The sequence below is a fragment of the Pogona vitticeps genome, chromosome 14 (genome assembly GCF_051106095.1).
Source record: "Pogona vitticeps strain Pit_001003342236 chromosome 14, PviZW2.1, whole genome shotgun sequence".
Taxonomy (NCBI): Eukaryota; Metazoa; Chordata; class Lepidosauria; order Squamata; family Agamidae; genus Pogona; species Pogona vitticeps.
Genome location: NC_135796.1, coordinates 14,596,921 through 14,722,283, shown reverse-complemented (window position 1 = coordinate 14,722,283; position 125,363 = coordinate 14,596,921). Strand labels below are relative to the sequence as shown.

General features: G+C 46.3%; 2 protein-coding genes across 3 annotated transcripts in view; both read left to right on the top strand.

Annotated features, from left to right (window-relative positions):
• MMP17 (matrix metallopeptidase 17) overlaps positions 1-27,684 on the top strand; it is a 78,480-nt gene extending 50,796 nt beyond the window's left edge. The window contains exons 2-10 of the mRNA XM_072983231.2: positions 11,182-11,314; positions 13,062-13,194; positions 16,721-17,004; positions 17,938-18,114; positions 18,661-18,760; positions 22,105-22,187; positions 24,030-24,182; positions 26,229-26,486; positions 27,155-27,684. Of these exons, the coding sequence (XP_072839332.2) occupies positions 11,182-11,314; positions 13,062-13,194; positions 16,721-17,004; positions 17,938-18,114; positions 18,661-18,760; positions 22,105-22,187; positions 24,030-24,182; positions 26,229-26,486; positions 27,155-27,480 (1,647 nt within the window). The 3' untranslated portion in view covers positions 27,481-27,684. The remainder of the gene's footprint in view (positions 1-11,181; positions 11,315-13,061; positions 13,195-16,720; positions 17,005-17,937; positions 18,115-18,660; positions 18,761-22,104; positions 22,188-24,029; positions 24,183-26,228; positions 26,487-27,154) is intronic.
• A 17,097-nt stretch (positions 27,685-44,781) lies between these two features.
• On the top strand, positions 44,782-125,102 carry ULK1 (unc-51 like autophagy activating kinase 1). 2 transcript variants are annotated; one of them, XM_072983094.2, is made up of 28 exons: positions 44,782-46,297; positions 48,994-49,086; positions 49,229-49,270; positions 65,367-65,399; positions 67,533-67,569; positions 74,117-74,290; positions 74,700-74,773; positions 83,651-83,752; positions 87,295-87,353; positions 93,258-93,340; positions 95,644-95,694; positions 105,216-105,304; positions 106,505-106,661; positions 107,167-107,227; positions 107,825-107,914; positions 108,115-108,240; positions 110,858-111,015; positions 112,548-112,631; positions 112,724-112,986; positions 114,194-114,378; positions 115,689-115,792; positions 115,981-116,124; positions 117,425-117,612; positions 119,136-119,314; positions 119,658-119,776; positions 121,188-121,345; positions 122,036-122,171; positions 123,569-125,102. In XM_072983094.2, exons 1-28 carry the CDS (start codon positions 46,208-46,210, stop codon positions 123,622-123,624), a joined length of 3,135 nt encoding a protein of 1,044 aa, XP_072839195.2. In that variant the 5' UTR covers positions 44,782-46,207; the 3' UTR covers positions 123,625-125,102. The 2 variants fall into 2 exon arrangements, with proteins under 2 accessions (XP_072839195.2, XP_072839193.2); XM_072983092.2 differs by having other exon boundaries at positions 108,112-108,240.
• The last annotated feature ends 261 nt before the right edge of the window (positions 125,103-125,363 follow it).

Below are 125,363 nucleotides of genomic sequence, written 5' to 3'. Positions count from 1 at the left end.
AACGTTGTGTGTGTACTTTGTGTGTGGGTTTTCCCTATCCTACGCCTCCTTTTAATATGATTCTGCCTACTGCCGATTTTTTTTTTTCTGGCATGTCGTTAACAACTTGAAGGAGCTGCGGTTTACATTTTTGGGGCCAACCTTGCAGATAAGGATCATTAATGACAACACAGTCTGGATGCCTGAACAGGAGCTGAGATGCTGAGATGCTGAGATGTCAAGCTAGCCTTCCATGTCCTAAACAAGCCAGTATCTGCTACTGTTAGGGGTGATTAGATGAGTGTATGAATCTGTTCCACACCTCAGTTAAGGTACCCCTGCCGTGTATAACATGTAGCTCTCCCAGTAGTGTAACATGTAGCTCTCCCGATGTTGTCCCACCACAACTACTATGGGCAAAATAACCAATGGCAAGAAATTATGAGATGAGTTGTTAAACAGCCAAGTTGATCACCCCCTGCTGTTGTTTAGTCGTTTAGTTGTGTCCAACTCTTCGTGACCCCATGGAGCAGAGCACGCCAGGCCCTCCTGTCTTCCACTTCCTCTCGGAGTTGGGTCAAATTCATGTTGGTCGCTTCGATGACCCTGTCCAGCCATTTCATCCTCAGTCATCCCCTTCTCCTCTTGCCATCACACTTTCCCAACATCAGGGTCTTTTCCAGGGAGTCTTCTCATCAGATGGCCAAAGTACTGGAGCCTCAGCTTCAGGATCTGTCCTTCCAGTGAGTACTCAGGCTTGATTTCCTTCAGAATGGATAGGTTTGATCTCCTTGCAGTCCAGGGGGACTCTCAAGAGCCTCCTCCAGCACTCACTCCCTAGTTTAACTTAAATGCCACTGATTTTCTCACCCTGAAACTTGAGATCCTTTAACCAAAGATGCTGGGAATTTGATCCCAGGTATCTCCTGTGCAAAGCTCTGTCCAAAGCCTTAGCCAGGGTTTAGAAAAGAGATTTTTGGGCTGGAATGCACAGAATCCCCAGCCACCATGAGCAATCCTGAACATTTTCTTCCCACCTCTACTATAGACAATAAAACGATAAACAGTACTGGCCCACCAGAGTGGAATATTCAGTGAAAACAGGCAGTGCAAAGTAAGATTAGGAACACATCGGTAAAAATGCTTGGCAATAGAAATGACTATAAAAGATAATAAACCATTTTAGACATATTGCTTTGGAGGTATTTGTCCATATCCCCCGACACATACACACCAGTTTTGCGTATGACCATGACATCTAAGAAAGGGAGTTGGCCCTCTATTTCTTTTTCCATGGTGAATTGTATATTTGGGTGGATGCTGTTGAGATGGTTTAGAAATTCTTCCAGTTTTTCTTCGCCGTGATTCTAAATTGCGAAGACTGTCGGCGCAAAGGGTTCCAAAGCCAGGGCCTGTTTTTCAAAATGCTCCATGTAGAAGTTTGCTATAACCAGGCTGAGGGGTCTCCCCTTGGCCACTCCATCTGTCTGTTCTTATAACTCATTATCCCACTGAAAGTAGCTGGTCGTTAGGCAGTGTTGGAAAAGGGCCTTGATGTCTCCTGGAAAGATCTGCTGGAGGAGTGTCAAGGTGTCCTTTATCAGTACCTTGGTGAATAGGGATGCTACATCAAAGCTGATCTGTCTGTCCCTGGGGTTGAGTTTTAGGGTGCTGATCTTGCTTACAAAACGCCCTGAGTCTTTGATGTAGGATGAGGTTTGTCCAATGTGGGTCTGTAGGAGAGTGGCTAGGTATTTTGCTAATACATATGTCAGGGAGCCGATGGCACTTACAATGGGCCTGAGTGGGATTGAGTCCATGTGGATTTTGGGGAGTCCGTATCGTCTTGGCGGGAGAGCTTCTGTCTTGCAGATTTAAGGAATGTTAAACATCGGAGTCCTCTCCAGCGAAGGGGGTGATTAGCCTACATTGCTGTGAAATTGCCATGTTGCTGAGGATGCAGCTAATTGAGTAGTGAGGGGTGGGAGGGAGTTCCCGAGTTGAAAAGCAACTCATTAACCTAGCAAAAAGAAAAGAGATCGCATAATATGAAAGATCTGAAAAGGAAGCAACAGCCGAGAGGGTTTTGGAGACTTGCTCGTTGCCAATTTCTTTCATATCTTTTCTGGACAGGTTTTCACAGTTCTGCTCGCCATGGTGAGCCTTCTGTCACCTCCTGGTGAGTCGCAGACAGAAGGCTTTTTTTCTCCAGTTTGGATTTAAAATGAGGTCAAAGACTCCTGGTCTTATACCTAGTGAGGGTGCAATCCGGCGGTGAGAAAAGATTATGTCTGATTACACTAGAAAGGGTCATGCGCCTGGGAGCATCTCCTTTAAACCAACCCATCTGTTCAGGAATCATTCTAGCTCAGCCCAAAAAACATTCATCTTGGGCATGGACTAGGATCGGTCTTGAGCAGTGGTTCTCAAACCGGGGTCCCAAATGTTCTTGGACTGCAGTTCCCAGAAGCCTTTACCACTTGCTGTGCTAGCCGGGGTTTCTGGGAGTTGCAGTCCAAGAACATCTGGAGTCATTTGAGAACCACTGCTCTAGAGTATGATTACCTTTGGGTTCTGGGGATGTCAGGAGATTGCTGGCACCCAACCATGCCACAAGGAGTCCAAAATCCAAGTTGTTTGCCCATCCAATGGCACCCTTAATCATATCAAAGAAAAGGAGGGAGGGAATAAGAGCAGGTGAACCAACAGGTAGACCACTCCTGGGAGGTGTAGACCAACAGCATGACTTCCAAAACTGGGACTTTCTCATCTGTGGTCATTCCCATATTGGATCCCCAGATTTTCTTGGACTACAACTCCCAGAAGCTTTTACCACTAGCTGTGCTGGCCAGGATTTCTGGGAGCTGTTAAGCAAGGCAGCTTAAAGGGTTTCCACCATTTCCACCCCATTGGTTGTCCACCCAGGCGCACAATTCAGGTTTCTCACAGGGAAGTAAGAGTGCATTTGGAACCCTCGGGAAGTGGTTAGGTGTGCTCTATTTCATGGTGACCACACAACACCTGGGGAAATGCGCTACGTGCATGACACCTTCCCTCTCAGAAATCCCCATCTGGGAGAAGATTTTTAATGATTCATTTCCAGATTAAAATGGCTAACAGTAAGCAAACCAGCATAACAACCACAACAGCCTCTGGTTTGCAATCAGCCGAGGTGTTGATCCTCTGGAGGGATGCCTCTGAAATTACCTGTACCTGTGAATTTCCAGAAATTTGGCACACCCAAAGTTGTGCCGTTCTGCCATTGTCAGCATTGCAGCTTCTGTGTTTATGGTTTGGGTAACTCAGCCTTCAGTTTTCATAGAAACAAACTGAACTGCCCAATCATTTTACTGAGTGGCAGGAAAACAGGTTGGAAAGAACAAGAGATGAAAAGTCACAGCCCAAAGTCTGACATTTGACTTGCCATCAGCAAAGGCCATCTTTGTAAATGTTGTGTGGGAAGGCAGTGTCGTTATTGGGTAGATGTCAGCCAGGAACTGGGGAACTTCTCTGGCTCCATCACAGCTCAGAATCTTAGATTGGATGCTTCCTCAAACTGGCAAAGGGAAAGTCTGGGGATAGTGTGCAGGAAGGCAGCAGGTTGGTTGGTTGGTTGGTTGGTTGGTTGGTTGGTTGGTTGGTTGGTTGGTTGGTTGGTTGGTTGGTTGGTTGGTTGGTTGGTTGGTTGGTTGGTTGGTTGGTTGGTTGGTTGGTTGGTTGGTTGGTTGGTTGGTTGGTTGGTTGGTTGGTTGGGTTGGGTTGGTTGGTTGGTTGGTTGGTAAAACAGACAAAAGAGAAAGAGAAAATGGTCTCAATAACTCACTCCGAGTCACTTGTAGGAAAAAGTATTAAATGTTTCATTAGTTCCAATAGTAAAACAGATCAACAGCAAGCAAGTAAACAGACTGACTGCTTCCAACAGACTAGAGAGAGAGAAAGAGCAGCACAGAGCAGAGAGGCAGGGCTCTTCTTGAATTCAGAGGCAGGGAACAACTATTGCTAGAGAGATTGACAATCACCCGAGCCTAGAAAGGTCCCAGCCAGCTGCACCAACTAGAGACAGCATGCATGGTTGCAAAAACTCCAACAGTGGATACCCTTAAAGGTTGTTTCTAGAGCAAAGCAAAAGCATCACTACTGTTCTTTAACCTTACAGAGGAGATAGATTGGGATATTTTGGGGGGGGGGGGTTAAGACCAAGTGATCTGCCAGTATTCACCCTAACCTTCCCAGTTCTTAAAGTGAAACAGCTCAAGGAAAAATGAACAGCTGACGGAGCTGCCCCTTGGGTTTAGTGAAGCATATGTTGGGTTTGCTCTGAGCTTCCCACTTTCTCCTTTAATGAATTTATTCCACTGACGATCCACCCATGCTCGCTCATTAGAGAGGGGCTTGTCGACCTCAGAAGCAAAACCATGGCCCTCCTACGGCCCAAGAAGAAGGGGTAAAAAGACAGCAGAAGAAAAACTTAGCCAGAAAGGATGTATTCCTTAGAGAGTGAGGTGGGGGGGGGACGTCTGCTCCATATGCGTTCTTCTAATTAACGGGCATTGTTCCTAGCTAGGTTTGGAAATAATTGGAAGCGCTCGTACAAGGATGGGAAATTTGCCAGATGAAGAGGGAGGAAAACTGCTTTTGTGGCAGGAAGATAGAGCGAGTCCTTTCTTCCTTCACTTCAAGCTAAGGAGCTTGAAAAGGTTGACAGAATTCTTGTTCACTTGATCGGACTACACCAGGGTACCCAACCTTGGGTCACCCAGATGTTCTTGGAGTACAACTCCCAGAAATCCTGGCCAGCCCAACTTGTGGTGAAAAAGCTTCTGGGGAATTTTAGTCCATGCTGCCTTGTGGGCTTTTGAAAGAGAAAAGCAGAGCAAAAACGTTTGAGATAAATAAATAAATAATGGAACAAGACTGTTAGGGGGATAGACCAATGATGGGAAAGGAGGTCTGCGGACACCACCTGGAGAGGAAAAGACAGGAACACAGTATTGTGCACTTCCTGTGCCGTTTGATCTGTTCCAATAGCTATCATTTAACTCTCAGATTTTATGATGCTTTTTGCTGCTTTTTCAACTGTCTTGCCTTGATGAGTAAGATGTTCATGTAGGCTCAGATCCATCAGATCCTAGAAGTTGGTTGGTTGGTTGGTTGGTTGGTTGGTTGGTTGGTTGGTTGGTTGGTTGGTTGGTTGGTTGGTTGGTTGGTTGGTTGGTTGGTTGGTTGGTTGGTTGGTTGGTTGGTTGGTTGGTTGGTTGGTTGGTTGGTTGGTTGGTTGGTTGGTTGGTTGGTTGGTGGGGTGGGGTGGGGTGGGGTGGGGTGGGTTGGGTTGGGTTGGATTGGTTGGTTTGGTTTGGTTTGGTTGGTTTGGTTGGTTTGGTTTTGGGGTTTTGGGGTTTTGGGGTTTTGGGGTTTTGGGGTTTTAGATTTTAGGCTGGAGACTGGGACAACCTCCTAGGGTTGTTGTCAGGATAAGAGGAGGGAAGGAGATACCCAGAGATCAGCTGGAGCTCCTTGGAAAGGAGGCAAGCCGAGTGGGCTAGTGGTTCCCATGCGAGTAGGGCAGGGAACCCGTTCTGGGTTTTAGCCGGAACTTTAAAAGAGCTGCCCAGAGTGCGGTGTATAGTTCTGCTAACCCATAACATAAGGGAAGGGAAGTGCTGATTTATTAGAGGCAGGGAGCTTTTGACATGAATGGGAGTGTGCATCTACATACAGCTGGTCATTCTGAATTGGTAGAGTCTGCTCCCGATCCTAGTGTCTCATTCTGCAGGAGGGGTCCATTGGCTCTTAACGCGGATCCGTGGGAGCTGTGTGATACAGCTCAGCTCAGCAAAATAACAAAATGTCACCGAGGTTGGGACAACAAGCCCATTTAACACTGGCTGAGCAGCGGGAAGCATGGCTCTAAGGTTACCTTCTCCTTTTCCTTTGAAGGATGAAAGCTTTTCTCTCTCTCTCTGCCACCCTTTCCTCTTTTTCTTTTTCCCAACAAACGTATATAGCTGGGCATCCAAAACAGCGGGAAACCTGGAAAGGGAAAATGGGGGGCGGGGGCGACATTAAACCAAGCAATTTGAAAATTAAGCATTTTCATTAAGGCTTTCCCTTTTTTTAAAAAAAAAGTTACAGAGCCTTGGGCTATCCGAGCGCTTTATTTGAACTGCATCCTGGTGGGAAATGGATTTTTTTTAAAAAAATTCAGTTTCAGAGTGGGAAATGTTATTAATGAACCGTACATACCGTGATGTGTGTCCCTATGTATGAGCAAGAGGAGAGATCCACAAAATATTCAGTTTTAAATAAGCAAGAGATTGCGGCAAAATAATACAAGTGTGTGTGTGTTTTTCCCAGTAATACAGATTTATATCTAAATAAATGGTGTCAAACGGATCCGGAATGATGAAGGAATAAGAGAAAACATGCTTCAGTGCAGGAGCCAGGATCTGTATCGAAGGCGTTCTCAAAGGCCACCTTTCCGTGTGGGCGTGGCCGAAGTCAAGGGGGAGATGCGGCACTTTGTGGCAGTTTGTCTATTGGCCGAGCAGGAGTTCGGCCCTTTAAAGTCCCGCCTCCTCCAGCAGGTGCACACTCAATGGCAGCATCTGGGGGAGGCGGGGCAGAGAACTCAAGCTGCTGCCTCCGATTGGGCACCTGCCAGAGCAGGTGGGACTTTCAAGTGCCAAACATCAGTTTGGCCAATAAACAAACTGCCACAAACCGCCTAACCGGCAGTTCATGACCATTTCTAGCTTTAAACCTCTGGTGCCTCCAGAATTTCTGGACTTCAGCTCCAAAGATCCTTGACAAACTAGGTAAATCATTTATTTCCTTCTCCAAGGCAAGAATGAAAAATTTGAAATGTTTTATCTCTACTCAGCAAAATTACCATATTTTTCCATGTATAAGACTACAATTTTGTCTAAAATCTTTAGACTAAAAACTGAGGGTCGCCTTATACACGGAAGTAAGCTGAGGAAAGAACAAAAATAAGTGGAGGGGAAAGCAGGGATCAAAGCTTTGATCCCTGCTTTCCCCTCCACTTGCTAAGCCCCACTTAGATTTCTTAATTTTGGGTTAGAAAAGTGGGGGGGGGGTCTTATACATGGGGGCGTCTTATACATGGAAAAATATACTATGCATACATTCAGGCAATTTTTGCTCATAAGCACCTTTTTAAGGGGGAAAAATTGCAGAACTGTTTCTGTAACAGAAACCTCACACTTCTTACAAAACACAGGCGTTTTCATGCAAAACGGAAGGATTTGGACGTGTGACTGTGTACTGACTTTGTAACTAAAAGGAACTAGCTACAAGCAGTTATTCACAGGTAACTCTAGCTAGTTACTCCCAAGCTCTGAAAGCAAACCTGTTCAACCTTCTGCGTGACAGCCCTTCAGAGAGTTAAAGACAGCTATTAAAGTGAACGGCGTTTACTTACAATAAATTAAGCACAGGACCGAGTTTCAGATGTCATCATTATTTCCCTGGAGGAGCTGTTTTCGAGCTTAAACCAGCTGTCGGCTCAGCACCAAACAGCACGGCAGGATCCTGCCCCAGCTGTGTTTTCCATCGTAAGCAACATAATGCGAGGTCTTGAAGAAAAGGGGAAAGAAAATAAATTCGGAACATTTCTGCCATGCCGGCAGTTCTGACTTCTTTCTTCTTTTCTGAGCTTCAAAACAATAGTGGTGGGCTTTTCTGAAAACTTCTTAGCATTCAGCAATAACGCTGGAAAATTTGGAAAGATTGTTCTTTTATACGTTGCATCCATTTCATTTCTAGGGGGAAATTGGGAACTTTTCAAATTGGTAGATAATCCTTGTGCATATCAAATAGTTTGCAGACATGGGGGAAAAACAGGTCTGTGCCACATTAGTGGGTGCATCAAACACAAAGCATTCTGGATCCAGACAGTGCTGTGAAGTGGGAAGAGTTCTGCATCCCAGGATGGAGGAAGACCAACATTCTGTCTAACTTGCCCAATATTGCGAGAAGAGAAATGACTTCCATGCTATTGCAAAGGCCAGGTTGGACTACTGTAATCCACCTGACCCGGAGCGGCCCTTGAAGACATCCCCAATGCAAACTCATGACCTGATTCATTTTGTTTCAGTCTAACAAGGCCTCCCAAAACTCTTCTTTATATATATCCCTTAGAGAAGGGATTTGAATCTAGGTCTACATTGGGTTGAAGTACAGGGACTCTACTCATTAGACCACACTGTCTCTAGGGATGTGGAAAACATCTCTTCCACACCTGCGCATATTCCTGTTGCATCACATGATCATGTAACTGGAAGGATTATGCGCACAGCCTGAGTGGGAAGCTATGGTTTTCTCAGTGGGCTGTCGTAGGTGTGAACGGGTGCACAGTCAATGGTTGGCTAATTGTGAAGACTTGCACAACTGTTGCGGAATGTTTCACAACCAGCTTTTCCTTGCCGGATTTCAAAAGATGGACACTTTCACAGACTAGAGATGGTTGAATGTTCCCGATACGCTCCGCCGGCAGTCAAATGAGTCTCTGCAACAACATGCGCAAGATTCCTTAACGATCAGAGGACAAACGATTCCAGCTCTGTCGTTGGGGTGCAAACCAAATTACAACCTGCCAAACTTTGGCAAGTCAATCGGCCGACGTTAGGTGGCATGTCGGAGACGATTTCTCAGGAGCCATCAGGAACAAATTGAATGTCTAATTTCTGTCACAGCTACTTAGCTATGCAAAGGGATAAGTAATTGCCTTGTGAAGGATCTGATGGGGAACGACCAGGCTGGCTTTTCGAGCATCCTAGCACAGTGGCTCCCAGCCTTGGGTCCCCAGACGTGCATGGACTCAAACTCCCAGAAGCCTACACTGCTGGCTGTGCTGGCCAGGATTTCTGGGAGTTGCAGTCCATGAATATTGGATTCAACCAAGGTTGGGAAGCACTGTTCTAGCATGATGGAAGAGCCCTCTTACCGAGGGCTTACGCGATTGACATTTTTTTTGAATGGAGTGGCTGCTTAATGGGATCAGGAAAGTGGAAGAAGCAAGTGGGTCAAAAAGAAGGGTTGCAAATGGAGGAGGTGGTGCCTGGCAACACCCCCAGCATCCTCCATGTAGACTGGGGGATGATGGAAGATGTAGTCCCAAATAAAAATGAAAAATGTGTTTCTATGCCCTGCCACTTTAGATTTTTAATACAAAAATCCATTTGCGTCCAAGCTGGGTTATCCTGGTTGCTGTTTCCATGTCCTAAAATTGACTTCAGAACGATGGGTTGTCCTGTCCCAACAGATCCGCAGGGTGTCACTGAGATCCAAGGCAGCCACGGCTTCTGTTTTCACCTGACATTGATGGCCGACATTCATCATCCCAAACAGCGGGCTTAATGGGGGCATTGACTATATTAAAAGACCAGATCAATTGCAGCAGTTCGATAGTTCAATATGTCTTGGCTACCAATAAAGAAAGTGGATGGCTTCACGTCAGTCACCACCGAAAGATCTGTCTCCTCCAGAGACGGAAAGTAGAAATATCGGTGCTTTTACCAAGAATGCCTTCAGCTTCCCAGAAGTGTACCTCTGTAGAAGGCATAGAATCTATATGTTGAGTAAGCAGCCAGTGGTTGGTTATTCTGGGAACAACTGCCTCTGCCTGTTAAGGAAGAGTAATCTATTCTGCATTCTCCATCTCTCCTGAGAATTTGCATGGAAGCTGTCCTTGGTCCTGAAATGTCTTATTCCGAACCCTTTTCAGTCCAGCAATGTCCCTAGGGCTGTATAGCTGCCAACATCCGGTTTAGGCTGAGATTGACTCGGCCCAGATCAGGTAGTGAAGTTCAGGGTCAAGTGGGGCTTTGAACCTGGCTCTTTCCAGCCTTCTTCTGATATCTGAGCCCCCCACCACCACACACTTTCAACCGCACAGTCTCTTCCCTCTGGCCAGGCAGTTGAGTTGGCAATGGACCTCACCCTAACACAGCCAGGCTCCAACAGCATAAACGCATGCCCAGATCTGTCAGACAATAACATCCATCGCAACCCATGACTATGCTAGCTGAGGATGATGGGATGTAGAGTCCAGTGGATCTGCAGGGCGCCGCCTTGCAGGTTGAAAAATGCTACACCAAACTTCTTCCCTTATGCACCATATGCAACCAGATCAAACTTTGGAAGTAACTTATTTGCAATAACAAGATGGCACCACCATGCCGCCATGAACACACTCAAACTCATCTAGAGAGCTAGTTACTTGAAAATACATTACTATTTTCTCAGTAACTCTACATTAGCAAGAGATTGCTTCTGTGCTGTAATTGTGCCCCATGAGTTAATGTTCTAGTTCACATTGTGGGATACTCACAATTTTTGGACAAGCCCCAAAAGCCCCGATCATCGGCTATGCTACCTTGCGCTTCTGGGAATTTGTAGTCTAAGAATGAAGTTCGGGGAGTGAAGACAGAGGCTTTAAAATACTTTAACTTCCAGATGTTAAAATGTTCTTTGATGGGTATATTCCCGTACCAAATTCGTTTCTTGCTCTCTAAAGCATTACATGTTCATGTTTCTTTTTTCCCCTTTTTTTCATCCCAAGTGGGAGCAACTCAGCTGAGCCTCTTTGCTCACTTCCCTCCTCCAACAGTAAGGAAGAAAATTAAAGGTGGAGGGGGTACTCCTGAGACTTACCCATCCGCTTGCGCTGTAATCAAATGTGTTTTCATAGCCGGGTGGGAAAATTAAATGTCAGCGCCAGGATGCCATGAAGGTCATCCGATTCCATTACTTAAAGTAATGTGCACAGATCCATTCTGACACTTCCATTTGTTAATGAGGAGCAGGGACATTCAATCAGGAATCCTGACACATACATGTAAATAAGAGAAGGCGGTGAAGGTAGAAGCGGAGAGTCCTTATGTTATATTTAGTGATGGACACAAACCTCCTAGTTTGGCGGTTCGGGTCGGTTCGTCCTTTGGACAAAAAGGTTTTGGGTGGTTCCCCTCCCCGCCTCCTCTGATGAGCACCTGTTTGGAGGATATGGGGCAAGGGAGCTGGGGCACTGCCCCTATGTGGGTGCCCACCAGAGGAAGCAGAAGTGGGAACCACCAAACCCCTGTTCATCCAAGGGACGAGCCAGCAGTTCCTGCCTGTCTCTAGTCATATTAAATGGATCTCTCTCTTCCCTCCCCCCCCCCTTTCTTTCCTTTTTACCAGGACTGGCTGACAAAATTTGGCTACCTTCCCCCTCCGGATCCTGTCACGGGACGGCTGCAAACCCAAGAAGAGTTGGCCAAAGCAATCATGGCGATGCAACAGTTTGGAGGTCTGGAAGCCACCGGGATTCTAGGTAAGGGGCGAATCATGGATGGGAGGAAAACCAACTGTTTCAGACACCCATAGCAAGCAAAGTCTGGAGGCGGCGGGAGGGCCTCTTGGCTTCAGATGACAAGCCCCATGTCCTTAGCTAGTTCTTGGGGGATGATGGAGCTTGTAGTCCAAAGCATCTGATGGACACTACCCTAGATTGGACACATTCATTGTTTGGACCATTTTTTAAACAAGATCCCAGCTGAAATGGACTGGCCAAATTTCATTTCTGGGGCAAAGCAAAAGGGATTCCAAAACACATCTCAGAATATATGGGAAAACAGGCAGGGGGGAGAATGGTCTTCCAGGGTCGGTGCCTCCATCTTAGAACCAGGCTGAATCTCTCTCGGGGGTGGGGGTGGTCACTGGCCCCCCATGCATGAAACGTTCTGCCCGTCAAGATCCGGACGCCAAGGAACACGGCACCCCTTCCTTCAGCTCCCTTCAGGCGAGGACGGGCCCCTGTGTGCGTGTGCAAGAACCACACGGCTCCGCTTGCCACCTCCAAGAAGCAATTACATGGCTCAGGTGTTTTGTCGCCCTGTGCGGTCGACAACCCAAGGCAGGCAATTATTTTGCCAGCCTCACGCACTCCTGCGGAGGCCTTCGGTGTGTCTCGGAGAGATTTCTGTATTTGTCTTTTCCACTTCTCCTGTCTCTCACCCTCACCTGAGACCTGGAAATAGCTGGTGGGTCTTCCCCTTTCTTTCTTTCTTTCTTTCTTTCTTTCTTTCTTTCTTTCTTTCTTTCTTTCTTTCTTTCTTTCTTTCTTTCTTTCTTTCTTTCTTCCTTCCTTCCTTCCTTCCTTCCTTCCTTCCTTCCTTCCTTCCTTCCTTCCTCTCTCTCTCTCTCTCTCCCCCTCCCTCCCTCCTTTCTTTCTTTCTACCTACCTACCTACCTACCTACCTACCTACCTACCTACCTACCTACCTACCTACCTACCTACCTACCTACCTACCTACCTACCTACATACATACATACATACATACATACATACATACATACATACATACATACATACATACATACATACATACCGTGACAGCCTTCTCACTAAAGGCTCTAAGAAACTGGCCTTAAATAAAGCTGAAATCCTATCACCTCCGCCACATACACACACACACTGTAACTGAAATTCCCTGTTTTTGTGGAACTTGATGACAGCAAAGAGATCAGAAGTGTTCTTTGGAAAGAGGAGGGTCTCCATCTCCTTGAAAGGTTCATCATCCTTACAAGTTGGGGTTAGACCTTGAGTTGAGTCCCACCTACAAACGAAAGCCTCTTCCGCCCTTCTTGTTGCCCTTTATCCTCTCTCTTCTTTTTATTTCTCTCTTGGACACTAGAGGCTTGTAATCAAGGTTCTGCTTAATTGCTGGCTTCGTAGGAGAGGGGGAGGGGAAGGGAGGGACCGAATTGAAAGAGGTGTCCAGCAAGAGAATTTGGGGGGGAGCTGAGCTGCCATCTGTACCAGCTGTAAAGCAGTGTAAATGGGTGCTCCAGATGTTGTTCAATGGCTCCGATGCTGTTCGGCTTCTGTTGCCCTTCACAATTAGCAACGTTGATCAAGGCTGATGGGGCTTATAGTACAGCCACATCAAGAGGACTGCATCACCCCCGCCCACCCCATTCATGGTTCAGGTTGCCAAACAAGTTGAAATGTTCAAATCTCCTTGTCTCATGATCGAGCTTAGGGGAATTTTAATTCTGTTTTATTCTGGAAATGTAGACGAAGCCACGTTGAAATTGATGAAGACTCCCCGGTGCTCTCTACCGGATCTTTCTGAACTGAAAGCGAGGAGGAGGAAGAAGCGGCATGCTCAACCAGTGACCAAGTGGAACAAAAGGAACTTATCTTGGAGGTAAGTAGTTAAACTACCTCCCCTGAAGGTGGACCCCAGTTGATAAAAGTCAGCCACGGCCACAACATACCATCCTGCTCATCACTTGTAAAAAGCCGGTGGCTTCCTTTAGTGAGTCAGTCGATCTCATATTGAGCCTTCCTCTTTTCCTGCTGCCTTCCATCTTTCCCAGCACGATGGTCTTTTCCAGAGAATCTGGCCTTCTCATGATGTGCCCAACATAGGGCAACCTCAACTTCAACATCTTTGCTTCCAGAAGTAATTCAGGCTTGATTTGATCTAGCAACCATTTTTTAAAATCTTTCTGGCCATCCAGCGCATGTGCAAAGCTCTCCTCCAGCACATACATACATACATACATACATACATACATACATACATACATACATACATACATACATACATACATACATACATACATACATACATACATACATACATACATACATACATACATACATACATACATACATACATACATACATACATACATACATACATACCCTGTTTCCCAGTTAAGTGAAACCCTGCCCTCCACCCTCATGCTGCATTGTGCAGCAACCAGAAGATGATGACATGACTGCAAAATAAAACATCCCCTGAAAATAAGCCCTAATGGGTTTTTTGGAGCAAAAATTAATATAAGACCCTGTAATAAATATATGGAGTCCTCCCACTGCTGAAGAGGCTGATCTGAATTCAAGCAGGAAGGCGATAAATGCAGGACTGGCATTTGATTTATTCCGTTGCCTGGAATTTTAACCACCATGTTCACCCGAGCCCTGTCTCCCTGGGGATAAGCTGTGGAGGAACTTTAGGGCACTGCGAAAACATCTCTCGCCTTGCGGGGAAACTCTGTGGGACTCACGGACGTAGCAACAGTGCCCTCTACTGCTCCTAGTAAAATCTGGATTTTAGAGAAGAAGAGAGGGAAAAAAACTCATGGGTCACTGGAGTACAGAATGAAAAGAGACCCTTAATTCAGGATTCGGAGTCTCCTGATGCTGTTGGACATGACAGCAAAGGCTCATGAGAAGAACTTTCTGGTGTTCTTAACAGCTGTGATGGATTTGCAGTGGTGGACATGACAACATGGCTTATCAAATGCCTCCTGCTTCTTAAACACTCATATACTTCAGACTCCTTGCCTCTAGATTTTTTTTTTATTCCTTCAAAAACAAATCTCCATCATTCTCTATTCTATGGGTTTGTCGACCGTGATGGTTCCAAAGTGATGGATTCCAGTTACAAGGAAGGAGATGTTGACTAAATGTTAGGAAGAACTTCCTGACCGCAGGAGCTGTTCTGTTATGGAATGGACCACACGGAACGGTGGTCGACTCTCCTCTTTTAGAGACTTCAGAAGAGGTTGGAAGACCATCTGCCAGACATGCTTTAGCAGTAGATGCTCTCCTTCCAGATGGGTTTTGGACTCAGTGAAAATCAAAAGCCTAAAAATGCCTAGCTGCCTTGCGTTCAGGGACTGTTCAATGGACAAGCACTGGATGGGTTATTTGTGTCCTTCTGAGTAATCAAGCAGCAACAAAGTAGCTTCCCAGTCTCTCCTTTTAGGTGGCACTGTGGAATGATGGTGCAGCTTGCTCGAGGCTGACAAGACATAACAACCTCCTCAGCCACATGCTCTTTGGATGAACTTCCTCGACCCTTTTTCCAAGGGGACAGTGGTGATTTGAACACTTGCTCCCTGGCTCCACAGCCAGGCACTCCAACACACTGAGGCACAACACTGCAGTGAGAATGATGAGAATTGTCTCTAAGCGTGCCCCAGCACATATAGTTTAGGCTGTATACTGATGGCCAGATGGACATCAAGAAGCATTTCTCCTCCTGGCATGACTCAATATGTCCAGCCATTCATGTTTTCTCCTTCCCTTCCATTTTTAACTTCCTTTTCTGCTTCTCTCTCCAATATATTTGGGCATTTGCCTAAAATTGGACATGGGTCAATAGGACGCAGAAACCTAATGAAGTTGATCCAGCAGGCACAGTGGGACCGAGGGAAAAGCATGGCCTGTCCCGTTACGCGTGGAGTCCGTGAGACATCCCATGCTAATGAGAAAAGCGAAGGACTAGTTTCACCTGCACTGTGCGATAACAGAGTGTCCACCCCATTCCACTCCTCCAGTGCGGTTTCATTAATTAGCACTCCTCACTTATGAATTTGTCCAAAGGGATGCGAGGGTGTTCCACAACTCCTCTCTTTGCCGCTGACCAAGATAACCGAATTCTCCGCCGTCGTATGTGCCGAAATAAAACGGAAGAAGTTTCCAGAAAAGTTTTTTCTCCTGGCTTTATCATGCCAGGACTCAACCGGCAGTGTTGACGATTACACAAGAGAGTCTCCGCGCTAATTGCCCTTCTTGTCAGCTGGCGGTTGTGATTTGTTCTTCGCTCGCACGCCAAAGAGTCTCTCCAGAGTCCAGTGTTGCTTCTCGGCTTGTTCGCCTTTGCTGGCTTCCCTGTCAAAATGTCCTCTTTTCCCCTCCCTCCTCTCCCTCTATCGGTCTGTCTTCAGGCTTCAAGGGCTCAGCAGGAGGCTGTTACTCTGTAGATAACACACACACACACACACACACACACACACACACACACACACACACTTCCCTTCCCCCCCAAAAAATCCATCGTTGTATAACATATATGTAGAATAAACTAACAGTGCTACAGAACGGTGCTTGACAGACTTATAATGGGTTCATATTATTTTCTTAACATGTTCTTATCAGACATACTGTAGTGACAGACAGGCAGACTTCTAACAGAAAGCACCTAGCAGATTACACAGACTATGTCTAAAAGAAAACAGATCTATCTACCTGACGGTAAACCCTTCAAACAATTATTGGCTAATGCCAGGCATAATTTAATAGGCTACATAAGTTCTAATATGTAAATTACACAACTCAATCATTCTGGACATACAGACATGCTGGGTTGCACACATATATTCCAACAGAAAGAGAAAGAGAGTGATAAAGTGATACAGCGCTAGAGTGATAGAAAATGAGATTGATAGCGTGCTTGACAGTCAGATAGTTGACAGAGCTGTAGGCTTCTAAAGGGATTCCAGAATTGTCTTCATCCACTCTATACCAAAGCATGAGATGGATGGATGGATGGATGGATGGATGGATGGATGGATGGATGGATGGATGGGTGGGTGGGTGGGTGGATGGATGGATGGGTGGATGGATGGGTGGGTGGATGGATGGATGGATGGATGGATGGATGGATGGATGGATGGATGGATGGATGGATGGATGGATGGATGGATGGATGGATGGATGGATGGATGGATGGATGGATGGATGGATGGATGGATGGATGGATGGATGGGAGGGTGGCAGAGTAGATGGATGGATGGATGGATGGATGGATGGATGGATGGATGGATGGATGGATGGATGGATGGATGGATGGATGGATGGATGGATGGATGGATGGATGGATGGATGATCAACCCAAGGGTGCTCAACCAATTACTGCCTGTGTTCTTTGATTCCAGGGTCCGAACTTTCCCTAAGGAATCTCACCTGGGCCATGACACAGTCCGTGCCCTTATATACTATGCCTTGAAGGTCTGGAGTGACATCACACCGCTGAACTTCCATGAAGTCGCAGGCAACAACGCTGACATCCAGATTGATTTCTCCAAAACAGACCACAACGACGGATACCCTTTCGATGGCCCCGGTGGCACGGTGGCCCACGCTTTTTTCCCAGGGGAACAGCATACTGCAGGAGACACGCATTTTGATGATGATGAATATTGGACTTTCCGATCAGCAGGTACGTTAGGGTCAGAGATCAGCAGAGATGCTTAGGGGTGCCCGGTTGTGCAAGGAGTGGGGCGCAGCTCCCTGTAAGAAGAGGTTTCAGTGGGTCAAATCTGGACAAAAGCAGGATCAAGGCAAGTGGGGCTAAAGCCACGGGGGAGCTGTCCATTGAATGGTTTGAGATTCGAAGGTGGTGATCCTTCATTCAGAAGCTAGGCAACAGCCCCCCTGCAGATGCTGAAAAACACGGATTGGAAAAAAACACTATTATAATAGCAAGTGCTATACATAGTGTTGTCTCCGGCTCCTTCTAGTGGCCAGTTCTGGTAATGACATCATGAAAATATATTTCTCTAATGAATGCGATACATAGCATGTTATCTGGCTCCTTCTAGTGGCCATTTCTGGTAACTTCATCATTAGAAATATATATTTATGGGAATATTTTTTAATTTTTTTTCTAGTTTCAGACAGTGGATAAGTGAATCAGTGAATACTGAGCCCATGGATTTGGGGGTTCTACCTTGCTATCAACAAGTAGGCCATAACATGAGATCCAAATAGAAGGAGATGTTGAACCACAACAACCAGACAACAAATGTGGATTGAAGTTGTTAAAATAGCAAAAACCAGGGAATAGACTCTCACTAAGCTGAAGAAGATATTTTAGCAGGAACCACAACACCAAAGAATTAAACTAAAGCTGAAGTTAAGGGAAAAACCCAGAAATATGTATTTATGTGTTTCCAATGTTTATTACCAGAACAGACCACTAGAGGCAACCTGAGACTATGTTACATGTAGGGTTTGCTCTTATCCGTTGTTTCTAGTATCCGCATGAGGGATTGGCACTGATCCCCCATGACTAATGTGATCCTATTGTCATTTTAAAGATAAATGAACAGAATAGACTGTAAATTCTGCATATATTAATATGTGTTTTCAGATACTCACGGAATGGACCTGTTTGCTGTGGCAGTCCATGAGTTTGGCCACGCCATTGGCTTAACCCACATCTCTGCCATCGAGTCTATCATGAGGCCGTACTATCAAGGCCCTGTTGGGGATCCCCTAAAATATGACCTGCCTTACGAAGACAAAGTCCGGATATGGCAGCTGTACGGTGAGCTGGTGTCTGTTTGCCCCCCAGTTGATGTAGTTCTTCCACATTCGCATTTTGCAGAGACCATTTGTGTGAATGGTGGAGATCTTGATCAGGAAAAGTGTCCCTCGTCTCACAGTCTCCTGAAATTTCTTTAAAATTTCTCATAACTCAGGGCTAGCCTAGAGAGGTAGGATACAAAGGATTTGGTTCACGGAGGTATACATCTGAGTCTTCTTGAGTATGTTCCAGATCCTTTCTCCAGACACACCACAGCTCCTGTAGACCTTCTCAAGCAAAGCACCAAAATTCGGATATTCCTTCCTGCCCAGGGGGAGCCAGTGTCCCCCTGGGCACCCGCAGGCACCTATCCAGTTGGTGGAAAATAAATCAGGTGATGTCAGGATGATGACTGACTGAGAAGCAAAGTCTTTTGTGAAATTGCATGGGATCGGCATACTGGAATCACTTGAATCTCTGTTGATGTTATCTCTGCTTAGCAGGTGTATAACAAGAGGGGGCAAATCCTCCACCTCTTCTCTAATCCCTCCTTGACTCTCCATGCAGGGGTTCGGGAGTCCGTGTCTCCCACGGCCAAGCCCGAAACTTCAAAAGCAGACGAGCACCCCCTGCTGCCCGATTTGCCAGAAAATCGCTCATCAGTCCCGTAAGTTGAAATTGGACCTCCACATGACGTATCCATGTCTTTCCATGGAGACTGGAAATAATATAGCATGCAGAAATGGTTTTCTTAAATCAGATTTTGGGTTTGAAATGTGGAATGGAATCTTTCTATTTATTTATTTGTTGGTTGGTTGGTTGGTTGGTTGGTTGGTTGGTTGGTTGGTTGGTTGGTTGGTTGGTTGGTTGGTTGGTTGGTTGGTTGGTTGGTTGGTTGGTTGGTTGGTTGGTTGGTTGGTTGGTTGGTTGGTTGGTTGGTTCGTTCGTTCGTTCGTTCGTTCGTTCGTTCGTTCGTTCGCTGGCTGGTTGGCTGGCTGGCTGCAGTGTTGGAGCACTCGCCACCTCTCGATGTAATCAATTCCATTGCCATTAACTTCAAATTCCCCAGAATAATCCACCCCTTTTTCTCATCAACTGGTCCTCACATTCTCAATAACTCACTCTGGGACATCAGTTGGGGAAAGAATCAAAAGGTGTTATTGATGTACAGTTGGACAGATAAAACAGCAAAGTGACAAACATGACTGCTTTTAGCAACAGGCTTCAACAGACTTATTGATTTCCAACAGATAACTGGGGAGGGGGGCTCAGAGCAGAGAGGCGGGGCTCTCTTTGGGAAGGAACAATTGGTTAGTGCTGGACAGATTGACTGTCACTCCAGCCCAGAAAGGTCCCTCTCAGCCACTCCTACTAGAGGCAGCCTGCGAGGTTGCCAAAACTCCCACACAGCTTGCAGCAGATGCGCTGGCTAGTGTTTCCGAGAGCTAAAGTCCAAAAGCATTTAAAGACCCAAGGTTGAGAGCCATGGGCTGAGATCCTGCTGCTTAGCATAGTACGTTGCAACTAGAGTCGGTCCACTGAATCAACGGGGGCTTGGTGAAATGACTCTTCCATAAGTCCCATTGATTCAATGAGTCTACTCCAGTTGTGACTTACTCTACAAAGCAACTGGATGTCAGCTGTTGGGTTTAACCACGGATGGTTGACCTCTTTGGCTGCAAGAGCTACTCTCCTCCCTAGCAGGGGTCTTTTTTAAAATAGCCAACCCTGCATACAGTGGTGCCTCGCTTGACGACATTAATTCGTTCCAGCGAAATCTCTGTAGAGCGAAAACGTCGTCAAATGAAATAAAAAACCCATTGAAACACATTGAAAACCGTTCAGTGTGTTCCAACGGGCTGAATACCTGCTGGTCCAGCGAAGATCCTCCATACGGCGGCCATTTTCGGTGCCTGTAAAGTGAGGAATCCATCCTAGAAAACAGCGGGTGGGATTTCCTTCAGCCAGTGGCCATTTTGAAACCCAATGATCAGCTGTTTGCTGATCATCGTAAAGCAAAAATCGGTTCCCGAAGCAGGGAACTGATCATCGCACAGCTAAAAAAAACCATTTAAAACATCATTTTGCGATCGAACATCAACGTAAAGCAGATTCGTCGTAGAGCAGGGTAATCGTCCAGTGGGGCACGACTGTATTTTGGTCTTCTTGCTTCCTGGCTCCCAGAGAGATATCTACATTTGCAGTTGCTTGCACATCGCTCTTCAGAGGATGCGCTTCACCGGGTGTCCTTCAAGAGACGGGGGGGGACTTTGGCACCTCCTCAGTGCCCTCCTGTCACCTTGTGTCACAGCAGCTGACTGGAAACGAGAGAAGAAAGCTCATGCACAGTCACCCTCGGGCAAAATCACCCGGGATGTCATATTCATTGGATTGTTCTTCCTTTCCGCGGCTGCTCACTCATGGTTGTGAGGCAGAGAATGCCAGGGTGGCCGTTTGAGAGCAGAATGGAGAAGTGGGGGCACAATCCAGCCTTCCTGGTCCCTGGCAAGCCAAACTCAACTTTGCGGTCACCTTGTGAGCAAATCTCCAGAGAGGAAAGTGGGAGTTTGCGGAACCAAAGGCCTATAATTGCTTCTTTTCCACGTGGGGTCCTTCAGGGGGAGATTTAAGCACGCACACCCCCGGAAGGAGGTTTGGGTAAACAGCATCCAAAGGTTGGGGGGAAGGTCACTTTTGGAGAACGGAAGTCCCAGGAGCCTCATCCTCATCTTAGAACTTCAGAGGTGGAAGGGACCCTATGGATCATTCAATGCCACCCTGGGCAAAGTCAGACAGTGGCTGGGCTGGCTAGGGGATTATGGGAACTGTAGTATGCGAACTTTGTCAAACTCTGGAAGTCCATGTGCAGGCATGGAATCAGACCAGTTTCCTCCCAGAATTGCTTAATTTAAAGAGAAATAAATATAAACAGCTCATGGCAAGGATCCCTGCTAAGACAGAGGGAGGAGTGACACAAACAGCCTCCCTTGGGAACCAGTTGTGTAGTGTACACAAGACTTGCAGGATTGAAGTCCTGGGATTTTTTGAGGAGCAGCAACATTGATATCCTCCTTCTCTTCTCTCAGGCTTCTTTTTCCCCCCTTTGAGCTTAATTGCAACTTTCATAGTAGCCTAGTTATCATACAACACATTCAAGGATGATATAGTGCTGAGTTGGCAACCAAGAGCCGTTAGCTCCCTAAAAGACCCGCTCCTCATTTGTTAAGGCCCTGAATTTTTGGACCCTCTTGCTGGGGTGGGGGAAGGAATCACAGAAAGTGTCACAACGAGTACCTGTCCGGAAAAACCTACCTCTACATACTACTCATAGCACGATGTGCTTTGCATCAAACGTGGCAAATCCTTTCAAGGGCATTGGGCCACAACCCCCAGAGTGGGGCTGATGGAAGCTGTAATCCCAAACATCTAGAAAGCAAAAGATTTCCTGGTCCTTCCGTATCAATGGGTGATATCAACAGGCCATGTCTGAAACCTAAGTCTGCTTTCTGTCTGGAGAAATGGGTTCCCCCATTTCTTGGCAGTATTTAACTAAAGGTTCCCCCTTGACAATTCAGTCCAATCATTGTCCGACTCGAGGGCCCAGTGCTCATCCTTGTTTGTCAGCTGAAGAGCCGATGTTTGTCTGTAAACACTTTCCGTGGTCATGTGGCTGGCACGACTAGGCATGGAACGGTGTCACCTTTCCACCATCTACTCGCATTTGCATGCTTTCGAACTGCTAGGTTGGCAGGAGCTGGGATAAGTAAAGGGAGCTCACCCCGTCATGCAGATTTGAACCACCGGCCTTTTGATTGACAGCCCGGTGGCTCAACTGTTTGACCCATAGCGCCACCCGTGTCCCACCTTAGCAGAGTTTAAGACTTTGTAAAAACAAAGGGTTCCTATAGGAAAAACAAAGCTATGCTGTGCTGCCTAATTGGACAGCGTCTGTGACCTCACCGATTCAAATGCATGCACCAGTGGGGGTTGACTTTGTTTTCTCTCCCCCAGGCTCAGAAGAGACGTGCCGAACAGATGCAACACTCACTTTGATGCAGTGGCTCAGATCCGAGGGGAAGCTTTCTTTTTCAAAGGTGCGTAATGAAAGCTGCTGCATTGTTTCACGGACCTCTAGAGATCTGAAGCCTCGGATGGGTTTTTTGTATCTTTCAAAACCATCGAATAGACGTTTTATGTATAGGGGTGTGTGGGTCATCCCCACATGCCTATTTTCAAAACTGGGCAATTTGGCAATTTGGAATATTGCACTCATGGTCCACATTTGACTAGGGGAAGTTGATCCATGGTGCTCATCAGGGGCTCTTCGGATTTTCAAGGCAGATTTTTACTAGGTTTGGCTTGAAGATGGCAGGCACAAAGGGTAAGTGATTCCAATTGTGCAGAAATCCACTCTGGGTTTTTGCCCAAACTTTATAGGAGATGCAGAAAGTCCTGAAGCCTATCCCTCAAATGCATTCAGCACCTCGGAGAGCTGCTTTGAAGTTCGGAGATGGAAGCCCGGCACGGACCTGTGACCCCCCCCCCCCTTGCCCCACTACCTCAGAATGGCTAGGCTGCACATATGCTCTACGCCCAAGCTACACATCTCTCCGATTTTTGACAGCCATAACAAATTAGCTTGGAGGTTCTTTGAACTTTGGGTTTCTAATTCCATTGAGGAGAAGAAACCATTTGGTGGAGCTATATTTCTTCCAGAAATATTCCGGCAGCCTGGCCTTTCCTCGTAATAAGGTTCATTAGAGATGCAAGGGGGCATCTTTATTTAAAGGTGTATGTGCCCCATAAACACACCGAGGGCACCAAAACTGAATACTAAGGCTTCCCCCCCCCCAGATCTATATCTCTTATTTTTAAACAATGCATCTACATATTTCTAATTGCAGTAACCCGGACGTCAGGCTCTGATGTATTATTCATGCCTCACTTTGTGTCATATAGAGCAAATATTCAAAGTGGCTCATAATGACAGTGCTGGGATATAAATCCTGATAATTGTGATTTCAAGGGAGGGGAGGGGGCGATCCGGAACCACCCTGCAGATGTTTTAGGGCGGGACATTTTGCCTCCTGTATTATCAGGCGGGCATCCAATTCCCATTAAGGTCTGGAAAGACGAGGTCGCCAGCTGTCAGAGCGGGAGCTGCAAACGCAGCCGCAAGGCCGGAATACAAATGCAGAGAGCTAGGATCGAGGAAACAGATCATTTTTCTCTTAAGTACCCCATATTTTCTTGAGCAATCGTCCTCCCGTTCTACCAAATGCTTCTATGTTTCATCCCGTTGAAAGAAGTTGGCAGATAGACTTGATGCAAAGGTCTCTATGCCCAGGCTGAAGTCCTACAGTCTCTAGGAGAGGGTGTCCCAGAGTATAGAGTGTTTAGGATTTCCTCCTCTGAGTTTGAAAATGTTGCAGAGATTTGAATCTGGGTTATATTCCTCTAGCTGTGCAGTGGAAGTGCAGGGACTCACAGAGCAGAACCCATAGTAAACCACCCCCTTCTTTTCTCATTAACTGGCACTTAAAATAACTAACTCTGAGACATTAGTAAGAGAAAGAATAAAAAGGTTCCATTTACTCACAGTTGAGCAGATTTACAGCAAACCGAACGAACCTGGCTGGATGACTTCCAGCAACAGACTGACTGACTGTCAACAGACTCAAGAGAGGGGAGGGGGAAAAAACTCAGAACAGAGAGGCAGGGGTCTCTGAAATCAGAAGGAAGAGGGAACAATTGTTTGTTGCACCAGCTTAGGTGTCATCCTGGAAGGTCTGTGTGCGAATCCTGAACAGGAGAATTAGCTAAAGGGTTTCCTAAAGAAAACGAGTACAGAAAGTCAACAGGGAAGCACCACAAATTCATGCATGTTGTCAGTATTTGGCTTCTTCTCGGTCTCACCAATCTTTCTCTCCATCCAGGCAAATATTTCTGGCGGCTAACACGTAACAGACATCTGGTTTCCCTCCAGCCGGCTCAGATCCATCGTTTCTGGCGGGGTTTGCCTCTAAACCTCGACAGTGTGGACACCGTGTACGAGCGAACTCACGATCATAAGATTGTATTTTTCAAAGGTAGGAGAAAGCATCTGCCCCTGTTGGGGATAATACATTCACGGCCTTTCTCAAGTTCTTTTATTTCTCAATTGCATTTAAATCGCTTCAACCTGTGTTTCTAAAAAGGAGGGCACTGAAGGGTGCTCCTCCAGGGCGCAAATGGGTGTCCCCACCTTCCCAAAAGTACAGTGGTGCCTCGCTTAACGAGCGCACCGTTTAACAACGAATCCGCATTGCGACGCATTTTTTGCGATCGCATTGCGACGTTCTCAATGGCCGAAAATCGCATTGCGATGATTGGTAAGCGTATCACTGATCAGCTGTTCCAAAATGGCTGCCGGATCAGCAAAATGGCCACCCGCAGCGTTTTTGCAACCTGCCCTCGCTTACTGGGCAGCGAAAATGGCAGCCGGACGGGGGAGTCTTCGCTTACCGGTGAGTTTTTCCCCCATAGGAACGCATTAAATGGAGGTCCCATCCATCTTAGGCTGGCAGTGCAGTAGAGAGGGATGAGGGGAGGTGTAGTCAAACCACATCCAGAGAGTGGCTAGTCCATGTCTTCTGCAGTCACTTGCTTTGCATGGCAGCTTCTAATCCTCCTCCTCCTCCTCCTCCTCCTCCTCCTCATCATCATCATTTTAGCATTATACAGCTGGATCATGGAATCCAGTCCGTGTCAAGGAGGCACTGTGGAGAATCAAACTCCCAACATCTGGCTCCACTGCCAGACACCTATTCAATGCTCAGACATTTTGGTTCAAGGTCACTTGCATTCTCCGTGCTGTGGCATAGCGCTAATGCAGTGTCCGAGGGTGCTCAGCTTGAGTTGATGACATCCTTAGCTTATGCCCTTGTCGGGTGGCCCTCGGGCAGATCTGCTGAGTGTCACCATCCATCTTATTCATCCCCTGCTCCTATCTGGTCGCTTGCGTTTGCCAAGCGCCTGCCAGCAGATGCATGAACCTCCTGCGGTGTACGGTGTTGCTCAGACAAAACCAGCAATTGCTTGTGCTGCAGTTCATTCACCTGAAATAGAAGCCTCTGGCAAAACATAGCAGGTACCTTAAAAAATTACTGCTTTGTTTCTTCTTCTTTGTTGCTGCCCCCAGGGGGGGGAGAGAAAGTGGGGTGATGCTGGTGGGAGGGTCTTTGCCCTTTTTTCAAAAATATTTTCCTGGGAACATCTCACACTTATGAAACAAGACATGTGGACTTTATTGCTAGAAAAGAGAGAGTGAATATTTCAGACATTCATCAATGCTGCCCTCTACTGGCTAAATGGAAAAACTTCATGGTATCCACGAGAATTGGCATTCTTATAACCATCTTCTCATTCTTCAACCTTGTGGGGACCACAAGACACAGGATCTTGTGGGACTGTGCAGCTGGCCCAAGGCCACACAGGCTGGCTCTTCTGAGATGCACAGTGGGGAATCAAACTCCTAATCTCTAGCTCAGCAGCCAGAAACTTAACTCCCTATTACTCATAATAGGCTTGCCAGACTCAAGTCTTACTTAGACCCATTGAGCACAAGGCTAAACAGGGTGTCTTGACTCACAGGAAACACAGTGGGGAATTGAACTCTCAACCTCTGACTCCACACAGATATCTAAGTCACTGAGCTATCCAGCCAGCTTATGACTGCATGGCGTCAAGTCAATTCTCATTTATGGGGACCCTTTGTCAGGGTTTTCGAGGAAAAGAATACTCAGAAATGGTATACCGTTCCTTTCCTGTAGGGGGCACCCTGGGACTGTGCAGCTCGCCCAAGGCCACACAGGCTGGCTCTTCTGGAAGGCACAACGGGGAATCAAACTCCCAACCTCTGGCTCCGGAGCCGGAGACCTAGGTCTCCAAGCTCTTACTCAAGCTAGGCTCAGTAAAATCAGGTCTTACTTAGACCCGTTGAACCCAAGGCTACATAGGCTGGCTACCCATTCTTCTGGGAGGCACAGGGGGAATCAAATTCCCAAACAACCCACCCAAGACCTCATAGGATTGAACCATCTTGTGTAGCCCAAATAACATTCCTTGCTACTCAACCACTCATCTCTTCTCATCAGGAGACAGATACTGGGTGTTTAAGGACAATAATGTGGAAGAGGGATACCCCCGACCCATCTCAGATTTCGGCTTGCCTCCGGGAGGCATCGATGCTGCATTCTCCTGGGCTCCGAATGACAAGACATATTTCTTCAAGGACAATCTCTACTGGTGCTACGATGACCGTGAGAGGCGGATGCAACCAGGCTATCCTTCAGAGAACATGTTGTGGAAAGGTGTGCCTAGTCAGTTGGATGATGCCACACGGTGGTCGGATGGTGAGTGTGCTGGTGAGGAAATTTTGTAGGACAAAGGAGGCTGCTGATTTGGATTTGGGGGGGGCACAGTGAGTTCTTCCTGGATTTTAGTCCAATCTTTAAAGTAGCTTTGAAGGCTCTGTTTTGAGGTCAGGGTTCAGCACCTTGGATAGTTCTTGTAAAGTTCAGACTAAAATCAGAACTGGCTCACTATGCCTACAAAATTGGGTACGAAAGACCATACTGTTCATGGGGCCAACCACCTTGGGATGAAGAAAAGGGGGTAAGGTGCTATCCAGACACATAAAAGGGGGCTCCCAGAGAATGACATTGGAGGTGGTTACATCGGTTTTGAACAGTAGATCCCAACTTTGAGCCCCCAGATGTTCTTGGACTGCAACTCTTCAAAACCATTACCGCTCACTGTACTAGCCAAGGGGACCCAAGGTTGGGAACCACTGGAGAAGGCCCAATTCCATTCAAGCTGGGGCCACTGGAGTTGCTCATCTCATCTGGGTTCAGATCCCATGGAATCCACAGAATTTATCTTAGCAATTGATTCAGTCGGTCTGCTCTCATTGGGATGAGTAATGAGATATAGCTGCATCCACATCCTGGGTCTTCCATGGGCCAACGGGGGTAACCTCCATGAGGACATCACCCAGACCGACCTTGTGTCTTCTCTGCAGGGTCGACCTACTTCTTCAAGGGCAAAGAATACTGGAAAGTCCTGGACAGTGAGCTGGAAGTCGAGCCGGGTTACCCACAATCCATTGCCAGAGACTGGCTGGTGTGCAGCGACATGCAGGCGGACGCGCCAGAACCGGCGGAAAGCAGCAGGACTGGGTTGCGTTCGAAACAAGGCCACCACGACCAGAGTCGGTCCAAAAGTGAGGTCTGCTCCTGCACCTCCTCGTCTCCCGACCCTTTCTTGTCCTCTTCGGCACTCAGAGTCTACCTGGGCCTCTTCTTGGCCTTCCTTTGGACCACGGCGCCGGTTCGCAGACCGCGATGACAGAGCGCGTCGTACGGACAGCGGAGGCTGAAACGATTCAAGGATGCAAAAGAGGGGAGGGCGGGGTGAGCAGGCGGACGGGCAGACTGGCGGTCCGATCACAGGATGCGACACTGTTAAACGAATGAATGACACACGACATTCATAGCGACGTTGGCAGCTTGGTTTGCAAATTCTCCATGAGAAGTTTACCACGTTCTTCTTTTTCTCTCTCGGTTTGTCCTTTCCTTCACGCTGGTTTGTTTTCATTTTGTTTCCAGCTGGCGAGCTTTGACACCAGACACTGTGGGTTTCTCCCCCCTACGTATCCTGGCCTTCTCACTCCCTCACCCCACATCACTGGGAAAAAAATAAATAAACATTCTGACTCATCGCACAGTCAGAAATATTCCTTAGGGGTTCTCATCTTGTTGTGATTCTTTCACACGTGTGTATTTTTGGAGAAAGGTAAGAGGTGACGGATCTGCCTTGATTTCTATTGATGGAAGCCAGCAGGATAGTGGGAGAGCTTCCTCAAAGCGCAGAGACAGAGTATCATGAAAGGGCAACAAATTATTTGTGACTTATTATATTACAGTTACAGTAGGACTGCTCCCATCCGCTGGATCAGCATCTAAGGATTCATTTATCTACTGCCTGAAAATATTAAATTAAAAAACCCAGAAATATCTATTTATATGGTGCATTTACAAGAACTAGACGCTAAAGGGAGCCAGAGACAATGTTGCATATAGTAGGACCTTTATATCCATGGGTGGGTTTGATTCCTTTTTCAGCATGGATGCTGAAAAAAGCAGATTATAGCAAGTGCTATTATACGAGTGGATGCTATACATAGTATGATCTCTGGCTCCCTCTTGTGGCCAGTTCTGGTAATTTTTTATTACCAGAAGTGGCCACAAGAGGGAGCCAGAGATCATATTATTTTTAATATTTTCAGACTGTGGATAAGTGAATCACCCAACAGTGATCCTGCAGATAAGGGAGTCCTACTGTATAGCATTTGGTATTTTTGTGTTTTTTTGGCATCTGCAGGGTGACTTGGAACTGACCCATCGTGGCTACCGCAGTCCTCCTGTCTTACATTTTTGTGTCCAGGATTAGCAAACGGAGGTTTGTGGGACTATGTGTCAAAATAACTTGACCTTTCATAGATAGTGTACCCCTTACCATGGACAGGGGCAGCTGAAACCTGGTGGCTCCTATTCCACGGAGGCGGTGAATCCGCCCCGGGTTTTTGTCTGAAATTTACAGGAGCCATCTGGTAGGTTGAGCCCTGTTCTGTAAAGAGGCTCCGCACCTTCGGTCATTGATGTACAGTTCCAACTAAAACTCGAGAGGGTGTACTGCCCTCGTGGAATTTGAGTTGACCGCTCCCGAGAAATAGCTACTCTTTACTACTTGGACTCAGGTGGAAAAATGTCTTGGGCAGCTCAATCAGCCAACTGTCTTGGGGGGGGGCGAGATTGCCAAATGAATAGGAATCCTGTGGTTGGAGGGTCAAGGTGGAGCCGAAACCTTGCCAGAGCAGCTGCGGTGTAGAAAGAGGCAGCAACCGTACTGAAGTATGTTGGGGGCATGGATGTGCCAGATAAGATATGTCAGCAGAAATTGTCCCCTTGTGGTTTTGGGGGCACCCCTGAAACAAGCCAAGGTGGCTGAGAACCAGCTGAGCTGAAAGTAGACCAGCTGAATGTGTATGAAAGCCAAACCCCTCCAAGACAGGTTAGAGGCAACTCTTCAGGATTCTGGGAGAAAAGCTGGACAGGAATGAAATGAATCGGTAAACAGCCGGTTGACCTTAAGTTTGGTTTCCCACCATATCTTGTTGAAGAAAAGCCAGGCTGCAAGGTCTTGGACCACCCACACGATGCTGGAGTGTCCTCAGAAGAAGGGAATGGTGAACCAGTTCTAAGTACTGTAGACCTAAGGGAGCAATGAAGGTTGGAATCGGGTTGGTGATACATCCTTGTCGTCATTGCAGCAGTCAGCTTTATTACTTTCAATTAACTTTGTGTCGACTCAGGGCTCACACCAGACAAGCTGTGCGGCTTGGATCCGTGTGGGCTGGAACTGTGTTCCTTTTCTCCAGTTGACCTGGATGTACTCACACCAAACCTCCTTACCTGCACTCAGCTTTCATTCCATGTAATCCAGAGAAAATGTCGACACCATAACATGTCCCCTCCTTTCCTCCCCTTTCCTTCTTCCACTTCACCCCATGATTTCCCCATTTCCACCTTGTCCCCAACCCTTGTCATTTCCCTCCTGTAATGCTGTCCGTTTTGTGAGGAAGGAGGTGTGGTTTTTTTCTTAACCTGGAGAAAAGTCTGCAGAGTTTGAAGCGGAGCTTAGAATTGCTAGCACAGGGCGGGGCGGGGGGCTGAAATAGCACAAGATTTGAAGCAGAGAGCGAAAGGCAGCTGTGCTGGGGAATAAAGCCTTACCATCCCCAACCCCATTGAGAAAGTCGGTCAGAAGCAGCCTTGCTTGCTATGGATGTCTGGTTCTGACCCTTAAAGACATTCAGAAAACAAAATTAAAAGCTGCCAGACGAGGGCAGCAAAGACAATAAAACTGAGAACAGGAAGGGAGAAAAAGCCTGAAGTGTGACACCCGTGTTTGATGCATCATCCAGTTTGCATATATGCAAATATCTCAAGTTCAGGTATAGACTGTACGGTTTGTCTGCCAACAGTCTTGTGATCAGTCTTTGGTGGGCCTCTTGGGCTTCCCAAAACAAAACAAAAAAATCAGAAGGAGCCACATCAAGGGTGGCCATTTCCCCATGGCTGACAGAGCAAAGGAAAAATGAATGCCTTGGCAAAATACAGCATCATCGTTATCACAGAACTCTATGGATCATGGAGTCCAGCCCTTGTCAAGGAGGCACAGTGAGGAATTGAACTCCCAACTTCTGGCTCTGCAGACAGAGACCTAAGCCATTCAGCTATTTAGCCGTTAAAGAAGACCCTGATTTGCATGAAATTCCATCAGTGTTGATGTGAATAGAGAAAGAGTTACTTTCTAGAAATGCAAGAGCATTTCTTCAGGGATATAATGGCCAGGGCTCCGGGGATTGTGATAACATCTCTTGGAGGAGCAGTACCCAAAGTAGAAGCAGGTTGGTTTGTACATGAAAGGGTAGCTATAAAGCCTGGTACTGCGGTTCACAAGGTCAGCGCATAAGTATTATTTTGCTAAATGGATTACAACTGGCCTAAGGACAGGTCCCTCTGATTCTCTCCTTAGCTGCCTCCTTTCCTGGTTGACGTTGATCCCATGCTCCTGTTTGGAACAAGGCGCTGTGGAGTACCAGCATCACACAAAACTCCGAAACCTTCTTGAGGTGCAAGCTGTGCTGGGGTTTTGAGGTTTTTGTGGACTACAAATCCCATAATCCGCCATTCTGAGACTGCTGACTGACAGGTACACAGTTGACAGACCATGGCTCGCCTGTAAATAAAGTTCTCCGCACTAGAAGACTTTGAGGTCTAACTCGGCCTAGCTCCACCCCAGCTTTCTCTTCCTGTCCCAGTGGAGGCTGGGAGCTTCCTTTCTGAACAGGAAGTTAAGCATTGCTAGGCCTAGCTAAACCTCAAAGCCTTTAGGTAAGGCATTTTCTCCAAGGTGAGCCAGTTGGGTGTAAGCCAGGCAAAACTCCCAGAAGGAAGGGATTATGGGATTTGTAGTCCATGAAATCCCCAAATCCCATCTCTACAGATGGGAGTCCCAGAAAAAAGCACCCCTTATTTGTGCCCTCCATGACTTCATAATGGGTTGGCTCCTGACATCTCCAGGACTTGAAAGGGCTGAAAGCTTGACAACAATAATGAAGGGTGAGGAAGCTTTGTTCATCCAGATATTCTTGGACTTCAGCTCCCAGAGTCTCCAACCACTGTGACCGGTGACAAGAGATTGTGGGAATTGTTGGGAAAACATCTGGAGGACCAGAAGCTGCCTTTAAGTGGATGACTTTCCAAGACTGAATGAAGATGCGCGGTGGCTCCCATTACACCATGTGATCGCTATCTTGCATCTTGGAAGGTGTGCAAGTCAACAGATGGAGCCAGTACAGTGGGGTCTCTACTTAAGAACGTCCCTACTTAAGAACAATCCAACTTAAGAACAGCTCCATTTGCTAAATTTTGCTTCTACTTGAGAACAGAAATCCAAGATAAGAACAGGAAAAAAAACCTTTCCTGCTCTTTTTTTAACCTTAGGTCATCTTAGGTTAAAAACAAATTCTCCCCATAGTGGTAGAGTACGTATTAACCAGCTTTGGTTAATGTACGAACGGACCTCTACATAACAAAAAAAACAGCCAGAATGGATTAATTGGTTTTCAGTCCATTCCTATGGGAAATTTTGCTTCAACTTAAGAACATTTCAACTTAAGAACACCATTCCAAAACGGATTAAGTTCTTAAGTAGAGGTTCCACTGTAGTTTCTATGGACGGAAAAGAGCAGATACGGATTAAATGGTTTTCAATGCATTCCTATGGGAAATGCAGATTCAACATAAGAACTTTTCAGCTTGAGAACCACCTTCCAATACGGATTAAGTTCTTAAGTAGAGACCCCACTGTATGATCTCAGTTGCTTTGGACCTCCAGGGAAGAACCTATGAGTGGAAATGCAGGAGGAGAACCATAATTCCTCCTGGAGAGAGGCTTATGGGACAGTAGAACGCCGTGGGTCACTGGAGGTGTTAAAGCAGAGGAAAGACACCATGTGCTAAGTGATCCTGAAGCATATGGCCAACAGAAAAGGGGCTATGGTTGAGCCATCTCTGAAGGATCACCACTTGCCCAACCCAGCTGTGGTGGCATCATCTTTCTTTGCATCAGGCGGGGGATTGAATGAGACTTTTGCTGCTCCATGACAGCTGGAGATGTTATGCCATGAACCTGGGACATAGCTGGGACGTAGATACACCAAGGTGTGTATGTATGACGCATGCTCAATGGCTACACAACAGCCAACGTTCAAAAGGAAACCTTCCCCAGAACTGGGAATAGTCAATCAATAACTCTCCGAATTAGCAGTGCCCAAGTGCAGCTGGCTAGCTTCCTGGAAAATCACAAGTCGGGCCATAACGGGAGCCAAATGATAAGATGTGTTTGCACCCTTTGGTGATTGCTGTATCAGAGGGAGAGTGCGTCTCTCGGAGGAAAGACAATACAACAAAGCCTGATTCCATGAAGTGGGGCATGCTAACCAGATGAGGGGAGGGGAAAAGCCGGCAGGATTTCTGAGCCTTATATAGGTGTACAAAAGAAGGGGGCCTGTATACCCCACGCAAGTAGGAGGGGAAAAAATTGCACCACCGACAATTCTCCCATCTTGCTCAATGGTAAACGGTCCATCTGGTTTTTCCTGTTGGCTTGTGGGTCTGATCAGCTGCCAGGGTTCTCTGAGTGACCATCAAACCTTGGGAAAATAATGTTGGATAGGTCTCCAGAATTTCTGGAGATCATTGGTGGGATGTCTAGACGTCGAAGAACTGTGATTTATTTAACGAGATTGATTTAATAGTGGTTTAGCTGTAGTTGGGAGTTCGATTCCCCTCTGGGCCTCCTTGATAGGGTCTAGGCTTGATGACCCCTTCCAGCCCTTACGGTTCTAAGATGATGATTGATGGATCATATGCTTTGAATAATTGGAATCTGAGCGGATGGGATCTTGAGGACTCAGACAGGGAAACAACGGACACTCGGGTCAATGGAGATGACAAGAACTGGGGGCTGAGGATGAGCTGTTACAGATGGGTGCAGAGATCATGGAGATGAATTTCATGATTGTGGTGAGCAACAAAGCAGTGTGACCGGCTCTTCCAGCATGAGGATGATGACCTCATGCTCACTCCATGGAAGGATCACCCTCGTCTCCTGTGTCACTCACAGCTGGCTTCCACACACACCCCACCCCCTATGGATGCCCTTCTTTGTCATGAAAAGCAATGTCACATCCAACACCCACTTTTACTCATAAGTCACTAGCAACACATGCAGATTCCAGTGGAAAGACAGGACTGACGGATGACCATCCAAAGCCGTTGACTGGGGCAGGCCTTGAATCAGGGCCAGCATCATCACCACCGGCGACTCAAAAGACCTGTTTTCTTAAAAGGGCAGGAACCGAGAAAATTGCTGTTAAAAGCAAATTCACTTGGTTTCAGTATTGAAAAACTATTTTACCTATTTTTTTTATTTATTTAGTTTTAATCATGAGCCCTCAAATCAATCCTGACTTATGGTAACCCCTTTCTGTGTTTTCTAGGTAGAGAATATTCAGAAGTAGTTGACCCTTCCCTTCCTCTAGGGGGAGCCCTGGGACTGTGCAGCTTGCCCAAGGCCACCCAGGCTGGCTTTTCTCCCCAGAAGGCACGGGGGGGGGGGGGAATCGAACTCGGAACTGCTGACTCTGCAGATAGAGACCTTAACCACTTTGCTATCCAGCTAGCTTATTTTACATGGTGCTCTACATTACAGTCCAAGATCATATATTTTTTTTCAAAAATAAGATAAACCTCCAGATTGGCATTCAACCTGAAAAACTCCTAGCCTGCTGCCTTCTAAAATAGCTTACAAGCATTATTTAAAAGTTACTTTGAAAAGTAACTGGAAAGCACTACTTGTTACATAACTAAAATAAAAGAAATCTTGTTACATACTAAAATAGCAGTGATCTTGATGGTTCTGTTGTTTTGGAATGTAACTTTGTCACGCCTTTGTTACCCATCCAAAGGTAACTTAAGTTACTTTAAGCTCTTGATTTCTAAACCCCGAGAAAAGGGGCCCTTTTTTCTGTATTGAGCACTGATGGGAAAGAAGTGTGTCTTCTTAAATCAAAGGGCTTGGAATTCTTAAAATAACAATATTATAATAATAAACTTAGAACGGCAGAGCTGGAAGGGACCCTGTAGATCATCAAGTCCAGCCCCTATCAAGGAGACAGAGTGGGGGATTCAAACTCCCAAATCTAGATAGCCAAATCACTGGATATCCGGCGGGTTTAGATTAGAATAATGGGGAACAGAATAGCCATCTTCACATCATCCACACAGGAAATCAAGTACAGCTTTTGCCCTAGGTGGAAAGAGTCAATTATCGTCACACTGATAGTTACACCTAGTAGTTGAAGAAAGTATGAGAGTATTAGGGAATCCGTTCGCAGACCTCTCCGTAAACAAAAGCCTTCTTTGCCTTCGTCCAGACATTCTTGCATTACCCCCACACACGCCATTAACAACATCGTGTATATATATTAATATTGCCCTTAACACTGTTTATATTAACAGCTGCAACAAGAAAAAAGATGCTGACATCTGCCTCAAACTCACCGCAGGGGAGAAAAAGGGGTCAGAAGAATCCATATTTAGGTGGCAGCTTTCTTGAGCAGGATGGGTGGTGTAAAGATATGAAGATCTGGTCTATTTTCCCTTTCTTTCTCCTCTTCATCTGCCTTTCATTTCCTTCCCTGATTTTTTAATTTATGGGGGTGGAGACGTTGGCTTCAGAAAATGATCACCCTGAGAAAGACTGCGGATTTTGGATATTTTCATAATCGGACAATGCATGGGACAACACACACACACTCACACACACACAATTTATTGTTTTTCGCGAAGGCTTTCATGGCCAGGATCTAATGGTTGTTGTGGGTTTTTCGGGCTATTTGGCCATGTTCTGAAGGTTGTTCTTCCTAATATTTCGCCAGTGCTGTCCTCTGAAGATGCTGGCAAAATGTTAGGAAGAACAACCTTCAGAACACAGCCAAAGAGCCCGAAAAACCCACAACAACCAATGTATTGTTTGTTTTTCTTTATTTCATTTGTTCATTCATTTATTCATTTGTTTGCTTAAGTAACCCCACTCAGACAGCCAGTCTCTGAGGAGAAGCCTGTCTCAAGAGAAAGGTCGGCCCTGACATTGTGACAGGAAAGAGAGCAAAGATGGGGCCAGGCTGGCCTCCAGTGGGAGGGAGTTCCACAGTCTGGGAGCAGCCACAGAGAAGGCCCTCTCCCGGGTTCCCCACCAGACGGACCTGTGAAGATGGTGGGGGCGGAGAGAAAGGCCTCTCCTGATGATCTGAACCCTCAAGCAGGCTCGTAAGGGGGAGACGCGGTCCTTGGACACGAGTCTTTCCCGTCTCTAGTGAGACACTGCCTTCTGATCTGGTTCCACCTTCAACCTTCTGCCAGAGGCAGCTGCCTCGCTCTGCCCAGTGACAGGGCCGGCCCTTTGCTGCCTAAGCTGTCATGGTGAGCGCTTGCAATTCATAATCTACTCCGACACCACAACCTCCACCATCACGCCTCCACATGACACATTTAAAAATTCCCTCACTGTAGGGCATCTGCAGGTTACTGAGCCATCCCCTGTTTTTAATTACATAATCTGCTCACCCGGCTGCTTAGCAAGGGTGTGAGTCAGGTGAGAACTTTTTCCTGCCTCAGCACCAAAATGAACAACACATTAACACGCTGTGTTGCATTATTATAACGAACGTCCCTTCTGATCCTCCATTAGCTGATCTTTTTTTTCTGCTTTTGGGGGGGATGGGGGGGCGATGGGTCTCATCGGCGGATCAGACAATCTCGGAATAAAACGGATTCCTCTAAGGACACCAGACAGGTTCAAGTTGCTCTCTAAAGGCTTTTAAAGGTCAGGTCGCCGGAAGAGGCGATAAGGCCAGGAAAAGCTGAAGGCAGCAGGAGAAGAGGAAGGCCAAACATGAGATAGATCAATTCGTAAAAGAAGCCACAGGCCATGAGTTTGCAAGAGCTGAGCAGGGCTGTTGAGGACAGGACACCCCGGGGGTCGCTCATTCATAGGGTTGCCGTAAGTTGGAAGCCACCTGAGAATGTGAAACAACAACGACACAATGACAACCGGTTCATGCAGCAATCCTGTTCCATAAGAGAACAGACCATGGGGGGGGGCAGCCATTATGAACACCAGCGTTGTCCAAATAGAAGATACAGACAATTTTTGTCATGGAGAACCAACGATGCCTACTTCTGAGGTTTTCCACTTCGTGATGTGATGCCCGACATCTCTAAATCGGAGTTTTCTCCTCCTCCAGCCGCCTTCACCTTGAGATTTCTCTCCCTTAGCCTGGAGACCTGGAGAGGTAGAGTCATCTCCTGAGTATTCACCTGGAATGCTGGCCACACAGTCTATTTCCCTGTGCGCTGAATGAGGCCCAGGCTTCCTTCCTTCCTTCCTTCCTTCCTTCCTTCCTTCCTTCCTCTTATGCATCATCAGCTCCTTCCTTCCTTCCTTCCTTCCTTCCTTCCTTCCTTCCTTCCTTCCTCCCTCTCTTATCATCAGCTCCTTCCTCCCTCCCTCTTATCCATCATCAGCTCCTTCCTTCCTTGCACGATGGTTTTAAGCTGAGCTGAAAAGACAAGCGCCAAGACCAAGCCGAGAAAGCCGATGACCTTGACGCCCCGCCAGGATGCCAGCTGTCACTTCTCTCCCCCCCCCACCACAATTCATAGTCTCTCTGCATGCATGTGTCCTCAGCTCTCCTTGCAAAGCCGAAGCCCGCATGCCTTCCGATGCTGATCCATTTAATGCACCTGCTCCCTAGATCTGGTATGTGCGCCTCATTCAGGCAGGCCAGCTTGAGCTTTTCCTAGGCTCACTACAACCCACCCACCCCGCAAAGATCCCTGTTACACTTCTTAAAATTCAATGTAGTTCCATAATGCACCATTATTTTTTTCTTAGTCATTTTTAATTTTGCAGTCACAAGGGTTTTACATCGTCACGTTGGGTCGAGTCATTTCAGGCTTAGGACGACCCCATGGATGTGTGATCTCCAAAATCCCCTGTCCCCAGCAGCCCCTCTTCGGCTCAAGGCTATGGCTTCCTTTAGGGAATGAGTCCATCTCACATTTGATCTTCCTCTTCTCCTGCTGCTGTCCACCAGGGTCTTCTCCAGAGAACCCTGCCTTCTCAGGATGTCCCCAAAGGAAGACAGCCTCAATTTCAACATTTTTTGCCTCCAGAGGCAGCTCTGGCTTGATCTGATTTAGGACCCACTGGTTTGTGTATTTTGGCCAACCCAGGGTATTTCCAAACCTAACTGTGGGTGTGCATCATCCTGAACCTTCTGTTGGCAGCCGCCCTTCCTGAAAAGGCCCCTTCGTTGTCATCTTTGGCTCATTCTTTCTCTCTGTCTCCAAATATTTGCAGACATGTGCCCCCCCCCATCCGAGCGTGCATGGAGCCAGAGCCAAATTTTTGCGTAACTCAGCTGCAGCTGCCTTCGGAAACTGGCAAGCGTTGCAGGGGCGGAGTTTGCTGTTGCCGTTTTCGCACGGGGTGGTGGTAGAAATGGAGCAGCTGGGGAGAATGGTCAGAAACGGGGTTGTCCATAGACACAACTGAGCACTGAGTCAGTGGATTCCCCCTTCCTCCCCCCCCCCCGGTATGTAGCACAGCTCTGCCAACATGGGTGGGCAGTGGTAGAATTAGGGCCGCCTCTTAATGTGTTGCAGAAGGGGAGGAGAAGAGGAGAAGAGAGGAGGAGAGGGGAGGGGAGAAAGGAGGGGAGGGCAGAAAAGGAGGAGGGGAGGAGGGGAGGAAGGGAGGAGACGTCATTCATTTGCCTAATATTTGCATACATTGATTTGATTAGGCATCCTTCAGTCTCAAGAGACTACGATGACATGCTCTGTATGGAGAACTTGGAACAGCGTCTAGTGTGGCTGAGAAGGCCAATTCAAGAGTGACCATCCCTTCCACACTGATGACAAATACAATCTGTTCCCTGTCCAGCTCCCTGATTTTGCTGCTTTCGGGACTGCCTCTTTGCCTCAGCCTGCTGGACAAGGGTCTCTTCAAATTGGGAGAGGCCGTAATGCACCGCCTGCCTCCAGGCTGAATGTTCAGACGTCAAGGTTTCCCATCTGTTGAGGTCCATTCCTAAGGCCTTCAGATCCCGCTTGCAGATATCCTTGTATCGCAGCCGTGGTCTCCCTCTGGGACGATTTCCCTGCACTAATTCTCCATACAGGAGATCTTTTGGAATCCGACCATCAGCCATTCTCGCGACTTACCCAAGCCAATGTAGACGTCACTGTTTCAGTAATGTATACATGCTAAAAATTCCAGCTCATTCTAGGACTACTCTATTTGGAAGTTTGTCCTCGGAGCAGCTATCAATCGATTGTTATGTGCTGTCAAGTCAGAACAGACTTAAGCCAGTGAACTATCCAGAAGTTGTAGTGATAGAATTAACATCTTAAGTAGAGCTTGGGAAAGTAAGTTGAGCTTAAGGTGCTTAGACCTGACTTAAGAAGAACTTTGGGATAATAACTCTTTGTTTACCTGCACAAACCTTCTCAAAAGGTTTGGACAGGTCAGAAACATCATCCTTCGTTTAGATGACAGTGCCCAGAATCTATTTGGCCAACTCAGGGAACATGTTTTCTCCCCAGCATATTGTGTTCATGACATCATGAACTAGATTCCATAACTGACTAACGAGCGATCACCGGTCTGCTTGACATAACATACTGTCAATTACAGTGACACATTCAGATGTGAGCCCGCATGGTGTGGTTGCATCTCCTGTATGGAATTTGAATCAGCCTGATCTGATGCCACAGACTACAGTTGCCATGATCCCTAGCCAGGCTGGACCACAGCTCCTGCCCTGTTGCCTTGAGATGATGGGCTTTGTAGTCCAAGCACTTCCAAAGGGTCTTGGGGTGGGGAAATTTTAATCAAAGCTGGGTTCCCCAGACTTTTAGATCTCTCATCCCACCCCCACCCCCCGGCGTCCCACTGTGATGCAAACAAGAAACAATTCCCCCCACCCTTTAGCGAGAAGGGATATTTAAACATTTACAAGCATTGCGATTCTGTGTATTACTTCCAGCAAATTGGAAAGACACGCTGACAGCCCGTTGGAACGGCAGCGGCATAACTCCCAACTAATTAGTACAACTAATAATAATCTAATTGAAGTTGGAAATAGTTGTGAACGCATCCAACCTAGTTTTCGCCTCTGTAGCACCAGGGAGAAATGTACCACAAGCTGAGAAAAAAACTGACTGAAATATAGCAAGAATGCGCAGAAGCAATATTTAAAGCTAGAGCTGATTTTTTTCCAAAGATCAGGGCGAATGCTTGATTCCCTCTCCACTCCATCATCTTCATCCTATGCTGTCAAGTCAATTTCCAAGGTTTTCTAGGTAATGTATACACAGGGGTGGTTGACCCTTGCCAGATGCCCTTGGGACTGTGTGCAGTTGGCCCAAGGCTGCACAGGCTGGCTCTTCTCCATGGATGCACAGTGGGGGAATTGAACTCTCAACCTCCAGTGCCACATCCAGATACCTAAACCACTGAGCTATCCAAGATACTGTTCTATCCCCTCATTTACACTGCCACAATAAGAAAACCTGGGGTAACCTGGAATAGCATTTGTATGAACTCCATTGTATTTGGGTGCTGGCAAAACATGAGGCTTAGAATGTGTTCCTTGCATAAATCTTCTACAGCTTCTTCCAGTCAGTACATCTTAGGTTCTACTAAAACATAAACACCATAAAGTAGAGATGAGGGGGTGTTATTTTCCGGGAAAGCCAGGGCCTGGGTTTATCCTGGAAATTGCAGCTTCGTCTCTTGGAGAAAGCAGATCTGGCGAGCGTGAAGTTGGCCAACTCTACAGTTCTTTATTTAACAACTCGGTAACTTTGTCGAAAAAACATGGCGTGATTAACGTCAGCAGTCACAGGCGCACTCAACAGCACCGCCGTCATCGTCAACGTGAATGATGATGCTCAATTTTTTAAAAAAATAAAATAAAAAAGCAGAAGTCACTCTAAATCAAGCTGCAATCCTATATCCCATTTAGTTCAATGGGACTGCTCTTATAATTCTGGGAATTAAGCCCTTTGGAATTCCATTGGACTTACTTTCGGTAGACATGTATAGGATTGCGCATCTGGGCCAATTTGAAGCTGGAAGCTTCACTCGATTCAGGGCTAAATTTTTCCCATAGATTTCAATTGCCCGAAGCTGAGTTCAACTCACCTCATCTTCCCACATGGTCTGTGGCTCATAGGCTGCTGAGTATTAATCGCTTTAGTTATGCAACTGATCACTATTATGATGCACCTTCTTTCAGAATGACACAGTTTAGGACCAACAGATACAGTAATAATAATAATAATTGCATGCCATCAAGTCTAGTCAATAAAAGCGATTTCATATTACAAGTTGCTCTGTCTTTGGTATCAAAATTCTAGGAAGAGATTCCAGGTCGTATCTTACAACCCTTAGAGCAGTGGTCCCCAACCTTGGGCCTCCAGATGTTCTTGGACTTCAACTCCCAGAAATCCTGGCCAGCAGAGGTGGTGGTGAAGGCTTTTGGGAGTTGTAGTCCAAGAACATCTGGAGGCCCAAGGTTGGGGACCACTGCCTTAGAGGATCAACTCCAATTACGTACTTGAAGATTTATTGCTTCCCTGTTTGATCACGATCCACGTGTTTCTTTTCTAGCTACATTGCCAAGGCTGTGAAATAAATCCATGCAGTCTTTCTGGAGCAGAATCCTTTAATCAATTTTTGGACTACAATACCCCAAATCCTCCAGCTCAGATCGTGTTGGCTGGGCCATTCTGGAAATGGTTCAAAAAACCACAAAAAAAAAACCCACACCAAACTTCTCTCAATTAGCCCTAGAAGCTAGTGAAGTTTATTGTGTGGGTGATCTGCTAGTTTAACGCAGACGTCAAAGGCAGGATTTATGTAATGGGGATTTTTATGTAACGGGTGGAAAAAAAGTTACCTTTCCAACCGAGCACATGGAGAGAGAATGATATTTACGTTGCATGTGTCTATGTCTATACAGCTGGTTTAGTTTTGAAGCTACTTTTTAAGAGTAAAATTTCCAGGCCCTTTTCAGAGATACTGCGGCTGTTTGGGATTTTTTTTAAAAAAAAGTTTTACGCTGATCAATCTCAAGATTTTCTTTTTGGAGAAAAATGAAAGAAGCAACAGAGAAGTTTTTTTTAAAAAAAACCCCAAGTAATATAACAACACAAGGTAGCGAAAACAACAAAAACAATAGCAAAATCTGTTACAAAGACAGATTTCACGTTTGTTATACAAGCTAAACCACGCAGCCTGGAAAATGGTTACAAATTATTTTTAGAACACTGCAATTAGTAAAGAGAATGGATGGCTCTTTGAACATCACTTCCCAAAGTCTGATTTACCTCTTTTGTGATGTTATTTAAGGTTTCTGACAGAGTCTGCCTGCTCTACCTATGAAATAGTCTTATGCCATAAAACATATGATTCCAAAATGACATAAATATATTCTAACCATGTGCTCTGGGATGATTTGAAAAGCCAGGAGGGATCCAAAGGGTTGCCATTGTTGTGTTTATTTGTGCTTTTCCTTCGCTGAAAGGAGGCAAAAAACTGGGGAGGGGGGAATAGCATAAATCCTGTACACCACATTTTTCCTGTTGCTCTCCTATGAAACCTGGACATCATCAAGAGTAAAGCAATACGGAGGCAGCAGCTCTAAATAATGAAGCTGCTCTCTCTCTCTTCTCCTGCTGCCTCTGATTTTTCCTGGTATTACAGACTTTTCCAACAAGGCCCGTCTTTCTACAATGGGCTCCCAGTAGGACAGCCTCAGCTTCATCAGTTTTGCTGCCAGGCATGATTTGACCCAAGATCCACTTTGTAGACTTTGTGGTGGTCCCGAATATCCACCAGACCCTCTTCCAGTTTGATAGAGGCCCTGGATTCAAACCAGTTTTTAACTTTGCTTTGGCATCAAATTTGGCCAGTTTGCTTTGATTCCGGCATCTTGTTGTCGTTGTTTAGTTGCTGTGTGCAACTCTTCGTGACCCCATGGACCAGAGCACGCCAGACCCTCCTGTCTTCCACTGCCTCCCGGACTTGGGTCAAATTCATGTTGGTTGCTTCGGTGACCCTGTCCATCCATCTCATCCTCTGTCATCCCCCTTCTCCTCTTGCCTTCACCCTTTCCCAACATCAGGGTCTTTTCCAGGGAGTCTTCTCTTCTCATGAGATGGCCAAAGTATTGGAGCCTCGGCTTCAGGATCTGTCCTTCCAGGGAGCACTCAGGGTTGATTTCCTTCAAAATGGATAAGTTTGTTCTCTTTGCATTCCGGGGGATCCTGGCATCTTGTGGCTCAGTTCAAATCAAGCCTATTTGGACTTTGGTTGGAGACGGTGCTCAGCCAGCCCTAACAAAAACCTTTAGGGACTCCATGAACCTCCCTCTTTTTTCCCCCCTTGCCTTCTTGCGATTTCAGGAATGGCTTGAGAAGCCAAGCATCCAAGAGATGACCGGCCTTACATCAACCCCCCCAGGGCATCCGTTATCCCTTGAGCCCACAACCTTATACAGCCGAGTATTCTTCCGTGAAAACCTATACTCCTGAAAGTTTTTTTCCATCCTAGATCACAGGCCATTATTGGGTGGCAGGGCCGGCCCTACCTGACGGCGAAGTGGAACCTACCTTCGGGGGCCAGATTTTTTAAACATCTGGGTTGCTTCCCCCCCCTGCATCTTTACTTACGCTTGGAGGCTCCCACAGCCAGACCATGCATAGGATTCCAACTACACCTGCACCCCCAAGATAATATTTTCTGTGCATTTGCAACAACAGGATGGCTGCTAAAGATTGCACATCTGTTGCTTTTCTTTTTTATTTATTATTTTTAGTTTTCTCTATTTCATGTGTCTTGAGTTCAAGCAGTACACATTGCTCTCCCCTTTTATCCTTGCGACACCCCTGTGAGGTAGGCCAGGCAGTGACAGCCAAGTCCACCCAGTGAGGTACATGACCCAGTAAGGCCAGGTCACCCCCCCCCCCAAAAAAATCCATTATCTGTGCTTTCAGGGAAGCAGAGATCTTGAAGTCAAAATCCTCGGCCGAGAGATGAAAACTGCAAAAGGCTGGACACTGGGAGCGGGTCTTTTGCAAATTCAATGGCTCTTGATTGCTCATTTGAAACCAAACCACCTTCAACCCTTTTGCACTACAAAAGGGATCACTAGCAACAGCACACGATTCCTGGGAAATTCCATTCCCCACCTCCCTTCCCACCCCCAGTTACAGGGAAGATTGTAGTTAAAAGTCAGAGAGAATCGGAAAAAACCTGGAAATGAGGTGGTAACAGATGATGGCATCCCTTTGGGCGCCAAGAAAGCCCCCTATGCAACATTGAGCTTGATTTGGGGGGACAGAAGAGGGCTCGATCCTATGGAGCCGGCCCTGCAAAGTTCGTACTAAAACCCCAAAGGAACCCGAATACTTTATTGCTTTGCCAGCCTATCAGGCGACACGCCCAGAACGGAGACTAAACCAATCATCACATCGTCTTGGGCATCTCCTGCAGCTACATACAAGCAAGCGTAAGAGGCCTAAAGCAGTGGTCCCCAACCTTGGGCTTCCAGATGTTATTGGACTTCAACTCCCAGAGGCCAGCAGAGGTGGTGGTGAAGGCTTCTGGGACTTGTAGTCCAAGAACATTTGGAGGCCCAAACTTGGGGGCCACTGGCCTAAAGGGCTAAATCATGGTCATAAAATGTAATAGCATTCTAAAAAATGAAAGAAAGAAAGAAAGAAAGAAAGAAAGAAAGAAAGAAAGAAAGAAAGACATGATGGAAGGAAGGAAGATAGAAATCAGGAAAGAAAGAAAGAAAGAAGGAAGGAATGAAAGAAAGAAAGAAATGATGGAAGAAAAAAAGATGGATGACAGAAAGAAAGAAAGAAAGAAAGAAAGAAAGAAAGAAAGAAAGAAAGAAAGAAAGAAAGAAAGAAAGAAAGAAAGAAAGAAAGAAAGAGGGGGAATAATAGGAATTAAGTGTGAGATTTACTTGAAGGATTTGCAAAGCAGGCAAGACACATCTAAAACCCCCCATGGATCCAGGACAGCCAGTGACACCCCCAAACCCTGACGAAATCAGAGTCTCCTTCCTCCAACAGTCATAAAATAAAATAAGGTAAAATAAAATAAAAAGTAAAATAAAATAAAGTAAAGTAAAATGAAATAAAAAGTAAAATAAAATAAAGTAAAAAGTAAAATAAAACAAGGTAAAATAAAATAGAATAACCCCTCCCACGGTCTCCACCGCCACCTGCCCCTCCCAGGGGTGGACGCCTCCCTCCAGAGCCTCCCCTCCTCGGGCCGCGCCTGGCAGCCAACCCGCCGCGCTCCCGGACTCGCGTGCGTCTGACTCAGAGCGCCGCTCCTGCGCCTTTTAAACTGGCCACCGGGCGCATCCTTTTCTCTCTTTTTTTGCTGGCTGGCTTGGAAGGCAGGCGGGCGGGCGTCCCTTCTTGCTCCGAACGGCGCCTGCGCTCCTCGACAAGGGGAGGGAGAAAAAGAGAGAGAGAGAGAGAGAAAAAATAATTAAATAAAAATACAGAACGCGAGAGGGAGAAAGAGGAGAAGAAACACATCCTCCAGATGAGCTTCCCAGGTCTTTTGTCTGGGGTTGGAAAAAACACCAAGGACGGTGGCTTGATTTATTTTTAATTTTAATTTTTTTCCCTCCATCCCTTTCCACGGATCTTTCCTTTTTTTCCCACCTTTGCAAGAATATTTAGCAAGGCAAGAAGACCCAACCCGGAGGAACCTTTGCAATTATTTTGATTTATTTTTTTTGGAAAAGTGCTTCGCCCTCGACGTAACAAAAGGATTCTAAGCCTCCCTTTCTGCTTTTTAATTTTTATTTTTTTGGAGGGGGGGCAAGAAAAAAAAAAGAAGAAGAAGGGGGTGACCTTACGAAGCTTGGAGATCGTTCTTGGAAGCTATTTTGGAGGACATTTTGCTTGGGGGGGGAGGCGACCACCGACCGAGAGGAGAAAAAAAAAAGGGGAGACTTTAAAAAAAAAATAACCATACACCCCACAACTCTTAAGGTGGATTTGCATTTAAGGTGGATTTCTTGGTTCTATTTTTTCCCCCCTCTCTCTTTTTGGCTTGTGTTTACTTTTAAGGTGGACTCTTCCTGTATTTCTCTTTTTTTATATTTTTAAGGTGGACTTGACCACTCCAGCTTAGCAAGGTTTCTTACTGAATTACCTGCCGGTCTTGCATCAGCCTATTTATTTTCCCCTCCCTAAAGGTTGAGGGATATATATATATATATATTATTTTTTTTGGAGACATTCACTAAACTCGAGATCTCGGCTCCTGGGCTGTTTGGATCGGATCTCATCTCCAATCTTTTAATTGTTCTTGTTATTGCTGTTTTTTTTTTTTAATTATTCCCACACTCTTGCTTTAACAAAAAAAAAAAAATGGGTAAAGTTCGGTAGCCGGGATTCGAACTCGCCACCCTCCCCGTTTGTAACAATGACTAAATCCAGGCCATTTCTCCCCAAGAGACAGCCGATGGCCGACCTGGAGGTGGGCATACAAAGCCAGAAATTAAGCTGCCGAGAGCTGGACAGGAGAGAAGCGTTACTTTTCCAGATTTCTAGTTCCTCTTGATTGGGCTCGAAAGAAAGGGGAGGGTCGGGATTTTATTGAGTTTTAATTTGTGAATTTTAAAAATATAAAGAAGAATTTCGGAAGGCCTTCGGGTTCCTTTGTTCTCTTTCCACCCCCACCCCCCCTTTGAGCTAGACGTTTTTTCTTCTCTCGTTACTACCGCTAAGCTAAAATTTTCGCCTTTGCCCTGGGAAACCCAACGAAGGAAATCATGGAAACTGTTGGGAAATTCGAGTTCAGCCGGAAAGATTTGATCGGCCATGGCGCTTTTGCCGTCGTCTTCAAAGGCAGGCATAAAGAGGTAAAGAAAGAATGCTTTTATTTGGTTTTGTTTTTTTTAGATACCCCGTGCCATAAGACGGAATGCAGGGTTCAAAAATATTATGGAAACATTGTTGAAAGTTGTTTATTATTATTAATTATTATTATTCCAGTATTATTATTATCCTTTGGTGTGGGCATTGTGTGGTTTGCCTTTTAACTTTTGTGTGTGTGTACACATACCTATGTATATTTGTGTGTCTGTGTGTGTATATGTGTGTGTGAATACTCTGTGTGTTTATATATATACAGTATGTATACTGTATATATATGTATATGTGTATATATATGTATATTTGTGTGTCTGTGTGTCTGTGTGTGTGTATATACTGTGTGTATATATATGTATATGTGTGTATATATAAGTATATTTGTGTGTCTGTGTATATATGTGTGTGTATATACTGTGTGTATATATATATATATATATATGTATATGTGTATATATAAGTATATTTGTGTGTGTGTGTATATATGTGTGTGTGTATATATGTATATGTGTGTATATATATTTATATTTGTGTGTCTGTGTGTATATATGTGTGTGTGCATATACATATATATACTGTGTGTATATGTATATTTGTGTGTCTTTGCGTGTATATGTGTGTGTATATACTGTGTGTATATACTGTATGTATATATATACACACACATATATGAGTGTATGTATATATGTATCTATATACAGTATGTATATATGTATATATGTGTATGTATATATCTATATATGTATATATGTGTGTGTTATGTATGCATGTATATATGTGTATGTATGTGTATATATATATATATATGTATGTATATATATACTGTGTGTGTATATATATGTGTGTGTGTTTGTATGTATGTACACTGTATGTATACATGTGTATATATGTACAGTATATGTGTATGTATATACATATAAAACAATATACAGATTCCCCCCCCCCGAATAAAATAGCTTGTGGATCATTTCTCTTTGATAGTAACTCCCAAACTCCTTGAAAACTCCTTCTGTTTGTGGGGGCCCCCAAAAAACCTCAAATGAAAAATGTCCCCAAGCCCTTCCTTCCTTCCTTCCTGAACATCTCAAGGAAACCTCCAGGAAAGGTTTTCCTAGAAGTAAAGCCCACAATGGTAACTCCTTGGTTGGGGTGAGCCTGGTTTTGAGTCTGTGTGGTCGTGAACCACACCATCCGATGAAGGTCTATAGGGGAAAGGTCCCCGTTCCATTCAGTGGGACTTTTCCCCGGGTGGGGTAGGGAGAGCAGGAGAGCCCCAGACTTATTGAGGTCAATAGGATGCCCCTTTGAAGGGAGAAAATTGGAATAAGGTTTTTTTTCTCCTCCGGTGGACCTCTTTACCCGGAAAGTAAGTTTCAAGAGAGTTGATCTCTTAAGTGGGACAGAAATTTGGAGCTTTGTGAAAACAGTGCGAACTTTTGGTCGGCAAATGAAAACAAGGCCTTATCTCGGGGAAACTTGGCATGTCCTATCTGTGGCAGCCACCGGCCAGCAAACACACATTTATAGCGCTGGCGGGACTATAAATATTCCCCAGGAGCTGTACCGCAGTCTCGTGTTGATGTTACCGTTGGTCCCCAGAGGTGACCCGAAAATTCCACCCAGGCGAGCACCCTCTTCATCGCATCCAAGCGGATCGGTAGGGGAGAGGACTCCCCCTGTTCTGTGCCGAAAATAGCGATGCCGTGGGCTGCAAGAGAAGATCAGCAGACCAGTATACACTATATCATTATTAATATTAGGAGTTGTATGTTGCAATCTCTTCCCCCTTGAGAGTGGTCTCCGACTCTCCTAGAGTCTTGGGGACAGTAGGTGAAAGGCTAACTTCCTTTAAGGGAATTCCGTTACCGGTTCCTATAAAACCGGCAGAGAATATGTCCAGACTCTTATCCCTTAACAATAACTTGGTCTCCAGAAATGGCCTTGCTTTTATGGCTCTCTTTAATGGCCAACAATGAAATAAAAGAAACATATGTGTCCGTGTAAGAGCAGCATAAAGCTTTGTTTTAGTGCCAACAATGTTAATTCAATCTTGGGCAAGTCTGGACATGTGCTGGGGGTGGATTTGAATACAGTGGTGCCTCGCATAGCGAGGTTAATCCGTTCTGGATTAACCTTCGCTATAGCGAAACATCGCTAAACGGAAATAAAAAAGCCATAGAAATGCATTGAACTTTGTTCAATGCGTTCCTATGGCTTTAAAACTCACCGTTAAGCGATCTTCCTCCATAGCACCGCCATTTTCGCACCCTCGGTAAGCGAGGGCAGGGCGCGAAAATGCAGCGCGGACCTTCCAGTGCCCATTTTGGAACCGCCGATCAGCTGTTCTCCCCCGCTTCGTTATGTGATATTCGCTAAGCGAATCGCTTAGCGAATATCGCAAAGCAGAAAAACGCCATAGGAGCCATCGCTGAGCGAATGCTCCAGCGATGGCCCAGAGCCCCTCGTTAAGCGATTTAATCGCTCAGCGGGGCGCTCGTTAAGCGAGGCACCACTGTACTGAACTTGCATTTCCTAGCTGAACTCCCCCTCCTGTTCAAGTATTTGGTCTTGTTCAAACATGGTGCTATGGGGGTGTGTGTAAAGGTGCGATCCTGTTTGCTCTCCCCTAAACATTCTGCTTTGAAATTATTCATTTTTTAAAAACCTTTTTTTTTTCATTCCTTAGAAGCCCGAAATGGAAGTGGCGATTAAATGCATCAACAAGAAAAACTTGGCCAAATCTCAAACTCTCCTGGGGAAGGAAATCAAGATTCTCAAGGTAAAAGCAAACACCGGAGAAATCCAGACGCCAACACTGTTCATTTTGCTTTGGGGGGGGACAGGCGATCTCCACATTTCAGTCTATGGGGTGGGAGCGATTTGTTTTCTTATGCTATATTCTGTCCCGTTTTCTTTCCTAGGAGCTGAAGCACGAGAACATTGTGGCCTTGTACGATTTCCAGGTAAGACTTTAAGATTAGACGGATTGAAGATAGGGAGCTTTAAATGTGCCCAGACAAGAATCCATTGCAAATTTTCAGGGATATGGAAATATGGATGCTGGAGATAAAATCCTAAGGAGTGGTTGGAGGTTGTTGTTCTGATCCTTTTGTTAATTCTGTTATTTTATGTATTGTTGTGTTTTTTTTAATGGTTTATAAACTGGCTTCCTTGGGAAGAGAACTCTGGGGGAGATAGGCTTTTGGTGGTTTCTAAACTGTTTTTCTTAGTCTGGCTCTTCTGGCATGTTTGGGGCAGTTGATTATATCTGCATAACCTTAAAAAAAAGATATATATGTGATTAGGAAGACTTAGGCCTCTCTTGATGGCTTTGACCTGCTTTTTGTCTCTCTCTCTGGGTTGATGAATTCTAAATACATTTAAATTGACCTTTTTTGGGTTGAATGCTCTTTTCTGCTTGTTTTCCCCCCTTGTGATTCCCCCCCCCCAGCTTTGGAATGTCTGGAAGTGCGAATGTCCCTGTGAATTTTGTCCCCAGTCTATGTTACGAAACCTTGTTTTTGCTCTACGAAAAAAAGAGTGCCGTCCTTGGGCTTAGGAGGTGCAGGAAAAGGTGCCAGCTTCTGAGATACACTGGTCTCTTCCTCAGGGGAGAGATGTTGCAACAAGCGGTGGGAGGGGGGGAGATTTGGAAAGACCCACCGGTCTCGATTATTCTTGGCTCCCCTTGACAATGACACCGCTAGGTTGGGACAGAACGAATCGGTTGGGTTGCAATTAAGTTCTATTTTAAAGCTAGGTCCCTGTGCTAGTTTTGCACCCGGGAGTCTTCTCTGGTGGAGATTAACCGCCTTTCTTTAATTGCTCCGGCAGAATTAGCAAGAAGTCTGCCTTGTTTTCTCTCCCTATGTTGTCATGTGGCCTTCATCCACCCTTGTTTTGTTGACATTCCTCTTGCGCCTTCCGATTGGCGGCCGGGGGAACTTGTCGTCAGCGGTGCAACCGAATCCTCTTTGGCGCAGGGGCTGCTTGCAAAGCCTTCTGGGACTTGTAGTTTGGAAGACTCGGTTTCCCTTTGTGTTGGCTTCTGAACATCTGGGGCACAGGGACTGCCTTTCCTGCGGGGAAAAGTTATCTGGGGTCAAAGAATCCGGCTGTAAATAAGTTTTGTGCAGTTACTTTTTAAACCAAGGAGAGCACCGTTCTTAGAAATCATCCTGCCGTCTTGTCCCCTTCCCCGAAGGAGGGGACAGGATGATGCCTGTTTTCAAAGCAGAGTAAAAACATCACCTGATAAATATTCTTGTTTGCAATCCTCCTGTTGGGTCTCTGCCTTTGATTTGTTCCCATGTGAAGTGGCAAGACAGTAAACACACCGCCGTCTCTATTTTTTGGCTTATACTTTTGCCGTTCGAAAAAAAAAGAAAACATAGCTGAGCCGCTGCGTGTCTGCTTAGCTATTTCTCTTCTGCATAATGTCGATTTAAAGTTTATTTGAAAGGCTCTTTCCTCTAAAATGTGTCATTCTTTCAAGCAGGAGGGAAAAGCTAGCCTGGTTTTCTTAAGTGTTTTTATTTTATTTGTGTGTGTGTGTTTTTTTATAATGTAGCTTTTTCAAGATGTTTTTCCATCCGTGTTTTCACCCGATTTGACATTTAATTGCTTTTTAAAAATGTAATAATGTATTGTATTGTGGTTTGGTTTTGTTATTGAATAGTTGGTTAGCTGCCTCGGGTCCCTTAACCAGGGAGAAAGGTGGCATTAAAAAAAGATAAATAAATACTTGTAGTAGAAAAGGTGGCAATGTTTATCCTTGGGAGGAATCTAGGGTAACTGTAGTTCCATAAGTTACAGAATGGTGAACTGTTGCAGGGAACTCTAGTTATGGAATTACAGTGTTGGAAAAGGGTAGGGATGACCCTTTTCAGAGTTTCAGTTCCCAGAAGTGGTGAGGATTATGGAACTGATAGGCTAAAAATTTTATGAGCCGTTTCTTAACCCCGATTTAGATGGAGACCATTTTGACTTTTATTTGATTTCTATGGATGTGTTTGCATGGATAACACCAGTTCCTAAAAGCTGTGCTCAGTAGTAGAAATGTGGTTTTTTTTTTCCCCCCTCTCTCTCTTTCTTTGGCTAGGGTTTACCTCCTGGGCCCTCGTGTTGAGCTTTTTGGACTACATCCCCCAGAATCCCCCCCCCAGCCCTTCTGAGAGTTGCAGTAAAAACACACCCCAAACTCTGTATTATAATCTATCATAATAATCATCTTAGAACTGCAGATCTGGAAAGGGACCCTATAGATCAACGACTCCGATGCCTGTCAAGGAGTCAACAAGGGGAATTGAACTCCGGCTTTGTAGCCAGAGACCTAAACCACTGAGGATTTGTTTTGACAGTCTGTGGAGCCTTAGTTATGGTGGTTTCCTTAGTTGTCGTGCAGGAAAAGCTTTACCTACCTCCCGGAAAGCCAGGTAGACACAACTTTCCTGAACCTAAGGAAACTCCTGGGTCCTTGACCTTTCTCTTCTCTTTGCTTGCTTGGGACCTTTCAGCCCTCGGATGGCCGTATCCCCCCGGCTAGTGGGTAGCCTCCGACTTTGCTGGGTCACGCGGCCACCGTGGCCGTCTGTCAGCTCGCTGATTGAGTGCTCGAATGCAATGCGAGTTATGGGATTCCCGATGTGCGAGGCCGTGTCTTATTCCGTTCCTCCCGCTCGCTTTGCCAGAATGGCTCAATGGGTCAGTGGGAGAGAGAGAGAGACATGCCTGAGCATGGATCGCGGCGTTGGGATGTGTGGATTAGTTTGATGTCGGCCGGGGGGTACTTGGCGAAGAATTCTGGGACTGTATATCCAGGAGGGAACGAAACGATAAAAACCTGTGTGTCAATATCCAGCCTTTTTGTTTCCGCGTGGACCGTTCAAGTAAATAAAGATCCAAAGGATGTCATTTCCCAAAAATAGGTTATGGGTAGAGAGCGGGGTACACCCCTTCATTCCCATTCTGACACACTGGGGGGGGGAAGGTGTCCTTCCACTGGATCACAAGAAGACTGATTTCCCATTTTTATTTTGCCAATGGCTTGTTCTTTCCTTTTTACAACTTGTTTTTTTTTTTTAGTTTGCTTTTTCAAATTTTTAAATATTTTTTATTTGTGTAAAAACGCCTCTTTCTCTACCTTTTCTCCACAAGCCCTCACGTGGCCGGCCCAGGACATTTTGCCGACCGAGGCACCACAGCTAAAAACGGTCCTGTCCCCCCGGCCAAAATCAGAAAATCAGGATAGTGTCTTAGGCCTTATTCTTTCCCACCCTTTCGGGCAGTAAAACAAAGTCATTTTTTTTAAAAGCGCTGTTTCATTTGGGTTACAGCTTAAGTGACTCATAACTGAAGGCCGTTTCATGAAACCCGAGATCGGCCGCCTAACGGTGGGTGCAATGACGAAGCCCCCTGGTAGGGCCGACATTTTACGACACCTGATATCTGTCACGTGGGCAAATACGACTCTCTGAATATTAACAGGCTGTGACTGCCAGCACACGTCACCATGGTCTGTGCTGGTGAGGGCTGCTGGGACTCGTAGTCCGATTGGAGGCCAACGCTTTCTGCCTTTGCAAGAGATGGTACGTGGCCGGTCTGCCATTGACCCCTCTGAGTAAGAGGAGAGATGTGAGGACATTTTCATACCATATTGTGTGCGGTCAAGGAGTGTCCAACTTGGGCCACCCTACGAACGACCGAAAGGTCTTCAGCTCTTGGAATCTCGTGGCTTCCTTTAGGCAGTCAGTCCATCTCATGTTTGATCTTCCTCTTTTCCTGTTGTCTTATCTGACCCAGCATTGTTTTCTACAGATCCTTGTCTTCTCATTATGTGTCCAAAACGCGATAGCGTCCTATTACACTGGTGCCTCGCTTGACGATGTTAATATGTTCCAGCGAAATCGCTGTAGAGCGAAAACATCGGCAAACGAAATAAAAAAGCCCATTGAAACACATAAAAACCTGGTTAATGCGTTCCAATGGGCTGAAAACTCACCGTCCAGAGAAGATCCTCCATAGGGGCGGCCATTTTCCTTGCCTGTGCAGCGAGGAATCCGGAGGGCCATTTTCTTCAGCCGGCAGCCATTTTGAAACCCAACGATCAGCTGTTTTTGATTGTCGTAAAGCGAAAATCGGTTCCTGAAGCAGGGAACCGATCATTGCTAAGCGAAGTTCCTCCATTTAGACCATCGTTTTGCGATCGCAATTGCAATCGCAAAAACCTCATCATAAAGTGATTTCCTCGTTAAGCGAGGCAATCGTTAAGCGGGGCACAACTGTAGTCCTTTTTACTTCTAGAGAAAGTTTGGGCTTCATTTGTTCAGGATCCCGCTTATTTTGGCTTTCTGGAGGCCCATGCTATCAGCAAAGTGCTCCTCCGACACTTTTCCAATGAATCAATATTATTCTCCTGCCAGCTTTCTTCATTATATAGCTTCCGCATGTGTCCCTAGTAATCAGGAACACCATAGTAACTGTAGATTACCTTCCTCTTGGTCTCCAGGGATGTATCCACACCATAAATGTCTGGGTTTATCCATAGCAGAATTGTGCTGCTGCTGTCAATCCTGTTGAATGGGCTAAAGATCAGATATGGACATCTGTAAGGTGTTCTTTGTGCTGGCTGGATAGCTTAGTGGTTTAGGTCTCTGGCTGCGGAGCCAGAGGTTGGGAATTCAATTCCCCCACTGGGCTTCCTGGGAGAAAAACCAGCCTGGGGAGCCTTGGGCCAGCTGCACAGTCCCAGGGCACCCCAGAAGGAGAGAATGGGTTATAACCAACTTCTGAGTGCCTCTGTACCTAGAAAACCATTGAAAGGGGTTGCCATGAGTCAGAATTCACTTGACGGCATGTAGTTATTACTAAGACGTTAAAGAAAGGGCTGACGGTCTTTCATTCTTTATTTTCTCCCAATGGGGAGAAAACTGAAATCTCAGGTATGACAATCCCTTTTGGTGCCTAATCTACCTTCTGTTATAATCTGGTAACAAGCCAGCCGGGCTAAGCCAAAGAACATTATTCAAAGGATTGGAACATTTTTTTTAGAGCTTTGGAAAAACCCGCATCCCAGCATTGAAGCTGCCGGGGGCCAACATGTTTCATGTCTGCAGAAGCTTATTATGGCTGTAAATGTATACAGTGGTGCCTCGCTTTACGATTGCCTTGCATTACGACAAAACCGCATTATGACGATCTTTGCTTTACGATGTTTTCATTTAACTGCGATTTTCCTGGAACGGATTATCGCCATTAAAGCGAGGCACCACTGTACGTCCTTTAAGAATCTGCAAGGTGTTTTGTAGTGGTGGTGGTGGGGTCTCTCGCCTCCTAGAACCAGCAAAGGGGCTAGTTCTCGTGGAGGGTTACGGCAGGTGTTAAATCTGTTTTTCAACTTTCCCGCTCTCCACCCTGTCCTCTCGTTGTTCTGTTCTCCCTCTCCGGTTGCCGCTGCGTTTCCGCAACCCTGCCCTGCGCAACGGAGGAAATGGTTGACGAAAACCACAGCTTCTGTGGGCAGGTGATTTCGCACTCGGCTGCTGTTTTTCCTTGCCCTTCCAAGAGTTTTAAAATAATCTTTATTTTTGCAGTGAAAACCAAAGGCCTCTCCTAAGGCTATGTTTATAGTGTGATAATCAAGAAGGAGAGAGAGGGAGGAACACCCTGCTCACTGTTCCTGTTGAAATACGATGTGTTTTTTTTCTGGAGAAGGGACCTTCGTCCTTCATTCCAGGATGAGAAGAGGCTGTGTTAATTTTTCTGCTCTGTCGCTCTCTCCCCTGCCTTATTCCAGATGGAAGCCCTTCCGTTTATCCACCTCTGAACTGTCTATTCCTAATCGGTGATATTCATAACTGCTGATGGGGTGCAGAAAGAGTTTAGATTGGGCGTAGTTATTTTTTTTTCCTGGAACCAGCTGGCTTGAATAGCTTAGTGTTTTAGGGATCTGGTTGCTGAGCCAGAGACTGGGATTTTGATTTCTCTCTGTGCTTCCTGTGAGTAGAGCCAGCCTGATAGCCTTGGGCAAGCTGCACAGTTCCAAGGCACCCATGAAGGGACTGGTAAACCACTTCCAAGTACTCTCAACCTGGGAAACCCTGAGAAGGGTCACCATGTCAGAACTGACTTGAAGGCACGTGATGATGATGATGATGATGATGATGATGATGATGATGATGATGATGATGATGATGATGATGATGATGATGATGACGACGAAGATGACGACGAAGAAGAAGAAGCAGGTGGCTGGACAGCTCAGTGGCTTAGGTATCTGACTGTGGAGTCAGAGGCTAGGAGTTCGATTCCACACCCTGCCTCCTGTGAGTAGAGCCAGCCTGGGTAGCCTTGGGCCAGCTGCACAGTTCCCAGGCACCCATGAAGGGACTGGTATACTATTTCCAAGTACTCTCAACCTGGGAAACCCTGAAAAGGGTCACCATGTCAGAACTGACTTGAAGGCACATGATGATGATGATGGTGATGGTGATGATGAAGAAGAAGAAGAAGAAGAAGAAGAAGAAGAAGAAGAAGAAGAAGCAGCAGCAGCAGCAGCAGCAGCAGCAGCAGCAGCAGCAGCAACTGGCTGGATAGCTCAGTGGCTTAGGTATCTGACTGTGGAGCCGGCGGCTGGGAGTTCGATTCCGCACCCTGCCTCCTGTGAGTGGAGCCAGCCTGGGTAGCCTTGGGCCAGCTGCACAGTCCTGGGCACCCCTAATGGAAGGGAATGGGAAATCACTTCTGAGTACTCTCTGGAAAACCCTGGAAAGGGTTGCCGTAAGTCGGAATTGACTTGGCGGTACATTCTTATTATTTTTCCTGGATTTTGGCAGCTGCAAAATTTATTATTCTCCACCACCCCTTTTTTTTTTTGGATGGTGGGCAATTTTAGACTGCTAATCAAAGGCTTCTACTCCTTTTCTTCAAAGAGAAAGAAGGAAATGGGGGGGGGAGTTGAGAGGGCGTGTTCAGGCTTACAAAACCAAAAGAGGCAATGTCGAAAACAAGGATGCTGTATGTGCTAACCTGCTATGATGAAAAAAAAATCTTTTTTTAAGAGATTGAGTCATGATGGAATCAGAGTGTCTTGTTTTGGCCACACTTCTAAAGAACTCACTGCTGAGCCATCACGATGTATAATAATCAATATCAGCCTGGCACTCGCCTCGGGATGTGAACTTCATTTCCTAAGAGCCAAAAACCAACGCTTCTTCCTACCAATGGAGTCATCGAAAGAATAACTTTTTGAAAGTGACCTTTCAAAATATCATTAATAAAGGAGCTGGGATAGCTCCATGGTTTAGGTCTCTGGCTGCAAAACCAGAGGTCTGGAATTCGATTCCCCCGCTGTGCCTCCTTGTTGATCCCTTCCAGCTCGGCAGTTCTTTATCATTCATTTATTTAAAATATTTCTATCCCACCTGTCTCCCCAAAGGGCCCAAGTTCAAAGATTATTATTAAATGCAGCTGTCCTAGGTAACGTAGGCATGAAGATTTAACCTTCGGAAATAGGGGGCTTTTGTTATTCCCAACATCTGGAGGGCACCAGTTTGACAACTTATGAACATTCCGTGACACCATAGACAGTCAGCAAAGGCAGTGTTTATGAATTCTTGCTGGAAACGGCTAGGTTTATGATGATTAAGATGCTTTCCTTATCAGATCTTTTTTTGTTGTTGCTGAGAAAAATAATAGGGAGTTGGAATGGTCCATGGTGGAAAGGGCCATCTGTTGAGGGTTGCCCAAAGTGGGTTGCATCGCTTTGCGGTCAGCTTGAGATGTTTTGAGTGGTACCCTTTTTCTTCTACATTTTGAAGCTGGTAGATCTTTTCCAAAGCTTGCTGAATACGTTCAGTGGTTAGGTACCTGGCTTCAGAGACAGAGGCTGGGAGTTCAATTCCCCACTGTGCCTCCTCTTGAGTAGAGCCAGCCTGGGTAGCCTTGGGCGAGCTGCACAGCCCCAGGGTGCCCCCTAGAGGAAGGAAAGGACCTACCACTTCTGAATATTCTCTACCTAGGAAACCTTAAAAGGGGTCACCGTAAGTCACAATTGACTTGATGACACACAGTTGTTATTATTATTAGATCTTTTCTAGCCATGCATGGAATAGAACATGAAGTGGATGAGATTCTGGCTGCTGCCTGCTAATTTCTCCCCCTCTCCTAATGGCCTTGGTTGGGAACTCGAATGGTCTCTGGAAACTTTTGAAAGTGTCCTAGTTATTACATGGTTATGTATTATTGAGTAGTGCTAATGGGGCCAGCCGAGTGTAGGAGACCTAGTGAGACCGTGATGATGGATGAGAATGGGATATTTCTAGAATTTATTATCGAGCGATGTTCGGAGCAGGATAAACTGGGGCAAACCTGCATTTATATGAGGTAACCTGGCTGTGGGTAGGGAGGAGGGAGATGAGTCTATGAAGCAGTGGTTCCCAATCTTGGGTCCCCAGATATTCTTGGCCTACAACGCCCAGAAATCCTAGTCAAAACTAGTTTTCTACATGTTGAGCGATTTTGTTTCTTGCTCATAGATGTTTATAAATTGAGTGTGTAGTCAGTTCAGTGTAGTGGTTACCTCAAGATGGCAAAGAGGAAAATCCCCCCCCCTTTTTTTGGAGAGTAGACATAAGGTAAGGTGCAGAGCTAAGAAGACCCAGTTTTAATTTTTTCCCCCTTTCCGCCTCTTGCCACCGCCTGGAGTTTGCAAGACCTGACCAGAACATTGTGGAGGTCATGCATGCATAGAGTCGCCATAAGTCGGAAGTGTTTTGATGGCTACCGCAACAGCTGTAGGGGAAATGTTGGGCTCTAGGTGTGTTTCTTTGCAGAAAAGGGGTGCAAACCTAAAAACTGAAAGGAATGTATGTGGTTTTTTTTTTAAAAAAAGTCACTGCCAGAGCATGAAGTACCACATTTTCTTCTTACAGTGGTGCCTCGCTAGACGATGATAATCCATTCCACTGAAATTCCTGTTTAGCGAAATCATCGCCTAGCGAAAAGCATTTCCGCGTTGGAATGCATTGAAACCTGTTTAATGCATTCTAATTGGGAAGAATCGTCGTTGTCTAGTGAAGATCGGCCATAGGAAAGCCACTTTGCGAACCGCCGATCAGCTGTTTAAATCGCTGTCTTGCGAAGCTTAGGTCCCAAAAACACCCGTTTTGCGAGCGCGGAGGAAGCTGTCAAAATCATCGTCTAGCGAAACTCAGTTTGCGAAGCAGGGACCAAACATTGCCCAGCGAAATTCCCCCATAGGAATCACTGTTTTGCGAATCGCTATAGCAATCGCAAAAAGCCAATATCTAGCGAAAAAACGAACATGCGGGGTAACTGTCTAGCGAGGCACCACTGTATTTGCCTTATCTTCCCTCCTTTGACCCATTTTAAGATGCAGAACATGAATGTTTGAAAAGGCACAGTGTTCAGGTAACTGCTGAAGACTTCAGCGAGCCTGTCCCGCTAGAAACATAAATTTGCCGAGGTGCAGCGTGATCATCTTGTCAGGGAGTGGCCATTTTGTGGATGTGAAGATGGCAAATTAGCCTGCTGACTCCGTGTTGTCGTCGGCTGGCTCAGCCAGACATTCATCTCACCGGCCTTCGTGTGTTCCTGCCGATCACCAGATGGCACGTCAGGGATGAGGTGGTGAGACAGAACCACTTAGGAGACGCCGCAAACCGCCTTCTGGAAGCCTCCAGCAACATTGCTCAGAGTGTTGTATGTGTGTGTGTGTTTTTTTCCTGTAGGGTGACACGATGGCTCTTTCCCAAGTGTAATTGAAAACTGGCATGTGGCGTTGTTTTGGAATGCGGCGGCTGGCGTCCGGTTACTCTGCGAGCGTTATTCACGCGCTTGTTTTCTCGGGGGGCTCCATCAGCATTTCCATTATGAACACACACACACACACAAAAATAGACCCTCTTTAGAACGGGCTTTAGGACAGGGGTGGAAAAGCCTTCGCCAATCTTTCTCTCCTGAACTGACCCGTTTGGATTTCGAAGCATGTGTTGACATTTGACCAGGGTGTGTGAGCTTTTAGTCTTGGAGCCCGGAGGCATGAAGGGAAAATCTCTTCTCCAAGAGAGTCAGTTTTTCACAAGCTTTTGGTTCAGGAGGCAGCGCTGACCCAAGACATTTTGCTGTCTGAGGCCGAACAGCAAGTGTCGGGTTGGGAACACCCTTTTCCTGTTATTTTTGGCAACCTTGCAAAAATCTCACAAGTGCCTCCCTCCTTCCTGGCAGCAAAAAAGAGAAAGCAATTGTTATAATGCAGTTAGCAACTCCCTGCTCTTGTATGAAGCCCTGAATCCTTTCTTCTAAGCTCTGATAGGAAAAAGGACAGTGACTTTTCTCCATGCTGGTCTCTCCCCAGGGCTTTGAACCCTGATTTTCCAGTAGAGACGGGCCTTTTGGACAATGTTGGCCAAAGCTGCTGGGACGATGTTGGGAACTTGTCGTCAAAAACGTGAACTTCTATACCTTGTTTCTCCATCCGTTGAGTGGCGTGTCTGGGATTTTTCAGGAAAAGGCAGAAAAGAAAAGAGGGAGAGACCTACCAGGTCATCAGGACCAACCTGATGCTCCTGAGTTTGGATTAGAAATCCCATAATTCCAGCCCTTGGGCATTGCTGGTGAGGTTTTTTTGCAGCTCTAGTTAAAAACAGCTGGAAGGCATCAACGAACAGTCCACAGAAGTTAGAAGTTACATTAAACTATCCGGAATATCATGTCCCACCAAATCGTCACCTCTCCCTGTTCTCCTTCCTTTTCTTCCCTCACTTCTGACCTTGGTCCCACCTTTGTAGAAATTGTATAAACTAGGTAAACCAGGGATGCGAGCTGGATAATTCCATGCAAAGCGTGGAATATTCCGTAATACAGAACATTTGGTTCTTTCCAGCGAACCTACATTGTCTGCTCATGATTGTCTTTGAGTAGACGTCGAACTTATCTAGGAATGCGACATGTTTTTCAAAATCTAATCTTTCTATCCCGACAAGGTCTTCCAAACCTAGTTCTGAATGCGGATAGATTTTCTTCCTTTGCCTCTCCTTAGACGGCGTCTGACCTTCTTTCAAGTTAAAGGATTGTCTAAAGAGATTCCCTCCCTCCTTTTTCCGCATTTATGCAGAAGCTTAGCTTTTCCACCTTTTCTTTGTGGGTTGTTGTTTCCCCCCACACACACACACTTTTAATAGTACCGTTTATGATTTATTTAAAAATAGCTGCAGCTGTTTGTTTGCATTAGAAGGGGGGGCGGGGAAAACACACCCAACAGCTTGTATTTGCAAAAGCAGCAAACGGGACGGGAGGAAAAAGCCAGCGTTGCTGAGCGATAGTTCAGAACGCCGTTTTCTGCTTCGGATTTTGCTTCCCTTAGGCAGAGCAGCCGGGGAGTTGGCATCAGGACACTCGGCAGAAATAGGTCATTGGGATTCGTGATGTACCCGATCAACCAGACGTTAGAACGTCGCTCGTGTATAGTGGTGGTGGGGGAGGGGGCTGGAACGAAAGCCCCGGGAAGATCTAATTAGCGGAGCATCTTATCCTTTCCAAGAAAGGAAAGCTTTCCCACATCACCTTTCGGCTTGTCTGGGTAGCGCTGTGCTGCCGACGTGATCTGGTTCATGAGGATGCGAGGGCCAGTTGCTGTGAAGGAATCCCGGCTTGTTCCTTAGCCAGAAACCATGATACGAAAAGCATGCCTTGGTATTGGTCTGGAAACTGGCTTGTTTCCTGAATGAATATGAGCCAACAGTGTGATGCAGCTGCAAAAACGTCTGATGCTATTTTAGGTTGCATGAACAGAAGTATAGTCTCCAAATCCCGCGAGTTACTATTTCCCCTCGATTCGGCACTGGTTAGGCCTCACCTTGAGTATTGCGTCTCCAGTTCTGGACATCACAGTTTAAGAAGGATTGCTAACAAACTGGAGCAAGTTCAGAGGAGGGCAACAAGGAGGATCAGAGGGGGCTGGAAACTAGGCCCTAGGAGGAAAGGGTGAAAGAACTGGGCATGTTTAGCCTTCAGGAAAGAAGACAGAGAGGGGAGAAAGAATAGCGTTCTTTCAATGCTCTGGTTTTTTGGAAGGAAAAGCTCCCCCCTGAGTTGTAAAGCACACACACACACCCCAGCCATACTCTTGAGACTTTTGAGGATCTGTTTTTGCTGGAGGGAGAGGGGGTGTGCAGAACTAGCTCTGAGGCCACATGGGGCCAAACGGCCACATGTTCCTTACTCTGGCTTAAACTATGGCTTGTCACAGTTTTAATGATTTAAGTCTCTCCTTCAATGGATGTCCCTTGGGCTGTTTTGTTGACGTCCATCTAGGGATGAAGAAAAGACTCGTGGTAGCTGTTCTGGTTTGGCTACATTTTTCCTCCGCATGGGTGGAGGGATGTCTCAATGACCTGCATAATCTTCTTATTATGGGCTGCCAGAGACAGGAAATGTGGCTTTAGCGTTGAACAAAGTGAGTCAGGTTGCTTTTCCTTATCACAGTCATAGCTCAGGCATAAGGCACTCTGGATTGTTTTTAAAAGGGACACGGATTTTGTTCCTGGCGTGCCCAGGTGGGAGTGAACTGGGGTAGATGAACCGAAAGCGGCTTGCTTATTTCACTTCGTTTTTCCCATAAAGGGACTCACAGCAGTGCACAATAAATAACATACTGGTAAAGCTTCTTGAGAGTCCCCTGGAGCAGTGGTTCCCCAACCTTGGGCCTCCAGATGTTCTTGGACTTCAACTCCCAGAAATCCTGGCCAGCAGAGGTGGTGGTGAAGGCTTCTGGGAGTTGTAGTCCAAGAACATCTGGAGGCCCAAGGTTGGGGACCACTGCCCTGGAGAACAAACTTATCCATTTTGAAGGAAATCAACCCTGAGTGCTCACTGGAAGGACAGATCCTGAAGCTGAGGCTGCAAGACTTTGGGCATCTCAGGAGAAGAGAAGACTCCCTGGAAAAGACCCTGATGTTAGGAAAGTGTGAAGGCAAGAGGAGAAGGGGACGACAGAGGACGGGATGGTTGGACAGGGTCACCGAAGTGACCAGCATGACTTTGACCCAACTCTGGGAGGCAGCGGAAGACAGGAGGGCCTGGTGTGCTCTGGTCCATGGGGTCACGGAGAGTCAGACATGACTTAACGACTAAACAACAAAGCTTACAGGGCAATACATACATACATACATACATACATACATACATACATACATACATACATACATACATACATACATACATACATACATACATACACACACACATACACACATATACACATATATATACATATATATACATATATATATATACACACACACACACATATATATATATATTTAAAACAATTAGATGTAGGATCATGTAAAACAAAAAGATCCTATAAAAACTAAAACCACTTTAAAAGCACACTTAAAAGATTGTGACCTTCATCTTTAGGTGAGCCTTCCCTAACTGTCACCTTCTGGGAAACAACATGCAGTTTGGCCTTCATAATTAAATTATCTATCTATTTGTTTCTTTGATTTGGAGTTCGTACATAACATGCAAACAAAGTGTCTGCCCCTAATGTACATTAGCTTCTGGAGCATGAATAATTGGTATGGATTGGGAAGTGTACCCTCGTGGTCGGCTTGGGTTGATTAGACCAGGCATGTTAACAGCGTTTCGCGTACTCGCAAGGGATAAGGATCGCCCTAGGCGACTAGACAGAGAGGCTGTTGTAAACAATACGAGAACTGGTTACATGGTCCATCTCGGCTGGGCCAGAAATGTGCTGAATTTGTCACAGAGGGACAAGTTGACTAGGAAAACAGCCAGGACCTTCTGTACTAGTGAGAACATTTCATTATAGCCATGTATTGTACAAAAGGCTTCCCATATGAGCAGCTGTGAGACATTTTACAGTTCCTGTCCCCTCACCTTCTTTAAATTCTAATTGTAGGAGTAAACCCTTCAATTTCAGGTTTGAAACGCAGGAGAATCTGCTCTCTTTTTGTTACACATGCTCCTTTCTCTCTTAAACCACCATGTTTGCAATATAACCAGCATATTGTGTCTTACCAACGGGGGTGTGTGTGTGGCTGTCCTAGTGAGTCACAGCAAACCATGGTTTGTTTTGCTTGGGTCATGAGTTGACCAGACAAGCTGTGGTTTGTGTTCCAGAAAAGAAAACTATATCAATATTTATGAAGGTTGTTTCTGAGCTTGGACTTCATGACTGCGGAAGGGTATAAGTCATCATAAAAACAGGCGATATCCTATTTTGTACTCATGCCAGAATCTTGGTATGAAAAGCTAGATGCTTCTACAGATGTAGAAGACTTTAGCTGCAGGCTGACAGCAAAGCTTGTAATATCTCAGCCTGTAATATGGAATATTAAAGATAACACACCCTGTCTGTTCCGATTTACTAGTGATAGCCATAGACGAATGGATTCTGCTGAAATAGGAGAAATCTTGGCTTTTTATGATTGTGTTCTTCGCCTTTTGTATGTGGCTTTTCTGCTTAAAGGCCATCAAAACACTGGGGGGAAAATGTTCAAAAATAAACGTAACAACAGGGAAAGAAACAAATAAAAGGCAGCCAGCCAAACAAACACCCAGCATTCACATTTTTTTTAAAACAATGTCAATTTCAAACATTTCAAATGGTCAATACCATACAGATGGCTTTCAGCCAAGGTAGAATGAAGGATAAACAGAGAAAACTTACAAAACAATGTGTTTTCCCCCCCAAAGGCAACAAATAAAACAATTAAAATTTGGATACAGATTTAATTGCAGGATAATATTTGTATTTTGCAAACTTGTTTTGTATCTTGTTCTTCTTATTTTAGGGAATAAGCTTTCACCATTTGAGAGATTCAGGATAGGTACAACGGTGCTCTTTCTAAAAATATATTTAACCTCACACTCCTGTGGAATAGTTACGGCTGAGGGTCAGTGATGACGACAACGACAACATTAATACAACAATATTAATAATCACGTGCTCTAAAGTCAATTCTGAATTATGGTGACTCTTTACAGGAGTTTCCAGGTAGAGAATCCTCAGAAGTGCTTTACCCTTCTGTTCCTCTAGGGGGAGCCCTGGGACTCTATGCAGCTGGCCCAAGGCTACCCAGGCTGGCTCTTCTCCCTGAAGGCTCAGTGGGGAATCAAACTCCCAACCTCTGGCTCCACAGGCAGATACCTAAACCACTGAGCTATCCAGTCAGGCATTCGGTGACTTTTGAGATTTGTATTTATGAGTTATGCCTGTGCGCGTGCGCATCTGTACATCCACACCCACATACAAGACAGGAAGTTTTGAGATAGCGTTGCCAATTCTACGTTTCCTTTTTTTTCGTAAGTTTGCTGGTTGATTTTCTCTCTCCCTTCCCTTCCCATCCTTCGCTCCCCTGTCGTCTGTTTATCTCCCCAACGTAGATTGTACTTTTACTGGACCTGTTGTTACGAAACTTCAGAGGTTTGCATGAATCTGGAAATAGTGACTAAACCCGTTTAATCCTATGCCCTGGGTTTGCGGCTGAAATCCTGTCGCTTAGCATAGTCAGTGGCAACTAGAGTAAAACCGTTGATTCAGTGGGACTTAGAGAGAAGTCGGCTCTCCAGATCCTCCCCCTGATTCAATGGGCCTACTCTAGTTGCAGCTTCTTGTAAAAACGGACAGGATTCCAGCTAATATTTTTCTTGCGTATGAGTGGAAACACACTGAGGTTTGATGGACCGCAGAGATTTGGCATTCAGCGTTAAATCGCCTTGAGTCTTTTGCTTCCCGGCATTGTGTTCTTGTCTTAAACTCTTAACCAGTTAATCTCCCCCTTCCCCCCAGTAATCCCTGTGGGGAAAAATGTTCGTTCTTTCATCTCTAGAAAGTAAGATGATGGGGTGTAGCTGGGGAGCGGAGAATGGGGCTTGAAAGACAACATCTATAATTATTGACGCACCTCTTTGCTTTGAATGATTTGATCGTTTTTGTGTATTTCTCGCAACTGCTTGGATTCAGAACATCTCTGACAAAAGAAATTCACTTTCTTTTTCTTTCTCTTTCAGGAACTAGCCAACTCTGTCTATTTGGTGATGGAGGTGAGCAGCCCTACAATCTCAAATGTATATTTGTGGGACCTTAGAGGTCTTCTTAATCACACTTCAGGTTCCGTACTTTCGTTCACCTGCTCGTACAGTGTTCGCTGCTGTCGCTTGAGCTTCACAACATCCCCTGTGAGGAAGGCTAGGTGGCAAAACAGCCGTTGGATTCGGGTTTCCTGCTGGATTTATTGTCTGAGGGAGGATTTTAACTCAGTAGTTCTCATGCTTAGACGAAACCTACAGTGGTACCTCGCTTGACGACGTTAATTCGTGCAGCGAAATCGCTGTAGAGTGAAATCGTCGTCAAATGAAATAAAAGACCCATTGAAACGCATTAAAAACTGATTAATGCGTTCCAATGGGCGAAATACCTAATCGTCCAGCGGCGGCCATTTTGAAACCCGACGATCAGCTGTTGGAAAATCACCGTAAAGCGAAAAATTGGTTCCCGATCGTTGCTAAGCAAAAGAAACCCATTCAAACATCGTTTTGCGATCACAAAAACATCATCATGAAGCAGATTTGTCGTTATATGGGGTAATCGCTAAGCGGGGCACCACTGCAACTGGTATGCCATACTGCCTCTGTGCGTCAACACTTTCTAAGAAATCACATTCCAGCTGGTTAGATAAATCAGCAGTGCCTTAAAATATCTTGGCCAGGGGTATATTTTGACATATGAGCGTTCACTCTGACCTTTCCCATAGCCAGAGGTGCATACATATGACCCCCCTCCCACGAATCCAACAACTCTTGGGGGGGCCCACAGGTCCCCTATAATTCATTTATAAACCCCGTGGAGGAAATACTGGCAGATTTAATTCTTGAATTTTCAAGAAAGGTGAGGTATGGACGATGCAACCTAGTTTTGTGAATTTTAGAGACTTTTTTCCTCATGAATTTTAGGGAGCCTTTTTTTTTAAATGTAAGAGTAAATGATGATGACGACATTCAGGAAAAAAAAGACGCAGAGAGCAACCCAGGGAATAAGTTGTCTGTCTGCACTGGCCTCGCCTTCTCTTGCAAAATACACTCTACTTGACTTGGAAAGCTTCGAGCTATTTTCGTCTCCAGGATCTATCAATTACTTGGAGTGTCTCTTTAAAAGCAGCAGCAACGGAGGATGATGAAGATCTGTTGGGATCAGCTCTGCAGAGGAAATGGCTTTTAAAACATTTGTTCTGGGTTTCTCTCCTCTGTGGGAAGGACTCCAGTTTGGGCAGGTTTTCTGAAAACCCCCCCAAAAAAGCAAAGGTAGTTTTGTTTACTGGCTTGGTGATTTTTATTTTCTGCCGTTCCTCCGTGAGATCAAGGCAACACCCATCGCTTTTCGTCTTCCCAACTTCCGTCCCTAAAATCAGTCTTTTGAGGTGGATCGTGAGACAGAAACAGGAAGCGAATTTTTAAAAACAAAAATAGCCCTTCGCGCAACTTTCCTCAATTCAGCATCTTTTAAAATATGGCGGGACACCAGATCCCATTGCTCTGTGCTTGTGGTGGCCGGGGAGGATAGGGGTTGTAGTGAGATCCACAAATCCTCGGGCAGATTTACTGGATCGAAAAAGGCACATCTCTCTTCTTTTATTGTTATATCCGTGCTTCTAAGAAGCTGGCTGTTGTTATGTGCTGTCAAGTCGGAACAGACGTAAATCCACCCTAAAAGGGCTGTCACGTTAAACGAGGTATTTAAGGAGTGGCTTTACCACTCCCCCAGTTGAGTTTTCATGGCTGAGTGGGAATTCGAACCCTGGTCTCCAGAGTCTTAATCCATCACTCTGTTCTCTACACCAGTGGTTTCCAACCTTGGGGGGGGGGGTCCCCAGATGTTCTTGGACTGAAACTCCCAGAAGCCTTCCCCACCAGCTGTGCTGGCCAGGATTTCTGGGAATTGTAGTCCAAAACCATCCGGCTTACCCAATATTGGGAATGAGTGCACTCTGCCACACTGGGTGCCTGTAAGAGTTGAACGACGGCGTGTTAAATCATTGAATCAGGAAAGAAAGAAGACATTATTTAGGAAATCTCTTATGAAACACAATTTTGTTTGCTCTGTGTTATATATATTTTTTTCCTGAAAGAAAGAAATGAACCAAAGTGCTTATAAATTTCTCTTCTCTCTTTTTTTTCTAGTACTGCAACGGAGGAGACCTGGCGGATTATTTACACAGTAAGTCAATGGCCGTTGGCTGCATTTACTAGATTAAACAGTTCTTGAAATGCCTGCAACTAGAATACTTGTAATTTGTAGCCCGCCTGGCGTTTTGGGCTCAAAACACGCACTCCGCTTGACGTATTGTTGGCTCTTCTAGGAAAAGCTATTAACGGCTTGTAACATCTCCAGCGGGGTCTCCATCCAGTAACTGAGGTGTATTGCGTTGGGTATTTGTCCAGCCCTAATCTAGGGTAGGCAAAGCTGGGCTAATTTTTCATCCTGGCTTTACCCCCCTGTGTGTCATTTCTTTTGTTGCTTTGTTAAATGTTTCCTTGACTTCCACAATCTTGAGTGCGAGGTTCACCTCCTTCCTACATCGTTCTCACAACAGCGTTGTGAAGCTGGACAGGTTGAGAGAGAAAGATGGACTGGTTTAAGTGTATTGAACCTAGTAAGGCTTCTAACTAGATGCCAGAATGTATAATTTAGGTCAGTGCTAACCGATTAAGGTGGAGCTGCTTGTGTTGCTGTTTATAAGGTCACTGCAATTAAGCTCCCCCCCCCCATCCTGTTCATTTGGCTCGTTATGAGGACTGTCAGGGATTTGCTTTAGGCTAAGATTGTGATTTTTGACCCAACTCCGGGAGGCAGTGGAAGACAGGAGGGCCTGGCATGCTCTGGTCCATGGGGTCACGAAGAACCGGACACAACTAAACAACAACAAGATTGTGATTGAGGCTCGTTGAAGAAAGGGAATTAAGAACGGGACGTCTGCTTGCACTGGGATCTCGACCTTCATCTCTTGCGTTCTAATTTTGCAAAAAATAAAAGAGAAGTTGAATGAACGGGTCGAATGCCATATTAGATTCCTCATATCGGCCTCTCCTCCAATACCCTTTCAGACAAAAGGAAGGCTGTCACTCAGAAGAAAGCTTGAGTCTCCCCCTTTGCCTCTGGAACTCCATGCCACTAGATATTGGAGTAGAATTTGGCCCTTGAGCTGAAGGAGGGTCCTCACCCTTGGTGGGCAGGTGGACAACTCTCGGGGGTCTAAGAGACCATGTTCCATCCCAGGAGATTGCACAGACCTCCCCTAATGTTAAACATGCCTAAAATTGAAACTAGACGTGACTAAAAATCCACTTACTGGAGAAGACAATAATGCTGGGATGCTCAATGGTTTAGGTGTCGAACTGGAGAGCCAGAAGTTGGGAGATTGATTCCCCGCTTTGCCTCCTTGACAAGGGACTGCACTCGGTGATCTATTGGGTCCCTTCCAACTCTGCGGTTCTAAGAGTTTTATTATTATCAAAATGAAAGGCCCAGCAGGAAAAGAGGCAGGTTGAACGTGAGATGGGTTGACTCATAAAGGAAGCCCCGACGTTGGATTCGCAGGACGTGGACTTCGCAGGGCTCTTCACGAAGCGGCCTTTTGAAAGCTGTTCGTTCATCGGGCTGTCGTACGTCAGACACAACAGGGTGGCCTTTGACGACGACAGAAATCCGCTTTGGAACATCAGTAATTGGGAGCATTAAGTGGAGCAGAGAGGTGACGCACCCCTCCTGCTGGCTTCCACCTTTATTTTTTTTGCTCGGAAAAAAAATAGCTGGAGGAAAGGTGTACAAAGTAAATGTCTGTCCCAAACCTCTCGACGGGCTGCCTTTCACTTACCAGCTCTTTTGAATTAGAGGAAGTTTACAATGGATAATTCTCATTTCTCCCCCCCCCCCCTCAAGCTTCCTTCCTTTTTAAAAGCATTTAGTCTGGACAGATTAAAGCTGTCTCCTTCTGTTTATTCATGTCTTTCTAGAGTGGTTTTTTTTTTTTTTTGGTCGGTGTTTAAAAAGACAACATTGATCTCGTTCATTGTCATTTCCTTTCTTTTTTTTTTCCTAACTGCCTTTGTAGCCGGGTTGGTCTGTGTGACAAGGAAACGTTATGCTTCGAGCTTTCTTCCATTAAACAGCTGGAACTGAAGGCTTGGATCTGTATTTTTTTCCCCCTCTCCTCTCCTTGGGGCTAGAATTTTAACGGGTTGTGTGCATTAAACGGGCTCTGTGTGCAGAACGGGCATCGTCGCCGGCGTTCGCCTGGCTTAGCGACTGGAATTCTGGCTGCGTCTTGGCACCCTGGCTGTGGGCTCGGAAAAATCGAGCAAAAAAAGTGAATTCTGCCAGAAAAAAAAGAAGGAAAAAGACTTTCCTTTAAGGAACCTGTCAAGTACAAGCCTTAAAGATGGCTGTTAAATTGCTTTCTGGGTTGTCATCCTTGAAAAAGAGGATGGACAGGGACTTAGACGTGGTGGCTCCCCCAATTCTTGAATGCTTTTCTCAGATAGCACTGCCAGCGTCTATTTTCTCATGCTTCTCCTTTGGAAACACGCCTGTTTCTCTACAGCAACAGTTCTCGACCTTGGGTCGCCAGATGATTTTGCACACAGAAGGCTTCACCACTGGCCAGGATTTCTGGGAGTTGTAGTCTTAAGAACATCTGGGGATCCAAGACTGAGAACCAGTGCCTTAAAGCCTGGTAAGATTTATTTTATTTGGCGGTGTAAGATTTATTTTATTTGGCGGTGCTTCCCAGCCGTGGGTCCCCAGATGTTCTTAGACTACAACTCCCAGAAGCCTTCACCTCCAGCTGTGCTGGCCAGGATTTTTGGGAGTTGTAGTCCAAGAACATCTGGAGGCGCAAGGTTGGGAACCATTGCTCTGCAACTGATTTTTGTGAAGGTCTTGGGTGCGAGTTCTGCTTCTTAAGTACAGCACCACCCCCTCCACGCAAGTGATGTAGCCGAAAGCTGAGAGAGACCCTGATATACAGAGAATCTTTAGGAAAACCTCACGAGGATTTGACCCCATTGGTTTGTGTGGTGGGGGAAGCACACTGAGGGTCTGCTTGGTGGATCCAGAAGACCCACTGATTTTGGGGTGAAAACAGAAAAATGGTCAGGAGATTCAGGGGAAGCTGAAAAGAAGACTACGGATGGCAGACAGCGTTCTGTTTCGTAATTATTTGCTGAACGCCACGCATGTCATGCTTAGTAGATCAAATGGCGTGGTGTGAAATCAAATTTGTTCCACAAAAGATACGCTCCAAATCGCTGCAAACGTATTGCATCAGACGAGTCTTCAGAAATGGGTTGTCTTGTTTCGTGGTTGTACGTGAACCTTGGTCCTCCATCTTATCTATGCATAAGTTCCTGCCTGGTCCTCTCTTTTTTTTGGTGATTGTCGTTCGTGAATCCGTTGCATTTCTTCTTCTTCTTCTTCGAGACGCGTTGTGTTAAAACGTTCTGAGTGCGCAATTTTCGTCTTTCGTGCTTTGCTGATCTCCGCTCCGATCTTGGGCACGTTGGTGTTACCAGCTGGCGTATCTCTTGCCTTTAGTCTGCATTCGTCTAAAGAAATGTGGAGGGAATGCATCCGTTGTTTTGGGAGCCGGCCCTGTTTCTGGGCAGAGTGAACCAGCAATAAACTTTTATTATTATTTTTTAAGGCAAGATCCGGGGTGGGGGGGGGGGGAGAAAGCTGCGATTCACAGGAACTTTTGACTTGGGGCCTGTACAGCGTTACGTGTGCCGGCATCAAAGGAGAAACGAAAACGTTTCGAACCCCCTTCTGTATGATCGTTTGGGGAAGATAGGACCAAAAAGAGAGTCTTGTGTGTTGAGAATCACACACTTATTGTGGTCCTCCTGCCCCTGATAGGCTTTGATCGCTCCTCCATTTGCCCCATTAGCAGAAATGAGTCGTCTTCATGGAGGTAGGGAGCCAGACTTGACTGAATAAGCAACATGTTTATTCTCTGGAGCCTCATAAGCCTCGAGGTGGTCGTCACACGAAATAACTTTCATTTTCCGGTCACGCCTGCCCTATTTCTGAGATTTTGCTTGGAATTCTTCAAGGTCTTGCTGTGCCGTGAACTTTCTGGGGTGGAGGAGAGGTCCCCTCCAAGTCAGGAGAAGGGTTAGGGTTTTGGAGCGCTGAACTCTCTAGCCATCTTGCTGTTTCTTTCCACTTGCCCTGCTTGTTAAAGATGAATTCGTCTGTCATCCCTCTCACGTGGCAGGAGAGGAGATGAGCCTCCTTCTTGGCAATGTCCTCTCGCGGCATTAGTCAGCCTGCTTGCGTGTCGAGCGTGCCACTTGACACATCGCTCAGGCGAGCCCCGAGGGCTGGAGGCGGCTCTCCTTACCATCTTCAAGCATGAACCCACGCACCTGCCCGACGGGGTTGCTGATTCAGCTCGGCTTCGGAGGTCCTTGGCGCCTCCACTTTTTTTTATTTAGATCCCCGCAATGTTATGGAGGAGCCCACATTCGCTCCTAAACATTTCCTTGGAAAGAACATTGCTGCGTATTTCTGAGCCGTTGGGGGTGGGTTTTGTCGAGGGTTGTGGCGCACATGGATATAGGATAGCTCAGTGGTTTGTGTCTCTGGCTGTGGAACCAGAGGTTGGGGGTTCGAATCCCCCACTAGGCCTCCTTGAGAGGGGCTGGACTTGATGATCTATAAGGTCCCTTCTAGGTCTGCAGTTCTAAGATAGTGGGAATGAGGACGATCCTCAATGGCAAATTATAGGCTTGGCTTATAGAAGGGTTGGGTCTGCGTGCCTAGACTGTATCACATCAGGCTAAGGTGGCCACTTCTAGAGAAAAGAGTCCTCCACCGATAAGGCTGCAAGAGAGCAATCCTGTTTTGTGAAGGTGTCTCCCATTTTAAGGTCCAAACCAGGAGTAAAGCTATAAAGGACTAGAAGGAGAGCCATCATCCTGAAACCACCCATCATCCACAGCCCCTGGAAGCAAACTCGGGAGGCCGCGTGTCTTCCCTCCCGAGCTAGAAATTTTGCATTTCTGTTTAAATTATTGAAAACCTTTCTAACGTTGCGTCCGTACCTATAAAGCCAGCTTGATGACATTTTAAGCACACGCTCGAGTTCTTCTTCTTCGCCCTCCATTTTGGTGGCGTGTAAGCAGTCGCCTCACCAGCTGTTAGGCTGTGCGAGGCAAATTCCCCCGTGAGACCCACCTCGGATGCCCTCGAAATGTGATAAATTTTTCATGTGCTAGGTACATATTTTTCAAATTTGCCCTCCCCGGCAGCACAGAAGGTTTTGAATTTTGGGCCTCAGGAGTTGGGCGACGAAGGGGAGGCGAAAACGTGAGGCGAGGACTGCTTTTTGTATCCCTGGGAACCATGGTGAGCTAGATGGGGGGCGAAGAACCTGGGGGTATGCCCACCCCCCGTGGTTGCTTCTGAGGCAACCACGTATCTGAACTTCAGCCAAAGCTGCCTGAAGGCTCCTTCTTTGGAAAGGGCCCTCCGTTCCTTTTCGTCAGAGGTCTCCGCAGGTCGCCCGTGTAGCTTGCAGGTTGAGGCCCTCGCCCAATTAAAGAAGTGGTCAGTAATTAACCAACTGCGCTCCAGCCGTTGCAAACGAAGGAGTTGCTATTTTGGACAGCCGGCACGCTGAGGGCCAGGAAAACTTGATTTCTACCCCTGTGCAAAAGTCACTGAGTAATTTTGAGTTGCTTTATCTCTTATTGAAACCTACCTCGCAGGGTTCTTGTTGGGGGTAAAATAAAAAAGTGGGGTGAACCACATAAGGCACCTTGCCGGCAGGGTGGAAGAAAACAGGTATTATAATAACAGAGATGATCAACGGGTCAAAGGGGGTCAACATTTTCTGCACCGTTACAGTAAAGCAACAGAGTAGAACCCGTTAACAAGACTGCCTTCCGCTTCGTTTAGGGCTGCGTTGTTGTTTGTGAGAGGCAGTGTGGTAGAGCGGATAGAGTATCCGGCTAGCACTCGGGGCGACCGGGGTTCAGATTCGTGATCAGCCACAGAAATTTGATAGGGGTGTGTGTGTGTGTGTGTGTGTGTGTGTGTGTGTGTGTGTGTGTGTGTGTGTGTGTGTGTGTGTGTGTGTGTGTAAAACGACATGCCTTAAACGTCTGATAGACCCCAAATTTTAATTAATCGTGGGCCGTCAAGTCAAGTCTGACTTACGGTGACCCTTTTCGGGGTGCTCAGAAGTAATTTATCATTCTGTTCTGGGATTCCCTGGGACTGTGCAGCTTGCCCAAGGCTACCCAGGCTGGCTTTTCTCCCTGGAAGGCACAGTGGGGGATTGAACTCCCAACCTCTGGCTCTGTAGACCGACCCTTTTCTCGTTGAGCTATCCAGCCAGCTCAAACCTCCTATTAGGGTTGCTTTAAGTTGGAAACGACTTAAAGGCCTATTATGCCCCAACGATGTTGTTTGGTTGGCTTCTAATACTTTAGTAGCCTCAAACCATCTTTGCAAATTGGCCTGAAATTATCAGAAGGTCAAGAGAGAGAGATGTTTGTGGGAAGAAAGAAATAGCTCTCGAATTGGATTTCGTGCCACATAAATGTTTGGGCATTAGGTGATTACAAATGATAACGGTGCTCGTTAAATGGTTACAAAGGGCAGTGGTATTTGTCTGTCATTGTAATTAGTGTCCAGCGAGGATGATGGCTGATTCCTCCGTGACTCACCTGGCTTCTGTCACCGCTTCTTCTTCTTCCAGGTATGAGGACTCTTAGCGAAGACACGATCCGTCTCTTTCTCCAGCAGATTGCCGGGGCCATGAAGGTGTTGCATAGCAAAGGGATCATTCACCGGGATCTGAAGCCTCAGAATATCCTCCTTTCGTTTGCCGGGGGCAAGAAATCGAACCCCAATAACATTCGCATCAAAATCGGTAAGGGCCAAAGGTGTCTGCTGATCCGAAGCTGGTGGATTCCAACCTCCGTCTTGAAACATCTGGTTTAGATTCGCAACAGGGAGAAGCCTCTGTAGTGTACGTGTGTGTGTTTGTGTGGTGTCGAATGAGAATAAAGAAGGTTATTTTGCCAACCCGTAGGGCTCCGTTGCGACGAAACCAGCAAATTTTCTGCTAACGTAACTTAATGGTTAAAATCCTGTCGCCGACGTAACCCAAAGGGCATTAAATTTTGGAGGCAAATCGCTGGGTGTTATGAAGCCATTTGTCGTGTGCTGGGTTGTGTTAACTCAGTACACCAAAGGTAATGTGGATGCTGATATAAATGCTTCTCTGTTGTAACCATGTGCCTCCACCCCTTTTTTAAAAACTTTGCATCTCCATGCAGCTGATTTTGGATTCGCCCGGTACCTACAGAACAATATGATGGCAGCCACCCTCTGCGGCTCTCCGATGTACATGGTAAGTAAACCATGATTACATCTGTTCGCTTTTTCCTGCTCTTCTTTAAAGGATTGGGGAATGTTTTTGAAAAAGTTGTATTTCTCCGGGTTCTGGAGCAGATAAGGGCTCTTGGATCCAGTTGCTTCTTGTCTTGTTTCTCACTGTAGGGTTCCATCTGTTGCTTTTTTTTCCCATCATGGACTTTGGTGGGGGTTTTTTTGGGGGGGGGAGTTTTTTCTTCCCTTCGGAGAGAGCCAGAGAAGACGCTGGTGCTGTTTTGCCCTGCCAGTCCCTAGAGAGGTGGAGAAGGTAAAATATAGGGAGCTGAATTCTAGTAATTCAGAACTTGTAATATGCAGATTAGTGTTTTTTGGACTGTTGGATTCCGGGAGGGGCGGTCCATAATCACGGATTTGCACACCCGGGGGTCCTTTTCGGGCAGCGTTGCTTAGAACTGTTGTTGGTGACTTTACAGCGGTTTCAGACCGGGAAAATGTACTTCTTTAGAGTAATAATATACTTGCGGGCCATCAAATCAATTGTGACTTATGCCAACGCTTTCCAGGTAGAAAATACTCAGAAGTGCTTTACCATTCTCTTCCTCTAGGGGGAGCCCTGGGACTGTGCAGCTTGCCCAAGGCTACCCAGGCTGGCTCTTTTCGTGGGAGGCACAGTGAGGAATCGAACTCCCAACCTCTGGCTCCACAGCCGGAGCAGCCTACCAAATACTCTATGCTGGGATAATCCCAACATTGATATACAAAAAAAGAGTAACTTTTCCGAATTCTAGGGGTTTTCTTCCCCCCTCCCCCCTGCCTGGGGATAGCAGGATTTGAACCTGCGACCTTCGGGAATCCATGCAGACATCGGGATCCTGAGCAATTGTCAGTATCCTTGCTAGTCCACGCTGCTTGTCTTAATACTGTCTCGCGTTGCGTGTAATGCCCTGGAAGCCACTGAAAAGCTGGACTTTATTTTGATGGCAGGGTCCCGCCCCTTCATTTGCACGTCTATGTTTTTCTCCTCGTTATCGTGCTGGAATGTGATGATGCAACCTGTGCACACGTTGATCGGCATTTATTGCATGAATGTTGTGCCCTCTGGGCCAAAACAACGGTGTTCTGTGTACGGTAGGACACCTTGGACTTTTGTGGACGTTCTGTTCTCCGAACTGGCTTTGTTCTCCGAACTGGCTTTCTAGTTGACCTTAGCCGGGTCAACTCCACCGAAAGGGCTTTTGAGATTATGCGTCTGTGCTTTGGATTTGCCTTTAGGCAGTGCCTGTAACTACGTCCCCCGATGGAGGGGAGTAGCTAGAGCAGTGGTCCTCAACCTTGGGCCTCCAGATGTTCTTGGACTTCAACTCCCAGAAATCCTGGCCAGCAGAGGTGGTGGTGAAGGCTTCTGGGAGTTGTAGTCCAAGAACATCTGCTGCCCCCCCACAACATCTGCCGCCTGAGGCCGTTTCCTGAATCTACCCAACGATGGGGCCGGCCGTAAAACAATAACTGTGCCAGTTCACCGGTCGGTGGGTTTATTTCTAACCACTGTCATCACAAGGAATGCCAGTCTCCTTGACTTACTATGGGAAGGGATGTAGTGATGGATGTAAATCCTTCTTGATTTGAGTCTTGCCGTTGTGATGTATACACAAAAGACTGGGTTGTGCTCCTTTGGCCCACAGCTGTTCATCCTGTTGTATGCGGGAAGCTAGGGGGGGTCTTCTCATTCTGAGTTCAGTTTCGCCTGGACGCAACCTCAGGGCCTGTTTACATCAAGGGAACCTTGCTCCGAAATATGAACGAGGTTCGGATTGTGTTTACCTAGTAAATATGTTACTGTATGTGGGAGTCCTGATAGTTTCCCTTCTGGGCATCTGAGCCGGATCTTTTGTTTCTATCAAATCCTTGCATCGTGGACCGTTAGCTGTGTTCGTTAGCTGTGTTTTGTGGTTATAAAAGGACACGATCCGTAAAAGAAGGTGGATCTTGTATGCTTTCAGTGTTACGGCAGACATTACAGCTTACAACACCCTTCTGACTTGCATAGCTCCAAAAAAATACAGTGAATTTGTCCGATTTTCGGGTGCTAAATGGATATCGACCTGTATGAAGTAGGGCATTTCAAAGTAACCAGGCTGTCAGGCTAAGCAACCGGCAGGGACTGTGTTCAAAGAACCGGCTGTGTTTAAGTCTGTTAATATTAATAAGAAGATTTGTTTACAGCCTCGTGTACAGACAAAGGTTAATTGCCGTGGCCTCGGAAATCAGGAGGTGATTCAGAAAAAAAGAAAAGAAACCAAGCCTCTTCCTGAATCAACATCTTGATAACCATACACAGATCCGAGAGGCTTAGTTAGGGACAGGATGTTTCTTTGATCGATGGTTCACGACTTGGGTGACTAAGGGATGAAATTTGAAACTTGGAATTTGAAAGTTCTACGTCCCTTCCCACAAAGTGTATTTGTAGATAAACCTGTAACTGATGTGTTTCACTCCAAAACCAACACGTTATTGGCTGTTTGTGTTTGCCCAAGTTCAGTGGCTAAATCGTAGTGGTGAATTTGCGTTAGTTGCTGCTCTTATTCCGCGTCATGCGCCAAACGCCTGACTTGGCGTACGGCGAGGCATACAGGTGACAACTCGTTAACATGCAGGAGTTCAATGCGACAATTAGCACCATTGCTGGCTTAAATAACCAAAAGGATTCGGGGGTCGGGGGTCTGAAAAATTGGACTGTAGTCCATGAAACGTCACCCTGAAATAAATCTGTTAGCCATTAAGGTGACACAACACTTTTCTTGCTTATTTTTTATCAGCAGTAATGTCTTGAAGTCTGCTTTGTGAGATTAGGGCCGGCCGTTTTCAGGAATCAGATTGATAATCCTGAATTTATTTTTTTCCGACTGCCAAAACGAAGCAACGCCCTCTGTGCACAAGAGGGAGGTAGCAGGCAATTTGCATATTTATTTAAAATATTTAGGGTTAGGTTTGCTGGAGCTCAAAAATCTCTTAAGGGAAGATCACGTTAATGTTGGGGAGATGCCTGAAATGACCCAGTGAGCACCGGCCGTGCAGGGTAGGGACAATTTGCTGACTGATACAAACTGGAAAGGAAACATGGAAGGGTAGCCGAAGGGAACAGAATGGAGAATCTGAAGAAAAGGTGTGGCTGGCGGGCTGGAGACCCAATCAAGAGCACTCATGCTGCAACATTTTCTTGCAGACTCTGCTCTTTTTTTCTGGAAAAATCCAGATTTGGAGAGTAGGATGAAACATGGGTGGTGGTAAGGATCAAGAGCTACAAAACCAGCTACTTTTGCATCACTGATTCTGGTGGCAAGAGTTTGGGGCTGCGCTGGTGTGGGCTGATTCGAATCCAGAGCCATAGTCAGCTGTTTTGCCCACGGGGACTTTCCTGCCCTGTCGGTTAAGCTTAGGATTTGTAAGGAGAAGACAGAGAGGAATCGAAATAAAACATTAGGGTTTAAGAATATGTTGGCCCTAGGCATGGAGTTGCGTGTTTTCTGTTTCCTTCTGTCCATGGAAGAGAAGCTGGGGCATGCACACCCTCTAGAAGCAAATTATGTGCCCTCACGGTTTCGGCAATTGGGACCAAAGCCCCTATTATCTCATTCTACTGTCGGCTCTGCTCTAATTTCAAATCATCATCATCTTAGAATTGCCGAGCTAGAAGGGATCCTCCAAATCATCATGTCCAAACTGGCTGTCAGGGGAGAGACGAGAATCAATGGTGCACCCTTAGCTTTTGTTTTCTGAAATTCCACAATTTAATCTAATTGGGACCCGTCATTTCCCTCTCTTCCAATGGTGTGTTTTCTGGATCTGACGGGCACCTTTCTCTGCCGTTGAGCCGGGAGTGCCTCGCTCGAGGCGGCCGTTTTGTCAAAATTGAGAGGACGGATATGGAATTGTCTGTGGTGTCGTCGTTGCGCTCGGACAGCACGTTGTGAATGTTTGTCGTCTGTCGGCCTCCTTTTTTCGCTTTCCAGATGGTCTTTTGTACGAGAGAGAGAGAAAAGGAGACAGAAAAAGCACACGCAGATAAACGACATCCTTTTGGCACAGCAGCCAAGTACCTGGGCAATCTGGGAGATGACATTCTGCCTCTCGTTTTATCTCCTGCCATTAATATATAATCCCGTTCGCTCGCGAGAGTGCTTCCTTTGAAAGGGAAGAGAATAGGCAGAGCCACAGAGAAGACAGAGTCAGTTTCTAGGTTGCTCTGGATTCGGAGGGGGGAAATGAATGCTCTCATTCATTGCTGATTTGCTGAGCTTCTAATGGAAACTCTCGTGCGTGTGGGTTTGAAAACCCTGCTTGGAGAAACGGGCGTTTGGCCTTGAGATTTTTTCACACCGATGCTCTTCCGGGATTCTCCTGTACGTGTTCATCCCTTGATAACGACAAGATCGAGGGAGGCTCTCGCGTGCGCGGAGGGCAGACGGCACCGTCATCTGTATCCCTGTAGATGCAACAGCATGGATTATCTGGAAATTGAGTGATGGGCGTCTTTGGCAACTGGACTTCTTTCTTGTTGGGTTGGATCATTTCGCTACTCATCCGTTTCAACCTAACGAGAAAGAAGCCCGGTACCCAGGACTCAACTTCCAGATAATCACACCTGGATGACGGAGAATCTTCACAGATAACACTAAGGATTGTTCGTCATGACCTAATTGTCTTTAGGCTGCTTTGACCGTACATTTTCCAAGCGCTGTTCACAATGTCCACTTCCCTCCTTCCTTCCCTCCCTCTCTCTTTCTCCTGGTCCAAAGCAACCTTGGTGTCTTTCTGTAGGTCAGTGGTTCCCAAACTTGGGTCTCCAGATGTTCATGGACTGCAACGCCCAGAAACCCCAGCCAGCATAGCTGGTGGTGAAGGCTTTGGTGGGTTTTAGTCCAAGAACATCTGGGGACACAAAGTTGGGAGCCTCTGCCGGAGATGAGTTGGCCAAGGTAAATAATGGTTTCGCACCCTGGTTTGGAGGAAAACCGGTTTCCAGGGAGCCTGGTTTACTTGCTTTGGGGGATAACAGTGGATGAAGATTACTAACAGGAGACAGTAGCTGAAATCCTGGTGCACGGTTACGCAAAAGGCGTAACTTTGACATGCCAATTGCTGGAATTTAAGAAATTTCCCTAGGCATTATCTGTGGTGTGTTGAGTCGTGCAGCTTTGCGTAACAACAGGGAGTTCCTTAACTTCTGGCAGTTTATGACTACAGGTTGCATTTTTTTGTGTGTAATTGCACAACTGGATTTCAGCCAATAAGTGCATGCAGATCATACTGCATCGGGCACCATGGCCAAATGATTTCATGATGATGACTTATTTTTCCTGCTGCTTTTGATGTCCGGGCCACATCTTGAGCCATGAATCATCCCACGTGTCTTATAAATCTAGCCTCCGTCTGTTGTGCTACATATAATTTGACACTTGATTTATCCCTGTACAGTATTTAGCAAAGGGGAAAACATCCCTGGCTTTACGGAAAATGGTTTTGCCTTTTTTTATGGGTTCTGGACCTGATCCTCTTGTGATCTGCAGACAGAGAGAGAGAGAAAAAAGAGAGAGAGAGAGGTTGATTCTGATTTTCACAGCCAGGAGAATATGGGAGGGGAGAGAGATTTCCAGTTTATTGTTGCCAATTTTAGAAAGATGGCCTTGGTCTGCTCTCTCACACCTCTCTCTCTCTCTCTCTCTCTCTCTCTCTCTCTCTCTGTTGTGGCTTCAGCCAGGTTGCCTCCCTCGCATTTGCTGAGGTTGCAGAAATAACCAGGAAGGAAAAATTAAAGACGAAGCACTAAGGTTGGCAGGGAGCCGTGGAGGAGAAGTCAGCAAAACTTGAAATAGCATCTGGTGGGCTGTTCAGGCTGCCCAAATAAAGGACGATGACCAAAGCAGTCATTTGATTCAGCCCTTTTTTTTCATTTGTGTTCCTGTTTTCCAGTGGCGATTGTACAATCACTCTCTGACCTCTTTCTGACTTCTTCCACAGCATATAAAATCTTGTGACTCCTTAAAAGCTAACGAGATGGGTGGAACGGCTAACGAGCCATTGCAGGCTGCAGCCTACTTTCGTCAAAGTCCAGAGTTTGTAGGAAGGGGTTTATATATGTGGTTAGTTGGAGTTGTTGTTGTGGCTGTTCTCCACTGACCAAGTTGCCCCCCGTCATTCGGCATCCCCATGAATGAACAATCTCCACCATGTCCTGTCCTCAGCTCCCCTGTTCAACTCTTGCAAACTCAAGCCTGTGGCTTAGCTGAGTTAGTGCTTTCTGACGTGGGAGTCTCATCTTCCAGCACTATCTCTTGTTACGTTTTGGACTTTCTCATCATAGGGTTTTCATGGTAACCAAAGTTCAGGTTTACCATGGCTACCTTCTGCACAGTACTAAAAAAATTAGCTGGAGTTTCACCGCATCCCTTTTCTTGCCCATCAGAGTCACTTTCAGCTCCCGCTTCTATGTAGCAGCTGCCTTGAAGAGGGTGGATACATTAGTTAGAATGTAAAATAGTACAGAAATTCCAAAGATACCTGTATGGTGGAAGAATAAATAATGTAAAAGGTTGCCTAAACCACTGGTTCTTAACCTTGGGTTACTCAGGAGTTTTGGACTGCAACTCCCAGAAGCCTTCACCACCAACTGTGCTGGCTGGGGTTTCTGGGAGTTGCAGTTCAAAAGCATCCGAGTAACAAAGGTTAAGAACCACTGGCCTAAACAGTGGTGATAAAACACACCAAAGCTGCTTTTGTGTTCTCTATATTATCTATGAGAAGACAGGCCATCTTGCATAGATGAGCGGATAAACATATGCACTGAAATAAAAAGCCTTTATCTCTATTCAGGCCACATTTGATGGAGTTGAACATGTTCTGCTCTTTCCCTTTGGAAACCAACTCTTGAAATTCTTCTGCTCAAAGAACGGTCCATTTTCTATTCTTGTGCCTCCTGGCCATCTTGGTTTCAAGCCTTATCTCTATATCTAGAATCTCAGACCTTTCACTTGACTGGGAACAAAGAGTGTCACTCATTCACGGTGCATGTCTTAACCTGTCTGTCTAGGTTTCGACCTTCTGGTCGTCTCCAAATAGCTGTTGAAGAACCTCAAACGCCAAGGTGAAGACCATCACCGTGCTGATCTGTTTCGTATTTCTGTTGCATTTCACATTCCTCCAAATGTATAAATGGGGCGTTCTCTTCCTGCTATCTCCAGATTTTGTTTGGGAGTCTTTTTCTGTCCGAACTGGGGCACATATGGGCAACCCTACAGAGGTGCTGCTGGTCAAAACAGGTTGTACTGGGTTAGATAGGCATGAGGCTACTTAGTGAGGGAGAAGAGCGGATGTTCCGTATTTTTCCGTGTATAAGACGCCCCCATGTATAAGACGCCCCCCGCTTTTCTAATCCAAAATTAAGAAATCTAAGGGGGGCTTAGCAAGTGTAAGGGGAAAGGGATCAAAGCGCTGCAGAATCGCTTTGATCCTTGCTTTCCCCTCCACTTGTTTTTGTTCTCTCCTCAGTTTACTTCCGTGTATAAGACGACCCTCAATTTTTAGTCTAAAGATTTTAGACGAAAGTATAGTCTTATACACAGAAAAATACGGTATTTTGGAGAGAGCCCAGAGAATCGTCTTTAGAAATTCAAGGTGGACTCCTCCATACTGCCGGCGAGGTGGTCTCGTTTTGTTTTCTCCACATTCTTTAGACTTGGCTACCTCCAGGTTAATCGTCCTGCCCGCCCGACCCTGCCTGTCTAAGGTCCCCGAGGGCAAATCTCGCAAATGTTCCCAAGAGGGTGGCACCGTTTGTACAGAGGGTGCTGGCTGGACTTCGTGAACCTGCCGAGGACAGAAATAGTGCACATTTTATTCCATTATCTTATCAGCCTTCAACAAAACAAAAACAACGGAAAGTCACAACCTGCAAAGTGCTGTTTATGAAGCAATGAAAGGAGTTACTTGTTAACACTGTCATGAATAACAACAACAGGTTATTTCTCAGATCCTGTGACCATTAATTGGGGGGGGGCACTTAAATTAAGGAAGTGAACTTTTCCCGGGGTCTTAAGCTCCATCTCTTGACATAATTCTGGTGTGGGGCTGCGCGGCAGCCGATAAATTAAATTTCCACGTGTTAGCAAAAAGAGGTGTCCGGACTAGCCTTTGAAACTTGCTTTGTTTTGACAACACACTCGAATGGATGCAATTAAGGACGGTTATTGATCTGTACACAGATGAAGAAGTGGCAGAATATGGTTCTTACTCTTTTTCATCTTCATTTGATCGAGCAAGAAGTTGTGGATTGTTTTTGTGTGTGCTGCCTTTTCCTCCCCATTAAGGCAGCATTCATGCCTGAATTAACGAGATTAGAGTTATGAAACGGTCTTCTCCTGGCCTGTATTATGTCGTTTCAAGCTGAGAGCAAGCCTTTAATCTCTTCCCCGCCCCTAATCATAACTAGTACTTTGTGTGTGTGTTGTTGTTGTTTTTAATGGATTGGCAGGGAGAGAAGCCAAGGGGGCTCCGTTTTCCTGTGTGGTTACCGAGAAGTAACGAGGCTGAAAGCATTGAGCAAAACACTGTTGTTGTTATTATTCTTTTATTATTATTTCTTACATTTATATACTGCCCCCTTAGTGCGATGCACTATTATGGGCTGTTTTACAGCAATAAAAGCACACGCCATGGGCTGTTAAGTCGCTTCTGACCCTAATCAGGTCTTGCAAACTCAAGCCCGTGGCTTCCTGTACCAAGCCTATCCCTCTCACATTGTGTCTTCCTCTTTTCCTACTGCCTTCCATTTTTCCCTGCCTGATTGTCTTTTTCGCTGAGGCGCACCACAATATTCTGGTTTGTTTCCCTTTTGCAGGCTCCAGAAGTCATTATGTCCCAGCACTATGATGCCAAAGCAGACCTGTGGAGTATCGGGACCATCATCTACCAGTGTTTAACGGGAAAAGCACCTTTTCAGGTGAGTTTCTTTGCTTCTTGGTTTCCGCCTTTCATCGTCCAGCTGCTTTTTTTCCCCTCGTAGTTTTCTTTCGTTGAAACGAAAGCCCTCTTATCTTCCATTTTAGACATTGGTGGTCTATAAGGAGAGCCCTGTTTGGTCTTCGGAGGAGAAGACCCAGGAGAAATGTTCTCAAACTCTAGTTGAAGGTCACACCATCTTTCTCTTTGGTCCCGCTAGACGAGAGAAGAAAGTGTCCCTAATAAACCGAAGAATTAAAATCTTGGGATGAGGAAACTGGAAGTTCAAGTGATCAATGCCATGAGGTTTTCTCTCCTTTGTTAGTTCTTTGAGTAATAAAAAAGCCTCATTGGGTACTATAGGATGGAAATGTTTCCCAGGTGTTTACCTGGGATAAGGTGTTGGGAGATGGTCTCCTCCCCGCTTCTCCAAAAAAGGGGAACTTTTGGAGCTTTTTAAAAACCAACTTTTGCATCACACAGCGGGAGACAAGCAAGAGTGCATGGAGAGCACGTGGATTTAAACTTTGGGGTTTTCTCTATGAGAAAATGAACACTTGGAAGATTTTCTCGGGTGCTCCTGTTTTTCCTGGGGGGCTATTGTATGATGAGTGGCTACAGCCAAGTTCCCAGTTTTCCCCCCATTTCCTTTCTTTCTGTGTGTCTGCCACAGCCGGGTTTGATGAGGCCCATTGCATTTATTTTTTCCTTCTAAAAAACGTGAGCGGGTTGGTGTTTTGTTTTTAAATCTCCGTGCGGCTGGGGCGGAGTGGTCTTAACTCCCCCCCCTTTTGCTTTCGTGAATCGCTCCTTGTGTCTTGATCGTGAGAAAGGTCAGCTGGAGCCGTAGGAAGGCGAGGCAGATGGAGAATGGAATTTGGAATGAAGAGGTTTCACTCTCTTAAGTTTTTGTTAACGAAATAGCAAAACATCAGAGCAATTTTGGGGTTGTCCCTCTGCGTGTGTGATTTGCAAAAAAAAAAAAAGTTTCAAAGTTTTTTCCTAATTGAAGCTTCTTAAAAGTAGAGCAGTGAGTTTTGTGTGTATGCTTGAAGGCACCTTTTACTGTCTTAAGAACCTAAGAGGAGCCCTGCTGGATCAGGCCAAGACCCATCCAGTCCATCTCAGTCATAGGGGGCCCACCTGATGCCTCTGGGAGCACACGAGACCACTAGACACCTCTCTCCTGATTCTCCTCCCCTGCGAAGCGTGGAGATTGTACATCCCCATCATGCCTTGTGACCTGTGCTGGACTTTTCCTCCAGGAATCTGTCCGATCCCCTTTTCAAGGCTTCTAGGCCAGATGCCACCACCACATCCTGTGGCAAGGAGTTCCGCAGACTAGCAACACAGCAGGCAAAGAAATGTTTTCTTTTGTCTGTTCTCCCAACACTCTATTGCCGTGGACGTCCCCTGGTTTCTGGTATTGCATGAAAGAGAAAAGAGCTTCCCTGTATCCCTTTTACCCATCCCCTGCATCATTTTATACGTCTCAATCATGTCCTTTTCCTGGTATGAAGAAAAATCCTTTTAAAAATGGAATGTGTTGCTATTCTTATGGGATGGTTGAGCCCACTTAGCCCACTTGGCTGCCAAAGGAATTCCTCTTGTTTTGGGGGCTGGGGGGGGCTAATCTCCCTGTCTCTGCTTCGTAAGCATTTTAAGCCACCCCGACAGACCTTTTTAGGAAGGGAGTTGGCAAAGTTGAGATGTTTTTTGAGACACGGGAAAAACGGGAATACTTCGTGAAATGCTGGATGTCAAGAAGGTTGATGTACACGTTTTGCTTATTTAATTTCACAGGTGAGAACAGCTTCTGGGTGAAATTATGAAGTGGACAATATCTTTTGGACTCTGGCTGGCTTATCTTTTTTTTAATTACAGTTGTCTTCGGGCACATCTGCATTGGCTCTTTTGGAGTGGGCTAAATAAGTGGTTGGAGTCAGGTGGGGAGGCATTACGCCCTTCGGGGCAATCTGGATGTCGTATCAGAGCTCAAACCGTTTTATTCAGTCTGGCTGTTTCTGATATCGTGAAGCGGATCTTAGCTGCGGGCAGTTACTTGACTGGTCCTTGAAAGAAAACTGATGAAAATGCTATTTGGCTTCTTTTTTTTCAAGGGACACAGTGCATCAGCAATAGTCTATTACCGTTCTTTTCTTTCACTTCTTTTTCACTTCCTCTGCCCCTCTGCCAAGGAGCGGAGGAAGTGTTTAGTCTGTCGATATCCTGGACTGTCTCACTTACAAAGCCCCTTCACGGTGTCAGAAATTCAAACTGGAAAGAACTTGGACCGCCAGGAAAGCTTGCTGTTGGTCGGTTCCCAGGGAGTAAACAGACCAGACCAAAGTGAATCCTAACCCACACCAAAGAAGTAGAACCAATTGTGTAATAGCTGGAAAAAAAAGAGTAAACGAAACAGCAGGACAAAGGCCTGTCTGATCAAGCCCTTGGTTAACTTGGTCTGCCATTTTCATGCGGCTACTCGTATCTGCCAAAAGTAAAGATTTTCCTCTTACTTATCTTGGCACAGAGATCTTTTCATGATCAAGATTTGTTCTTAATGATAACCATTAGTTGAAGCCTTAGCCTGGGAGTGGCAGTAGGACAGCAAAACCAGTTTATCCTAATAAAGCAAAACCTGTTTATCCTTATTAAACAGATATTTGTGCTCTGCTTGCCAGTTGTGTCTTCAAAGAGGGGACGCTAGCAAGGAATCCCAGCTTTAAAAAAAGTAGTGAAAAGCTTTGTTTTGTTTTTAAAGCTGTGTGTACTTATTTCAGACATCCATTCTGGAGGATAAATGTAATATTCTTTCTAATCATTTTCAGAAACACAACTCTTATATTGATTTTTTTAAAAATCAAGCTTCTAGAGCTTAAAGTTGAGAGAGTGCGTGTGTATTTAGTATCTCCCTTTATGAGCCTGCCTGGGTGTTAAGATCATCATCAGAGGTCTTTCTCTCAATTCTGCCACCTTCACAGGTGTGTCTGATAGGGACCCGGGAGAGGGCCTTCTCTGTCGCTGCTCCCAGACTCTGGAACTCCCTCCCACTGGATGATAAAGGTCCTGGCCCCATCTCTGCTGTCTTTCCTCAGGCGGGCAAAAATCTTTTTCTCCAGGCAAGCCTTCCCTCTGTGACCGGGCTGCCTGAGGCCTTGATTATACAGCCTTATTTAAATTGGATTGACCTTAAAATGATTTTAATTTGAATAGGTTTTTTTTCGAACGGCTTGTTGTTTCTTATAGCTTTGAATGCATTTTAGATTTGTTTGCCTATTTTTTTGAGTGCGGCATTTTGCTGCATCGTTTTTAGTACTGGTACACTCGTCGTTTTTCGCTTTTCAACATCGTTTTTAATGCTCTCTAAGCCACTTTGGACCCTCTTTCAGGAGAAAGGAGGGGGGTCCTCCTCTTTTAAATGAAGAAATCCCTTGCATTGTTTTGGCTACAGAAAAAAACAACAGCCCATCTGTGTTCTCTGATGGCGTTTGCTATTAACGAAAAGTGTCGCTCACGCTTCTTCTTTTCTCTCCTTCGCAGGCCAGCAGCCCTCAAGACCTCCGGCTCTTCTATGAGAAAAACAAGATGCTGATGCCCAAGTAAGCCTTCTTTTGGGGGTCCGTTCCTGCTCTTTTCCCCACCTGCCAGGCTGCCCCCACTTGCTCGCTGGGCTTGGCACGTCCAGAAATCCTTTGGCGCCTGGCCTCCTCTCCGTTTCTTAGCCAGGGCGGGTAGAAATCCTCCCAGCGCCTGGCGAGTTGAAACTTGATGACCTCAGTTGACCTTGTAGACGGCCGTAAAAACATCCCGGGCTTCTTTTCTTTTCTTCTCCTTTTTCAAGTGAGAAAAATGGTTGGTTGGCCAGTTCTTGACCGCCAACCAGAACAGCGGATTTATACAAATCCGGTCCCTTCGCTGCAATGCAATACCCACCTTAGGTGTTGTTCTTTTCTCTCCCTCCACCCCAAGCATGTCATTCTTAGCTTAATTCCTGTGCATGAAGGTAAAAGAACTGCAAAAAAATGTTTGTATCCATCAGAGTCATTGATCCATAGGGTCCCTTTCAGCTCTGCAGTTTTAAGGTGATGATGGTGGTATATATTTATACCCTAAATATATATGTATTTGGGCACTTTTGCTTTGTTGGCTGGATGTTTACAGATTGCAAGAGAGATTTTTCTGCAGTTTTGTAAACAACTGGGCGGTTGGGGATTTCTCTCTCTCTCTCTCCCTCTGTGTATGTGTGTGTGTGTGTGTGAGGACACATGCGCATGCATGCACTTTGCTTCTCCGAGATAAAGGGCAGTGCCATTGCATAGTCAGTTTGTGCAAATTTTTGTCTGTCTGTCTGTGTCTCTCTATCTTCTGCCTTTCTCTCCATAGGGGACCCAAAGTGGTCCCCCCAACAGATGAAGCAATAGATTTGTAAACATTGTAATAGTAATCATCATCAACTTATAACTGCACGATGGATGATCAAGTCCAGCCCTTCTAAGGAGGCCCCGTGGAGAATCGAACCCCTGGCCTCTGGTTCCACAGCCAGAGGCCTTAAACTTCTGAGCTGCCCAGACGTTCAACATAAATATCGTATTTTTTTAAAAAAATTTATTAATATAGTAAATCTATTTATTTATATTTGTGCATTTAAAATGCATGCATTTAAAAAGCAGGTTTAACAACCGTTCCCAAAACCTTGATAAGGGAACAAAAAAAGGTTCCTTATCTCACTTTCTGTTGATGGTGAGGAATTTTCCAGAGGAACAAAAATCTTCATTCAGGCGGCTTGGAGGCCCTAAATCAATTCAATTCATTGTACACAGTACTTTTCATATCGCTTCTTGGCCTCTTCGGCTAAGATCCTATGTCGTATTCTTTATCTATTCGGTCCGCGTATTATATGAAGTTATTTATATCCTGTTTATTCCCATTAGCTTAGCCAAGATCAGGATTATTATTTTTGGACGACGGCTTCTTGAATTCCCCCCATCAGGACCGTCTGTCCGCTGAGGGTCTGGCAAATTTTTCTTTTTAAGTCCAGCCGTCCCCGAGACGGAGGGTTTGCTGACACCGAGGAATGCCATTCGGAGGGCAAGGAGGAACCTGTTCTTGGGGTTTAAGCCGATCCGACCTTCTAATCCGATGGCGTGAAATGTCTCCCCACCGGTTCCCTCCTTCAAATAAAGCCTCCCCCCCTCCCCGTGCTTTGCTCCTCATGCTTTTGGTGGCATGCTTTTCATTGCTTTGTAAAGGCAGCCCGCCAGAGGCATCAGCTGGCAGAAAACGCCAAACAAACTAGAGGAGGTGGCAGAAGATCCAAGACTTCTTCTGAATCTGCTCTGTGTTTGGGGCTTTTTCCACGATGCTGACGTTCTCCCCCATCGTGGGCTACGAAGCCTGCCCTGATAGCCCCCTCGTGCCCGGAGGGGATGGGGGCAAGACGCCGATGAAGATGACTGTTTCGATCTCGTTGCGGTTGGAAGTATAAAATTCAGGTCGCGACTCGGGGGCTGTATTTTTAGCACAGCTGTACGCCTCCATGGAAAAGCTTAAGATCTAGTTCATGAGAACAGCCGCGACACTTGCGGGGGGGGGGAGGTATCTGTGTTAGTCTGTCAGAGGCGGGCCACGGAAGAGAGTCTTGTGACGTCAGAAAGACGGAGGCGTTTCAATTTTGCATGCCGTGGCCTGCTTGCGTTTGGAAAACGACGCCAACAAAGCTCGCCGGTTGAAAAACCCCTTAAATACCTGCCCCTCCCTGGGTTTCATTTTCTGAAACTTCATTTATTGCTCGGCCAGAGGTTGGCAAAAACTAGGGAGAAAGTGGAACCTCCATGTTCACCAGCACTGTATCTTTTCAGTAAACCATCATGAGAAGGAGACTGTTCCTTCTGAATGGCTCGTGGAGCATAAGAACCTAAGGCTCTGATAACAGGTGGCGAGGAAAGATTTTTCCTGCCCCAAACGTTGATGCCGGCGGGAGAGTAATAAATTCTGGAGTTGCAGGTTTTCACGGTGCTGTTTTGCCAGCTAAGCCCCGATAATAATACTGGGGAAGGTAGAAGGCAGTAGGAAAAGAGGATGTCCACATACAAGATGGACTCGCTCCCTAAGGAAGCCCCAGGCTTGAGTTTACAGGAGCTGAGCAGGCGCTCACCGTGAGTCGGAGGTGACTTGACAGCACATAACACGTTCCCCAAAAAAGTTCCAAAATTCAAAGCCATTTTGCTGATTGATTTATTGTTGTCATGGACCGTCAAATTGCTTCCAACTTACGATAAACCTAATTGGATTTTTCAGGTGTTCAAAGAGCAGTTTAGCCTTGCTAACCCCTCCACCAGTTTCCATGCCGGTCGTGACCAGGGATTTGAACCCAGATCCCTGGAGCCTTCGTCCGACACTCTGTCCCCTATTCCCCATTGGCTGTCTCTGAATGTGGATCCCTAGCAAGGATCTAACTTGAATGCTGTCCATCTCTACCAGGAGCATGTCTTTTGCAATGCGAATGGCTCTTGATAACTCCATTCAAGCCACTCTGCATGCACAGTAAGGGAATGTTTGCAGTACGTAATATATTTGTGCTGGGCAGATCCGTTTCCTCTGTATCGATTAAGAGGATGGCAACTGATCTCCGAGGGATCCAGGAAGCTGAAGATGGTCGATGCACTGATTCACCATTCCTTCAAATAAAAATGTAGCAGAAGACCCTATAAATTCTCAGCTCTTGTGTTTTAGAGTAGAGAGCGCCGGCTACATGGGGGAAATAACCGGACCCGATCCAAAAAGCAGCTTTTTTTATTCCTAACCGGCTGGCCTAAATGGACAGGGGGGGTGTTCGTTTGCAGAGAAACCTCTTTAATCTCTGCACCCCATGTAAAAAGCTGCCCATACAGAAGACCCCCCCGCCCCGCCAAGGGACTGATGCTTCCTATGTGAACCCAGTCCTAATGTTGGCAGCATCAAGAAGATGCTCTGGACACCCAAGCTTTTCCCCGGTTTGCTCTGCCCACCCAACAGCAACGAGACTTCCCTCCCAGCTGTCACTGCCTTTTGGGTTCTGAGAATTGCTTTTAGGAGGCTGTCGGATTTCGTGGAAAACCTCGAGGGCTTTAAAAAGCCTTTCTTGGTACGAAGCCCTCGACAGCTGCCTCTGTTTTTTGTTTTGTTTTTTGCTTCTGGAACGTTAGCAAGAGTTGGGACGCCGTCCACGGCGGCCTCCCGCTTGTTCTTCCCCCTTTTCCCCCCCACGTTTCCCCCCCAAGTTCGAAAAAAATTATTCTTTTGGACCCAAATGTCCGGAATCCCTGAGCTATCGTGACCCGTAGCCTCGCTGGTTGGGGAATGTTTGGGAGGTATCTGAAAAGTAATTGTACGGACTGAGGTCTCTCTGCTGGCTGGAGGACGATGGGGATTGTAGTCCCTAAGAGTGGCGTTGCTAGGCTGCGGCGTTTCCTTCCGTCAGCTGGCGAGAGAGAGGGAGAAGGGTGAAAATCCTGCACAAATAGGAGTCTTGGGCAGAAAGTTATTTATTTTGACATTTGGGGCCGAAAGTTGGCTTTTGATGTGGAAGGGAAGGGAGGAGGGAGGGACGAGGTTTCTAAGGCAAGGATCCGCGCCAGACTAAGTGGCATATGTTAGTTTTCCAGGCGGGGACTAGGGTGAAGATGCCATTACCTTAGCTGACCTCTCCTAGCAGACCTGGCATGAGAGCAAAAACTACAATGTTGTGCCAACAGCAAATACCAAAACAGGCAGCATCGGCTCATGCAGGAACTTGAAACATCTCTCTCTCTCTCTGTCTCTCTCTCTGTTGCTATTCAGTGTCTGCTTTCAGGACACAAAGATAAATATTGCCTCTGTTTTTGGCAATATTTGTTTTTTCCTGGTGCGGTAAAGATTGGGCGAGGCAAGGAGAGAGGACGGCTTCTCTGCCGGTTGAAACCGAGCACATTAGAAAAACGAAGTCAAACTGCTGACCAGCTAGCTTTCTACAGGCAGGGAAGGTATGGGAAGGATTCGCATCCGGAACCAGTTGAATTCGAGCTGAATGTGGCTCTAAAGTCTACAGAAAAGAAAGGCATCTGAGATGTTGGTTGCCCTCTGAACTGATCTACTTGTGTCGGGAGAGGCTCTTTCTATTATCAGGAAAAAACTTCTTAACTGTTAGAGCAGTACGACAATGAAACAAATGATTTCGGCAGGTGCTGGAGGCATTGATTTGAATTCCTGCCTTATAGGCCCCTTCCAACTCTGCGATTCTGTGTTTCTATTCTATGAGTCTAGATCAATGTCAGTGCTTGAATGAGAAAACCCACATGATGATTGCCTAATCAGTGTGGGGCACAAATACCCTATTTAGTTCTTAAGAACCAAACAGCCTTATTTCAGTGGGATCGATCTCCCAGTGGCCCAATTTCCATATTAAATTTCTTGTTGTTTCTAGAATCTAGGATATTTTCCTGCGAGAAAGGCATTCAAAAGGGCATAAGCAGAGCCTGGAAAAATGGTGGACTATGTATTCCAGAATTCAGAATCCTGGAAAGTCCTTTGGGGGACTACAGGTCTCAGAACTCTTTTTTTCTTCAGCATTCTGGGATTTGTAGTCCCTCAAGAGTCTCTTTTTCCAGTGTGAGGTCCGAAAAAAACCAAGACCGCACATGGCCTCTACCATCCCCGATGTCGTCTTGATTCGTAGCACAGCCAAGTTAAACTGGCATTTTCCCTACTAAAGGTGGTGACTTGATGAACGATTCCTACAGTTATTTATAGCCTCCGGTTCAGCGTGCAGGAAGATAACGGCCATAAACTAGGCATGATAAACATTTTGACTTTGAGAGACTAGGGAGGAGATTCCTGAATAGCCCGAAGGTCTACCAACCCTGTGAGACAAATATGCAGAAAAATCAGAACCCATCAGGATCCGGCCGGCAGTCGTTGAAGACCTTGTGAGGGAGGGAGTCGGCTCAGATGGAGCGTGTTCTGACTCAGGTTTTGCTCACCTGCTTTCTTCGTGTCCACCCCGCCGGCCAGGTGGTGATAAATCGTTCCACGTAAGAGGAAAACAGAACTGGAGAGCGAAGTTTCGATATAACAGACCAACTTCCTTCTGTCATAGAGTAGCTTCATAAAATCGCACTGGCCAGAATTCTACTGGGAAATATCACATATATCAAGGAAAACGACACCATTGTATAGTTTTCTGGCCCTTTTTTCAATGCCCAGGTGCACAGCCGCGTGTGTAAATTGCATCTGTCTGATAGCTAGGATGATCGGACACCAGAATTACGTAGTTTTGTGTTAACAGTGCAGAAGCCTACGAGGATTCTGGGTTTTTGGCCGGGGTTGTTCTAAAACAGAGAGCCAGTGTCATGTAGCGAAGGTCAGACTAGGACTCAGGAGACCTGGGGGTCAGATTTCTCTTCGGCTATGGAAGCACAGGGACGTGGCTGTTTTAGATAGGTTTTTTAGACAGGTATTGACGTTTTCCCACTTGTTTTTTTCAAAAGCATCCCAAGAGAGACGTCGGCCCATTTGAGGCAGTTGTTGCTGGGGCTCTTACGACGGAATCACAAGGACCGGATGGACTTTGGTAAGAAATTCTCCCTTTGGAGACTTCCTTCCTTCCTCTTATCCATCATCACCTCCTTCCTTCTCTCCATCCATCCATCCATCCATCCCTCCCTCCCTCCTTCCTTCCTTCCTCTTATCCATCATCAGCTCCTTCCTTCCTTCCTTCCTTCCTTCTTATCCATCATCACCTCCTTCCTTCTCTTCATCCATCCATCCCTCCCTCCTTCCTTTCTTCCTCTTATCCATCATCAGCTCCTTCCTTCCTTCCTTCCTTCCTTCCTTCCTTCCTTCCTTCCTTCCTTCCTTCCTTCCTCTTATCATCAGCTCCTTCCTTCTCTCCATCCCTCCCTCTACACAGTTGACTCACATCTGAGGCAACTTCTGCTATTTCTCTTTTAAGGTGGGATTTTGTGCCTCCTTGTGTTACCCCTTTGTGTTGGGGGGTGCTTTTTTTGTCTCCCAAAAGGCTGGGAGCTTCTGGGGTCTAGAGCAGTGGTTCCCAACCTTGGGTCCCCAGATGTTCTTGGACTACAACTCCCAGAAATCCTGTCCAGCACAGCTAAGGATGACCACTTCACTGGCCAGGATTTCCGGGAGTTGTAGTCTGAGAACATCTGGGGACTCAAGGTTGGGAAACCACTGGTTTAGAGAAGTAAACTCTCCCCCCCAACCACTGGTCTAGACTGCCAGAACCTTGGATCTCAAAGCTATGCGATCGTTCTATTTATTTAGGATCACCCTCTTTGTGTTCTTCTCCACAGTTGGTTCCTAGTTGACCTCAGTGCTTGGGGTCTTCCTTAATCCAAATTGTCTTGCAGTCTGTTGTTCTTTGAGATTAAAACTGGCCATGAAAAGCCCAAAGAAAGCCTGAGGATTAACCTTGTGCGGTTTTATTCATGTGCCACTCTTTTTAACATACGAGCAGCTGGTTTGGATCTGAGAGGAAAACCGGCCGGCCACCCTCCCCTTGCCTTCAGTGCGGTTTCTTATAGATGGGGTCCATTAAACGAAAATCGAACGGGGCGATCTAAGAATTCCTTTATGTTATAGGGTTTTAACCTCTTCCCAAGTGCCTGGGTTTTTCTCCCTCTGAGGCAGCCGCGAGATGGTTTAAACCAAACGCCTTGTGTTTTTTGCAGCGCAAAGAAGCTGTGTCAAGGTTGTTGGTGTGTCTTCGGTAAGCGGGCTCCTTGAGCCGCTTAATCTCAAAGGAAATGAGGCTTAGGGGTACACCACACATCTACCCATGCCCAAGATTAGAGATGGGGACAAATAAAAAAAATGGTGATTCGTTTTCATCCGTTATTCGTCAGGGTTAACGGATCAACGAATATGAATAGACGAATAATCTTTGACGAATCAACGAATTGATCTGTTGATTCGTCTGCACTTTAAACCACTATAACACTGTCCCCTGACAACCTAGAGGCACCAAATTTGCCAGAAAGAGTCCTCAGACACATTTCTACAACTCCTGAAAGTTTGGTGAAGATTGGATCATGGACCCCTGAGTTATATTGTCACAAATAGGACCCCCCAAGGAAAGCTCCCACCAGGTACTTAGAGACTCCAGAATCACAATGGAGCTTCCTATGTCTTTCCCCAACACGCCTGCTAACTTTGGTGAAGATTGGATATCGGACATTCGAGTCATTCACCCACAAATTGGGCTCCCCCCAGGAGAGTTTGCCAAACGGCACAGAAGCCCATTCTGCCTACCGGCCGCCAATCAGCTGATCAGAAGCTGATGGGCAGCCACCCCCCGACACAGCCAACCACCCCAACAGCCTACCCCGACATCCCCTTCCTTAGCCCCCACCCCACTCCCACCGACACCCCCTTACCTTAATAGCTGCTGCCAGGTCTCCATCAGACCTTCGCAGCCACAGCGTGTAAAAATGGAGACTGGCTGCCCTTTGCAAAGATGGCAGCTGTGGCTTCATTTAGGGTAGGGAAGCTGCAGCTGCCATCTTTGCAAAGGGCAGCCTGGATTCCCGTAAGGCAGGGAGATGTGGGTGCCGTAAGAAATTACCTGCCTAGAATCAGTCTCCCTGGGATTTTCACTTAATATGAAATGAGTGACAACCAAGCGTGAGAAGTAGCTCCCTATTCATGTCTTCTAAAGTTGGTTTGCCTAAGGTCATCGTTACTTTCCTTTCAGTGCTATTCCCAAAAAATAAAGGTCAGGGCTTTTATATTTTATGAATACGTCCTCTGTTGTGGTCGATCAGCTTGAGGTAATACAGCTTCACCTGAAGGGACAAAAAAATAAAAAGTTGTATTCAACCATCCCCACTTTAATTATATATTTTCCCATTCCAGATGAATTTTTCCATCATCCTTTCTTGGACGCAAGTGCCTCTATGAAGAAATGTAAGTTGGCGTCATCATTTTGAGGTCTGTTTTGTGAGGGTTGGTTCATCTGTGTGTGATCTATGTGTTGCAGATGGATCTGGTGGGGAGCAGGTTTTCAAAACATGTGTATTCTCCCTCGAAGCCAATTTGAAATGTGTACATTTCTTCATGCCGTCCGTCATTCCGTATGTGACATTGCTTGCTTCTCTTAGACAGTGAATTCTGTTTCCTGAGCATCGGAACCCCGTGTAATTCAGAATCTGTTTAAAACTCTTATACCCCCCCTAAAAAAACATAACAACAAAGCGTAAGCAGTTGATTAAAATACACACACACACACACACACGCCACCACCATGTCATGCCAGGACAGGGAGCTAACTAAGCCTCTGCCGTCAACCGGGGGCCACAACATGGCCAACAACAGAGGCCTTGGTAAATCCAAGACCCACCTTTCTCGGACTACTCTCTGGAGAGTAGCACAGTATTTCTTGAATATTTATTTATTTATTTTAAAAAATATTTCTTTCCTTCTTTTTTTAAAGCACTACAATATTTGAATATTTATTTCTTACATATTTGTTTATTTTTTGGAATATTTTTGGATCTGTTTGTTGGAGTATTGATTGACTGATTGATTGCAAAAAGCTCCACATATAATCAAAACCGGGTCGCTCCACCCTGCATGATTCAAAGGGAGGAAAGAAGGCCGAGAGGAGAGAGGAGAGCCCTTTTCAAAGACTTGAAAGGTCATCCGACAGAGGAGGGGCAGGATCTGTTCTTGATCATCCCCGAGTGCAGGACACGTAATCATGGGCTCAAGTGACGGAAAGTCAGTTCTAAGCTGAATGTCAGGAAAAACTGCTCAACTGTTAGAGTAGTACGACAATGGAACCGATGACCTCGGGAGGTGTTGAACACTCAAACAAATTCAAGGGAAAAATGGACATCTGTGAGTCCCGGCTGCTTTAACTTAGATTTCTGCATTGAGCAGGGAGTTGAATTCAATGTTCTTATAGGTCCCTTCCAACTCAATTATTCTATCGTTCTGCGTAATATGTGAATCAATATGAGCATCCTGTTGTACTATGCCAGAAAAGGCATTTTATTATGCGATCAAAACAGGCAGCTCCAGTACCCTCCGGCTAATGTTTGCAATAACAACATAGAAACGTTTTTGGTTCTTAGCCCGGGATGTTAATGCTTGCAGTTTCAGGATGACCTACGCATTTCGGTTGCCCTGACTTGCCGTGACCGCTTTAGATGTAATCTTCATAATGGCAGTGGCTGCTCTTTGTTACTTGTCTTGTGCCTGGGCGAAAGGCGTCCGGCATAGGTTGGAATGGAACAGAAATTTGTTTGCTTGAAAGCCTCGGGCAGTGGATGTAAGAAATGAGTTTGCCAAGTTGGGGGCGGAAGGTGCCACGGTGTAGAGGGGGGAGTGTGGAAACACCTGAGCCTCTGAGTTTGGGAGCATTGAATGAGTCAGTGAATCAACCTAATACAGTGGTGCCTCGCTTAACGATTGCCCCACATTACGACGAATCCACTTTACAACGATCTTTTTGCAGTCGCAATTGCAATTGCAAAACGATGGTCTAAATGGGGGAATTTCGCTTAGCGATTTTCACTTTACGACGATCAAAAACAGCTGATCGACGGGTTTTCAAAATGGCCTCCGGGTGCTTAAAATGGCTCCCTGCTGTGCTTAGGGACGTATTCCTCGCTATACAAACAGCGAAAATGGCCACCGTATGGAGGATCTTCGCTGGGCGGTGAGCTTTTACCCCACTGGAACACATTGAACGGGTTTCAGTGCGTTTCAATGGGGTTTTTAATTTTGCTTTATGATGTTTTCGCTTAACGGCGATTTTCCTGGAACGGATTATCATCGTTAAGCATGGCACCACTGTATAGAACACTGCTTTGCATGCTTGATTTAGAGCTTGGAAAAGTCCCTGTTCTGGACTAGAAATTTCTGCACCTCTTAGCCAGTCTTGCCAGATGCAGATTCTGGAAGGTAAACTATAATAATGTGCCAGGAAGTCAATTCTGACTGATGGTGATTTTTTTTCCAGATAGAGAATATTTAGAAGGGGTTTACTCTTCCTTTCTTCCGTGGGCGTCTTGGGACTGTGTAGCTTGCCCAAGGCCACACAGGCTGGCTTTTCTGAGATGCCCAGTGGTGATTCGAACTGCCAACCTCGGACGCCAAAGCCCAATAACTAAGCCACTGAGCTATCCGGTCAGCTTCTGTGGAAGGGAAGACTCTGCTTGGTTCCAGAGTTTAAATCAGGCACTGTGTGTTGACACAGTTCTTTTGAAAGAAGCTTGTGGAAATAGATTAGAAAATCGTAGCTATCTGAAGCAGTTGTCTCATGTCTGGTGGGTATGAAGTTGGGAGAGAAACCATCGGAGTGGGTGATCCTTTAGGTGAATGGGAGCGAGACACTGGGGGTTGATTCCCCACTATGCCTTCTTGACACTGGACTGGACTCGATGGTCGTAGAATTGTTGTGGCTCAAAAGCTGAATATGAGCCAACAATGCAATGTGGCTGAAAAAAAAGGAAGAATGCAGTTTTAGGATGCATTAACAGAAATATAGCCTCCAAATCCTGCGAGGTCGTAGTTCCCCTCTATTCAGCACTGGTTAGGCTTCATCTAGAGCAGTGACCCTCAACCTTGGGCCTCCAGATGTTCTTGGACTACAACTCCCAGAAGCCTTCACCACCACCTCTGCTGGCCAGGGTTTCTGGGAGTTGAAGTCCAAGAACATCTGGAGACCCAAGGTTGGGGACCACTGGAGGCATTCAAGAGAAAATGGGACAACCCTCGGTCAGATCTGCTTTGATTTGGATCCCTACCTTGAGCAGGGAATTGGACTCAATGTCCTTGTGGGCCCCTTCGAACTACATGATTCTATGATCTATAAGGTCCCTTCTTGTAATCAGTGGGAAGACATGTTGGAGGAAAACAAATACCATAAAGCCATCCTGTCTTTTTTTGTTTAACTTAAAGGGAGTCAACTTACCCTGAAATATTCTGCACTGGAAACCTCTAGGAATATTTAGACTTTCTTTCTTTTTTTTTTAACCGCCACTGTTTTTGAAACAACTGCTTTGATTTCCTGCTGGCCCTCATTTCAAATAATGCAACCCCCTCCACCCTTACCTGCATTTAGGTGGTGCTCCTGCGGGCAGAAAAAAATTCTCCTGGTTTAGGGCGGCCGCTACCACCAAACCTTCCCAGTCCTTGCCTTCACCTCCGGGATCCCCCTGGGGAGACCACCTTGAAGAGCATGGCCGTCCTCGAAACCGGAAAGGTTACGCCCGTCTCAAGGGTATCAAGAAACCAGCCGATCCTCCTGCCCCTACGGCCGCGCCTTTGTGGCGGGTGGTTTCGACCCAGTCGGAGCCGCTCGCCAACCGAGAAGGATCGTCCCAGCCGTTGCCTGCTCTACGGGAACCCCGGCCGACGCCACGAAAGGCTCCGCCTTCTGCCCCCGTGTTGTGGAAGCCAAACCAACCGGGATCGCCGCGAAAACAAGAACGGATTTTCTTGACTTGGCCACCCTTCCCTTCGCTGCCCTCCTATTCGGGATACCTGCGTGGGGCCGTCCCGCCAAAGCCGCCGAACCAAGATAGGCAGAGACGGGGTCCTCCCATCCAGCTGCTTTCTCCGGTCTCGTCTGCCCCAGTGCCCTGGGACACCGGCCCCATACAACGTCCGTGTCCGCAGGCACTTATGGGCCCAGGGTTGCCCCTGAGAAGACCACGTCCTACCTACCTCTGGGTATAAACCAGGAGCAAATCTTCTTAATGTGAACCAGCATTCTGGAGGGCAGTGATTCCCAACCTTCGGTCCCCAGATGTTCTTGGACACCAGCTGTCAGAAATCCTGGCCAGCCCAGTGAACGGTCCCTGAAGCTTTCCCCACTAGATGTGCTGGCCACGATTTCTAGGAGTTGTTGTATCAAAATATCAGGGGACTGGAGGTTGGGAATGACTGGTATAGTGGATGAAATGTTGGATGATGACTTGGGGTCAACTTGCGCTGAGCCATGACTTGAGTTGGTCTTAGCCATGATACAATCACTCCTTAAGTATCTCACATATCTTGAAAAACCCTGCTGGAGTCAACAGCAGCGAAATGGCGTCCTCTGTCCACACCCTCCTCGTTCCAGAAAAGAAGTCGTACTGCATGTCCCAAGTTAGGATGGCAAGGAATTCTTACTTTCGTATCATGAAAGCGTGCGTGAAAGAGCCTAGGTCCACCTTGAGGTCATGCATTTTGGTGCTAAGTCTTGCTTTTGTGGTCTTTGGGTCCGGATTTTCTCAAACACTTAACGAGATGGCCAGTTGACTAAGAGAGTGGAGCTCGCCTTCTGCGGTCTAGCTGTGTTTTATCCAGGCTGCATGAAGAGGTCCTCCAGGTGTTGGAGGTAGAGCTTCCCAAGAACCATGTAATGAATGGGACGGGAGAAACACGAGGTCGCTTGCTGAGTGACAACCTGGCTTGACGCTGAGTTCTGTAGACATTGTTTGAAGAAAAATGGTTACTTAGGTTGCCCTGTTCGGTGCTTAAAAATGGGAAGCAAGGATGGATGAACACCAGGACCTACTTTATTGAGGTGGATCATTCACCGAGTGTTGGATGCTAAAGCTGCTTCCAAGGGTATGTACCCTTTCTCTTAGTGATAGTTTGGCTGTAGTGTAGCGAGGAAAGCATGGGTGATGCCATACTCAAACCTCTGGGCAAATATGAATTGCTGGGTAGCTCAGTGGTTTAGGCATCGGACTGCGAAGCCGGAGGTTGGGAGTTCGATTCCTCCACTGGGCTTCCTTGATAGGAACCAGGAACTAGATGGTCCATCGGGGCCCTTCCAGCCCTGCCAGTTCTAAGATGAACTGGTGGATAGCTCAGTACTTTAAGGTCTCTGGAAGCGGAGCCAGAAGTTGGGAGTTTGATTCCCCAATGGGCCTCCTTGACAGGGGCTGGATTCATAGGGTCCCTTCCGGCTCTGTCGTTATAAGTTTCGAAGGCTTCGAGATGTCGAATCTGGGATAGTTTTGAGATTTTGGAGAGAAGATACAGCTCAGGATAGGAAAGTGAGCCAAGGAGTGTAGAAAAAAGGATAATGGATCATGTCCATCATGATGTTCCCTATCAAAGTGTGGCCATCGGTTTCTGCAGTTCTACCTCTTTCCCCCTCTTGTTTTTCTCTGCCTTCTTTGAACTACCCAGTAATGAGAGGTTGAGCAGTGTCTTTCCAGGTATTTTGGGGACACCCTACCAGCCCTAGCTGGAGGTTGGCCACAATGAGAGATGTAGCCTAGCAATACCTGGAGACATGGGCTTTCCCATCTTTAATAATGCAACCTGGGCTTAGGCAATTCCGGAATTGTGAAGGCGTGTTGTGTGATCTTTTCTTCCGGGGTCGTCCATTATGTCAGCCGGGAACCTGTTTTGTAAATGTTGTGTGTGCTTTTTTAAAAAAATAATGCACATTCATATTTTATATATTTCTATGGTTTGTTTTCTTTATTTTTGTATTTGTTTTGCTGTGAACTGAGACCCCTGTGAATTTCAATATCGTAACAATAATAAATAGAAAAATGTGGATCTGAGATACAAGTGTTGTTGTTGTTTTTAATTGCCCTTTCCTTCTTTTTTGGGGGAACACCCTGGGACGGTGCGGCTTGCCCAAGGCTACACAGGCTGGTTCAACTCCCAGGAGGAACAGCGGGGAATTGAACTCCCAACCTTTGGCTCCACTTGCTAATGGAGCAAAGCCTTACAGTGTTTATCGCCCAACTTTGTGACACAGTCAAATTCCTCGTCCTGTTTAGACCAGACTTACTTTTCTTTTCCGTACTGTCTAGCTATAACTAATTACTTGTTAAAAGTAACTTTTCCATGTGCATGAAAGGGTCAGGCTTATATCACCTAGGAAACATATGTATACACGGCATTCATCTATTCTTGTCTTGTTTGTCTACTCTGAATCGATAGCCAGCCCACACCCTCAACCAGAATTCTTGTCTGGCTTCTTATGAACAAAATGAGGTTGGCCCATTAGAAACGAAACCAAACTCAACTCTACAAATCGGCCACCATCCTGTTGGGACCGAATACCGTTCCCCAAGAGTGCCAGCTTTCGGGTTGTGCAGAAGTCTTGATTGTGAGGCTCCCTTGGTGATCTCAGACATCTTCGTGTGATTTCAGCCTGACCCACCTCTCGGGGTTATTAAGAAAGGGAGATGGAAGGAGGACTGCCGTACACACAGCCTTGAGCGTGTTAGAGGACGAAATAGAAATGTAACACATCAGGACATAAATCTGATAACAATAATAATTGAGTGCCGTCAAGTGGATTCTAAATTAGGGCAACCTTTTCAGGGGTTTTCTAGGTATAGAGTGCTCCGAAGTAATTTATCATTCTGTTCTGGGATTCCCTGGGACTGTGCGGCTTGCCCAAGGCTACACAGGCTGGTTCATCTCCTAGGAGGCACAGTGGGGAATTGAACTCCCAACCTCTGGCTCCACTAACCGGCACCCAATTCACTGAGTTATCCAGCCAGACAAGTATATAAATATTTGAAACCCACCCTTTTTTTTTTCGTGGGGGAGGGGAATGAATCTGAACCTACAGCGTTCTGCTTGCTTACTCCTGGATTACATTGGTGCCTCGCTAGACGATGATAATCCATTCCACTGAAATCGCTGTTTAGCGAAATCATCATCTAGCGAAAAGCATTTCCCCATTGGAATGCATTGAAACCTGTTTAATGCGTTCCAATGGGGAAGAATCGTCGTTGTCTAGCGAAGATCGGCCATAGGAAAGCCGCTTTGCGAACCGCCAATCAGCTATTTAAATTGCTGTCTTGCGAAGCTTAGGTCCCCAAAACACCCATTTTACGAGTGCAGAGGGAGCTGTCAAAATCGTTGTCTAGCGAAAATTGGTTTGCGAAGCAGGGACCAAACATTGTCCAGTGAAATTCCCCCATAGAAATCACTGTTTTGCGAATCGCTATAGTGATCGCAAAAAGCCAATGTCTGGTGATAAAACTGTCATGCGGGGTAACTGTCTAGTGAGGCACCACTGTATTCTGAACGACTTCCCCGAACACGTCCAGCGGACACCCTCTGATTCTGGATTTTGGTGCCGCAACAGCTGAGCACAAACAGCTGAAAACATGATTTCCCAGGCAGACGTCACCTGGCATCTTGAAAAACATCCACCGTATTATTAAGCCCTTTAATTGCAGTCTGCGAGGCTTAAAAGGAAAAGCAAAACAAAAGAAAAAAACGACTAATTAAATTGGTGTTTATTGTAACCAGAGCATTTTCATCTCTGCGTATCATTCTCCTTGGCAAAGTCTTCCCATAATAAGCCGCAAAACCGTATCTCATCTTTATTTTTTTTTTAAAGTAGATTAATAACAAGCTGAAGCCAAGCAGTAATTTTCTGTCAGCAACAAGGGAAAAAAAGATCAGTTGTGTTGAAATGTCCAATTATAGCTTCTCACCTTTGGGCTTTTTAAGATGATTATTGGTTTCGGGGTGGGGAGAAGCCAACTTTTCAGAGATCTAATTGCGTTTGTACCCAAGGGGAAAAGTCAAAATGACATGAATCCATATACGTATCTCTATCTGTACGGGCTGCTTGGTGCTATGGGGATTTTATTGGTATTAACTTGTCTATTGTACATGTCTTTAGTAAAAGGGTTTTGTTTTATTAGAAGCATTTGTCCTGCTCTCAGTAAGAGGCAGTCACGACAGTGAAATTATTACCACTAACAAATCTTTAAAAAAAATTACAGCTGGAAAACATGAAACATATAGCGAACCTACTTTCTGTTCAAACTCACTGGGTTGCTTTAGGCGACAAGACATTGAATGCAGGGGAAGGTGTGAAGTTTTCTATATAAATAACTGCTGCATTTTTATGTTGCTAGAGGAAGGGAAATTGCACTTGTGTTTCAGTGAGAAATAGTGTGCTAACACAATTATTTGTATAAGCTAGGACTCTCTTAGGAGAATATGACAAGCTTAAACAAAGGCGAGTAAAGAATCAGGAGCTGGGGGGTACAAGTCAAAAGTTGTACATGTCTATAAGTTGCAGAAACTGAAATTAGAAGGTCTTACTTGGAGTGATATTGGGGAAAAGAATCAACTAGATCTCTGAGGACAAGATCATCTGAAGCCTCTACCCAACAAGAGAGAAAATCATGTGGAAGCTTCTTTTAAACCCAAATACAGTGGTGCCTCACAAGACAATGTTAATTCGTTCCGCAAAAATTGTTGTCTTGCAAAAACATCGTCTTGCGAAATGCAGTTCCCCATTGGAATGCATTGAAATCTATTTAATGCGTTCCTATGGGGGGGGAATCGTCGTCTTTTAAAAATCGCCCATAAGAAACCCATTTTGCGAAGCTGTCAAAATTTCTGTCTTGCGAAAAACTGTCCCTAAAAAAACCGTTTTGCGAAGCGCGGACCCAGCTGTCAAAATCGTCGTCTTGCGAAAAAAGTCCCCCCAAAAAACTGTCTTGCGAAGCACGGACCGAAACATTGTCTAGCGAAAATCGCCCATAGGGAAAACCATTTTGCGAAGCGCTATAGCGATCGCAAAAAACCATCGTCTTGCGAATTAACCGTTTTGTGAGGTAATCGTCTAGCGAAGCACCACTGTATTTACTTCCCTGCTTGTTAGCTCCCAGATTTATTAGAGTAGCATGCAGTTAAAAAAAAGGACTCAAGGATCTTCCAAGTATTATAGGGCAGTGGTTCCCAACCTTCACCACTTGCTGTGCTAGCCAAGATTTCTGGATGTGGTCGTCTAGGAACATCTGGGAACCCAAGTTGGGAACCACTTCCACAGACCATCAAATCTCAATCTTTCACTCTCTAAAAGAGCAGCGGTTCTCAACCTTGGATGGCCAGATGTTCTTGGACTGGAACTCCCAGAAGCCTTCCCCACTTGCAGTGTTGGCCAGGATTTCTGGGAGTTGTAGTCCAAGAACGTCTTGGGGGACCCAAGGTTGGGAACCACTGATAGAGGAACAGTGACCCCAGAATAGTGTTGGCCTAAAAGCAGCCAAGACTCTAAGCTATTTGAAAGTTGGGACACTTGTAAGATTTCCCCCCCCCCAAAAAAAGATAATTCCCAACCCAAAAAGAACTCGGAAGGACCTCAGAAATGGCACTAGATGAGCGCCTTCGGGGAGCGTCTTCCCCCAACGGAAGCAACCTTTCTCCTTCTTAAATGACTTGTTCACAGCAGTTGGAATCAGGACATCGATGTGCGTTCTGAAGTTGATCACCTGGCTGAAGCAATTGCCTAGGAAAGGGAAGGAAAAACACACCTTGAGCATTGAGTTGTTTTCCTTTCTCCCATTCATTGAGGTTGCCGGGCGCCTGCCGTAAATCTCGTGGTGTGAGGAAGACTGGAAAGTTGTTCTAATTCTTGCTGTTTACCACCATGAAAGGTTGAACCTTAATTTTCTTTTTCTCTCCTTGTTTGTTTCTTTTCTTTTTAGCTGCTTCTGTGCCAATGCCTTCGTATCCAAGTTCTGGATCCGGAAGTTCGTCCAGCAGTTCCTCAACATCCCACCTAGCATCTCCTCCTGTAAGTACAATGGAATATCTTTGCCTCTGTTTTTCCTGCTCCGGAGTTTCTCACTTGATCTTCCTGGTGGTGTTTGGCTTCTTGGGCCAGGCTGGCTTCCACCTACTTCAGGACTTTCAGGTGGAAGCAGTTTATAAACATCAGCCTGGCATGGTCAATCCTAGATTAACCCACACAAGGAAAACATCAGAAGAATGTCCCAGAGCAGACCAGAAACGGGTTCAGTTCCACTTCCTGTCCCCTGAAAAGCCCATGGAAAACACACAAAGCAGGTTCTCTTTATCTGCTGGCATCTCATTTATGACTTAGAGCAGTGGCTCCCGACTTTGTGTCCCCAGATGTTTTTGGCCTACAACTCCCAGAAATCCTGGCCAGCCCAGCTTGTGGCGAAGGTTTCTGGGAGTTTTAGTCCAAGAACATCTGGAGACCCCCAGGTTGGGAGCCCCTGCTCCAAACCAGGCATAATTTTAATAGACCTTCCACTTCTTTCATTTCTGTTTTTCCAAACTAAGAATGTCTGGATCTTAGCAATGAAAGAGGAGCAATCCTGGAGTTTGTTGACTCTCATTTTGCTGGTCTTTTGTACATGAAAACAAACCAGCAACCACAGGCAAATACCGTATTTTTCCATGTATAAGACGCCCCCATGTATAAGACGCCCCCCCCCCACTTTTCTAAACCAAAATTAAGAAACCTAAGTGGGGCTTAGCAAGTGTAGGGGGAAAAGGGATCAAAGCCCTGCAGGATCACTTTGATCCCTGCTTTCCCCTCCACTTGTTGTTGTTCTCTTCTCATCTTACTTCCATGTATAAGACGACCCTCAATTTTTAAGTCTAATGATTTTAGACAAAAGTATAGTCTTATACACTGAAAAATACGGTACATCAACAGTTTGAGCTTCTGCAGGGTCATTATTAGCCGCATGACCTGGTCCTCGTTCATGTGATATGGAAAAGCCAAAAAAAGCAGCATTGAGAACTATTTTCAGTATAAAGAACTTCCCTGGATCCTTCAAGAGTATAGCCTTAGTGGATATTTCCTGGATTTGGGAGTTCTGCGTGGCTTTGTCTTGCAATCTTGAAAGAAAACCAATTTTAAGAAGTAGATATCTTGGCAGTTTTAATGTGCAGGCAGATTCTGTTTTTTTGGGAACCCTTGATGCCAGGGATCTGTTTCTAACCCTTCCCTTCTCCCGAGCAGTCCCTGGGAGAGATGCCCCATCTGCAAGAGAAGGCCCTCGCGTCGCCCACTCAGGGCTCGCCCGGTTTCCTACACGGGTCGAAGGAGTCGGCCAGCAGCAGCAAGAACTCGTCCTGTGACACGGACGACTTTGTGATGGTCCCGGCTCAGTTCCCAAGTAAGCCTTGCGGTGCCTCTGGAGGCCGGTTGGGGCCAGGTGGACCAGGGTCAGAGGGATGATGAACGGGGCTGCGTTTGAGGGCTGGATGGAGCCCAGGCGATGACGGCTCTCGTGTGATTTGGTTGCAAGGCAGGAATTGGGAGTCGTACCGTATTTTTCCGTATATAGGATGCCCCCATGCATAAGACGCCCCCACTTTTCTAATCCAAAATTAAGAAATCTAAGTGGGGCTTAGAAAGTGTAGGGGGAAAGGGATCAAAGAGCTGCAGGATCGCTTTGATCCCTGCTTTCCCCTCCACTTGTTTTTGTTCTCTCCTCAGCTTACTTCCGTGTATAAGACGACCCTCAATTTTTAAGTCTAATGATTTTAGACAAAAGTATAGTCTTATACACTGAAAAAATACAGTAGTTCTCATAGGATAATGATGAGGGTCTCTGGATTGTTGGTCTGTTGGAACTGTGGTCTCCTGGACCTCAACTAAACTCTTCCTGTCTTGCTTAGGTGATCTAACCACGGAGGCTGCAGGAGGCAAGCCCATTCAGGACAGCCTAATGTGCAGCGGGTAAGGAAGAAAGGAACCGAAATGTTTCATTTCTGACTTTACTGTAGCAGGCAGTCTTAAATTGATGTATTTTATTATTTACAGGCTGCCTTTCTCCCGATAAAGGGACCCAAGGCAAGTCGCAATATTAAAAGGAATAAAATTGCAAATGCAAGAAGTTGAACAACAACAACAAAACCCAGCCAAACTCTTTGCTAATTAAAATACAATTGAATAATTAAAAGCAAGTGAATGTTAAAAGCCCTGTCTTAGACTTGTTATTAAACTTCTTGTTCTTGCTATGAGTCATTAAGTTATGTTAAGTTGTGTTTTCAAGGCATGTGAGATATTTAAGGAGTGGTTTGACCAGTGCTAACCCCAGTGGGTTTTCATGGCTGAAAGAGGATTTGAACTCGGGACCCTAAACTGCTTCTCAGGCACTTGCTCCTCCAGTGAAATGCTAACTCATTTCTTTCAGTAAAAAAAAAAAATTGCCCAGCAGTTATTTTAGACCAAATAAAGATGTCTCTAGTTGCAGAGGTCTGTGGTTTTTGTTTGAAACAGTGAAATCTTAAAGATTTTTAAAAAGTTATGTATGTTGTTATTCTTATTTTTCAGGAGTTCTCTGGTGACCTCAGCAGGTTTGGAAAGTCAAGGAAGAACGCCATCTCCATCACCTCCATATAGCAGTTCTCCTAGCCCGTCTGGGTAAGCTTGGGTGGGGAAATTGTAGAGGTCCATGGGCCACATGTGACCTTCACGGACCTTAGAAGGTTGACTCTCTCCTGCAGCCCCCATCCCAGAAAAATTAAATGAAAAAAATATATATAATTAAAAAAGCTCAACTTGTTCATCTGCCCTTCAAAGTCCCTCTGTAATGGTACTGTACGTGTTGTGTTCCTCAGTAGACCCGGCCAGTTCTCCTCCAGTAGCAAATACGGACAGTCGGTTCCTATTCCAGTTCCTACACAGATCCACAACTACCGCCGGATTGAGCAAAACCTGCAGTCCCCCACTCAGTATACTCCACCAAGGTGAGTACCAAGACGTCACAGCCCAGTGAAACAGAGAATCTCACATGGTCTTGTCTGGTCAACAGCTGTCTTGGATACTTTCTGCCCGGCGTAAATGTTGCCCTAGGTCAACGGTTCCCAACCTTGAGCCCCCAGATGTTCTTGGACTAAACCTCCCAGAAGCCTTCGCCACTGGCCAGGATTTCTGGGAGTTCTCATTGCAAGAACATCTGGGGACCCAAGGTTGGGAAACACTGTTGTAGGTACAATCTCTGTGGGTTGTGCTCTGAGGGGTTCTAACCTAGACCATTAGTTCTCTAGAAGTTGGGGATCTCCTCAACTGGCAAGTCCAGAGGCATTGGTTTGTGGAAACCCAACAGCATCTGGAGGAACAAAGGTTGAGGAGCAATGTCTTGGAATAGGTAGACCGTGAATGTCTCAATGAAATGAAAGAGGGTTCTAGTCCTCTGTTATAGGTTCTAGTCCTATGGAATGTCACTGAAATTGGTAATCATCTCACTTTGTGTTTATTTATGCACTTATTCTAAAGACAGTGGTTCCCAACCTTGGGTCCCCAGATGTTTTTGAACTACAACTCCCAGAGATCCTGGCCAGCACAGCTAGTGCAGAAGGCTTCTGGGAGTTGTAGTCCAAGAAGAGCTGGGGACCCAAGCTTGAGAACCACTGATCTGGAGAGTGAAAGATTGAGATTGGGTGGTCTATGCCAGTGGTCCCCAACCTTGGGCCTCCAGATGTTCTTGGACTGTAACTCCCAGAAGCCTTCACCACCACCTCTGCTGGCCAGGATTTCTGGGAGTTGAAGTCCAAGAACATCTGGAGGCCCAAGGTTGGGGACCACTGGTCTATGGGTCCCCAGATGCTCTTGGACTACAACTCCCAGAAATCCAGGCCAGCACAGCTAATGGTGAGTATTTCTGGGAGACGTAGTCCAAGACCATCTAGGGCTCAAGGTTGAGAACCACTGGTCTAACAGAATCGTCTTCTCTTGACTGTTTCTTGTGTGTCTCTGTCTGTGTTTTTTTTATTTCTATACCTATTTATTTCTATACCTAATTATTTCTATACCGTTTTATATAATACTTTATCTTTTGCTTGATTGTGCCTTGCCTGGGAACATGTCATTGCAAGTGAGAGAACGGCACGCACAGAGAAAGATTAACTTAATGAGAAACTATTTGATCGTGAGAAAAAAATAAACCAGGAGCCAGAAACTGCAGCTGCTTGGCACGCGTTCACATGCCCCCCAGTTAGCATAACTTCATTGCCCTTCTTTCACAAGCTTGTCAGATGGCGAATTTATGCCTGATGAGGTCACAAGGGATTTTGAAAGAACAGGCTTGTTGTTCAAATGGGTCTAAACACAAGACGGAAGAACCTTGAAGCTTCTCCTGTAAAACCTTCCCTTGATTTTGGTTGGGGTTATTCTCATGGAAGTGCAGCTTTTTGGGGGGTTCTGGAGCTTGGAAAAGTTACTTTTTTGGGCTACAAGCCCCCCAGAATTTTCTAGCCAGCAATGCCGGTGGCCATTCTGGTCAGAGGCTTCCCAGATTATTTCTTTTTAAAAAGGCTAACTTTTGCAAGCTCTGGATAGCTCATTTTAGCCAGAGGTTGGGAGTTCTAGTCTCCCCCCCGGTGCCTCCTTGATAGGGGCTGGAATGATGACCCATAGGGTCCCTTCCAGCTGTGCAGTTTTGAGATTATTATCTTCCTTCTTTATTCATATTTTATTTTAGTGGTATTTAATACTGCTTTTCCCTTTTGCTTCCCCGTGTGTTTAAAAATCACACAACATGTTTTTGATGGCTCCCTTCCCCGCCCCCTCTCAATCCCTCGACCGAGAAGAATCTGAAGTGTATGTCTCTGGATTTGATCTCATCCTTCACCTGCCTTCTGGCGAGTGTAGCCTAAAAGAGGCAGCATGTTTTAGCTCTGATGTCAACCCCGCTTCTAAAAACGTCTGGCTCCGATCTGCACTCCCCGCGTATACAGAGCAGGCTGCCAACGAGTGGTGTCACTCTGTTCTCTTTACGTTTTGTGCCGCAGCTGTTAAGAACACTGCAAACAGCTCAGGACCGCTCTGTTCCCTAAAGGATCTGAAGCTAGCCGATCGTTGCCTGCCCGTCTGTAATGCTGGAGATTTCCTGTTCAGGGCCATCTGGCGATGGGTCCAAAAATTTTGAAAATAGAGATGGCCACAAACTGCTGGTTGAGTGGTGTGTGCCAGTTCATTTAGTTGGCCGAACAGGATTTTCAGTGCTTCGAAGCCCTGCCTCCTCTGACAGGCGCCCCCCCAGTGCCCCGACTCCCCTGTTTGGACACTAAATGAAGTGGCACAAATGAAGTGGTTCAATTCGTGCCCATCTTCAAAACTCTGGCAATGAAGGTTGGAAATTCAGTGAAGAAGAAAAGGGTATCCTGGGTCTTTGTCCAATCTGACCCATCTTTGCGGAGAAAATTTTGGCTGACACCCCATAGGTTGGTTCAGTGTTTTGTACTGTGAGGTGAGAAATGCCATGTTCTGGGAGGTGAGATTGCTCATTAATACCCTTAAATTAAACCTTGTTTGTCTTTCTATGTTCTCAAGCGTGATCTGGTCATTTCCCCCTCCCCTCTTTAGATCCAGTACGGTCAAGAGATCCAGCAGCACGAGCCCGCTTGGCTTCTTCAAGGCCAGCCCTTCCCCTCCCTTTGCTGCTGGAGAGCACGGAGCAGCCATGGCAGGCCCTAGAAGGTTCTCCTTTGGTGGCGCCAAGCCTTACACGCCATCCCCGCAAGGTAGACTATTTTGTGCAATTTCATTGTGGGGGGAGGATCACCAACTAGAGATGGTTTTTGCTGGAGTTCTCCCTAGAATTCTCCATTCTAAATTGTGCTCCCCTGGAGAAAGGCCGGACCGGAAGACTTCCTCTCCTGGGAGAGGCCGAGTTCTGGCCTCACTTCCTGTTGGGAAAGGAAGTTTGCCTCAGCGCTTGCTGGGCACTAACGGAAAGCTAAGCTGGAACTTGGCCTGCTTTGAGACCATAAAGACATCTAGCTTTTGTACTTGGGTGGGAAATCTGAAATCTTGGTGCCTGAAATCTTGGACAACTGCTGCCAGCCAGAGTTGGCAGTGTTAAGTTAAATGGACCATATGTCTGACTGAGGAAAAGACAGCTTCTTCTGTTCTTGAAGGACTGTGGGAACTGTTGTCCAAAATCTCTATGGTCAGAATTTCCAAGCTCTCTTCCTTCCTTCCTTCCTTCCTTCCTTCCTTCCTTCCTTCCTTCCTTCCTTCCTTCCTTCCTTCCTTCCTTCCTTCCTTCCTTCCTTCCTTCCTTCCTTCCTTCCTTCCTTCCCCTCATCCCTCCCCTCCTTCCTTCCCCTCATCCCTCCCCTCCCTTCCTCCCTCCCTCCCTTCCCCTCATCCCTTCCTTCCTTCCCTCATCCCTCCCCTTCCTTCCTTCCTTCCTTCCTTCCTTCCTCCCCTCATCCCTCCCCTTTCTTCTCCTCATCCCTCCCCTTTCTTCTCCTCATCCCTCCCCTTCCTCCCTCATCCCTCCCCTTCCTCCCTTCCTTCCTCCCTCCCTCCCTTCCCTCCCCTCATCCCTTCCCTTTCCTTCCCCTCATCCCTCCCCTTCCTCCTTCCCTCCCTCCCTCCCTCCCTTCCCCTCATCCCTCTCCTTCCTTCCTTCCTTCCCTCCCTCCCTCCTTCCTTCCTTCCCCTCATCCCTCCCTCCCTCCCTCCCTTCCCTCCCTCCCTCCCTCAAAGGCAGGAGTAATAAGGTTAGACCAGCGATTCCAATTTTGCAGTTGGTTCCATGGTGTTCAGTTGAACGTATTTACTCCAGCCCTGTTGGAATGGGGAGAGCAGATGCTGGGGGATTTCCATCAAGCCTAGCCAGCAGGACCCCCAAAGCTGGTGGCATCATGGGAGTTTGTAGGTGGAGGCCCATGAATTACTCAGCGCTGTCTCCAGGGCTGAGCCTTGACTTCAAAAACAGTCGTTCAAAGCAGAGTTGGCAAACCAGCGGGAGTATGCATGCGTTGCTTTGTAATTCACCAGTCCAGTTCTGAGCGTCTCCAGTTTAAAGGCTCTCAGGTCTTAGAAAAGAAAGACATTTGCTCGAGATCCCTCAGCACATGAGTAAACTTGTGCGCGCTAGATTCATTGCGTCTTGGCAATCTTTCTCACATGTCCGATGTAAATATCCAGTGCTTTATCACATCCCAAGGGGCCATTTTGTGATCACCTCGCCCGATGGAAACCTGATTCTGTGGGAACTTGTAATTCATAGCCTGTCCTGGGTTGTCCTCTTTTTATTTTTAAGTTGGAACAATTCCAGAGCAGCCGGACCAGACCGTTGCCGCTTCGCCTCTTGGGCTAGAGATGAGAAGCCGAGTACCTCTAGCGGGTATGTCCCGGTTTCGTTGACCTTGAGTTCTTTCTCCTTCCTGCGCATTCTCCGTGCAGGGAAACATGGTTGTCTTGCTTTTTTCTTCCCAGGTGCCTCTGTGCCTGACCTTTGCCCGCGGGGAATGGGCTCCCGTCTCCACAGCGCTCCCAACCTGTCCGATCTCCATTCCTGCCGGCAAAAGATCACCAAGCAATACTCAGATCCCCTGGTCGCCCATTTCAGCCACGTCCCGGCTGGCCAGCCTGCGCCCCCATGCGGCCTGCCGGCCTGCCGTTCCCTGAGGTCTTCGCCGAAGCTCTCCGAATTCATGCAGAGAAGCCCTTTGCCGACTATTATGGGATCTCCCACAAAGGTATCCCAATCCCTGGGGGGATCTGGTTTGTGGTCTGCTTTGTGTGTCTGCTCTATATAGTTCTTGCAGTTCGGTGTGACTATAACTGCGGTGACTCTTGTCTTACAAGAATCTCGAGGCCCTCCACTGAATGCTCGATGGTTGTCCAAACATCAGAGCGATCGAAAGCAAAATCCTGCGTCTTCCCAAATTGTGCTATTGTCCATTTTTTGGGGAAGGACCAATAGGGCGGGTTGAAAACAGCATTAATTACCCTGTTTCCCCTAAAATAAGACCTAACCTGAAAATAAGCCCTAGTATGATTTTTCAGGATGCTTGTCATATAAACCCTGCCCCCAAAATAAGCCCTAGTTAAGTGAAACTCCATCCTTGTGCAGCAACCAGAAGATGACATGACTGCATTTAAATGAACGTAGATGGTTGTACATGAAAAAAAATAAAACATCCCCTGAAAATAAGCCCTATTGTGTTTTTTGGAGCAAATTAATATAAGACCCTGTCTTATTTTGGGGGGAACGGGGTAATTAATTAATTGCTAATTAAAGTAATTAATTAATTAGTAATTAAAGTAATTAATTAATTACTAATTAAAGTAATTAATTACTAATTAATTTAGTACTTGCAGCAAGACCAATTAGAGCAAAAAGTTAGAACGTTAATTGTAACTTGCAGCTAAGTGAATGGGTGGAGTTGAGCCGTGAATGATAAATTGACGTCCAAGATTAAAATTGGGGAAAAAAAACATGGATGGTTGTGAATGAATGAGTTTAGCAATACGTGGGGAGATCTTGCAGAATTCGTTCCGGTGAAACATCCAAGCAACACGCCACTTTTGAAAGGTTCAAGGGGCTTTGTGATATTATTATTAATAATAATAAAACAGGTATCACTAAATTTCTGGTGTGCTAAACGTTAGTAATAAGGATAGCCGTGTATGGAGATGTATTACTTTGTACTAAGGATGGTATTTTTCTTCTTCGTAATTATTAATGTTATCCTTTTTTTAAAGGATGATACTTTTTGTATTGTAAGTTTCTTTAGAAGTGGGGAATGGGAAAACCACTTCTGAGTATTCTCTGCCTAGAAAACCCTGGAAAAGGTTGCCGTAAGTCAAAATCGACGACACGGCATCGTCGTCGTCCTCCATTCCTGACGAGCCACTTTTCTTCCTTTTCTCCCCCATGTTTGCCTCCTTTGTCGAAATCAGGCCATGTCGCCTTTCGACTTCAACAAAACCCCGAGTTCCCAAAACCTGCTCGCCCTCCTGGCCCATCAAGGGGTCGTGATCACGCCGACGAGGAACAAGACACTCCCTGACCTGAAAGAGATGGGGCACCTTCATTGTCAGCAGGCGGGGCTTGGTTTGAGACCGATGGACGAAGCCCGGGGCAGGTATTGGCGAAAATGGCTCTGTTATTCTTTGCGATAGGTTTTACCTTTTGTTTTTGCTGTTGGGGGGGGGAGCTATTTTCTGCTTATTTCTTTATTTGATACCTCTAAATCCCATCTTCCTCCCAGTGTGAGCATAAAGCTCGGGGTGGACTGGATTTCTTGGGCTGCAGATCTCGTAATTCCCAGTTCTGGGGTTTCTCCTTGACTTCCTCACACCTTGCAGACACCTCAGTGCGGCTCGCCTGGGAGACGAGGCCTAAACTTTGGGGCTTAGCTCGGCCTAACTCCACCTAGCTTCCTGTCCAGAAAGGAAGCTCCCAAGGAGCACCAGGGCCGGAACAGGAAGTGTGGGCACAGTTAGGCCTAGCTCTGCCTCCAAGCCTTTTAGGCCTTTTCTCCCAGGCGAGCCACAGGGAGCAAGTCGGGCAGAACTTCCAGAATGGGGAAAGACAGGAAGGTTATTCCAAGAAATAAAAGATCCTAACTCTACTTGACATATTTTTTTTTTTGTCTTTCTTGGTCCTCATAAAAGCCCTGTGATGTCAGTCCCACTGAAAAGGTGTAGCTATCCTGCGGTCGCCCAATGCATTTCATGGCTGAGTCAGGTTTTGAAACCAAGTCTTTAGAGCCCTAGCCAGTGCTCAAACAAGCATGCCATGCTGACTGTGATGAATTCTTACATCTCCACTTTGTTTTTTTGTTTGTATTGAGCCCTCAGGTGCTATACGATTTCCACCCAGGCTGGCCTTTCTGTCCATTGCTTAATGTTCATTTCATGGCAGGCATAATAAGGGCCAGAGAATCAATGGAATGACTGGACACCCTTTAATTGCCTTGTAATTGTGCTCTTTCCCTTGCTTTGCCCCCTGTGATGACGTCATGGATGGGCCAACACTGCAGCGTGGCCTGCTGGTGCCAGGCCTAACCCAGTGTGATCACCATCATCCTTTCCCCAATGTTATTCCTTCTTGATCACCAGTAGTCTGACTTGGAAGAAAGTAGCTCCCCCCCAATATGTTTCAAAGAATGAGGTGCCCCAGACTCAGAAGGTGGGGCATATCGCACATTTTAGTTCACCCACCATGAACATACTCCAGCTACAACTCCCAGAAGCCTTCCCCATGAACAGGATTTCTGGGAACTGTAGTCCAAGGACAGCTGAGGTTGGGAAGCACTCTTCTTTGGGGGGGAAAGGTAGTTTCTCCGGAAAGAAGGGACCTCTAGAACTGCTCTGGTTGAACAGATGTTCGGAAGGTCCATGACCTGCTTCTCCAAAGATGCTCCGTTCTGGTTTCTTGCCCCATCTTCAGGTCTCTCAGCACCGGTCGACTCACCGACCTCCTCCTCAAGGCTGCTTTTGGGGAGACCGGGAGCAGTGACAGCTTGAACAATGAAAAGCCCATGGAGATCACAGGTACCTGGGTTTTGGGGGTTGGGGTTGTTTGGGGTTTTTGTGTTAATGTTGGGTTTCTCCTCTCTTCTGACTGCCCCATCTATCCATCTGGTTGTGTATGGCCTACTTGGTTCTTCTCCATGCCTCTTGCTCTACCTCCAGTATCTCCCCGATTGTCATTTGAACCGGTTTTCTTTCCTTCCCTACAGCTCCGTCGGCAGCCTGTGGAGGAACTATACCCTTGGGGGCCCAGGAGGGCGCTTCCGCAACCCCCTCCCCCGTCGTCTTTACCGTGGGATCCCCTCCCAGTGGGACGACGCCTCCTCAGACCACCAGGACCCGGATGTGTTCTGGTAACGAAATGTTTCTCGCCGTCTCAGTGCTGTGGTCAGGAATGACAATGGGTTGCTTGGCAGCTGCTGCGTCGCCCCTCTAGTGGCCATGAGTTCCACAGCTCACTTGCCTTGTTGCTCAAGGCGGAAGGCATTCTAGAAATGAGGTGTTTTGTCTGATTAGTGCGAGGGCGCGTAAGGATGGGACCGAAAGCAGTGGGTGGATTCAGTGTCGGTGACAGCCTACTGCGAGACACAACTTGGGCCATTGACCCTAAAGAAATGGCAGATTTGGAATAGAAGGGTGCTCGGATGATTTGCTCTCATTTAGACATCCATGATCATGGTTTAGTGATGTCCAACCTTGGTCCTCCAGATGTTCTTAGACTACAGCTCCCAGAAGTCTTCACCACCACCTCTGCTGGCAAGGATTTCTGGGAGTTGAAGTCCAAGAACATCTGGAGGGCCAAGGTTGAACACCACTACCCGGGTCTTGCCTGAACTTGGGTGCAGGAACAGGGAGCTCTGTGTGAGCCCCAGTGCGCCCATGGAGACCATTTGTACCACTTAGGGCTCAATGTTTTCTAGACCCGTTGGGCTACGGTTCCCATGATTCTTGGCTGTGTTGACCGGGGCTAATGGGAGGCAGAGTGAAAAAAACATTTGGAGGGCACCGGATGACCTGCTCCTAGTCCAGAAATCTGCTCCTGGTCCAGAAGAGCTCCATGTAGACATCTCGGCGTGCTGCCAGGGAACTCCATTTATATCGCAGAGATTCAACCTGTTAGTATATTCAACTGATTGATAAGTGAAGTATTGCGTGTGTGTCAAATAAAAGGGATTTAGCAAAGATAATAATAATTATAGACGGGCACGGACCCACCAGTCCGACGATTCGTGCCGGTTCGTTTCTTGGACAAACAGATGCCCTACCTCTTCTGGTGAGTGCTCACTCAGAGGGAGCGCCTGGAGGAGGTGGGGCAGGGAAGCCAGTGTCCTGTGCTCTGAGTGGGTGCCTGCCAGAGGAGGCGAAGCGGGGAACTGCCAAACACTTATTCGACCAAGAAACGAACCGGCACGAAACACCGAACCAGCAGTTCGTGCCCATCTCAAATAATAATCATGTCCTGTCAAGTCAATTCTGACTTAATGGTGACATAAATAGGGATTGATATGTTCTGATTAAACGGGAGTTCGCTTCTAATTCACATTCAGGACATTTCAAAGTACAACAAGAAGAGAAGGGTGTTGTTTTTCTTTTGTTTCAGGCCCTTCGTTAAGATAACCTCTGTTTCTTTCGATATTTCTTTTTTTTTCCTAGTGGGATCTTCTAGCTCTCTAAGTTCTGGAGGGTCTTTCAGTGGGCGACACTTCATTCTGGGAGCGAACGGGGAGGTCCTTGAAGCCCCGCCAGGTGTCCGGTACACGTTTGCCGACCCCCTCGCAGCCAACCTGGAAGGAGCTGTTACCTTTGAAGCTCCCGAGCTCCCAGAGGAAACGCTTATGGAGGTGAGCAGTATTTTTGGTTGTTCAGGATGTCTACGAAGTGCTCTTTTGACCCCCCAACATTGGTTGCAATATGAGGGGAAGATGCCCTTAACCCTGAAAATAAGACCCGAAGCGGATTCACTGCCCCCACGGAATCGGATTCACCAGCCTTCACGGTCTGTAGGGCTATAAGCTGGAGACTGTCTCGCATGGTAACAAATGGCCCAAAGACAATTGGCCTCCGGAACTCATGGCCACTGGGGAATTTATTTTAATAGCACCATTCTTCATCCCTACAAGGAGTGTTTGAGTAGAACTGATTTTTGCATGGTTTTGTGTCTTCATAAAGGAGGCAGCACCAGACGTCTTTCGAAATTTAGCTGCCAATTCGCCCCCACTGAGAATAATTTTGCTTTTTTTTTTCACCTTTTGAGATGAGAAGGCATACATCATAGCTGCTGTTTAATAAAACGGTGTGTGCATTTAGATAGAACCGCCTGGGTTTGTTTCATGTCGTAATCTCTTGAATGCTAGAGGGAGTAAAGCCGGGGATGCAAACTCAGCTGAAATGATTTCAAAGAACCGTCGTCTGCGCCCACTCTATTCGGGCTGGCGGCATTTCACCGCGGATTGTTGCGCCTGCTTTTAAAGGCTCTCGGTTCCTCTTGCTTTTGAGCTGGAAGACGGCCAGCCCCATCCTGCTCCTTTTCATTTGGGAGTTGAATTGAGGATCCGTGACTGCCTTTTGCCGGGGCGGAAAGACAGCGAGAGATTTTGCCAGGGTGTCTGAGAGGGAGATGAAGGGCGTGGTGGAAAGAAACTAGGTCACTGTTTCATCTTTATTCATCATCTCTGAATGGCTCCTGCGGAGCCCGGGTGAATGCTCGTTGTGCGGAAGTCTTGATTCTAAGCCAGGAAGGAAGCAAAGCTGCTAATTTTGGATTATCCTGAACTGGCTAGTTCGGTATACCGGGCAAAATCCAAAGAAACCAAACAAGAGAAAAACATGTGACACCTTAAAGAATATGATATTTTAATGTGAGCTTTCGTGGTTCACTTTGCCAGACACGGGGAAAGAAAATGAAATAATGGGGAAAAAATATCGGTTTCACAAGTAGAATATCCTAAATATTCATTGGCTGTAGGAGTCTTGGGTGTGTGGTACATCTCATGCATAGTAATTTATGGCCTGTGTTTGATGCTGGGTTCTGTTGCAAACATTCCTGCAGGAGACAGAAAATGGATACGAGGCTTGAGCAAAGATGAGGGAAGAGGGAGAAGGTGTTTTGTGGGGGGTTTGAAGACAGGCATCGCAAAGCGAAAAAACCCCATTCAGACCATCGCAAAAAGATCGCAATTGTGATCGCAAAAAGATTGTCGTAATGCGGTTTCGTCGTAATGTGGGGTGGTCGTAAAGCGAGGCACTACTGTATTCATATAATAGCTCAGTTCAAACGTATACGGCTGGATCTTGAGGTTTACAATGAGTAGGGATCTCCTCCCACGAATCTCCCTCATTGTTTCCGTTGTCTTCCCGGCTGTAGCAAGAGCACACGGACATCCTGCGCAGCCTGCGGTTCACCCTAGCTTTCGTCCACTACGTGATGGAGATCGCAGCCCTCAAAGGGAGCAGCGGCGAGCTGAGCGGTTCGGTGGCCTCCGAGTACCAGCTCCAGGAGAGCGTCGTGGCCGATCAGATCAGCCTGCTCAGCAAAGAGTGGAGGTACGAATCAAGATCGGGGGGAAAAAGATTGGGGGGAATCCTTCCTTCCTGCAGTCTTTCAAGGGTTTTTTTCCCACTTTGGGTCCCCAGAGGTTCATGGACCGCAACTCCCAGAAGCCTTCACCCCTCGCTGTGCTGGCTGGGATTCCTGGGAGTTGTAGTCCAAGAACATCTGGGGACCCAATGTGGGGAAACACGGGGGGGGGGAGAGAGGGATTCGGTAGCCTTGCTCGAGATGCTGTAAGCGAAGGTGTTGGTTTTGCAGCTCAGAGCATGGTGGCTTATGGCAGCTCTCTCTCTCTCTCTCTCTCTTTTTCTCTTTTGGTTGGTGGTTCCTTCACAGTTACGCAGAACAGCTGGTGCTGTACCTGAAAGTAGCAGAATTACTTTCCGCAGGGCTTCAGATGGCCATCGACCAGATCCGGGCAGGCAAACTGTGTCTCTCCTCCACGGTCAAACAAAGTAAGAGGTTTTTTTTGATCAAATGCAGATGTGGCCTTTTTGCATCTCTCTGCGTGCGGTCTCTGGCCGAGGTTCCCAGAGAACCGCACCCTGCCCTCATCTAGCACTTGATTCGTCCTGGGCTGAAGCTTCAGCTCACGAGTGGATCCGAATAGTTTCAAAAGAGGGAAAAGATGCTAGAATCGGGCAAAAACATTTGGTCCAAAATGCAGAAGCCTTGAAGGCACTCATTGTCTCACTGACCAAGTATTCGGCAGGCTTCCGTGATGCATTCAGACAGCCCGCCATGTGCAGTGAGAAATTTTGGGGTGAGATCCATTGACATGGCTTTTCTTTCATGTTTGTCTGGGTCCGAATGCCTTAATGCCCTCGTGGCTTGATGCACACATCCTGATTGCCAGCCGAGAGAACAAAACAGACACATTGCCTGATGTGACTAGGTCAGCAATTAGCTACGTGTGGGAGCTCAACCGTAATTGCTCTGGGTGCAACTTAATAATTATATGTTGTGTCTTTGCTGTTAAAATAGCAATGTTGTCATCCTGTTGGCTGAATCATGTCTTTCTTGGTGAAGGGTGCCCTCTGCAATCACAACATTTTACAGACTGGGAGATTGCTTTTATTTATGTTATTTCAAACATACCAAGCCGATATATATATATATATATTCAGCAGCTTCCAGCTGGCAAGATGGCCAGTCTGCTGGCTGGAGGATGATGAGATCTGTAGTCCAGACAGAAACTTTACATGCTCTCAAACGTGCTCTTAGTTTAAACAGCACAAAACAATTTGCAAGATCTCTTGCAAATGGAAAGATGCCTAAGACTGAGCAGTTCAGGACTGGCTGGGGGGAGTGAGCTCCATGCATGGGGGGGGCACCCCCCACGCAAGTGCGGCGGGGATGTTGCACCCATGCGGGGGGGCATGTCATGCCTTCGTGCATGCGTGACACACACACTCTGCGCGAGTGTGCGGCGGGTGGGTGGAGATCCGTCTCCGCGGCCCAGTTCTGGCAAGCCCACGGACCGGCACCGGGCCACGGACCAGGGGTTGATGGCTCCCGATTTATAGGGTCCCTTCTAGCTCTGCCGTGGGTGCGAATACTATGCAAAAAAAAATACACAGGATGTTGTCCACGCCCCAAGTCCCAGTCTTTGGTAACAAGCCCCGAGTCCCTCTTAAAAACAAGACTTCTTCCAATTTATCCTTGGGGCAGTCCTCTCTTTTTCCATCTGCCTCGCCTCCCCGGGTGGTTGTGAGACCCAAGTGGGAGAAGCAAGTCCCGCATGCCCCTTTGCGAGCTCACAAGGAGGAAAGCCGAGGGGTGGCCGTCGTCTAGTAAACAGAAACAAAATCGTAACCGTTCAAAACGTAACTTGGGGGGCTTGCCTCCTTTCTCCGTCTTTGCTAGTTGTGCGGAAGCTGAACGACCTATACAAATCCAGCGTGTCGTCTTGCCACTGTCTGAACCTGAGGCTGCAGAGGTGGTTCCTGGATAAGCAGAAACTCATGGACCGGATCAACAGCATCACGGCCGAGAAGCTCATTTTCAGCCACGCCGTGCAGATGGTGAGGAAGTCCTTCCAAATTGTGGCTGGGCACTCTTTTCGGTGAAAGAGAGGCGCCCCTGACACTCGAGTGTGTTAAAAAGTTTTCAATCTCTGGTTCATGTCTAGCTGCACAGCAGGAGTGCAGGGATTCGCAGCACAGAATAGCTTCAAGTCCCCCAGATTAGTCCACCCCTTTTCCTCCTCAATCGGCACTCACAGTCTCAGTAACTCATTCTGAGAAATCCGTAGAGAAAGAAGAAAAGGTTTCACTTCCATTTCCTTTTGCTGTGCTCCCTCCTAGCCAACCGTCTGCAGACCTTCTAAAGCTGTGCTTCCCAACTTTGAGTCCCCAGATGTTCTTGGACTATAACTCCCAGAAATCCTGGACACCACAGCGAGTGAAGTAGGCTTCTGGGAGTTGCAGTGCAAATACACCTGGGGATCCCCCAAAGTTGGGAGTCATTGTTCTAAAACACCAGGGACGTTCTCCTTTCCTCGGGATTCTGGAAAGGAATCTCGTTGGGGTTCAGACTAGTTGAGAACACAGAGCCCAAGCCGTTTCCCCCATTGGGCAGAGAAGCGATGCTTGAGCTGCGGGGATTATGGACTGTTGGTGGGCCAAAGGTTTGTCCATGAGCAAGCCCAAACCATGTGGACATGCACGCTAGCCATGTCTTTGCAGGCCACTGAACGGCTTCTTCTTCTCCAGGTTCAGGCTGCGGCGCTAGATGAGATGTTTCACCACCGAGAGGACTGCGTGCAGCGGTACCATAAGGCGCTGCTGCTGATGGAAGGACTCTTGAACATCATCACTGAGCAGGGGGACGTTGAGAACATCAGCAAATGTAAGGGGCCGCCGTTGCCTGATGGCTGCATGCCGGCACATCAGTCGTGGAGGTGGGAGGTGGGGAAGAGACATGGAAATGAGCTGGAGGTGCTTGAAAAGCAGCAAGTCCCAAGAGGTGAGGCAGGAGATGCTGAGCACAGACAGCGCAGACCAGGGAGATGATGAAAGAGAGACAGGGGAGCAAAGATGCTCCTCTGTAACCAGAATCTTTCGCCATGAGACACAGGATAATTGTACTTATTTGGGGACAAAATACTATTGTGTAGTTACTGCAGAATAAAATAATCTGACATGTAGCAACAAATCACTGCGTACCTGTGTGAATTCCTAGTCACATGCTAGGCTGCTAAACTGGCACACGGCAAGGCATCCAAGCATAACTTTGTCGATTAGCAGAAATTTGCCATAGCAGAAGTTAAGCCATTTTTGCTCCAAAACCATAACCACGCAACAGGATTTTGGCCGATAATTACGTGATTATAGTTTTGAAGTGCCTGGTAAGAAAAAATGTCTACATTGTTGGTATGTGTTGTCAAGCCGCTCCCACCTTATGATGACCTTATAGGTTAGTGATCTCCAAAATGTCCTCACGTAAAAAGCTCTGCTTAGGTCTTGCAAACATCATCATCACCACTTTAGACCTGCAGAGCTGGAAGGGACCATAGGGATCATCCAGTCCAGCCCGTCAAGGAGGCCCAGTTGGGAATTGAACTCCCAACTTCTGTCTCCGCAGTCAGAGACCTAAACCACTGACCTATCCAGCAATTTGTTGGTTTGTTTATGGCATTTATTCATTTGCTAGCTGGCTGCAAGTTAGATATCTGGCTGCGGAGCCAGAAATTGGGAGTTTGATTCCCCTACTGTGCTTCCCAGAAAAGCCAGCCTGTAAAGCCTTGGGCCAGCTGCACCATCCCAGGGTGCCCCCTAGAGGAAGGGAAGGGTAAGCTACTTCTGAGTATTCTCTACCTGGAAAATCCTGAAAAGAGTCGCCATAAGTCAGAATTGACTCCATGGCACACAGTTGTTATTATAGTTGTGTGAGTTTGTTGTAGCTGGAACAGCAGAGTGCCTTTTAGCACTTAATAAAGTTTTATCTGTTCTAAGCTTTTGCAGCCTGGTCACATCCAGCAAAGCGAGTGGCCAACACATCGCTTACCCCAGATCGAATCTGTACTGAAGTTGCTACAAAGCTTCCTCTTAGATTTCACTTGGTTACTGATTTTGGATTTATTTTATTTATTTATTCTATTTATACCCCACCTATCTGGTCGTTACGACCACTCTAGGCGGATTCTTAAGGCAAACTGTCTTCTAGGCGCTTAACGGTCTCTTACGGCTGGCAAGAGGAGAGTGACATATTTTCTGTACTCTTTTTTTAAAAAATTCTCTCCCCAGGCAAAATGTGTATTGAACGCAGACTGTCAGCCCTCTTATCCGGGATCTGTGCATGAAGGGAAGCCTGCTGCTGTTTCCTTCAACCTCTGGAAAGCATCCGTTGCCAAAAAAGATGGGAGTCGGCAGCACCAAGCCTCTCAGACGCCGGCGGCCATTTTCCTTCTTTGGCTCCATGTGAAGAGAGACTTCGTATTTGGATTTTCTTTTTTTTCTGTCCCTCTCCTCAAGTTTGGCTTAGTCTTCGGGGACGTCAAGAGGGCTGGTTGAGTCCTTTCGGCGGCTTGAAACATGAGAAGCGTTAACAGCCAGTCTGCCTTTCTCCGTTGGCTGGGAGGTGGTTGAGGGGTGTGTTGTTGGGTTTTCTCAGGGGGGGGGAAGGACCCAACCTCTAACATGCCCATTTTTGAGGAGCCGGCCTTGCTCGAGAGTTGGTTTACACTACACTCTGCGATCCGCTGCGGGCAGTGGATACATCGCACTCTTCCGGTCTTGGAAAAGATGACTTCAATAAACAAACAAACGATGGATGGGAATCTTGTTGGTTAGGAAGAATTATCATTCCGCAGCCGAATCCAGCAGAATCCTCAACCCCACCTACGGATTGCCGATCTCCGAAAGTTTCCCAGTGCGCTGTGTACCGGTCAATCTTTTCTCAACCTCTGCCTCGGTCTTCTTACCGAACATCAATTTGCACAGCAAGTTGGAGTGTGTGTGTATTGGGACCCCGCCCCCCCCAAAGAAACTGGCTCGTTTTTGCTTGAGCAGTTGTGGTGTTTTCGTTCTTCCAAAGTAATGGAGCAGGTCTTCAGTTTTGGGGAACTCACATCTGTCCGGCAAAACAAGACGGGTGGATGATTTGATGATGGATCGGTGGGAGGAGAAGACTTTAGTTTCTCGTTTTCTTACGGTCTGATCCGTAAGAAGAACATTAAAGGAAAGAAAGAAACAACCCAGAGCCTTCCAAAACGGGACTCCTCTTGTTTCCGTCTCAAGAAGCCAAAATACGACGTTACGAATACATGAACCGTTTTCTCTACCGAGACGGAAGTCCTTTGAATCCACGGAGATGGTTCTCATCCGTGGCATGAGGAATCATCTGTGCTGTTTCAGGGTTGCTGGGCAGAAACACACACACACACACACACACACACTTTGTGAATCAAAAGGAGCACTTTACGGACGATTTGAACTGCGATTCGGAGGCACGTTGCCGTGTTCCCGAAAATGTCGTTAACTTACAGGAATGCTGTTGTGCTTTGCCTCCCTCACCGCCCGCCCGTTGGCTGATACGTCGTCTGTCGAATTGCGTTTTTTTTTTAAAAGAAAAATAATAAATTGCACTACAAGTGTGTATGAGTGTTTGTGCATATATATATTAATACATATTCCTGAAGTTAATATGTATTGATATGTATATGAAATAATGTGTAGTGTAAACTGTTATGTATTTTATCTGTACTGTACCTTATGCTTTGAGGACTAAGAAAGAGAAGTCGGTTTTAAGTCTTGAATACCATGAATTATTTGCTCTGCATTCTGACGTTTCCTTTTTTATTCTCACCTTCCCCCCATCCTAATTTTTCGCAAACAAATACATCCTTTTCGATGCTCCCTGCTTTTGAAATGCTTGAGGCAAAACCCGGACATTGCAAACCTTTGCAAGTGAAGGCTGCCCTTTCCTTAGCTGTTTCGGTTTTTACAAAACAAGTCCAATTTTTTTGCACCCCCGTTTGACTGTTTTTCAGCATTTCCAGTCACCCCCCCCTCACCTCCCTTTTTTTCAGGCACCTATGTA

Bases quoted from the DNA above. Each gene is read 5' to 3' on its own strand.
- ULK1 (XM_072983092.2), top strand. From the start codon at position 46,208: ATGGAAACTGTTGGGAAATTCGAGTTCAGCCGGAAAGATTTGATCGGC. The intron at 46,298-48,993 runs GTAAAGAAAGAA...TTCATTCCTTAG, and splicing joins TCAAAGGCAGGCATAAAGAG to AAGCCCGAAATGGAAGTGGC. The intron at 111,016-112,547 runs GTAGACTATTTT...TTTATTTTTAAG, and splicing joins TTACACGCCATCCCCGCAAG to TTGGAACAATTCCAGAGCAG.